General features: G+C 36.1%; 7 protein-coding genes and 1 long non-coding RNA gene across 11 annotated transcripts in view; 3 read left to right on the top strand and 5 right to left on the bottom strand.

Moving 5' to 3' along the window:
* Positions 1-23,248: 23,248 nt before the first annotated feature.
* LOC147483958 (uncharacterized) lies at positions 23,249-24,081 on the bottom strand. Its single transcript, XR_015204370.1, has 2 exons — positions 24,031-24,081; positions 23,249-23,930 (listed from the first exon to the last, which is right to left on the bottom strand). It is a non-coding gene; the product is annotated as an uncharacterized LOC147483958 (long non-coding RNA).
* Positions 24,082-66,040: 41,959 nt separating this feature from the next.
* Positions 66,041-72,690, bottom strand: EGY1 (Peptidase M50 family protein). Of its 2 annotated transcripts, none has more exons than XR_015204013.1 (10): positions 72,152-72,690; positions 71,278-71,742; positions 71,027-71,167; positions 70,130-70,231; positions 69,077-69,288; positions 68,284-68,334; positions 68,125-68,194; positions 66,524-66,643; positions 66,390-66,440; positions 66,041-66,271 (listed from the first exon to the last, which is right to left on the bottom strand). XR_015204013.1 is itself a non-coding variant. In XM_086576530.1 (10 exons), the coding sequence occupies exons 1-10, from the start codon at positions 72,476-72,478 to the stop codon at positions 66,113-66,115; spliced, it is 1,647 nt and encodes a 548-aa protein (XP_086432656.1). In that variant the 5' UTR covers positions 72,479-72,690; the 3' UTR covers positions 66,041-66,112. The 2 variants fall into 2 exon arrangements, 1 of the variants encoding a protein (XP_086432656.1); XM_086576530.1 differs by having other exon boundaries at positions 66,575-66,643.
* Positions 72,691-78,665: 5,975 nt separating this feature from the next.
* Positions 78,666-85,531, top strand: LOC147483956 (cationic amino acid transporter 2, vacuolar-like). 2 transcript variants are annotated; one of them, XM_086575351.1, is made up of 14 exons: positions 78,666-79,285; positions 79,703-79,904; positions 80,225-80,309; positions 80,900-81,040; positions 81,170-81,288; positions 81,386-81,482; positions 81,790-81,962; positions 82,053-82,119; positions 82,938-83,096; positions 83,536-83,797; positions 84,162-84,270; positions 84,473-84,585; positions 84,697-84,772; positions 85,100-85,531. In XM_086575351.1, the coding sequence occupies exons 1-14, from the start codon at positions 79,132-79,134 to the stop codon at positions 85,254-85,256; spliced, it is 1,914 nt and encodes a 637-aa protein (XP_086431477.1). In that variant the 5' UTR covers positions 78,666-79,131; the 3' UTR covers positions 85,257-85,531. The 2 variants fall into 2 exon arrangements, with proteins under 2 accessions (XP_086431477.1, XP_086431478.1); XM_086575352.1 differs by having other exon boundaries at positions 78,818-79,285; positions 84,165-84,270.
* A 720-nt stretch (positions 85,532-86,251) lies between these two features.
* LOC147483955 (replication factor C subunit 3-like) lies at positions 86,252-91,183 on the bottom strand. The gene is given in 12 exon segments (XM_086580024.1): positions 86,252-86,604; positions 87,945-87,990; positions 88,597-88,671; positions 88,795-88,864; positions 89,351-89,449; positions 89,563-89,699; positions 89,910-90,008; positions 90,010-90,092; positions 90,273-90,441; positions 90,542-90,574; positions 90,654-90,764; positions 90,900-91,183. Coding segments are annotated over 12 exon segments (1,065 nt in total). The 5' UTR covers positions 90,984-91,183; the 3' UTR covers positions 86,252-86,545.
* Positions 91,184-93,132: 1,949 nt separating this feature from the next.
* On the top strand, positions 93,133-99,664 carry LOC147483954 (TCP-1/cpn60 chaperonin family protein). The gene is made up of 13 exons (XM_086576400.1): positions 93,133-93,411; positions 93,489-93,751; positions 93,834-93,980; positions 94,276-94,437; positions 95,454-95,531; positions 96,393-96,526; positions 96,794-96,866; positions 96,942-97,019; positions 97,131-97,253; positions 97,410-97,504; positions 98,178-98,387; positions 99,068-99,125; positions 99,259-99,664. The coding sequence occupies exons 1-13, from the start codon at positions 93,267-93,269 to the stop codon at positions 99,325-99,327; spliced, it is 1,635 nt and encodes a 544-aa protein (XP_086432526.1). The 5' UTR covers positions 93,133-93,266; the 3' UTR covers positions 99,328-99,664.
* A 9,675-nt stretch (positions 99,665-109,339) lies between these two features.
* LOC147483953 (PRA1 family protein A1-like) lies at positions 109,340-113,460 on the top strand. Of its 2 annotated transcripts, XM_086580750.1 has the most exons (6): positions 109,340-109,865; positions 110,351-110,375; positions 110,461-110,537; positions 110,659-110,730; positions 110,821-110,946; positions 113,131-113,460. In XM_086580750.1, the coding sequence occupies exons 2-6, from the start codon at positions 110,368-110,370 to the stop codon at positions 113,148-113,150; spliced, it is 303 nt and encodes a 100-aa protein (XP_086436876.1). In that variant the 5' UTR covers positions 109,340-109,865; positions 110,351-110,367; the 3' UTR covers positions 113,151-113,460. The 2 variants fall into 2 exon arrangements, with proteins under 2 accessions (XP_086436876.1, XP_086436875.1); XM_086580749.1 differs by lacking the exon at positions 109,340-109,865 and having other exon boundaries at positions 110,058-110,375.
* A 3,734-nt stretch (positions 113,461-117,194) lies between these two features.
* LOC147483952 (exocyst complex component EXO70C1-like) lies at positions 117,195-119,802 on the bottom strand. The gene is given in 2 exon segments (XM_086580450.1): positions 117,195-118,185; positions 118,188-119,802. Coding segments are annotated over 2 exon segments (2,109 nt in total). The 5' UTR covers positions 119,539-119,802; the 3' UTR covers positions 117,195-117,427.
* Positions 119,803-132,499: 12,697 nt separating this feature from the next.
* Positions 132,500-144,179, bottom strand: part of LOC147483951 (delta-1-pyrroline-5-carboxylate synthase-like) — a 16,363-nt gene continuing 4,683 nt past the window's right edge. The window contains 16 exon segments of the mRNA XM_086579682.1: positions 132,500-132,784; positions 133,433-133,503; positions 133,593-133,659; positions 133,900-133,968; positions 134,049-134,199; positions 137,247-137,322; positions 137,493-137,523; positions 137,525-137,591; positions 137,725-137,821; positions 137,909-137,995; positions 138,163-138,249; positions 138,721-138,810; positions 140,800-140,877; positions 141,484-141,648; positions 141,822-141,972; positions 142,804-142,874. Of these exon segments, the coding sequence (XP_086435808.1) occupies positions 132,691-132,784; positions 133,433-133,503; positions 133,593-133,659; positions 133,900-133,968; positions 134,049-134,199; positions 137,247-137,322; positions 137,493-137,523; positions 137,525-137,591; positions 137,725-137,821; positions 137,909-137,995; positions 138,163-138,249; positions 138,721-138,810; positions 140,800-140,877; positions 141,484-141,648; positions 141,822-141,972; positions 142,804-142,874 (1,452 nt within the window). The 3' untranslated portion in view covers positions 132,500-132,690.

Raw genomic sequence — 144,179 nt, 5'->3', positions numbered from 1 at the left:
CCATCCGTCGACTCAAATTCTTTGGGCACAATAGTTGGTTGTTTATAACGTGGCAGACCCAAAAGATTGTGGGGTGTGTGCAATTTGTTATTTGGGCACAATAGTACTGGATCCTTAATGATTGGTCAACAAAAGATGTTGGGCTGGCCATTTATTGTCTGATGGGCTGGGTTTTGTCACATCGAGTGGCCTTTAAAGCCTAGTGGGTTGGGGTTCTTTTGGGCCTACTTTAAACAATATTGTACAGCACAGCACAGGCAAATACTAGTAGGTAAATAAAACAAATACTTACAATAAACTATCAATCTTATCTAATTAATTATATTATTTAGGCCAAAATATGATATAATTAACCCAGGTACCCAACTAGTAGTTGTGATCCTACACGGTCAAAATTGGACATCTCCATTATTATGTAAATTAACGTAAATTGATGATTGAATAAATTAACATCACTTAAAAAATAATTATTTAATGTTCAATAAAAAGAAAACATTTGTCATAGGAAAAAGTCTAAAAAAATTAAGCAAATAATTGGTGTGTGAAAAAATTATTTAAATTGCGTCATAAACTTGCAGTGCTCACATTGGCTCGCCCTGGAACAAATTCCTGGCTTCGCCACTGCTGATCGCACGGTCTTGGTTCATCTACCAAGCTTTGGTTACCGTCTCTTGATTACTCAAGAAAACATAGGTACTTCCCTATAGAACCAGTGTCCATGGATGATCTTCTATGCGTGTGTATGGCATGCTTAATGATATAAGTCATATAACTTATCCAGCTACAGTGGGTTGCCTTTCGGCGCAATTTAGATTGATACGTGATAGCAGCCGCTTGTGTGCAGTGTCATGCATTCCCTAACCCGCTTGGAGCTTTCCAGGGTGGTTGGGCTTGTGTGTCGTCCAGTTGCATTTCAGTTGTTGGTTTACTGCGCATTTACGACACTTCACAAGATTCGAATGTTTTCCCTCAAATACAACTACTGCATTTCTAGTCTTGTTTCTAGATTACAACCATATACCTCCTTTTTATGGGGTACTTAGGTTTTTGTCCTAAAATTATCGATTATTAGGTTAATTTATATCCTACTTCCATCTGTTGACCATTAGTCATCTCAGTTGACCATGATCAAACTGTTTAATCCTCTTCGATTTTCTCAAATCGCCAGAATACCCTTAGAGTGTGCTTGTCACTACACGACTTGAAATTGGGTAAAAGTAGGACCAAACCCTAATTTACCAAATTATAGTAGGGGTAAATCCTAAAAATGAAATTCTAACATGCACTAAATTATAACATTTTCTTAATTTGATATGCACTAAATTTCAAGTCATGGAGTTAAAATTGATATATTTGTGGCTAACCCCAAATTTAAAATTGATACTAAAATTTTATTATCATGGCTAAACCCAGTGAGCTAATTAACTTTCAACTAATTATATTTTAGGGATAAGGATTTCGAATTATCCTTGCACATCAGAAATTCGAATGACATATCATGAAGAATTGGGGATTCAATTCGGTAATAAAAAAAAATACAATAACACAAAAGAGCATGTCCAACTTCCCTGCCTGCTATGTTGATATGATACAAGTATACAAATTCAATAAGACCAAAAAAGATACCTTGGGCAATCTCGTAAGGTGATTAGAACGATAAGAAGAAGAAGAAGCAAGCCAAGAAAGAGAAGATTAACCAATGGAAACAACCATTTACCAGTGGTAAACAAACTACAATTTTAACAACATACCGGCTATTTTTTGTCTTAAAACAAGATTACACACTGGCTAATTGATAATGTTGATGGAGTGTTGGACAAAAGCTGAATGGTCACACTTTAAACCATATATAGTAGTCTTCGTTCACGCGGCGTTGTGCGATTTTTTCGGTTTGTGTATTATTTCCCCCTACTATAATGTAATTCTATTTAGATTCTGATGATTTTGTAATTATATTTAGCCATTTATAGAAATTTCGGATATGATTAAAACAACTGATTGTTATTTATTTTATTTTATTTTTATGTTATGCTCAAAATTCAATAGATTTTATTTAGCCTAAATTTTGGATTAAAAAACGTAAAATGGAGATGTTTATTTAATTATTTATATTTTATGCTCAAAATTCAATAGATTTTATTTTGCATAAATTTCGGATTAAAAAGTAAAATGAAGATGGGATTGTCATACACCTATTTTTTATTTTTTAATCCTACTTCCAAATTAAGAAATGATAGGATTTAGTGCATGTTAGAATTTCATTTTTAGGATTTACCACTATTGTAATTGGGTAAATTAGGGTTTGGTCCTACTTTTATCCAATTTCAAGTCGAATGACAAGTACGCTCTAAGGGTATTATGACTATTTGAGAAAATCAAAGAGGATTAAACAGTTTGACCATGGTCAACTGAGACGACTAATTTAACGATCAACAGATGGAAGTAGGATATAAACCTAATAATCGATAATTTTAGGATAAAAGCCTAAATGCCCCATAAAAAAATATGACTAAAACCTAAATAACCCTTTATTTAATTTCTTTCTTACAAAAGACAAGGTAGAATGAGCTCCGAGGATTTTATGTTTTAAGCATTATGACTTTCAAAAATAATAAAATGTGCTTTTAAACTTTTTATTGGTAAAGAATGGACTAGCTTTTAAAGGGTGATCTTGGACACACCCATAAAAACACTCATATATTCCAACTTTAAAATAAATAAATAAAATTATTTTAGACATATTTATGTTTCTAATTTTTTTTTATTAGGCGTACCCAAGACAAAACAATTTATTTATTAGAATATATTAAGGACTCAATACTTACTCGTAGATATTCTAATTTTTTAACTTGTAACTGAAAAAGAACAATAACATGTTATTATTTTTCTATTAAAAAAAGTGATATTGATTTCTTCTCCAATAACCTCTTTTTTATCAACATTTTTCTTACTAATAAACATGCAAGTACTCATTTTTAATTTGAATAAATCATACCAAAGTAATAAAGATGAATACCAACATAATGAGAATGAAGGAAAAAAAAATTGAAATCAAATTTTGTCGAATGGGGAAAGAAGTGTTGGGGTTTATACCAATACCAATCAATTCCCCACTACACAGATAACTTGTATTTGAATAATAACAACTCCAATCAACAATCTAAATATTCCCTACAACCAAACTAACATGCCCAACTCGTTAAATAACTATTAACAACAGATAATAATGTAAAGCAGTAAAAGCATACCACAACACAAAGATATACCGTGGTTCCGCCAATGGTGTCCACTTCCACAATAACTAATCATTTTATAAAGTGGGAAGGAAGATTACAATCACTCTTTTCAGTCTCTCACCTTACTAGATCATTCTTCTCTCTTTACAGGGTTGTTTCTCTGTAAAGGTTATCTCTCAATCTTGATTGCTTTCAAGATTGGGTTTCCTCTCTGTGTGCTGTGTATTTTCATGTCTCAGCATGTGTTAGGTTTTGCCAAAAACCCAAACCTTATATTGCAAACTCGCGGTTTCGCAAAAATAGAAATCCTGACCAAAATAGGCATTGGCGCGGGCGCACCTTGGGCAAGGCCAAAGTCGAGTGCGCGCGCCCTAAAAACACTAGAAGTCGTCCAAGGCATGAGCGCATGCGCGCCTTGAGCAAGACTATCCTAAGCGCGTGCGCGCTCAGGCTTCTCCATGCACACTGAACTGATTTCTCTCCTCATGTGAGAGATAACTCCAACAAGAAGAAGATTGTCGAAAAAAATGCGTGTTTTTGTTTTTTTTGTTTTTGTTTATCTCTACTGGAAATACTCCAAATTAATTTGGGAGATATTATTGGATTGAGGTGGTTGTTCGGGTACGACAAAAACTTTAGTTAGTTATGGAGTACGTGAGTGTTTTTATGGATGTCCAAGATCACTCATTTTAAACTCGATTGGCAAGGATGGGAATTCAAGAAATATTCTATAAGATGGACTTCCACTATAATCTGTAGCACCTAATTTCAAATTGTCAACTTAATAATAATTGAATTGGGGTACGAGCACACAATCAATTACTAAATTAATTGAAATAGGGAAATATACATATTTGAACGCAAAATTTCACGATAGCACAAGGCATGAAAAAAAATCACAAAATGCTCCACACACAGACTTGTTCACCATAACTTTCACCAAATTAAATGACACTAGTAGAAGGCATGGGCTACGCACGTGATTGACCAATCTAGTATCATGTAATTATAATCCGATAATGACGGCAATAAGAACTTTTTCTAAAGATGTATTTTAGGATTTTATCCCGGGGATGGTTATATGAACTCCACTTCAAATAATTCTAAAAAAACTCCACCACTAAATACAATGAATTAGAAGTTGATTTTTAGTGAAAATGTTCTCCACCCAATATAGATCATACTCACAAAAAATCAGTTCATTTGAAGATGTACAACCTCGTCAAAATCATTTATAATGTTATGAGATTATCCAAGGGCCCATATTTTTTTAATTTCGGTACAACTTTTGACAAGATTAAATATATTCAATTGAGTTCATTTTTTGTGAGGATGTTCTTCATCATGTGATGTGTATCTCCACAAAAAATTAGTCCTCAATTCATCTTGTAAGTCCACTTTTAGGAGTGGGCCGGAATAACTTTGGAGTCACTATAAAGTGGAGTTCATATAACTATCCCCTTTTACCGATCTTCTACTTGCCATATAGTACACCTGTCTTCTATGTAAACCTGTTATTATGTACACTCTTGAAAATAAATCTATTCCACCAACAGTACATATATAACTTAGGAATAATGGAACTCAAAGTGAAAAATATGTATATTATCCAAAGAAGTAACTTCTAATTAAAATGGCGCATATATTGTGCACGTGCATTGTACACTTCGATGTTTGGTGACATGTTTAGTGAATTTAGTCTTATGAGCCAGCACCGTGCATCAGGAAATTGGAAACCATCATCGCTGGACATTCGACCAAATTTGGAGGTAGAAAAGTGGTCTGGGGCATAAAAGCATTGTCTTCGTGCATGCTCAGATTACTCCTTCCTTGTGCATTCTTTGGCCTGGTGGTCACGTGTAGAAGTAATTCTTGTCCAATCTTAAACATTGCTGCCCTTTTGTTCGATCAGTTTTACAGATAGAAAAATGGAACATGGTGTAGAATCTTTCTTGATCCACACTCACAATGTTAGATGCGCCGAAGACCACCTCTATCATCATGATTTGTTTGTCAAAGAACCTGTAAGAGTTGTCACCTTTAGAGTACATACATTACATAAAAGTTGCACCAAACTATTTTGGAACAGAACCAAAGCATGTTCTTTGCTAACTCAGTCTGCAATTTACATGGTGAAACAGAGTTCTTAATGAGTATGTCAGAACGGAGGACAACAAACGAATACAAATAAATGTATAAAGGAGAAAACTAAAAGATTCAAAAATTAGAAAAGTAAAATGATGTATAACACTATAACCAAACCCGAGTCCAGATCGAATAACACCAAATAGAGCAAGGAAAAAGACCAAGAACACATAATGGATGTTGAATAAAATTTAATATCAGAAATCAAAATAGTCAGACGTGCATGAAATTTTAACAAAAATAAACTCAAGTAAAAATAAATTGTCAGTAGTGATCCCAATCTTCCACTAAGTTTACCATACATGTTATTAATGTTTATGGTCCAACATTAATTAGGTAGGCTTAAAGTGGTCATTTCATAATACATAAAAGCACGGTAGGGAATGGCTAGAATGTAGTACAAAAAAATTGCAATGCCATAAAACATTTCTCGACCATCTCCTCAAACAACACCCTAAAAGACAAACAAAATCATACATAAGCATGACTTGTTATCCATGTCATACCCAAATTCGTCTATGGGAAACTTTGTAAATAATGCATTGAGAAGAAGAATAATAATAGAGTGCTAACATCCCAGGGGTATGTACCGAACTTTTAGTAATTAAAGCCTCACGGCCATAGCAAACTAATTAAATTAGTTTCACCTCTTATAAGGACAAAAGTAACATATCAGTAGTTGTTTTGGAAAAGAAATGGAATCAGTGAATCTGTAAATGAAAGTACTACTTGATTGCTTGATTCATAAACACTAAATTGCAAGAAATGAAAAGCTTGTTAGAAAGGCTATTCAAAAAAGGGGAAAGAAAATACAGACATAGGCTCTACTCTATTTGGAATTCTAATTGTTGTCAAAAGTATAAAGAAGACATTATACTTCAATTTAGGTATCCTTCTAGCGTTAGTAATCATCTCTAGAGCATTCTCGTGTTAGTCAAAACAACGCATTCCAAGGACCTCTATCGATCTCAACAGGTTAAGTTTATGAACTGTTTGGTGGTAAGTCAAAGGATATTTGTGTATATGGATTAGGTTCTCTCTATAGATTAGGATGGTGAAGTTTTAGTCAATATAGGAGCATGTGGGTACTGGTGAAGTATAGCATTTATTATCTATTTGAGGGTCGGCCAATAAGCATTCTAATCAGTTGTGCCCCTGCAAGCTGGGTTGGATGCTACCACTGCTCAACTAAGTGAGTCAGAAACAACAAATAAAAGAATTGATGTGTTTCACTTGATCAACAAATTTCAACGATGATATATATAGTGCATGTACAATCCTGAACGAATCCTCTCTCACTCATCTATAAAACCCTTTGCTATCCTAGAAGTTTATGCTGACGCTATGTGCGTTGACAATGCATTTGAATTGTAAAAAAAAAAAAAATAAAAATAAAAAAAATAGGATATTTTGTTAGCAAAATATAAGAAAACAATGTGCATTAAAATAGAATATAGAGAAAACAAAAGAGAAAATTTAGACGATAAGTTTGTACCTCTAGTTGTAACATTGTGTACTATGTCTGTATCTAGAAAACTCCTATTTCAAGGATGCCAGAGTATATGTGAAATGCACAATCTAATAGGATTTGTAAAATCGGTACTCAAAACCTGCATGAGAGAAATATTTTTGAAATGTACATATATTAAAATGACAGCACTGACATAAATCCAAATTAAACCTGCGTTTGAGGGTAAGCAAGGGTGGGATACATTAGTACATTACTTTATTTATTTGAGCACTGATTATATTTATTATGGACTTTTTAGGTTACAATTGAGACTTCCTATTAGTCTCTATAATCTACACCAAGTCACTTCGAAACCAAAAAAAATAAAAATTGTTACAATCACATGAAATCAGATGACATAAGAAGAAACAATACTAAATTTTTATAGCAGAAGAAGTATTGAAGCCCATTGATAAAAATGAATGTTACATTTTACTATCAATTTAATCTATCTAATTAAATACACATCTAAAATAACAATTTAATGTGAAAAGTATTTTGTAGTAGAGTTATACCTTCAGTTTAGTCTAAATGGCTATGATAGCGATTTCTATCTCTAATCCAATGGGAATCCATTGGTGATTTCTTGTACGAAGTCTTTCAGCACATGGCATCCTCTGTTGTCTAAATTACACACAAACTCAAAGTGTCATTAAACTGAATAAAATGATAAAGTGTCATATATGTTAACGCATGCATTGATGACCCTAAAAATTGAAAGACGAGCAGAAGACATAAACACCAAATAAGCATTTAATCAAACAACATGGTGCACTTTATTGTAACACATCCCCTCAGGCTTGGTTTTAATGATGTAGACTCAGCATTTTCTGCCTACCATACATAAAGTGGAAATGGAGAGTAGTCGCTCCCCTTATCCAAGGTATATACAGCTTCATATTTTGCAACCCGAGTGCAGTTATTCCAACACAGATAATTATCTCTGTACGTCCTATATATGTCAAAGGTTCCATTGATTTTGACTTTGTTCCTGTTATCAAACCAATCCATCGAGCACCAAAACACCGTCTCTGTAAATATGTTTAAATGAAAGCCAATAGTATATGTTTGATTATACCAAATTGTGTTTACACCAAGATCGTCGTCCTTGGATTGGCAATGGAAGTTTAACGGTACGTCCCTACCAATCTCGTTCCTCAAATACACATATGTTTTATCCCAGAAAAAACCACTAACAGTTGAACACATCAAAAGTGCAAGCAACACTAAAAGAAAATTGAAGCAGCCTGCCATTGGTGTGGAGACTTGAGATTGAAGAGCTTATTGTCTATATACTTGATACTGATACGTTATATATATACATCTAGAGTTGTGTACAATAAGAAATTATTCATATTTAATTCAATTTAATTCGCCAGTCTATAACATTGTCTACATTCTAAATCTATTCAGACCTCCCATAATAGCTTCCTTGGGACTCTATGTCTTGGCATCTAAACTCTATTTTATATTTCAAAAAAAATGAGAAAATCATTTGTTTGATTTATTTTTCACCATCAATAAATATATATTTTTTAGAAAAAAAAATGAAAAAAATAAATAAGAAATAACTTTCCCAAATTAAAAATAGCAATATAGGAACATAAATATGTCTAAAACAATTTTAATTATTTATTTATTTTAAAGTTGGGATATGAGAGTGTTTTTATGGGTGTATCCAAGATCTTTCTTATTGAGTCCTTAAACATTCACAAATTATATAGTTAAAATTGTTTTAATTCCTAACTTTTGACTCTATACATATATCATTTCCTTTTTGCTAAGTGAGCTGAGAAAATATATTGAAGAATAAGAAAAGGGGATACAAAAGATAGGAAAACAAGGAAAAGAAAGGAGATGTACTCCAAGTGATACCGCATTTTAGCATCATTATGGAAACGTAGGATCCATACTGTATAGGCATTCTACATCCCAACAATGATATGCACATCCCCAGACGTAACGGGGGCGCGCGGGGGATATAGTTGTTGGTATGGAGGTGTTTAGTGATAAAACAAGAGCTTCTTATGAGAGTGTGCCAAGACTTGCAAACCCTTATGCATCACGTGAAAGAAAAAGGCATGTAAAACCTATAAAATTTTATTATATTCCAAGAAATACCAGTAATTAGTTCACCATAACATTAACCAAATTACACATATTTTTTCTACCATCATGGTGCACTCATCAGCACTTTTGTATCCATTCATGCTTTATTTTGTTCTCTCATATCATTTTCTACCGAGGCCATCTATACAATATGTAAATGTTGTGTTTACTAGACAACGACCTGATGATTCATGTGGTAGGGAATGGTTGCACTTTTCTTAGGATAAGAGTTGCCTACGTATCAAGTTTCTTGGGGTGAACTTGAATAAAGCCTTACATAGTTCATCTCTCTCTACTTATAGATATTTGAACTAATTTTCCTTATTTGCTTCAGGCCGTTATGAAGTGTAGATCCACCTTGTGTGCTATCTTGATGATTCTCCATTACTCTGCTGTTACAAAGTTAATGTCTCCATGATTGTGGCGTTGATTGAGCTCTAAGATTGTGCTAGTTGGTTTACTTCCCTAAATGGTTGTAACTGATGTTGTTGGACGACCTGGGTGTTGGGTCGTGGAGTACGGTTTGATGGTGTGGGACGAGTTGAAGGTGGACAACTTAGTATATGGACACGTGCACTGTAGTGTGGAATAGAGGGTACTTACACAGCCCCCTTTATTTTTTATTCGTTCTTTGGACAGCTGTCGCATGGAAAAAGAACGGTTAAAAAGTGAAGTTTGAAAGCACGTGTCTGACAACTGTTTGTTTTGAATTTATGTTTTGGGAGATGTGCGGGAATTGTTGGGCTGGATTCGTGGGCTCGAAATTATGGCAATTTGTTGGCGAGTAATGATTTAGGTGTTTGGGAACACGAAACGTTTTTGTAGTCTCGAGGTTTTGGCAGCTGAAGGGTTTTGACTTGTAAAGCATTTTCATTTGTTCACTTTTCAAGCAAAGGAAAAAAAAAAAAAAAAAAAACAGAGCGAACGATAGAAAGAAAGAAAGTTCCTCTTCCTTTGCTATCAGGTTCGTGTTTGTCAACTTAAAAACTTGACCTTTTAATCTTTCTTTGATTTCGCAATGTCTATGACTAGTGATAGTTTGAGTGGTGAGGTTGAGGTTGATGAATGGAGAGAGAGAACAGTAAGTGATGAAGAGGAAGATGTTGAAGCTAGGTCTCACAGTGGTGATGAGGCTTCGTCGTCTCCACTGATGGAGATGAGGGCTGAGGATGTGAGGAGACCTAGGTCGGAAGATTGTTATGCTTCTCTGAGGGAGGAGTTTGGCTGGGTAAAGGCCAACCTGACCATGTACGACCTGCGTGAGGAGAGGAATTTGTATGGTACTGACTACGTCCCTTGGAGTGGAGGAGTAGTTGTTTGTTATGGACAGTTGAAGGCTAGGATGAGGTTGCCTTTTCCCATCTTACTGTGGAGGTGTTGAATTTTTTGGGAAAAACCCCTTGTCAGTTCGTTGGGAATAGTTGGAGGATTTTCCATGTGTTAGATTTGTTGAATGACATGGACTATAACATTTGTTTATCAGATGTGTTGGAGCATTTTGTTGTGAGGAGATCGGGTGCTCTGAATTTCAGTTTTCAGGTCGGTAAAGGGAAATCTCCTGTTATCGTGGGGGTGAGTAAGGAGGATTGGGGGTGTAGGCCGTTGTTGGTTGTGGGTAGATATTATCCTCCTTATTTGGAGATTGAAAATCGTGGTGTAAAGTTGGCTGGTAGGTCGTTGGTTTTAGGTCGTATTGTGTGTATGGTATATTATAATTTGGACATTCTGATTTATTTGTTTTGTTTTTGCAGAGATTTCTATTCGTTTTCGTACTAAGGCCGGTGTTATTGAAAGGTTTGCTTGTTTGAGTTTGGAAGAGAAACGAGCTTTGTTGGGGGAGGTAGCTCATTATTTTAAGAGGCGTGGAGGAGAGAAGATCAATCGTAAGAAGGCGGAGCAAAAGGCGAGGGCTCGCAAGGCTGTGGTTGCTCTTTCTGATTCTAGCTCGGATTCTGTCATGGAGAGGGAGAGCCAAAAGAAAACACCTGTCTCTAGAGTGAAAAGGGTTGGAGGGGCTGGTGATAGCCGCTCTGGGGCAGTTAGGACGGCTGGAGGAACTGCTGAAAGCCGTTCTGCATCCCGACGCTCTGAGGTGGATGATGTGAATCATTTGGCATCTCAACATTCTGAGTTGGGGGATGGAGGATGCTCTACATCCAACCGCTTCTCCTCTGGTGATGCAGATCGTTCTGCTTCCCCTCTGGAGATGCGGGTGCTAGAAGTGTTGGTGGTGTTGCTGCTGGTGGAAGCGCTGGTGGAGAGGGTGATGCTCCCACTTCGTTCCGGAAGCCTATTTTGAAGAGGCGCTCCGAAGTGGTTGAGACGGAGGGGACTCAGAGGTCCCGAACTGAGTCGGAGGAACGACTTAGTACTGTTGGAAGGTCGTACTTCTTCAGGTTGGGTACCTTTGAAGGGGATGAATCTGATTAATTTGGCTGTTGACACTGGGGTAGCTGAGGCCCGTGGTAAGAAGAAGGTTGGTGATGGTGAGCCTGCTGCTCAACCGTGCAAGGGATCAGGGAGTGCGGCCCCAAGCGACAAGAGTGAAGATGACGTTCTGGACAGGTTCGTCATGTATAAGGACCCTGTTACCTGTCTGAGGAAGTTTGTGAAGAATGGGGACTGCAGTTTCAAGTCCACGTTGGTTGCTGGAGGGTTGATGGAGAGCATTGTTCTTGATGGGGATAAAGCGTAAGTCGGATGGTAAAGAGTCTTGAGGTGAACCCGGGCGAGATGGATCGGCCGGCCGTTATGTGAGTATATCCATTATGAGCTTGTTTTCTTTGGGTTTTGTCAATATAGATCTGGTCTAATCTTAATTTGTTATTTGTCAGGTTCTGGCCATGTACAGGAAATTGAGGGAGCTGGCATCTATCTCCAATCTGTACAAGAAGGAGTTGGATGCCAGCAAAAAAGGCTTACGACAAGCTGGTGACCGAGCAACAGGTGGAGAGGGCTGAGGTCGCAGGGCTAAGGACTCAGGTGAAAGAGCTGGGTGGGAAAGTGGCTATGTTGCAACCATCTTATGACTCTACAAAGCTGGAGGTTCAGCAGTGGGTTGCCAAGTGCAAGAAGGCGCGGGCCGTTGCTAAACGAGCTGAGACTGAGTATAACAACCTGGTTGATTTGGTGGAGGGTGGTGATACTTACATTCTAGTAGATGATTATCTGGAGCTAGATCGTAAGTATGAGCTCCTGAAGATGGAAGTTGAACGTGGGGCTGCAACAGTGTCTATTAAAGATACTGGTGTAGATGCTAATAGACGATTTGACCTGCCAACCGACCTAGGTGCTGCTCCAGCCGTTCCTCCAGTTGTTCCTCCTGTTGTTTTTCTCTTGGATATGCCTGAAGTGGTTGTTGATCCTGCTAGCGGTTCTATTTCTTCAGAGGACTGTGTGCTGGATCCTTTGAACGTAGAGCAAGTTTCTCATGTTTTGTGATCTTGAACGTCTTGTGTTTGATCTTGGGTTGAGGGCTCTTTGAACAATATTTAAACACTTCTTTGTTTTTTATACTGATACTCTATATCTTTGAACAATATATATGGGGATATTGAGGTCGTTTTCTTGGGATAACCTAGGGGCCTCAAAATCTAACCGAACTTGTACTTAAGTAGAAATATTTAAATTACTTACTTGTTGGAATTGACCTGAAGTATGCACGTGATTGCTATTGTTGTTTTTGATTTGCTGTTTGACGACCTGTGTTGTATAGTAGTAGTACTGATGTGTTGTTTGACTTTGCTAGGTCGTCTGATTGTAAAAGGTCGTAGGCCGTTTGTACACGACCTGATATATTTGCGTAGTTGGCACGTAGGCTTTGTCACGTCCTTAGGTACGGTATATGCGCTGAGTCATTCCTTTTGGGGGAACCTCTTATTGATATAATAAGCCTTTGAATGGCTATTATAGTTGAGTCTAACTTAAACCCTTTTTGAGGTCGTAAGTTGACTTGTGGTCCTTTTGGGGGTCCCCTAGATTGTATTTGTATGATAATTGGCCTTTGAGTGGCAATCACAGTTGAATCATACTTAACCCTGGCGTTGGTGTTAAGTTTATTTAGGGTCCTTTTGGGGGACCTTGTTTGAATTGATTGATAAGTAACCACTGCGTGGTTGTAGTTTAGTCATTGTAGACTCCGTCTTTGTTGTACGACCTGACATTGTAATGTCCTAGGTCGGGTTGCGCAGTGTAAGAAGCATTGTATTTATGTAATGCAAAAAATGACATAAGTACTCGAAATGTTGATGAAATTTTATTCGAATCGACTTACGTATCAGGAGAAAAACTTATTGATAAAATCGCTTTAGTAGAGCTGTATTCTAAGGTCGGGGAAGCATATCACCGAGCTGAGTTTTGAGCCAGTATGCGCCATTTTCAACAACTTTGTCAACAATGTAGGGGTCTTCCCATGTTGGGTCGAGTTTGGCTGGAGCTAGTGTCTTTTTGAGGACTAGGTCTCCAGCTTGAAAAGATTTTGGGATGACCTTCTTGTTGTAAGATCGTTGGATTGTTTGGTGGTACCGAGCTAGGGATATTGCAGCTGTTTCTCTTCGTTCTTCTAGGAGATCAACTTCTTTTGCCAAAATGTTGTCATTGTCTCCTGACTCGACAATGTCAGAACGTGTGGTTGTGAGTGTGAATTCTGATGGTATTACTGCTTCTATTCCGAAGCAAAGTGTGAAAGGAGACTCATTTGTACTGGCTCTGGCTATTGTTCTGTATGCCCATAGAATGTTCTCGAGCTACTCTGGCCATTGGCTTTTCTTGTTCTCCAACTTCTTTTGGAGGTTTTCTTTGATGGCCTTGTTTGTGGCCTCTACTTAGCCATTGCTTTGTGCATATCTAGGTGTAGAAAATGCTTGAGTGATGCACCATTAATTTTTGTAGAAAGACCTTGACTTGTGCCAGCAAATTGGGTTCCGTTGTCCATGACGAGGGTGTGGGGTAGACCAAATCTTGTGATGATATTGATCCATATGAAGTTGATGACGTTGACCTCCTTGACTTGGACTAGTAGGATTGCTTCGACCCACTTGGTGAAGTAATCTGTGGCTGCCAGGACATATTTGAGCCCTGTTTTCTTTTGTGGGATGAATGGTCCCATGATCTCTAACCCCCACATGTGGAAAGGCCATGGGCTTACAATATTGATCAACTCCCTTGCTGGACTTAGGTGGTTGTGGCCAAATGTTTGACATTGGAGACATTTAAGAACGTACTTTTTTGCCTCGATATGCATGCCTGGCCAATAATACCCTTGGGCTATTGCTTTATGTGCTTTGCTTTATGTGCCAGGGATCTTGCTCCTGCATGGTTGCCGCATTCACCTTTGTGAATTTCATCGAAAATGAGTTGGCCTTCGCGTGAAGTTATGCACCTTAGGTGGGGTCCTCCTGCTGATTTACGGAATAATCATCCGTTGATTACTGTGTATCTTAGAGCTCAAAATTGTATTGCATGAGCATTCTTTGCCTCAGCCGGTAGCTCACCCTGTAAAATATATTTCAGGAATGGGTCTATCCAAGATTGAGTGACTTCTTCTTCGGATGAGGGCTGAAAGTCGGTGAGGCTGTTGACACTTTCTTTCTGGTATGCGGGCATTTCCAGGATGTCAATGTAGACTGTGCTGGGGCAAACCTCTTGTGTCTTTGAGGCTAAGAAAGCTAGATTGTCTGCATGTCTGTTATCTTCCATGGGAATGTGCTCCAACGAGAACGTTTTGAACGATCTAATGAGGTCATTGACGGCCTGAGCGTATTTTGCCAAGTTTGCTCCATTCGTGACATATTCTTTGGTGATTTGTTTGACGATTAGCTGGGAGTCGTGCTGTAAGCTTTAAGCTTTGGGACTTGTAGTTGTTGTGCCATGCGGAGGCCTATGATCAATGCTTCGTATTCCGTTTTGTTGTTGGACGTTGCGAAATCGATTTTAATTGATTTTTATAGCTGGGTGCCTTCTGGTGATGTTAACATAGCCCCTAGTCCACTGTCGCTATTGTTGCACGCTCCATCTTTGTAGAGGTGTCATGTGTCTGGGGTGGCTGGCTGATGGAGTGAAGTGATGGGCTCGGGTTCCCAATTGTTGTCCTTGACGGGGAAGTCTGCAAGGAAATCAACAACGACCTGTCCTTTACGAGACGTTCTGGGAACGAACTCTATGTGGTGCTCTCTGAGCTCTTCAGCCCACTTGGCCATTCGAGTTGTTTTGTTGCTGGAACTCAGTACTTGCTTTAGGGGTACATCGGTGATTACCTTAATGTTGTGCTATTGGAAGTAAGGTCGGAACTTCCGAGATGAGTAGAGTAAAGAGAGCATTTGTCACACCCCGAATTTCGACAGAATTCGGAAAAAACATTATTTGTCCCCGACTCTTCGATCTCCGAGGTGTGACGCACTCTCCACTTCCAAAAACCCATAAACAGTTTAAATATGCGGATAATTAAAAACCAATAAAATTTTAACTTAAACAAAAGTCCTTCTTCCTTACAAAAATTTACAAAATAAGATTATGTTACAAATCTCTTTTCAATAACTCTTTAATTAAATATACAAATGAGAATACAAAAACATTGTCTAGACTGAAAATCTATATCACCTTAAGGGAAAACAAAACATATCCTGAAAAGCAATGCTAACGCCAACCACAAGCAGCAGCCAACCTTCTTCAACACTAAACCTGTCAAGACTTATCAACTATGTTCATTTAATGAACACACCCGATAAGCAAACATGCAAATCGGGTCAGCATTATAAACAATGCTGGTGTGAGTAGCCCTAAAAACAACATATAATAATACGTATATATACACAACAAATAAGGCAGTTAGTTCCTCCACCGAGGCGCCTTAACTTCCAACAACTAATACAGCATCCTTAAGTATAATAATTAAGGCAGGTAGTTCCTCCACTGAGGCTCCTTAACTTCCCACTAACCACACAACAAACTATACACATAATAAATAAGGCAGGTAGTTCCTCCATCGAGGCGCCTTAGGTTTAACTAAACAAATAACCAACCAAGCATGTTACCATAATTAGATTATTTCAGACTTTCTTTACGTGTCCCTAAAATCACGTCGTATCTATGTCTTACCTAGTTTCCCTGGCTACCACAATCGCTACCCAACGCCGAACATGTACATCCACATGCCTCCCTTACATAATGAGCCACTCCGTGCGTAACTACCCTGAGCGGGATGCCGCACACCAGGTAAATCCTCACACGGAAGCCAAATCTATGTAAGCACCGCCACTATTCGCATAAAATATTATGCATCATCGTTCTATTTTGCGAACGGAATAATCAAGCCACTATTCGACTACGCCAGAGGCCATTCAAATTTTATCAAACGCCGTAAGGGCCAATCACATCTTACCGGCGGCCATTCAAATTTTAACCGAAACGCCCGGAAGGGCCAATCACATGAGTTGTGGTAGTCAGGTTCTAGGATTTTCGTTACGTAATTTATTCAGGTGTCATACATTAATGACTCATAATAAATTCCACTATATCACGTGCAGGTCAATTACCTTATTGCACTAAAGCACAATATTTAGAAACATCTCAATTATATCTCATAACCAAATTTCATTCTTTCACGTGCCAATATATTATTGCACTACACCACACTCCCGTGGGCAAATATTCACCAATACTATGCTACCTCATAATAGCATCTCACATATATAATAATGGAGCGTTTATATAAATTCCTCCAAAAATATTACATTAATATATATATCCCAACATATGATATCATGTCATAATGCTTCAACGTATCGCATACATTTTTATAGCGTATTAGGAATATAATGTCTCCTAACATCTCAATATCGTCACGTGTCAAAAATACACAACATCACTGTCAAATCTTTCTTAGATAATGACAACCAAATATATACAAGCTTCCACAGCATTTTATTACTACATATGTTCATATAATATACAACATAAAACGTAGCACAATTAAACAGTCCACAGTCCACAATCAAAGCCCAATATGTATATGTTTTACACACTACTCACGTCAAATCTAAATTAGATAATGACCAACCAAGTTATACAATCTCCGACAATATTTTATTACTATGTGTGTCCATATAATCAAATATGTGAAAAACTAGAAAAGTCAATGTTTCATAGTCAACGGTCAAAGTCAAAGGTCAAAGTCAACCGTTACTGGTCAAAGGTCAACAGGTCCTGGTCAAAGGTCAAAGGTCAAAGGTCAAAGGTCCATAGTCAAAGTCAAACTGTCGTTTCCGTGTTCGACAGGTCCAGGGTCATAGCCATGGTTCATGGCTAAGGGCAAAGTGCATGGCTCATGGGCTCATGACCAAGGTAATGGTTCGGACCCAACTGGCCAAGCCCAAACCTTAGACCCGAAAAGTCTAAAACTAACTTATTAATTCTACCCGACCCAAATGGGATCTATATTAAATTATATGGACTGGCCCAAGCAATATTAGAAACGGGCCCAAAAACAGTTAAGTGGTTCGGTCCAAAAATTGAACTGAAGCCGGTCCAAAAACTTTACTTAAACCGGTCCACAAAACTTAATGAAAATCGGGCCAAACAAAACAATCTAATTGGAAAAGGCCCAACCAAAACCAAAATAGAATCGGGCCCAACAACAAATGAAATTAGACCGGCCCAAAAACTGAAACCGACCCAGGCCCAAGCCCAAGCCGTCAACAGTGCTTCTTCTCCAACAGTTTCTCTCCTCCACCACCAAATCCGGCCACCACAAAACCTTCACACACCACCCCAAACAAACACATCGAAAATGGTGTGGGTGAAAACCCCACAACTTTAATTCACCAAGCAACCCCCGATTTCCAGTAAAAAAAACACTTCCAAATCTAGATCTAAAATCGCACCGCCATTAATGGCTTCTCTCCGAGCTCCAATCGACAGCCCCCAACCATCCCCACTACCACCCAACATCATCAAACCACCCACAACAATACCAAATAATACCAACCCCGAAAATCACAAATAAAAACAAAACCCTCAGTATCACAGTAATGGCGTTTGGCGCCATACAAGCTTCCCTCAAAGCTTTGGCAGCTCGTCCATTCACCAACAACCAACCTCCAACACTCACTCAAACCCCCACTCATCCATTCTCACCCAACCAAGACAACTACCAATCCAAAAACAGCCCAACCGCCGTACAGTATCGCAGGGTCGTCCCTGGATCCGACCGCCATTCGCGCGTCCTTGAAGTTTCAATCAAAACAAAACAACAATAACCCATTCAAGCCGACAAATTTAAAAACAAACAAAACGACCGTCGACGCCATTAGCGTCTGTCGGAGTTTCAAGCTTCCGAAGCTTTAACAGTTCCAAAAACCAATTTTACCAAAGTTTCGACAGTTCTATAACAAATCCGAAATTTAACAAGGTTTAATAATACAAATGGCACGAAGGTCCTTCTTAAAATGGCGAGAGAAGGTCCTTCTTAAAATGTCCTAGGAAGACGCGGATTGTTTCGTCATGAGCTTGCTTGAGCTGAAACAAAAAGTCTAGGTCGGCGGACGAACTCTGCTATGAACGTCTCAGCTAACTTGTCGAAGTTGTTGATCGAATCAAGAGGGAGTGTGTAAAACCAATCTATTGCTTCGTCCTTCAGGCTGGCTGGAAAAAGTTTGCACTTCAGATAGTCGTAGTCTGGAGCGCTATAGAGTGCAAAGATCTGACTGAAGCGAGCTACATGCTTGCCTAGGCAGTAGCTACTGTCATACAACGGGAACTTTGGTTGGATAAACTCTGAAGGAGGCTGCTTGTCTCTGATTTCAGTGGTGAATGGTGATGCCTTGTACGTTTGTAGCATCTTCTGAGCAATCTGTATTGCGCTGGCTTTGTCGTTTGACTTCTCTAATCTTTGGACGAAGTCTTCTAAGCGTTGATTGGTGGTGTTGGTGATGGCTACAAAAGCGTTGTTCTCTACTGCTTCTGTGGTGCCATTGTTGGCGTTTGAGGTGGTCTGGTCGCGCATCGTCTGATTCTCTTGTTGTAAGGTAAGGAAAGCGTCTTGTAATGTCTTCATCTGTTCTGCCAACATTTGAAGAGAGGTATCCATGGTGGTTTTTACCAGTTTCGTGGGCTTGAGAAAAGAGTAAGTGTGCTTTTCTTAAGAAAATGAACCGGCAGACGGCACCAATGTACAACGACCTGATGATTCATATGGTAGGGAATGGCTGCACTATTCTTAGGATAAGAGTTGCCTACGTATCAAGTTTCTTAGGGTGAACTTGAATCAAGCCTTACGTAGTTCATCTCTCTCTACTTATAGATGTTTGAGCTGACTTTCCTTATTTGCTTCAGGTCGTTATGAAGTGTAGATCCACCTTATGTGCTATCTTGATGATTCGCTATTACTCTGTTGTTACAAAATTAATATCTCCATGATTGTGGCGTTGATTGAGCTCCAAGATTGCACTAGTTGGTTTGATTCCCTAAATGGCTGTAACTAATGTTGTTGGACGACCTGGGTGTTAGGTCGTGGAGTACGGTTTGATGGTGTGGGACGAGTTGAAAGTGGACGACCTGGTATGTGGGCACATGCACTGTAGTGTGGAACAGAGGGTACTTACACAATATATATAGAAAAAGGGGTTGTCCTTCTCATTGGCATATACAGCATCATGTTTTGCAATCCGAGTGCAGTTGTTCCCACACATTGAGTCATCTCTTTTTCCCCTGTATATATCAAAGTTTCCCTCAATTTGGACTTTGTTTTTGTTATCCCACCACTTCATCGAGCACCAAAAGAGTGTTCTACCAAAATAGTTTGCCGTGAACCCCCAACTCCACGTTTTGTTGAAAGCGAGTGTGCGTGTACCAAGATCGTCGTCTTTGGATTGGCAACGGTAGTTCAAAGTTACATCCTTTCCAATCTCGTTTCTCAAATACACATATGTTTTATCCCAAGGATAGGTGTCTGCACTAACAGTTGAACACCCCCAAAGTGCAACAAACACTATAAGAAATGTGAGATTGTTGAAACAGAGCTCCATGGGACGTTTTGAGACTTGAGAGAAGACCTTACTGCACCTAATTCATATATCCTACACTATTATATACATGTATAGTTGCGTACAATTGGTAATTTATATTCAAATTAATTTCATTTTAATATGCCAGACTAATGATATGATATATTAACATTGTCTATATTTAGGCGACTCAATTGGTTGTTCATAGCACATACCCACTCATTTATGCCACTATCCATGTATGTAAAGATTGGATACATATGTAAAACTTGAATCAAAATTTCTTTTGTGGAGAACGCAATTGATTGGATTCTTTAATAGCATTCTCTGCCATAATAAGGTCGGACAGGTTTTAATGCGGTATATATAGTGCTAATAAAGTGGCAGAAAATCAGAAATGATATGCAATATTTCCCAGGTCTTGGTGCCTGCAATTAATAAAATACATCTAACTAAAAAAAAAAATAGTTCTACTCAGACTCCCTGGATAACTCCATTCTGACTCCATTTTTTACACGGCATCAAAATTCTATTCTCTTTCCAAAATTTAAAAAGCAAATATAGAAATAAATTAATATATACCAAATAACATACCTAATTAAATGACTAAAACCAAAATAACAAATAAATCAAAGAGTAAATAAAAAACTTGTCGATATTTCCATAAACAAATCAACCAAAGAAAGAAAGAAAATAAAGAAAAATAAACCTTAACTTCCAAAAAAAAGATGAATTGGGTGCACTTGTGAAACAAATCATCATATTTTTTGACATAATAATCTAAACATTTGTTTTAAGTCAATAGATAGATAATCATATGAATTTTTTTTCTCCATTCAAAATTAATATAACTAAAGTGATAAAAAAAATATAGAATTTTGTGACATGAAAGAGAGTGAGGGGATTGAGAATGACGACAGTGAATTTTTTGGGCACCCATCTTTTTTTAGGGCATTTGCTTCTATTTTTGTTTTTTTATTATTGGAAAGAGAAATATAATTTGGATGTCATATAAGATATGGAGTCCCTATGGAGTTATAAAGAGAGTCTTAAAAAAAATAAAAAAAATAAATAAATAAATAAATATATATATATATATATATATATATATATATATATATATATATATATATACAACCCCGCTCTTAGACGTACGTCCGTTTACGGACTTAACAAAAAAAAAAAAATGAAATTTCACGAAACATACTCACGGAACAGACTCACGAAGGGTTTTAACATATTTCTCTTTTTATATCAATTAATGGAAAAAAAATAAAAATAAAAATCTTTATATCATATCTTCAAACATAACGCTCTCTCCTTGTCTTCTCTTTTTCTCTCATGCGAGATAAAATTTCAGTTTGACTGTTTGAGTAGCAGAGAGAGATAAAAGTGATTGTTTAGTGACAGAAATTGTTCGTTTCCGCAACGAGGGTTTGAAGGTTTTTCTTTTTCCTTTCCAGCAACAATTTTGATATGTGGAGGTTCGATTGAGTGATCTACTGTTGGGTGGTTGGAATTGGGCATCAAAGGTGTTGATTTATTGTAGTTTGGGTACTTGAAGTTCACCATTTGAAATGCAATTTGATGGGTGCAGTGGCAGTTAGTTCATGGGGTTCAAAATATGCATAAGGTGAGTGCTGGTATACTTTGGGTAGTTGTTCACCTTATTTGTTTGACGAAATGCTCCATAGATGGAAACGGCAAATGATGGTAAAGACATTTAATGATCTGTTTTTGACTTCCACTGGAATTTCTACTAGGTAGTAGTATTGGTAATGGAAATTGTACTTTAGTAGCAATTTTTAAATTGATGGTGAATTGGTGCCTTTGAATGGAATTGGTTATGGTGCAACATTTTATTTCAGGAATTATATAATAATCAATAACATAAGAAATATCATTATGTGCATTCCTTGCTTCATTAGATCATCTTAAATTATTGTTTAATGTCTACAACAAGCTTATTGGGGCTCGATTTTACGATTCAAAAGGTTTGAACTCGGGCGTTTCGGCGAGGGATACACAGGGACATGGTAATGATATTGCGTCGACAACAAAAAACAAGTTACTAATGTGAGCTTCTTCGATTGGCTCAAGGCAATGCGAGAGGGGCGCCTCCCTCGGCAAGGATTGCAGTTTACAAAGTCTGTTGGGAAGAAGGATGTGATGCACAAGATATTTTGTCTGCTTTTGATGATGCTATTAGTGATGGTGTGGACATACTTTCAGTCTCATTAGGCAGAGAGAAGTCAGATGACTATTCGATCGATCCAATCGCCATCTTTGCATTCCATGCCATGCAGAATGGGATCCTCACCTCACAGTCTGCTGGAAATAATGGTCCCGAACCAGATCGGTTTGAAAGCATTGCTCCTTGATCCTAAGTGTTGCAGCGAGCAACACTGATCGGAAAATCATAGACAAAGTTATCCTCGGTGACAACACCACTTTAGTGGTGAGAATGACTCGTTGCATTTAAGTACACGTAGTTATGGTTTTTTCAATTGTTACTATACTGTTTGGTTGTTTGTTTTTTTGTTTGGTTAGGGCGAGAATGGAAAACCGGTTGGCGATGGCGGCAGGGTGGCGTGACAATGGCATGGTAGTGGCAACGGTAATGACATGGTAGTAGCAAGTTGAGTATTCTGGATGCTCAACTTGAGTGGGGGAAGTGTTAAGTTAGTATCGTTGGTAGTATTTGGAAGTTGGCAGTATTGGTAACATTTGGATTTCCATTGGTCCGTCCATAGAGAATAAGGCATTGTAAATTTCTTCAGTAGACATGTCTTCAGTAATATATTTTCAGTTTTAGTAATGATTGGATGAATATGATGTTGGTACGTTCTCATCTAACTAAGGATTTGAAGTAGTAAAAAGTTTTTTTTAAAAAGTCAATAATATGATTTCCTATATCTTCTCAAGAGTGAAACCAGTTATCACTTTCACCTATTAAAAAGTTGTTTTTGTATAATAATCAAGTTGTCAGAAAATTTATGACTTGTTATTATTTTTAGCTAATAATCAAGTGTGTAACAAAAATCGCACCAGCAACACAAAGACTACTGGCAAAGACAATTTGAAGCCCAGCTTGTACTAACTGCTAGAATAATGTTGAAGTATATGTATCAAATTCAGAATGGATATGATACATTTGCAGCACTTGATTCCTATTCAGTACTTAACTAAATGTGGATTAAAGAGAATAGTCAAAAGAAAGGCTTGGTAAATTCCGAAACAAGAAAGAGTACTTAACCAAATGTGGATTCCTTGCGAGAGCTAACTCTCACATTGAAAGCAGCCACTTTCAACAATATATAGTACACCTTTCCACTACAAAACTTTAACATTCCCCATAAACTATATATACACAAAACTATCTTCACTTTTGGCTGCCCAAACAACACTCCTACAAGAATCTAATTTACAATTGCACACATATTAATCGAACCTCCCTTGAGAACTACTATTTTGTATTCAAAATTTTCTAAATAAACCGTCAGCAACCCAATTCAGATGATAGTGTATAGATATTGATTGCTACGTTTCCTGTTATACTCCAAAAGGTTTCCATAGGTACGATCAGCCACTGCCACAAAGAGATCCTCGGTATCTGGGCTGAAGGATATTCTTGCAATCTCACCGAAAAGATCAATCTCTTGCTCTCTGCTGTACTCAGATTGTGTATCATAGATGTGAACAAAATCTGCTGGCTCAGACATTGCCATGAATCGGCCATCTGAGCTGAACTTGATTGCTCTTATAGCTCCCATCCTACCCTTGAGCACAGCCAAGGTGATCGAGAAGGATTCCTCGCGTCCCCGAGTCTGCATGATGTTGTCCCGGTTACCAAGTAGCTAGGATCCCGCCATCTGGGTGCCAAGCCGAGGTGAAGGAATAGTCCAAATGTCCTCTAAGACTCCCAACCACCTGCAACGAAATCAATATCAGCCTTCTCGGATATAACCAAGTTACCACCATAAATACTAATTTAGATTATACTAGCTGATTATGCAAGTATTGCACTTACTTTTCCCGACTGAGCATCAACAATAAGGCAATTCACATTGTCACCGAGAACGATAGCGCCTTTCCGTCGGCTAATGAAGTGTTCTACGCCAGACATCAAAGAGTTAGCGTAATATTCCAAATATGACAAACAAGTTGCCCGCCACAAATTGTGTTAAAGTGATTGATGCTGCAGTGTACTCACATTCACGGACCGGGGAAGGTGAACCGACCAAGGCAAGCAAAATTTTCGTCAAAAACCCTCATCTGCGGATCATTGTTTCCCGTCATCAGGTCTTGTAGTGCCGCTGCGGAAAACAAGTTAGATAATGGCGGGGGGGTTTGTAAGTTCAATTTTGCATTTCTTGCATGCAAGAGGAACTTAAAGAGAAAGGATAGAGGAGAGGTGGTGAACATGTTCTTACTTAGCAGCTTTGGTACAGTCCACATCATTGGTGATAGCATTCTCACCATCGTAATTTTTGTACAAAAAGCCAACCCTGTGGCAATTCGATAATTGGCAAAGATAATAAATCACCAAAGAGAAAAATGTAAGCTTGATTTAAATGCTTAAGTTATAATTCTCAAAATTAATGCCCACGTCATCTGGGTCCTTGAATTCTGAAAATTCTACTACCTTACAAATAAGTTCCCCGTGGAAACCACCAGCCACCATTAGATTATCCTTAACAGCCATGGTGTTAATTTGTACTCTTGAAAGTGATTGTGTAAAGGATCTAGCACGTTTCTGTTGAAGTAACATTAACCAAATCACTTTATGGATCTGTCTCAATAGAAATGAAGATTCCAGTGTAAAATGATCCTACACACCATGGCGGGCACAATCTGTCCGGCTGCATTGAGTACTTCTTGACCACTTCGGAGCAGAGATGACCAATGCATGACAGAGTAGTTCTCTATCAGGTATGCATCATGCTTTGATGTTGCCCACAATAGATTCCTCATCTACACAAGAACAAGGATCATTGACAGACATATCGTGTACATTTCATTACATAATTAAATTAACTGGTAGGAAAAACCCATATACAACATAGTAGACCAGTACTCTAATTGTTCCCTGCTTTCGTAAGTATTATGATCCAACCAGATATTAAAAGTTCTAGAGACAGCAATATACAGTTAGGTAAATGCAACTAATGCGGTTATATGAGAAATTTAAATCAATTATGTGCAGTTTTCATAGTGGTCTACAACTGCAGCCAATTTTTTATGACTGTTTAAACTTTAAAATACTAAACGTTAAAGACATTATATACACACAAAAATCTAAATAAGTTATGCGCTTGTGCGCCAACTGCTCAATATGTAATCACCATCCAAACCATACACTATTAGAGTACCAGTAAGTTCTATCTTTTTCGTCTGTCCACTATCACTAAGTTCTAACAATAAGAGCTCCTGTAGCAGTCAAAGGAATATTCGAGGTTCACAATGAAATTTAGAAGAAGAAAAAAGGTACCAAAGAACTCATATCATCAGATCTAATGTTTTATGCAAGACAAATGAACAAATTATTGAATATCGAAATATTGAGTCGGTAGGGAGAGGGCAACAAAAACACTTAGTCATAGCGGTCATAACACTACATCCCGAAAATGAACATTCTTCAAAATGTACTCCATAATAGATCATATTTCATTTACTAGAGAAGGGGACTCCTATTTTCTCTATGAACTGATAATCGAGACAATGGCTCATCACATAACCGGTGATGAACAACATTGTCGACCTCTTCATGACCCGAAAATACCAACAAAACTTGGGGACATGAACTTCTACAGAGGCCACTAAATTCTAAATATTTTCCTATCATACCATATGGATAGGTCAGCTTTTCCTCCAAACTATGAGGAAGAACTTCCATCCCCGCTTTTAATGCTGAAAGAAAGATAAATATTGTTCCTCCTAATCGATACACAGGAGGGGTTAAAGACACATAACGAGATATATTTATACAAGTCATGCAAATCTACAAATAACGAGTAGCTATTCGAAGTCTCTAACAAGAATGTACCACACTCCTTAGCTGTGACCACAGAAAGATTACGACAAGTAATATTATTGAATAACACCAAAACTGCAGCTTGATAACCGCAATATTCGTTCTTCACAACATGAACTGGTCCTAAATCCTAAAGACAAAATGGTTGTAAGAAACAATTTTTGAGGTTACTTCATTTGCAGAAGGAGCATTCTTTGGGGATAAATTATATGAATCTACAGTAATCGTCGACAGCAACCAAAAACCATTTGATAAATTCTAAAACAATCTTCTGTTCTTCTCCTTCTCCACATGACTTTCTTTTTGTTTCTCTTCAATCTCTCCACCATTCTTCACACGCGAATTTGCAACCTCGTTTTTAATAGAAATTTTAAGATGAGAAATAGAGAAAAGAGAAACCCCATGAGAGGAAGAGAGTACAGAAGAGGAGACAGGTCACTCTATGTTTGGAGAGAGAATAGGAGAGGTAGCGAGTGAGAGAGTTTTGAGGATCCGGCTTTAAAACCCGCGAGATTATATTTCGACATTTCGGTTTTTAAGTAAAGTCCGTAAACGGACGTCCGTCTAAGAGCGGGGCTGTATATATATATATATATATTTTCGGTTTGTCTAGGGTGCCACTCTTATCTCACTCTTCTCTTGAGCCGTCGGATCCGCCCTCAAGATCTGAAGATCTCAATGAGGGTAAAAACGTATTTTCCTCATCATCTTCTCAAAAAAAGAAAAAAAAACCGATCTAACAAAAAAAATAACCGATCTAACAAAAAAAATAATTGGAAATTGGGTTCTCCTCTCTCTACGGCTCTCTCGGCTTCTTCTTCTCATCATTTGGCAATTCGGTTTCTTCATTTGGTTTCTTCTTCTCTGACAAGTATCATTTGGCAATTCAACTATAGTGCACTTTTGGTTATGGTGCTTGCCTATTGTAACGTTTTAATTGACACTTGGATTGTCATTATACCATAAAAACTTGAATTTTGATTTAATTTAGGTTGCTATGATTATAGTTATGATTAATACCCTCGTTTAAAGACGGCGACAATTTCGGTGAACTCTGTCGTATTCTTCATGCCGTATTCTGTCAGAGTTCGGTGAACTAGCATATTCGGTGAACTCTGTCGTATTCTTCATGTCGTATTCTGTCAGAGTTCGGTGAACTCTGTCGTATTCTTCATGCCGTATTCTGTCAGAGTTTTGAACTCTTTCAGAGTTCGGTGAACTCTGTCGTATTCTTCATGCCGTGATACGCCGAGTTTTTGAACTCATCAAAGTTCGTGAACTCGTCGTATTCTTCATGCCGTAGTGATTTTAAACTCGTCAGAGTTTTGAACTCTGTCAGAGTTCGTTGAAGTAGCATATTCGGTGAACTCGCCGAGTTTTGAACTCGTCAGATTCTCGTTCGAGTTTTGAACTCTTTTCGAGTTTCGAACTCGTCGTATTCTTCATGCCGTTACGTCAGAGTTTTGAACTCGGCCGAGTTTTGAACTTTATCGAGTTTTGAACTCAGAGTTGTTGAAGTAGCATATTCGGTGAACTCGCAGCCGAGTTTTGAACTCGTCATTATTCTTCATGCCGTGATTCTCGCCGAGTTTTGAACTCACGAAGTTCGATGAAATAGCATATTCGGTGAACTCTGTCAGAGTTTTGAACTCTTTCAGAGTTCGGTGAACTCTGTCGTATTCTTCATGTAAGTCGTCGAGTTTTGAACTTCGAGTTTGGTGAACTCGTCGAGTTTTTGAACTCTTTTTAGAGTTCGGTGAACTCTGTCATTATTCTTCATGCCGTGATACAGTCGAGTTTTTGAACTCTGTCGAGTTCGTTGAAGTAGCATATTCGGTGAACTCTGTCAGAGTTTTGAACTCTGTCGTATTACGCCGAGTTTTGAACTCTTTTCGAGTTCGGTGAACTCGTCATATTTTTCATGCCGTGATTCTCGTCGAGTTTTGAACTCGGCGAAGTTCGCGAAAGTAGCATATTCGTGAACTCGTCGTATTCTTCATGCCGTGATTCTACGTCAGAGTTTTGAACTCGTCGAGTTCGGTGAACTCTATCAGAGTTTTGAACTCTTTCAGAGTTTTGAACTCTGTTAGAGTTCTGTGAACTCTATCAGAGGGTTGAACTCTGTCAGAGTTCGGTTAACTAACATATTCGGTGAACAACTAACATATTCGGTGAACTTTGTCAGAGTTTTGAACTCTGTCAGAGTTCGGTGAACTGACAGAGTTCGGTGAACTAGCATATTCGGTGAACTCGTCAGAGTTTTGAACTCTTTTCGAGTTCGGTGAACTCGTCATATTCTTCATGCCGTGATTCGCCGGAGTTTTGAACTCGTCGAGTTCTCGCGGAACTCTATCAGAGTTTTGAACTCTGTCAAAGTTCGGTGAAGTAGCATATTCGGTGAACTCTGTCGTATTCTGTCAGAGTTTTGAACTCTTTCAGAGTTCGGTGAACTCTGTCGTATTCTTCATGCCGTGATTCGTCGAGTTTTGAACTCACGCCGAGTTTTGAAGTCCGTCGTTATTCTTCATGCCGTGATTCGTCGAGTTTTGAACTCTGTCGAGTTCGATGAACTCTATCGAGTTTTGAACTCTTGAACTTGAACTCGTCGAGTTCGGTGAACTATCATATTTTGAACTTTGTCGAGTTTTGAACTAACATATTCGTGAACTTTGTCGAGTTTTGAACTCGTCGAGTTCGAGTTCGGTGAACTAGCATATTCGGTGAACTCTATCAGAGTTTTGAACTCTGACAGAGTTCGGTGAAGTAGCATATTTGGTTAACTCTGTCAGAGTTCGGTGAACTCTGTCAGAGTTTTGATATTTAAGTTTTGATATTTAAGTTATTTACACTGTTTATGTACATTGGGATTTTTGACTGTTTAAGTTATTTATATTTTTAATTTTTTCGATTTATAGAAATGGAGACAGAGACATCAATCAATATCGAAGAAGACGTAGTTGGGTCTTCGTCTACTAAAGCCCCTGTTCAAGGCACGCAAACATTAGCTGCTCTTTATATAGGAATGACTTTTACAAGTGTTGACGAGGCAAAGACTTATTACAAAGAGTATGGTCAACAAGAGGGATTTGAGACTCGTGTTCGGACGACTTCCAAGCAACAAAATCAGGTGGATTTGGTTAGTGGTTGTTTACTGGTTTGCTCACGTGAAGGGGTTAACAAGAGAGATGAAGTCCGATCAAGAAATACATCAACTATCCGTGTGGTTGCCAAGCTAGAATTATTATTAAGAAAAGAATGCATGAAGAGATATATGAGGTCAGCGTTGCTCATAATGACCATAGTCACGGTCTGGTGACCCCATCAAAGAGAATTTGCATGAAAACTAACAAACATATGCCTGAAGCAGCGAAGTGCTTGACCGAGATATTTAGTGATAACAGTTTATCTGTTGGGAAAGTGGCATCTGTTTTCCATGGAGATGAAGTTGGGTTTACCGCGAAAAGATTGTTGGAACCATTATTATGGTTTGACCCGAGAAAAGATGCCTAAAGAAGGTGATGCAACCGCCGTCTTTGCAATATTTTATCTTGAAGAGTCTTTGAGGATCCCCGTTCTATTACGCTATTGATTTAGATGAAAATGGGACTGCGGTGAACTTTTTCTGGGTTCATGGGAGGTCTCGATGCCAGTATGAATATTTCGGGGATGTTGTGTCTTTTGATACCACATATCGTACCAATGCATATTCCATGCCTTTTGCCCCTTTTACTGGAGTCAACCATCATTATCGGTCGATTCAGTTTGGTTTAGCATTGTTGCTTGATGAGACGAAAGATACATTCATATGGCTATTTAAGGCCTGGCTTGCAGCCATGGGTGGTCGTCATGCCAACCGCAATCATCAATCGACCGGGATAGAGCGATGACAACAGCCATTGCCAAAGTGTTTCCTAATACTTCGTCATCGTTCTCGTCTTTGGCATATTATGCAGAAATTCAAGAGAAGATGTCATTTACCAAATTTGAGACATTGGTAACCGAGTTGAAGAACACTATTTCTTTTCCGTATAGGATTGTTGATTTTGAGAGAAGATGGTGTACAATCATTGAGAAGTATGAGTTGTCCGAAAATCCTTGGTTGACAGAGATATATTCAATGGGAGAAATGGGTTCCTTGTTATCTCGGTGGCACCTTTTTGTCTTGGTATGCACACGACTGGTCGAAGTGAATCGATGAATGCTCATTATGACCAGTTTGTCAATTCGACGACTACGCTTATGCAGTTTGTACATGGTAATGAGAAGTCTTTGGCTTTGCTTGCTAGGAAAGAAAGAGATTCCGACACCGCGACCGAAAGCATAGTTCACGGATTGTGCCTAACGATGCTTTCATCCTTATGCATGTCGCGAAGGTCTATACGATCTCAATATTCAATAAATTTAAAGAGCAACTAGAAAAGGCAAAGATGGAGTACAAAATTGATGGGGAACAAATTGACAGGTATGGAACTGGAAGCTACATGGTGAAATGGAGAGACCCACTGAAGAATTCAGTTTGGAGAGTGAGTTTCGATAGAGGAACCTTAGAGGGAGACTGCGAATGCAAGTACTTTCAGTTTATGGGTTTGCTTTGTGGTCATATCTTAAAGGTTTTTATGCGCTACGAGATTGAAGAGATTCCAAACCATTTTAGATTGACGCGGTGGATGCAAAAGTCTAACACTTATAGAGCGGAGTTTGATCTTGGGATTTGTGGTCGGAAATGTCTCAAATGAACCTTTGAGAGTGGCTCATTCTATCAAGGTTGCTTCTCAAGTGGCTTACGATGCGTCGCATACTTTTGAGGGTTATTCATATTTTATTGAAAAGATTGGTGAAATGGCTATTGAAATTTCAAAGTTTAATGAGACTTCCTACAAAGGAGACGCAGAAGTTGCAAAGCCTCCAGTTGCAGAGCCTTCGATACCTTCGGTTAATACATCACAGGTTTTTTTTATTTGAATGTTTAATTTTATATAAATTTAGTGTTTAATTTGATATAAATATTTATTTTAATTCGGTCTTTATTTCAGCTATTGATTTTGAATCCCAACATTTCTCAAACAAAAGGGAGGGGGAAGAAGAAAGCGGATAGATGGAAATCCCCCAAAGAGATAGCCCTAAACAATTCAGGAAGAAAGTGTCACAGATGTGGACAGATTGCTAACCATGACTCGAGAAATTGTCCGGAGAAAAATAATACGTAATCTGTCGATTGTAAGTATAGCTTTATTCAAAACTCTTTGATTCTAAATGTTCACTAGTTCTAATGATATTTTATCTGCGCGTCATGGACTTCATTGATGTCTGGACTTGTTAAGAGTGGTTTAGATATGGCAGCCTTGTTAGAGTTTTATCAAGTGTTGTTAAGTTGAACTGTGTCGAGGGTTGTGTTCCATTGCATCATTATGTCCATTGGATAGTATCTAATGTTGTCTGCTAGCTAGGCTCTAGATAGGAAACATCATAATGATAGACCGGTGCTTTTTTTGATAACTTCTTTCTCCCTTTTTATTTTCAAAGTTCAATATTGCTGGTTTTAGGTTACATTTGGGGAGTTTAATTAGACTGAGTTCTAATCTCATTGATGTTGTAGAAAAGAAGTATGGCTCAAGGAGAAATGGAGAATCACGGAGGCAAAGCTTTGCTTTAGGTAAAAATACTGCCTACTCATCCGTTCGTTTCCAGCCCCTCGACTTTGCATCGGTCGATCTTCATCTTTTCATCATTCTATCTGCGGTTATGTTTCCGACCGCTTCTGAGTTCCACAAGATGCCACAAGTATCACTGCCACCTTGACTATGCACCATTCAAGAAAGTGCGTCAAAATTGAGTTATTAGCTACAACGGAAGAAATTGTCGTGAAAAAGAAGCGAGAAGAAGCGAAGTGTTGAAAGAAGGTGGAGAAGTTGAAGAGAGCTGAAACTTGGAGTGAAAGGCTTGAACAAGCCAAAGCTAGGTCTTGGCGGCTATACTTGTTGTTAATTCATTACGATGTGCTTAAATGTTGTAATACGAGAACAATAATATTTTGGGATTGCATAAAGCATTTTGATGTGCTTATTATAAATGTTATCTTGTTGTTACACTGGCGTGCCCACTTGCAATTTTGTTCCGTAAGTTGATATGATGTATTGATGCGCATACTATACCACCAATTATAATGCCAACGTTTGTCAACAACAAATTTACCTCAACTCATATGATCATCAATCAACATCAACACAAACAAACCAAACCGATAAATTACCAAAACATCAACATCAACGATATGGACTTAGTACAGACCATATCGTTTGGATTTGATTTGGATAAAAAAAAATGGCGCGTTCTGTTTGGACTTTGTCCCAAACGGCATAGCCACAACGTTTGGACTTAGTCCCAACGGCATGGCCACACCGTTTGGTACTAAGGCCAAACGGTGTGGCCATGCCGTTTGGGACTAAGTCCAAATGGTGTGGCCATGCCGTTTGGGACAAAGTCCAAACAGACAAGCCATTTTTTTTTGCAAGTTCAAAGTCCAAACGGCATGGCCACACCGTTTGGCCTTAGTCTCAAACGGTGTGGCCATGCCGTTGGAACTAAGGCCAAACGATGCGGCCATGCGTTTGGACTTTGAACTTGCAAAAAAATGGCCATTGTTTGGACTTTGTCCCAACGGCATGGCCACACCGTTTGGTACTAAGGCCAAACGGTGTGGCCATGCCGTTTGGGACTAAGTCCAAACGGTGTGGCCATGCCGTTTGGGCAAACGGTGTGGCCATGCCGTTTGGGCAAACGGTGTGGCCATGCCGTTTGGGACTAAGTCCAAACGGTGTGGCCATGCCGTTTGGGACAAAGTCCAAACAGACACGCCATTTTTTTTGCAAGTTCAAAGTCCAAACAGAAACGCCATGCATGCCGTTTGGGACAAAGTCTGAACAGACACGCCATTTTTTTTGCAAGTTCAAATCCAAACGATATGGCCACACCGTTTGGTGTGACCACACCGTTCAAGAGGCAAAAAAACAGATCTTTTGTGTTTTGGCAAAAACATTGCGTACTGCATTAGATTTTTGTGTTTTGGTAAATAACATTGGGATTTTTGTTGATAACATTGGGATTTTTGTGTTCTGCATTAGAGATACTAATAGAGATAACATTGGGACATTAGAGATAACATTGGGACAATGTTCTGCATTAGATTATTAATAGAGATACTTGATGTGACAAATTAAAATCGCATAAATTGTGGGAGAGCACAAGAAGAGCCATTGAATGGATATAAACCGAGATCTAAGCAAAGCACATACGCAGCGAGCCCACTGGTAAGTAGTATAACTGTTTACTCCACGGCAATGAGGCGTCCTATTAAAATCAATGCCTAATAGCGAAAACATAACCAAAGGCAATGTGACATGAAATACATGAAACCCTAGGATCTTAGGTGAACATGAAAATAATGACAAGTCCAAAGCAAGATCACTATCATTTCATATTTCAACAATGTGACACCATGTGAAATACATTGTCTGAATTACTGAACATAAAGCTAAGTTGCTACATATCAACAACTTGCACTTACAAAAGAGTCCTAACATAACATTTTTTGACTACAAAGAGATTTCCAATCTAACTTTTTGACTTTATCTCCTTCCTGCAAAACAAAAAAAATTGAATAAACAGATCAGTCAAGCAAAGTTAAATCAAACTGCTTTATTAAGGTATGACAGAAAAACTAACCTCTCCACTTGCTTCCTCATGTTCACCATCTTCCGCCACCACCATTTGCCTAATTACCCCCCAATAAAAACACATGAATCAGTATAAATAGTACCACATATGTCAAATCCAACACCAAATCTAGAAACCTCATTGACTGGAAAACTCTTGAACTTAAGTCATGATCAACTCTCAAAAGAACAAAGAAAGACAAATGCCAATAAACACTCCCCGCATCATCTCAACTAACACAAACTGAAAAGTAAAGCAAAACCCGCATCATCTCAAATGCCAATAAACACTCCCCGCATCATCTCAACTAACACAAACTGAAAAGTAAAGCAAAACCAGCATCATCTCAAATGCCAATAAACACTCCCCGCATCATCTCAACTAACACAAACAAACCATTTCCATTTCCAACACTTTCGTCCCCAAACACAAGATAAAAGGAGGTAAACTAACCAAACTAACCACTAAACCCCTAAACTAACCAAACTCAACATACCTAAATCCTATGCTCCTTCACGATATCGTCCGCCAATGAACTTGCACGGGTCAAATTGTATGCCTCCATGAACTCGTTCGCGTGCATCCTCACTGGAATCGCAGATCCACCCAATTGCGGGCCTTGATTGAGCAAGCGAGAAATTTCATCGGCGACGGGGTCTTTGTCAAAATTAAAACACAAAACTACATTAGCATATACATTTACATTTATAAAATACCAAAACAAAACAAAACAAAATTAACGTTGTAAGATATTAACTCACCGTGATTATGATATGGAAGACTCGTAGGGAGTAGTGACTAAGATGATCGGGGTTTATCATTCAAATATGACTATTGTTTTCGTACCAACTCATGTATCTACTAACACACTCCCATGGATAAGGCGGAATGGGTCCTCGTTGTTCAAGTTGAATCAAGTGATTACGCCAATTACTCCAATAGGAAAGACTTGATATTAAATTTCACATCATACCCGCGTCCGGAGTAGTTCGCGTCGAGGTCTTTGGTTTTGGGGGATCCGAGGGTACAAACTGCATATGACCCAATCGACGCTTGTGACCCTCATGACATTGTAATGCTTTCGACATTATCAAGAAAGCATATAAATCCCTCGAAAAATGCTATTTCATCCACCGGCCGTGTAACTCGGACTTCAACATAGGGATACCATTCAACTTTGTCAAATAGCATATGATCGAGGAAATTAATCATTAATCATATACTAATAATATTAATTAATAAATAAAACTATTTACATACAAAAATGCTTACATCGGTATAAGTCATATTATCAATGGTGGCTCGGGTATACTTCAATCACATTTGTTGTTGCTAGCATAAAAAAGCCGAAAACTCCGAGTACCTATTAGCACGGGACATGCTTTCAAATGATAGTCCTCATTTGGGTATGGCCCGAACACTAAAGAAGTACTCATAAATCCATGCCTACATTAATATAGACACCGAAGTTAATATTGTAATAGATAGATAAAATTGACATTGAAAAGAAAAACAAAAAAAACTAATACACTAGGAGAGTGAAATAGCACGAAACACCCTTCACCTTGGCACTTGTGGCGTCCCAAGACCCCCTACAAAGTAAGCCCGGTAAAGGTTGCACCCCACGCCAGTAGTCTCCGATCTCGGCAAATTTCAAAAGCGGTCTCGGATAACAAACGGAACTGCAGTTCGGGGCGATGTCGGTGAAGGCGGTACATCCAAAGAAAAATAACAGATAAGCTCTCACAGCAAATTGCACCTCTTTTTGGGTTGGCGCCTTCTTCACAACAACCCCATTTTCATCATGTAAATCTTCATCTCTCTTACCTTCCCAAAGAAATCTGCTTCATCAAGAAATCCATCCTAACTTTGGAAGTGAACTTATTGGATTTCATCTCCTCCGTGATCTATCTTATCCATGGGTATGCCAAGATTTTTGTGGAGGAGTCTTTTTGTTCTGTTCCAAGGTCAAATCGGTGTCCCCGATCCGCTTTGCCTCTCCGATCTAACTCCTAAGAGTTGGGAAACATCGTCCAACGTGATTGTCATCTCACCCCCCGGCATATGAAACGTGTTGGTCTCTGGATGCCACCTCTCCACAAAAGCGAGACCAACCACGGGATCCCGATGCTGTATACACCTAAGACCGAGCACATAAGCCGGTCCTTTGAAGCTCCACGTGAAAAGTAGAAACGGTCACGAACACTCTCCTCTCGATATCCCATTGTACCAACTTGTTTAGGTGCCCATGGCACTTCAACACCCTCGCTCCGCCTAAAACAACAAAACTTAGTATTAATGTATGCACAAGTTTAAGTAATACAAAATTTAAATACTAATAGACACTATATGATAATATTACCTGCCCCTCCCAAACATCGCGAGCCACCACGTGCACTTTGCATAGTCATACAACGGATGTGACACACAAAAGGCCACCTCCATAAACACCTCTCTTGAACTCCAAGTCATTGTTAGACTTTCTCCACAATATTCACCGGAGGTATGCAGTACATGGACTTCCTCATCCTCGTCATCCTCCTCTCCTCCTCCGTCCTCTTCCTCCTCGTCGGTCTCCTCTTCGCATCATCAACACCCTCTTCTTCACTATCAGCATGACTTAGAACTACACTCTTCCCACGATCCATATTTACGTCATCGTCATCTACATCTACATCTAAATCTACATCTACATCTACATCATCTACATCTACATCTACATCTACATCTACATCACTCAAAACTATCCCCTTTCTTCTCTTTTGATTTCCTAACTCTACACCACTTACAACATTACTGGGATCATCCACTTTCCGATCCCTCTACTTAACCGATGCCGAAGTGGTTGTTCTCCTTCCTCTCTTTTTCTCGGGCTCCTCATCGCGACCGAACTACTACTCCCCCACCTAACAACTTCTTAGCACCCGTGAAAACACTTTTTTTGCATTATTCACATTCAAATTCTTTGTTCGAGGCATTGCTACAAAATAAATAGGAGTTAAAAAAAGACATTCAACTAATTCAAATTGTTGCAATACCAACGAAAAAACAAAGAACGAAATAAGGCGATTGTGCATGCCAATCTATATCTAAGGTGTGCATGCTATCTAGGCAAACTATACTCTATTAAATCCCCCACCACACACTAACAAAAAAAATCCAATCTAATTCAAGCATGCGAACCCAATCTCATTATTCAATTTCTCTTTGGATTATTCTACTATGAAGATTTTTATTTCATGGAACCCCTGCTAGCTTTTTGTTGTGGGGGCCTGCATCATCTTTATGAGCTTATCAAAGGCATCTGAAGTGGGCATTTCTAATTTCATTCTTCTTTTATTTCATGATAAGTATTTTCATAGCAATCATGTCCGCACCTAGCGACAAAAACTATCAGTATTGGGAATCCGAGCGGAATACTTGTTTTCGTTTTATTCATTTATGGCTTTTTTTGGCTTGTACTTTTCAAAAGATAGCCTACCCGAGGAAAGCAACCCTTAGTACCGCTATTTTTTCAGTGGTCTTTTTTCTTACTTCTAGGCCATTTACCCGAGCTTGCTTGGCTTTCAAAGTGGATTGAAGGGATAGACCTTCTTACATTAATCTTAGGTGTTTTTGTTTAGTTGAGGAGGACTATAATGCAAAAATGATCGAGAAAGGATTTGGGCTGGAAAGGGAGGAAAAAACAATTCAAATGGATAGCATGCGAAAATGATCTACTATTATTATAAGAGGGGCTGCCCTCTTTCTTAAGTTATAGCATCGTTTGAATGGACAACGCGACAAGAGCTTGATTCCGACTCACTTACGTTTAGGATATGATATGTCGGCAAGTCCAATACAAACAAAAAAAAAGAAGTTGGACCCCAAAGACACCACGCGTTTGCATTTCATCTCGGTAAAGATGAAATAAGCATTTACCTTTTTTGCTTTGGCAAAGACTACTCGCCATGGTAGACTTTTCTAGCTTTATTGCGGCTCTAAGCCTACCACTTTGAAAACCTAACCTTCGCTTCGATAGAGCTAACCCCTTTGATATGAAAGTTTTCCAACCCACCCCCGAGAGGAGAGAGCTAGGAACCTAAGGAAATAAATTCAAATTGGCTCTACATCATCCGGAACTAAATAAGCTTCGGTCTTAATTTCAATTCTAATCCGCGATATAGAATTAGAACCGGGCTATCCCATTATCGTGATTTGATCATCATTATAGGGCGTGAGAAACCACGCCTTATGACGAAAGGGGGAGCATTATGTCCGATCAATACACCCGATCTGGCTCTCTAATTCTAATAAAGGGTGCTATGGAAGAAATTAGGCACTAAACCGAGATTTAGCGGTGCTTATCACTCGGGGGCGGCGGACTCGGTCGTCGGTTTCTTGGAAGATTTTCTGAAAAGCTTAGTGCAAGTGTCGACTACACGAGCATTCCCTTACTCGGCAGAGCTTTCTCAAGAAAAAGGAAATAACTATGACGGATAATCTTCGTTCGGACTACACCCGATCTTTTTCACCAAGAGCTTGTTCGAAATGGGGCATGGGGAAGTACTTTGGAATGATTTGATTGGGATGCTAGTGAGTTAATGAGCACTTGTTTTGCATGGTTCCATCAACGCTTTTCTTGCGTGTTACGAATCGAATTCATAATCTATAAAGCTATAAAGAAGAGATGCCCCCGTAGAAGACTCCAGTGCCACCGGCTAACAAAAGGCTAAGGATACCCATTTAGTTGTTTGTTCTTATGCCGACTAAAGCTAGCTGCGCTACGCCTTGAATCTCCCTAGAAATCCCCACTCGTATCCCTTGACTTGGGTGTGTTAAGCATATTACCGGTTTCTTATCAAAGCCTTGGTTGGCTCAACTTTTCTCTATCTCTAATGGCTAGACCAAAATCCCCACTTAAGCTTGCCTAGAATCTTGCTTCGGGCTGCCCTCTAGAGAAGTCGCTTTAAACCCCATCCCCTATAAGAGGTCGAATTGCTTGTACAAATTAACCCGCTACCTCTCTAAGAAATCTGAGTACTTAACATTTTCGATCCCATATCGAGGAAGTGAGCCAAAATGAGCCATCAATACAGTATAGAATATATAGGACTCCCTTCTTTTTTCAGCTTAGCCACGTCGACCGGATCAATCCACTTTAGCTCAAAACTCGATAGAGTTCACGAACTCGACAGAGTTCAAAACTCGACGAGTTCACCGAATATGCTAATTCACGAACTCGGCACAGAGTTCATCAATATGCTACTTCACCGAACTTCGGCCAGAGTTCAAAACTCCTCACGAATTCACGAACTCGGACGAATTTAAAACTCGACAGAGTTCAAAACTCGACAGAGTTCAAAACTCGGCGAATTCACCAACTCGACAGAATTTAGAACTCGGCCGAGTTCAAAACTCGACAAAATCGAGAATTCAAAACTCGACGAAATTCACGAACTCGGCGAATTTAGAACTCGACGAAATTTAAAACTCGGCAGAGTTCAAAACTCTCGACAGAGTTCAACTCCGACAATTTAGAACTCGACAGAGTTCAAAACTCGACAGAATTCAAAACTCGGCAATTCACCGAACTCGGCGAATTTAAAACTCTGACGTAATTTAAAACTCTTCTGAATTCACCGAACTCGGCGAAAACTAAAAACTCACCGAATATGCTAGTTCACCGAACTCTGACAGAATTTAAAACTCTGACAGAGTTCAAAACTCTGACAGAATTTAAAACTCTGACAGAGTTCACCGAACTCTAACAAAGTTCAAAACTCTGCCAGAATACGGCATGAAGAATACGACAGAGTTCAAGCTAATTAAATAACATTCAAACTTCAACGAAAATACCATTAAAGCATGAAGAATACGGCAACGAAAATACCATTAAAGCTAATTAAATTAAATACCATTCAAAGCTAATTAAATTTGCAAAATTATTACATGTACCCAATTTTAATAAAGGTTATCCAATTCGAATAAATTCACTACACAGAAGGTTACCCAATTTGAATAAAGTTCATACACGTGGTTGTCTAATGTTTTCTTCAAATACAGAAACTTGTTTACTTCCAAGTTTCTTGTTCCAAACAACAATATAAACAATTTCATACCCAATAAACGGTTGAACCAAAGCGTTTTAAAGCTTGTTTACTTGTTACATATTCACCCAATTTTGCGTTTTAAACAATTGCCAAGAATAAAGTTTACTAGGTTCAACCGTTTAAACAACATCCAACAATATACCCAATTTGTTGTTTACTAATTAAACAACAAATCAAACGAATTAAATGTTCGAAAATACCTTAATCCAGAAGCTTGGTTCAAATTGGAGAAGAAGAAGCCGAGAGAGAGAGAGAACCCAACCCAATTTCGTGTTTTTGGTATTTTCGTTTTTTTTATTTTGAAATAAACCAAAATTTTGAAATATCGGTAAATATCGGTAAATTGGGTGAATTAGATCTTCAGATCTAGAGGGCGAGATCGGACGGCTCAAATGAAGAGTGAGATAAGAGTGGCACCCTAGACAAACCGTATATATATATATATATATATATATTGATCAAGAGCTTAGGAGGAAATAATGAATAAAAATTTATCATTCGTGTAAAAAAAATATTGATGACTGAAGTGAACACATTCTACAGGCGACTATGGTTTAAAATGTTGTTACAAGGCGACAAGGCCAATGTCAAGCTCCTCCGCTAGCCGCTAGCTCGTCCATGTCGTCTCGATTTTATGTCTTTCTCAAAGTGAATTTCTTTTACATTCGTTTTTCGCATTGTCCAATGCTAAAAATTGAAGTGCATTTCCTCGCTTACAATCTCAAATGTGCACAAATTTTGCTAAATAAGTTGAATTGCATTAAAAAAAAACCAAGTGCATCTGTTTAGGGTAGGCCAACAGGTTGCACCTCCCTAATTCAAAGCAAAATCTCACTTATCTTGTACTAACAAAATCTATAAAACACTTCAAAAGGAGCTTCCCAGTTGTACGTGTTGCGACTGGGGCTTCCCTTCAATTATGCCAGCCTCCTTAAGAGGTAGAGCTGCACCTTTTCTTTTGACAATAATGCATCAGCTATAGTGTTAGCTTTTCTCCACACCGTAGAAATCTTGAATGTTTGCAACTCTTTCGCAGTTTATTTGAATTTATTTTCTTTTTGTTCTCTTATATTGTTTCCTTTTTCGTGGGATGTGTCAATTGGATAATCGGTATGCAGAATTGAACATAGAAATGGAAACACAATCTTATATGTTCTCTACATTATGATTTTAGGAAGTAATGAAATGTGCTTTGAAATCCGAATGTACCAACGGAGTTGTGGAATTTCATGAAATATTTTGTAACAATTTCACAGGTTTGTATGTCCAATTAAGGTTATAGGCTGTGTTTTGATCCTGGAATATTCAGGACAAGGCTAGTTGTTCTAAGGAAACCAGGGAGAGAGGAATGCTAATTGCTGATCGAGTTACTGTACAAAACTAAACTTTCCAGCCGAAATTCACATTAGGAAAAAAAACATATAATAGTTCATATTTAAATCATATGGAATCGAAAAGACGTACTGATAGCTCGGCCATTTGAAATCCAGGAGTAGGAGGAGCAGGAGTGATCTTCAGGGACTACAAAGCTGAGCTTTTGGGAGTACTTGTGCAGGGAGTAGTTACTAACTTCGAGGCAGAATGTACAGCCGTAGTACTTGCATTAGAAATGGCAGTTGATAAGAGATGGAGAAAATTGTGGATTGAGAGTGACTCAATGGCAGTGATTCTGGCAGTTAAAGGACAAACTCTCCCTGGCACCTAAAAGCAAGCTGGAAGAAAGCAGCGGCCAGTACATGTTTGTCCCAGCTATAGAAACTCCATTCTGGACGACTAATGTACTATAGATTTGATTAGACATTAGCTATAGTACTTTTTGTTTTGAAGAATCATGTAACACCAAGTCTCTCTATGTAACATTCTTACTAATATATCAATAATATATCTTTATCTGCCTGCAAAAAAAAAAAAGGAATCGAAAACACAAAATGTTCAACCGTATGATTACAATTAATTTGCTAAGGATAACTTCAACTGAACGAGTTTTATTTATAGCTACCATCATGGTGCATTATTTTTAGTATAACACATCTACCATGCACTATAGTATAACACATAGTGGGTGCCAACTAGAAAAGTTGGTAAAACCTCTAGGTGATGATACCAGAGGTCTAGGAACCCCCGCCGCACCAATAAGTTACTGATCTCCTTTAAAAATAGGCTTACCAATAAAAATAATAATAATTAAAAAAAAAAAAAAAAAAAAAAAAAAAAAAAAACATTTAATTTCTTGATCACTTCAGGCTTGAGTTTCATTTTGTTCTCTCAAGATTTTATGCCTAGGCCATTCATATATTATAAATTTTAACTTGCTGTGGTCGTCATTGCCATATACAGCATCAGGTCTTGCAATCCGAGTACAGTTTGCCTTACACGTCTTTATATCTCTAGGTGCGTCATAGATATCAAAGCTTCCTTGGATTTGGACTTTGTTGTTGTTATCCCACCATTCTGCAGAGCACCAAAAGAGTGTCGTATCAATAAGGTTATCATGGAAGCGCCAACTAAACGATTGACCGTAAGCCAGTGTGTGTGAACCAAGATCGTCGTTCCCGGATTGGCAATGGAAGTTCAACAATACATCCCTTCCTATATCGTTTCTGAAATGCACATGAATCTTGGCAAAAAAAAAGCCACTAACACTTGAATACCCCCAAAGTGCAATCAGCACTAGAAGAAATCCGAAGCCACGAGCAACCTTGTTGAAACGGATCCCCATTAGTGTTGTTGAGAACAAAATTGTAATTGTGGTTGCTTGGTATAGACTATAATGATATTGTTTGTTATATAAGTCTACAGTTGTGGACAATCAGGAAATGAGCTCTTCAAATTAAAATCAAATCAAGGCACCAGGCTGTGATAATCTCTTAATTAGGTCCGGTGATGGACAGATATAGAGTATAGACAATGCCATTAATCTGATACCTTATTTGAATCTTTCTGGGGATTCATCCACCGGATATGATGGGATTTTTAAAAATAAAAAAATGGAAGCTTAGGGGCGAAACTTAAATTTTGGTGCGACAAAAATAAAATTGCATTTATCCCAGCTAAAGAAGACAAAATGTTTTGTGAATTGCTTAAAAACCAAAATGAAGGGTGAGTATACCAATCAATGCTTTGCATGTTTAAGATGGCCATTGCTGTATTTTCCATATCTGAAGTGTGAATATACCATTCAATATTAAAAGTTGTATTTTCTATAGATGACACATTGCAAAACAAGAGCTTAAGAGGAAGTCCGAATTTGTTCAGCAGTAATTATGCTGGTAGAGCACCGTAATGGGTCCATGAGTTTACGCCTACCGCTGGTTTTTGAAGCAATTTAGGTATTTTTTATTAAAAGTATTTTATAATTAAATTTTACCAAAAATGAAATACCAATAGGCTTTGGTCTTCTTCTCCACCAAACACTTCGAATATCACAAACAACTCAATAGAACTATAAGGCACGCATGTCGTCATGTCGTGCCCATAGTTAGTGATCCTACATCTTGGTTCTTGCATCCATATATAGCCATGACGCCCTATGAAGAGTAGCTTTTGTTACAGTCTCCCTATGAGTCACGCCACCAGCCTCCATAGTAGAAACAGTAAAAAACACTAAGGGTGTGTTTGTTAACTTGTAAACTTATAGTGGAAAAATATAAGATTTGCCAATGTTTTCCCACTATAGATTTGCCAGAAAAAAATTCAGTTTGCCAATGTTTGTTTGCAAAAATTTATAGTGGGAAAATATAAGATTTGTCAGTTTTGCCATTATTTGTTTACATGGTTTTTCTCCAGTGGCAAATAATATTTCAATTTTTTGGAGATATTTTTTTTTTTGTTTTCAAACTCAATAAAGTATAACAAAAAATTAAATAAAATTAAATACAATACAACTCAACTTTAATAGTATCCATAGGATGTCTTCTCAAACAACCATAAAATAAAGTGAAAGTGCAATGAACCATAACAACTATTGTTATCCAAACATATATAAAATGACATTGTGCCTTGGAAAAATTCTATTTTTGTACTTTCCCATACTCGGATTCCGTGATATTGTTTGACCCCAAATATCACTGTTAGCTATGACCTTTTGTTCTTCAGAACTCCATTTAAACCCCTCTTGCATAGTTACATTAGGAATATCGCGTGATATCCATCGTAAGGTCTTCATTCGTTGAGTTACATGACTAATAGTTAAGTCGATACCAAATGTAAATATGTTTTGGAGTGTTTCCCTTGCGCGCTCTTTTGATATTATAAGAAATCCATTCTCATTCTTATGACCTAGAAGTAGTTCACTATGAAATGTATCGATAATAACACTGCCCATCGCATTTGTCCATTTGCATGCCATATCTAATTAATAAGCATACAAGTCAGGTTAATATACATAAAATAATTCCTAATTAAGAAAGTGCATCAAGATAATTGATACTCGATACACCATAAGATTCTCTGTATAAATCATGATCGTCTATTTAATTACATTTGAAGACAACATACACACACTAAATCAGCACACACACTACTCACGCATCACACACACTCACACCACTCACACAGCACACAAACACAATAAAATGCAGCACATCAGCAGCAGCGCCAATGACAAATAATTGCAATCCACACTATAAATTTACTAAAGAGGGACTGCAACACACACACTAAATTACCTTAACACCAGTGCACCACATCAAATTGAGGCACCAGTGCAATCCACATCAAATTTACTATAAATATTTTTTTGGTGAAGACGAAGTTACCTTTATTCAATAATGAACAAAAGATGACGAGATCCTTTTCCAAAGAAGTATGTTTTTGTTTTAATGAACCAACAAAGAACATTCATTTCGTGGTAATAGAGACATGTTGGTGACTCATTTCATGTGGTCTGAATCCACTGGAGATGGCCTTAAATGGTTTTCAAGAGCAAGAGAAGGAAGACTCGAATAACGAAATCAGACTTTTCCAAAAGGAAGGGTGTATAGATCAAATGACAAATGGTCCAGTGCGTCTATTTAGTGCGGGTGGTAGTGGAATATTTCATTTATTTTCCTCCTTTTCTTTTCTAAACGATAATTTCCAACTTGACACTAGATCATGCTAATCTCATTTCTTGCACTTTGCGCTGGGTTTATGCATTACTTAATTTTTCTTAGTGGGAACTGAGAAATGAAGGAACCCCTACAAATGAACACAGGAAAAAAGTGATTGCTATATATACTGTAACTCAGGTACACACACACTAAATCAAACACCAAAGACACCACCAACACCAAAGACAAAGAAATTTCAACACCATCGCGAATAAGATAGCAAGAAGAAAGCAGACAGACACTACCACCACTCCACCACAACTCCACCACACCCACCGCGCCACCTGATTGCACACACTACCACACACCCCAGCCCACTGCACACACACAAAGACTCAACAAGCACAGACAATAAAATATCCAAAAGTAACATCAATGTCACTTAATAATAATATATCGGTCCACCACTTAACAACAATCCCACAAAACCATATAGTTCAAACAAAGAAATAAACCGAAAAACAAGGTCAAATCAACGTCCAGCTTGTTCAAGCCTCCTAAACAACCATGAAGCCTTGATATCCTCTTTAAGGCCCAAGAAGACCTTAATAAGCCTATCATTCTCGACCAGCAAGTCAAGCGACCTTAAGAAAAGCTCAGTATTCATATCAGGAAGAGATTGCAAAGCATCCTTCAACAAATCTATTTGGTATAATGCTTCTTCTCGTGGTTCTGGTTTGAGGGCCTTGGCAATTTCCGCCACCGCTTTAGTTAACACCTTAAACGAAGGAGGTTCGAGTATATCCTCAAAGAATCGAAACTTCCTAGTCTTTTTAGAAAGAAGTCTAGTGCTTCTAGGAGCACCCTCGGTTTGAGATGCATCCCCAGTAGCATTTGAGGCAGCAGTAGCAGCTGAGGACTCCCCAGCATTAGAATCATCATATCACCCCTATCTCCTTGGGTTTGCTTGGAATTATCTAAACAAGTAGTTGAAACAAAAAGTAAATTTCAAAACTAGTTAGACGCACAAAATTCAACTCTATTTACATCTATTTAACTAACCTCCATCTACCATGTCATCATCGAACCCACTATTACCCCCTTCTCCAGTTGCATAGTCATTCCCAAAAATGAGACAACATTCATCATAGTAAGGAAACAATTTCTGCCTGAGAGTTTTTGCCTCTGGATGAGCCTACTGTAGGAACCGTTATTTCAGAATGAATATTTCTACAAACCGCGAGAACCCACATGCAGCGGAATCAATGGGGTTCTCACGATCTTGAATAGAAACATATCTTTGAATCCGATTTAGATAACTCTGAGAATCCAAACTTTATCAAATCCGAAATCAACCCCTTGATCTTCTGTTGTATTCCTTTAGAACAGATTGGACGTTGTGTGGACAACGATCTACCAATCCCCTTCTTTCTCACAAAGCTAGATCCAATTTTGGATCTATCTTTCCTTGCCTCTTTTTCTAAACCAGATGAATAGTGAATTTCAGCTAGAGAGAGATTATTCTATTTTTATAGGCTACAACAGGGACCATGAGTAGAAATTAGGGTTGGGCCTCCTGACGGGCTTGGGCTTCCCATGTTCGCCCAGAACACATGGCCCAAGTCCGTCAACAAATGGCTTATTCCACTAAAGGTCATTGTTGCACTACCGCCCTAATTCCAAATTACGTGTCAGCGTTTATGGGCTCCATATTATATGCTCGTTGATCTCCCCGTGTTTAAGATATCGAATGTCTGTTGATTAAGTCAAGTTACTGACTACTACATTAATCAACTTCTTATGTCCTTGAGTAGTACCACTCAACCTCATTGTCATGTCGGAATAAATCCACCTACAGGCCGGGTTTACATGACAATCTTTTTAAGCTCCTCAAGGGGACATCATCAACCCGACTTCTTGCGGGACACTGATTCCTTCTATAATCAACAGCACACCTTACATACAATGTCATTACCTAATCCATCGAGTTTGTTGATTCACCTCATTGATGATTTAAAGCAATGTACAATACATGTAAGTGCCCGTTATTATATCCGGATTAGGAGGACAAGCATCCATAATAACAGAGGTGTTTGTTCTCTTTTATAGTCAGTATAAGGAGAAACAACCTCACTTAGTCCTGTTCAATACACACAAAGTGTACTAGTGTAATCCTATAGTCAAGATAGACTAATACCAGATTATACTACAACCGTACTAATGGTTTGTCCAAATCCATCTAGGTTGTGAACGATTACTTATACTTTATAAAGTACTGATGATATGATCTTTCACACCATATCATCTACAACATAAAGTATTAGACACATGCATATAACTAATAACATATATAATATGCATAACATTTGCCCATATGATTCTCATTCAAAATATAAAGAATTAGAGTTAATACAAAAGTAATGCTTTTAGTATATAACCCTATCACCTACATCCCACAATATACCAATTAATATGACATCCAAAACAAATCCTAATAAAAAAAATGAGAGTATTTGGGTCACGACACCTTTCCTGTTACGATACTTAGCTTGTTGCGCTAGTCGTGGTAAATTTATTGAAAAGTGTGTACCATCAACCGCACCCACATCATCCTAACATAAAAAAACTTCATAAATATTTATTGAACAATTAAACCTTGAAATCAGAATGATCATATCCATTTTCTAAAAAGTTGTATGACCTTGAAATAACAATGCCAATTATGTGTGTGGTACACTCGCGAGGAGAGTTATCAGCGGTAGCATTTGTTACTAACTCTCTGAATAAACAAAGGATTGCATCCAACACAAGATGGAAATAACGGTGAACTGTTTCTCCTGAATGGAAGAATTGAAATGTTTCATTCCGATTACGCATGTCATGCCCAATAGTGTTGAGAAATAAGGCAACTTGCTCTTCCAATGTAACATGTCTGCTTTCGCGTAGACCATGACCATGCAAACGAGTGCACAAGTGACGAAACATTGATCGTCTCATCCTTAATTGCTCGTGGTAGAATCTGTCAGTGCTTGTATATATGCATCCTACCCAATACAGTTCTCCGCACTTGATCCCAATTCCTACGAGGACCTCTAATAAGAGTGGGGGGAGCCCTACGCCTAGGCCTATATCTCCCCATATACATTCTCCTATACCACCATGTCATCATCATATATGCACTTATAACTATAAGTAGAAATGCCACTAACCTACGCTGACGTTCGGTAATCATTCTACAATATCTCAAAAAATAATAATAATAATAATGAAGTATACAAATTCATATACTCAATTAACAAAACAAACAAATTGGTACAAACATACATGCATAAACAACAATCCATACATCTAATGTATTCAACCAACAAAGCAATAACAATGAACCATTCTAAAAATAATTACCCATATATGAAGTACTATGCTGAGGAAGAGGGTTCATTGTTACAACCCATATTTCTAGTAAAAGATATTTGAATGCTACTACCTTACAACTAATAGAGCCATATCAGAATACACAATCGAGGTTTATGCAACCAACTTAGTCCTTTTGGTGGTACTAAATAGAATAACATCTTCCCACATATTGAAATTAGTCGGATTTACTTATTGTCAAAAATAAGTATTTAATTCCAAATTAAGCAAAATTGTAAGGAGAGTTCGCAACTGCTACCAAAATTTAGTTTCAAACCAAAACAACAAAGACTCAACCATGTCAACAAGTCCCATTATATTCCTTTCAATAAACACGGTTTTGTTGCGAAGGGTGGGGACTTGCTTGGTGAATAATATCAAGTACTTCCTAAAAGTTAAGAGAAAGACGCACCTTGGTCTGATCTAGTCTTCTTGACTTTGAAACTAAATTTTTTTCGAACCTCCCTTTTATCAGAGATTAAAATACGTGCTCCAACTTCAATACTCAATAAATAACACAAGAATTAAGAAGTACTATTAATGGTATCATTGTATCAAGTACTTTCCCCCTACTTAGTTAATTAGTTTAGGAATACTTGTAATTGAAAGAGGAAAGCAAGTAACTCCTTAAAACCAAAATGAAAGCAAACTAAATTAAAACCCAAAAAACAAAATTAAAACCAAAACTTACTTGACGGTGCGCGGCGAGAGTTGGAGCTGGAGCTGGAGAACGAATATTAAATCTGAGAAAGATAGAAAAAAAATGTGAAAAAATGTGAGACAGAGAGATTGAGAGAAAGAGAGACCTAGAGTTTGAGAGAGAAAGAGAGATTGAGAGAAAGAGAGAAGAGAGATAAGAGATAAGAGATAAGAGATGAGAGATGAGGGCGAAAGAGAATACCTAAGAAGAGAGCGAGTTGATGAGAGGTGGCAGTGAGAAAGAGAGAAGAGAGATCGAGAGGGAGAGTTGTTTCTATTTTCCCTACCATAGTGGGAAAATACCGGGTGACTAATTCAACTTTGGGGAGAGGTGTTTTCTATTTTTCCACTTTTAGTAGGAAAATTTGATTTGCCGGCTAATTCTAAATAGTATTTGCCAGTGTCCTTAAATACATCCAAACACTGGCAAATGGTACTTCTAGTGGGAAAATACAAAGGTATTTAGGGCTTGGTCCTACTTATTTAGGGGTATTTAGGGATAGGTCCTAAAATTATCGATTATTAGGCTTTAGTCCTATTTCTATCGATTGACCTTGAGTCATCTCAGTTGACCGTGCTCAACCCATTTTATAATAATATAATTTTCTTTTTTTATAAAAATGGCCAAACCACCCTTGAGCGAGCTTGACCAAACTATCTCTAAAATGGAAAGCCCATGAGTTTTTGTCCAAAAACTACTTCTTTGTTCTTCTCAGCCGGCCTAACTTGGTGAAGAGTTATGTAAGCGTCTCCATTTGATCGAATCTTGGCATCATTGATTTCCAAAGGATTTTCACTAATGCGAGGGAGATAACGAAGAGTGATTGTTTCAGGGAGAGGTTTTCGAAAAGCATCTTTGTGAGATTGACAAAGGCATTGGAATTAGGAACTAAAGATGGATCTAGCAGTTCGCCTACAGCCATACCCCATACAGCTCAGAGCTAAGAAAGATTTAAATAGATTATCTCGATCAGTTCTTCTTGTTTTCTTGTTGCTAGGTGCGCTTGATGTTGAAATCCCAGACAATTGCAACCACCAAACAAGCAAGGGATTCATTGGCCATAAACAAGACTGCCTACACGGAATGAAACCCGCCTGGCCTGGTCCTTCTTAGGAAATAGTCACCGGATATGCCTCTCATCGTTTGAGATCAATAAGCAGAGATAAAACACTTTGATCTTTAAATGATCTCGTTTGATCTTTAACACTTTGATCAATCGATCTACACATCTTTATTTTCTTCTTCTTTGAGTTCTTCTATATGTTGCTCTTGTTTGGTTTATGAGAAAATTGTTAAAAGGGGGTTTGATTTGGAGTTGGAAGTGGAGAGAAAAACTAGTGGCGGCTTAGGAGAAACAGATCGAGACATGTTGGTTTAGGGCATGTTTGTTCTAGAGGAAATGCTAAGGAAAGGAAAGAAAAAGAGGTGTGGTCCACCTTTTCCATAGTTTTTTTGTTGTTTGTTTGTCCATGGAAAGGAAAGGTTGTTTTCCGTGCGGAAACAAAACTAGGGAAATGGAAATGGTTTTGTGTCCATGGTCCAGACCTAAAATTTTAGGGAAAGGAAAGGAAAAAAAAACAAACACAATTTACTTTCCTTTCCACAGTTTACCAAACAAACACAATTTTAAAATTGTTTCCATTCCATTCCATTAGTTAAAATTTAACAAACATGCCCTTAAAGTAGGTGTTTGATGAATTGTCTGAGAGAAAGGTTTGTGGAAAGTGAGAAATTTGGACAAGTTTCTTCAATTTCGGAAATCTGAAAAACAAATTAAATTGACCGATATATATCGAAACAATCTCAAAATTTGGAATAAAACTCATGGGCTTTCTATTTTAGAGATAGTCTGGTCAAACCCGCTCAAGGGTAGTTTGGCTATTTTCATAAAAAAAATGAAAAATATAATATTATAAAATGGGTTGACCACGGTCAACTGAGACGACTCAAGGTCAATCGATAGAAGTAGGACTAAGCCTAATAATCGATAATTTTAGGACCTATCCCTAAATACCCCTAAATAAGTAGGACCAATCCCTAAATAACCCAAAATAATACAATTAGCCACCCCCATTTTCCAGTTAACAAACACACCCTAAGGTTTGGCATGATTTGCCAAGTACAAAAAATGGATTCACTAAAGGAACAAGTAAAATTCAACTAATTCGCTTTAAAATTTTTAGTTTTCACTTCTATATTGACAGTCATGTTCATGACTTTCTAGTCACCAGTGAATTCCATTATAACAATGAACGTGTGAAATCTATTGAAGTCTGATAAACATAACCCAAAAAGAAAAAAGTTGCAATATTTGCCAAAAAAAAAATTGTCTTCATTGTAGTAAACTAATTTTTTCTGTTCTTGATTTAGATGTGTGTTGGTGGAGAAGATGACAAGGAGGGAGGCAAGGCCCTCAAAGGTTTGGAAGATATTTGCAACTAAAACCAAAGTCGATTGATATTTCCTTTTTAGTAAAATTTAATTATAAAATAATTTTAATAAATAATAGCTAAATTGCTTCAAAAACCAGTTGTAGGCATTAACATGTGAACCAATTACAGTGCTAGTAGAATCTACGAGCATAACCACTGGTGAACAAATTCGAGGTAAGTACTTTAAAAAATAACTAAAAAAATAGTCATGTTGATAACGGAACTTGTCTTCCACGTGTCACCTCATGATTGGTTGATGAGTGTTGGATGAATATATGTACTTGCAACCCCCTAAATGCAACCACCACTAAGGCTGAGTCCAATGGTTATCTACTTTGAATCTGCATTCCTCAAAAACACAGTGTTTTAACTTTTAAGGATACAGAGGAGATTAAAGTGTCCAATAATGGTTGCACACATGCTACTATACGCCAGTTCGTTTGGCGCACTATGAAATCTATAAACATCCCACGCCAGTTTGTTTCGCGTATAACAAAAAAGAACAAACAAAACATATTATGCTACTTAGTCTTCCATACAATGAAAAAGTAAAATTCAAAAAGGCAAAACTGGCCCACCATAATCTCTTATCCTCCAAATCAAGTGGCCTATAATGAACCCTCTATTCCCCAATAATACTTTGTATATATACAGAGTGAAATAAGGATAGAGAGTGAATTCCGCCGCATTTGTCTCCACTTTTTCAAGGAAAGGGAGCCATTGGACTCGGCCTAAAAGAAACATAAAATTGCTGAGAAGCAACGCTCCATTGGTATTAATGAGACTTTGAAAGTTAAGAACTTATGGTGTCTATATTTCAAATGAAAAACTATGATACACTATTATATACATCTAGAGTTGTCTACAATAGGAAATGGACTAATCAAATTAATTTCATTTCAATGCACCAGACTAATGACATATAGTAACATTGTTCATATTTGGTCATTGTGTTCTTAGCACACGTGCGCTCACTCAATTTCATCATGCCTGCTTATCCTTGTATGTAAAGATCGTGTATATATGTGAACACAATTGATCTGACTCATAAAGATTGCAATACAAAGTAACGTGGGCAAGATTTAATTTATGTGCCGATAAACCTTCGAAATGCATATATTTCAGTATTTTCTTTTTTGGTGCCACAATAATAATTAAAGGGTACCCTAATTAAATTATTGCATTTATAAACAAATAATTAAGTAAATAATATGGTTCAAGAACTTTTGAGGAAGTATAAGTATATAAATCTACATTTGGTACAACCAGAAAATGTTTTAATAAAATTAAATTCGGGTTACCAGTTTAAGACATGGCTATATTTAGTGGCACGCAATGGGAAAAATAAACAATATGTGTCATTAATCTGGTGCCTTAATTTTTTTTTTTCATTTAAAGGATCAGATGATATTGTCTAGGGAGCCAACCTTTCTTTCTTTAATATAGAGTAATATACTTCTTCTATGTACATAACTAGAAATTGATGCCTTTGAGATGTCTAATTTCATTTACTTCACATTATGATTTAGGATATTTGCTACTACACCATCAAAACCAACTGTTTTCATGTGGATAGATATACGATCACACACAGTACTTAAAATCAAATATTTTCACTTGTTGAAAACTTGGTGTAAAACACATAAACACATTGATTCGTGCAAAACTTTGTGTCGTGATCTTATAATAGACTAAGATAATGGAATGAGTGCTCCTACTGGAAATATAATTAATTAAAAATATGTCTATCTCATATATGTTGTCAAATTTTTAAGCTTAATTTTCTAAATACTTTAGTATCATATTGCTACCTAATTAATTTAGATAAAATGAAGTCTCCTTCATAGATTAGGAATCTAAGTTTCCTAATTAATAAACTAATTCTTTGGTGCAAATTTGTTTCCTACTTAAACTATTAAGACTTTGTTATAACACATATCTCGAGGCAATACATTTAATCTCAATCGCAAATTTACTTCCATCATATTAAATATGGACCACCAATTAGTATTAGAATTCTTTGAGATCAATCTCTTCTATTATGCACGCAATGAAGTCTCCCTCATATATTAGGAATCTAAGTTTCTTAATAATATGGTTCTTTGTTTCAAGAGCATGCTTACGTGGGTGTAAAGGAGCAAGGTTGACACCTGGTCGGATGGAGGCAATTTGTTCTATGTATAAAATAAAATATATTTGGGAATGAAACGTCAATAAATTCCTTCAAATTTGTGAAGAAAGATGAAACTATATATTTCACATAAACCCCGAGAATTGAGTACAAAAACATTCTCACATTATGAAGTTGAAATTGTTTTTGTCGTTAATTTTGAAAATTTTGAACCGTAAATTAACCACTATACATCAAGGAAATAAAAAGCAACAAAATGCTCTGCATAGCACTTTTATTAGATTTTAAGGAATAATAGTAATATGTTCACTATAAGTTGAACCAAAATACATGCAATACATATGTTTATTCTACCATCATGATGCACTTTAGTATCCCTTCAGTGGGCTTGATCTTTAGTTTGTTGATTGTCTAAGCCTTTTCGGCTGACGCCATACTAGATAGGGTTCTCTAGAGTAGGAGTCATATACACCATCATAGGTTGCAGTTCGATAGCAGTGTCTATGGCACACCTCTATATCTCTTAGGCCATAGTATATATCAAAGGCTCCTCTTATTTGAACTTTGTTTATGTCATCCCACCAATCCATCCTGCACCAAAAGAGTGTGTTAAACCAAATGCTTGTTTTAAACTCCCACTCCCACTCTTCATCGTAAGCAAGTGTGCGATTACCAAGATCGTCGTCCTTGGATTGGCAATGGTAGTTCAACACTACACCACTTCCTATCTCGTTTCTCAAAAACACATGTGTTGCTTTCCGGAAGTTTATGTATTTAGCAGTTGAACACCCGCAAAATGCAACCAACACAATAAGAAACATTAGATAGCTGAAGCGGGCTGCCATTGGTGATTTAAAATTTTTTGAGACAATTTAAAATGCAAGGTGACCATATCATGTTATATATATACATAGGAAACATGTACTTTAGGAAACAGCATATTCAAATCAAAATCAATTTAGAATACCAAACTAATGACATATGGACATTGTCCATATTTGGTCGATGGTAGCAATCATTTCATTCTCATTGAATGCAGGGAATGTAAAGATCGCGCATATATGGATATTTTCTTTTGTGGAAAACACAATTGATAGAATCACTGTTAGGCAAGACATCATTTGGATTCTTTAATAGCATTCCCTGCCATAAGAAGGTCAACCAGATTTTGATGCTAAACTTTTTTAGGTCAACTAATAAACTCACGGTTATCATTTAGCAATATTTCCACTTGTTTTGAAGTTTTGGTGCCAAAATAATAACAAAAATGCATTTATTCTAAAAAATGATTGTATAAAATTGTTCGAGAGCTTTGTAGGAAATATTATTTAAGTTTGTACAATTAGGAAATGAGATATTCAAATTATATTCAATGTAATGCCCAGATCGATCATGAGTCATGGCATAAGCTATATATTTGGTCATGGGCAAAAATATACATGTCAGTAATTTGGTGCCTTAGTTTTTCCCTTTAATGAAAGATGATACCCTATAATATACATCTAGCATTTTTTTTTTTTTGGTGATCTATACATCTAGCGTTGTCTACAATAGGAAATGGACTAATCAAATTAATTTCATTTCAATGTACCAGACTAATGACAAATTTAGTGACATTGTCAATATAGTACGTATTTGGTTATTGCGAAGGGCTTGTTCCGAACACACGTACACGTACTCCCTCAATTTCAACATGTCATATCTTATATCCTTGTATGTAAAGATTGTGAATAGTGAAATCATTTTATTTTCTTTTTGGTGGAGAGCACAATTGATCTAACTCATAAAGTGTTTGATACATAGTATGGGGCCGTTTGGCAACCATTATGACAATCCATTTTGTGACAAATAATCCACTAAAACATTATAGAGCTTTTTTGGTAAATTTTTTTAAAATCCATTATCTCATTCTCAAAATGAGATAATAATCCACTAAAACATAAACAAAAAAAAGTAGCTTAAAGAATGAGAAACAAAAATTATAGAAATTTCCTCTTGAAATGACTTAGTGATGACTTACCATGTTTTAATCCTTTTTTGGTTTTTGGTAATTTTTCTTTCCATTTTTGGTTTGTTCAATAAATTAAAAGTTGATTTGTATTTGGTTGTTTGGTATAATTTCTACCATAAGGGTTTATCTCAAAACTATTTAAGTTAGAATTATTATTGATTTTAAAAACATAAATATTTCTACAAATAATGGTTCCCAAACGACCCTGTAACGTCGACAAGATTTTTGTGCTGGTAAAACTTTGAAATGCATGTATATCAGTATTTTCTTAAGTTTTGGTGCCACAATAATAAATAAGTTATTGCATTTATTAAAGAAAAAAGATAATATCATTCAATAACTTTTGAGGAATATAATTATATGATTCATTCTAGCGTAACACATTGTATTACAAGCTATTGTAACACAAACCAGTATATTCATGCCACATGGATTGGGAGACTTGATACAAGCATGACCGGTTATTGAAAAGAAAGAATGATAAAAAAAAAAAAAAACTCAAAACTCAAGTGTGATGAACTGCTGATCGAGAAGAGGGAGACAAAAATTCATAGACAAGGGACAACGATCGTCAAGACGTCAACTCCAATTGTATTCCTCTCTAATCTCTCTCCTATTCTTCAAATATATTCTTTTCTCTCTATCCAAATTGAAATCAAATAAAAACAAAATGACAAACCCCAATAATCATTGTGCCTGTGGATTTGTCCTAAGTTACAAATAACCAATTCTAACTATAGAATTTAACTCAATGAATCGCAAGCCCAACAAAGAATGTATTGGGCAGCCTTTCAAATTTCTCAAAAATCTCAATGAACCTGCAACTCTAATTAAAAATTGTTAAACTTCAATTCAATTCATTATTAAGTTTTGAATTTTGATTAAAGAAACAATTTGTATCTATTACGATTAATTCTTAAACGTTAAAAATGGAGTAGGGGGGATTTGGCCGGTTTCGAAAGTTAGTGGGAGAGGGGAGAAATGGTTCTTTTTAGTAACTTACCACTCTTGCCGGTTGCACAGGTCAAGTTCTAGGTGGCGACTATTTATTGGGTCGTGTTACATTGCAAGTATGACAAAATGTGTTGCACTATAATTTCCCTAATTATATAAATCTACATTTTGAACAATCAAGCTAGAAAATATCAAATTAAATTAAATTTGGGTTACCCATTTTAGACACGGCTGTATTTGGTGGCGTGCAATGGGAACAATAGATTGTTTCATTAATCAGGTGCCTTAATTATTGTTTTTTTAATTTAAAGGATCATATATTATACATTTAGGGAGCCAACATTTCTTTATGAATAGTGATAAGCACCCAAAATTGTAGTTTAAATACTTTAATATTATTCTACTTATGTCAATTATGTTATTATTAATAATATGAGTTTATCACTATTTACTTGTTTTTGTGCATTTTAGGCTTTAGAGTTGAATAAGTGTTGAAATGAGGTCATTTATATATGGAAAATGAGCTAAATTGATTGCTAAGTGAAAATCATGGATAAAGGTCAAGATTCATGAAAAAAAATCCTAAAAAAACCCAAGTCAAAGGAGTCAAGCGAAAGTCAATCCGGATGGAAAACTGTTGAAAAGTTAACAGAACTTCAAACGGGTATATCTTTGGACTCATAGCTCTGATTAAAGCCCATTTTATATCAAAACGACCAGCTTAGAAATAGATTTCTAATGGTCTAGACCTCGACCCATTTGGAGTATTAAAAGTAGATGAAAATGGTACAATAGTAAAACATTACAAATTTGGACCTTGATTATTGGGCCTTAGTGAAATATTTTATCCCATGAACTCAAGCTATAATGGAATTTCAACCAAGTCATATAAAACCCTACTTGTTCACTATAAAAGTAGATGTTAACTTCATTCCTAAGTATCAATTGTATTATCTAACTTTAGTTTAGTTTTTAGGGTTAGAAAATTAGGGTTTTATAGCTACCATTATTCCACCATTAATAAATCTTTCTACTTTTCTTCTTCCATATATAACATAATATCTTATTTTAATCATGTTTTTGTACTTATTCCAATGACATTAGGATAATCCTCCCATTAGAGGAGTGATTATGAAGCTTAATGAGAAATAAATTGTTAAAGTATAATTATTCATTGTGTATGTTTTAATAGGTTTGGTTTCTTATGTATGTTTAGAGATAAAGTGTATATTTAATTAAACCAAAGATTATTATGATTAGAACAGAGATGTTTAGTTGTAATTATCCTACGAGCTAGTAATAATGACTATAGATATGTAGGTTGTTGCTATGAATGATAAAGTTTGGGGCTTTAGATTAGAACATTGCGGGAAAACCTAAAGAAGATTGGGATTACTTTTCAATGAGTAATTTGAATTTGGCATGAAATAAATTATTATGTAAATTATCATTCTCTCTAGTTTGTTTTCATTCATTCTCATATAATATTTTACTGTCTTAGTTAAATTTTAAACTTGAATCCATAGTATAATTATATAGTAAAAATTCTTCAAATAAATAATACTCTCACCATTGTTTCTCTTAATTTAATTAGTTCATTCATTTTTTTTGGTTGTTTAAGAGTGGATTAGAACTTTTACTATATATATATTACTTGATATGAGAGAGAGAGAGAGAGAGAGAGAGAGAGAGAGAGAGAGTTTTGATTTAAATATGTGTTTATTTGAGTGATTGTTTGTGTTTTTACATTAATTGGTATTCTTATAAATATGTGTTTATCAAGTAGAGTAATATACTTCTTCCACGTACATAACCTCGAGACGCGTCGTCATGGGGCCTTTAATTTGAGAGGTCTAATTTCATTTATTTTACATTATGATTTAGGATATTTACTACTACCATACATCATCAACACCAACTGTTTTTACAACTTGGATAGATACACGATCACATGCACATAGTACTTAATTAAAATGAAATATTTTCACTTGTTGAAAAATTTGTGTAAAGCAAAACTAACTAAAAACCCACTGATAAACACATTGATTTGTGCAAAACTTTGCGTCGGGATCCTATAATAAGCTAAGATAATTGAATAAGTGTGCTACTACTTGAAATTGAAAATATGTTTATCCTATATTGTCAGATTTTTAAGGTTCTAAATACTTCAATGTCATATTGCTACATAATTATGAGAAAATGAATGGCCACATATGTTATAAAAACACTTAAACAAACTCAAAATCGTTAGGGCATTTATAAGTTTTAGATTATGCTAATTTTTTGTAAATATAATCTCCTAACTATTCTAAACATTTTCACACCAAAAAAAAAAAACAACAAAAACAACAACAACAACAACAACAACAACAACAACTTTCCAAATATAGTATAAAAAACGTCCACAATTCTTTATTTATTGACTACATTCGATGGGGTTACAAGTTTAGGATTTGAATAATTTTTTTTGTGACAATGTTTAAAGTAGTTGGAAGATCTTAATTATGTACAAAAAATTAGCCAAATCTAAAATTTAGAAATGCCCTAACAATCATGAGTTTGTTTACGTGTTTCTAAAATATATGTCCCTAAAATCCCTCCCTAATTGAAGTCTCTTTCATAGATTATTTGGAATCTAAGTTTCCTAATAATCTAAATCATTGATATGAATTTGTTTCCTACCTAAACTCTTAAGACTTTGTTAAAAGACGAGATATCTAAAGGAAATACATTTAATCTCAGTCACAAATTAACTTCTCCCACATTAAATCTAGACCACCATTTGATATTAGAATTCCAAGAGATCAATCTCTTCTATTATGTAATGAAGTCTTTGTCACAGCCCAATTTTAAACAATTACACAGTGAATATTTGAAATATAAATATCTCAAACATCGCTATGTTATTGTCTAAAAACCTAGGCTATGACGGGGTATATACAACACATGCCAAAAACCTAAAACCCACATCATAAAATGATCAACTTAAATTAAAATAATCCCAAAAATTTTCCACCATCACTTTATTAAGCTATCTTCCGTCCAAACAGAATATCAAACAAACTCTAAGAATAAAAGTTTTCAATATCTTATTCTCATGTCATATGAAAATGTAAAATACATTATTACATCCTTCCAATAAGAATTGGACCTAATAAAAGAACTAACTGACTGCTCCAATGCAAGAATCCAAATCACACGCCGCGGTTCCACTGCCTTCCACCTATATTCCCAAGAACACACTCACGTTGCCAAAACAAAGCAAACATGGGTCAGCAAAATGGAATTTGATGGTATGAGTAGACTAACCACATATAAACATTTCTAGTCTTTACTTATCAAACTAACACTTTAAATATCTCATAACTTAATCATTCTCAGCTTGGATCGGAAGACATATAGTTCCGTCATTTCAACCGGCATAGTTTCTTTCCAAGCAAGACTTTCATTTTATTAACTCATTATAATAACTCGTTTTAATAACTAATTAATTGAATTAAAACTTACCGATATCCATCATTGATAAGAGTAGGATCAAGGCCCCTCAGACAAAATATTATTAAGTCATACCCTCCTGCAAAAGAAAGTTAGAAATTTTATATAACATATGTAGATATCCTATAGGTATTCAAATGTAAGCCCAAACACACTCGCATAATCAAATCAATTTTTCTTATAAATTAATCAATTACTTTTCTTATACACTCACCCTTTAGTACCTACTCCATAATTTGCACTCCACACATTTGCCAAATCACACATTTCTGTGTGCCTCTCTCCCACCGAATACCACAATATCATAGCCATCTATAGGCTTTCATACACATATTTCACAGCCTCTTTAGGCATAAAACTCAGGTCATTCATGGCACATTCAATGAATACCTTAGGTCATTCCCGCCACATTCAAGGAATATCTATCATATCACTAACGGCCATTCATGGCACATTCAATGAATGCCCCGGTCATTCCCCACCACATTCAAGGAATACCCAACCCTACATTCCCGTACACTCAAGGAATACAACTAACCCAGAGGTGAATACCTTAGTTCCTCTCTGGGGCGATCCAAACAATCTGGGCATTCATGGCACATTCAATGAATACCAATGAATTCATGGCCCATTTATAACATTTATAACGCTTAACGGGCGGGCATTTATGGCATTCAATAAATGCCCACCTAGCATATGACATCATCAGTCATAAAAACTCATTTCCCAAAACTTGAGGCGTGGAGAGTTCTAAAAGGGTGCAGTGAATTTGTTTACACATTATTTAACTTTATTACATATATTATTTTAGAGAACGAAGAAGTATATTGTTTCATGTATTTTTGGTTTACGCGTTATTAATTAGATTGATGTTTAAGTGTCGTAACATCGTATATCATAAGAGATTGAAATATCACATAGTAGTTAATACACGTACACACGTATATATATATAGAAAGGTCTTAGCCTAAAGTCAAGCACGCTAATAACCCTAAACCGATCATAATAGACCAATTCATTATCTGAGTTAAAAATCAAACTTGGTCAACTGGTCAAAGTCAACCCTAGTCAACAGTCAAAGTCAACCTGTCAATGGTCAACACCGGTCAACCAGACCTAAACTCTTCTAACCCAAAAGCCCAAAGACTAAGGCCCAAAGTCTAAAACTTAAGTCCAAAATAAAATTCCAAAATTTAAAACACTCAAGTCCACCCACGAAGTTCGGCCCGAGCCCAACAACAAAAAAACCCTCACTGTTCATCTTCCTCTCTCCCACTCTCCAGCGCCTCCACCACCAGCCTCCACTAGTCCGCCATCCTCACTCCAGCGGTTTGGTTCCTTGCAAAACCCCTATACAACTATACCAACAAATTGTGATTCCCAATCCTATGCTAGGTCACCTCTTCCACACTTCCTCCACCACTGCAGAGCTCGCCGGACTACCACTCACCTCCCAACCTAACCGAAATTGACCTAAACTAAAACCCCTACTACTTTAGTTAATACAAAAACCCAATTCATTGTTTCACCAATTTCTCCCCCAAAACTGGATCAATATTGACCTCCATTAACACCTGTTCCAAAGCTTCCCCTCACACTCTCCAGCACCCAATCAAACCAAACACCAATTCAATACCCAACACTTCACCACAACAACCAAACATCATCAATCATAACCACAACAGTTTAACATCACCACAAAATCAAACAAAACAATTCATTCAAACACAACAAAAAAATCGGGACAATTTGGTTCTTGTGGCGACGCCATTAACAACCTGTGTCAAGGCTTCAACAGTTCAATTCTCAAATTTGTCAGAATTTTATATACTGTAGTACTTCAAAAAAAATCTAACAACCGGCACCATTAACAGAGTTTACAAGATATCAAATAAGGAAATCACTATTACGGATATGATTAGCAAAAACAAAAATTTTAAAAGAACATCTTCAGACTACTCACTGTTTATAAACCGAACAGCTAGATTTCCGAAAGCGGAAAAACCCTGAAAGACCGAAGTCGACTGTCACGCGAAAGAGACGATCTTCCTCATTCAAAACCTTTTCTTTTTACTCTCCAACAGCAACCACTAACTGGTGTTACTCTCCCTTCCGTCTCTTATTTTTTTCTGTGTATAACTCTCTGTGTTTTTCCCAAAAACTCTATGTGAGAAAACTCCTTTTTATTTTTTATTTTAAAACCCCCACCGAAAAAACAAAGATAATAGTTATATATTTTGTTTTACTTAATATATTATTATTATTATTATTATAGGAAAAATAAAAGAAAAAGACGGGATGTTATAGTCTCTTTCATAGATTAGGAATCTAAGTTTTTTTAATAATCTAGTCCTTCGTTTCATGGGCATGATTACGTGGGTGTAAATGAGCAAGTGTTCACACCCGAGCAGAGACAATTTGTATAAAATTTGTTTGGGATTGAAATCTCAATAAATTTCTTCAAATTTGTGAGAAAGATTTAACTATTTGACATAAACCCCAAGAAATGAGTCCAAAAACATTCTCACATTATGAAGTTGAATTGTTTTTATCGTAACTTTTGAACCGTAAATTGATCACTTGATAGCAAAAGGCATCAAAAAGCATAAAATGCTCCAAATAACACTTTTATTAGATTATAAGGAAAAATCGTAATTTGTTCACTATAAGTTGAATCGAAATACAATACATACGTTTATTCTACCATCATGATGCAATTTAGTATCCTTTCAGCAGGCTTGATCTTTAGTTTGTTGATTGCCTCAGCCTTTACGGCTTAATTACGCCATATTAGATAGGTAGCTCTAGTGTTGAGGACATATACACCATCATATGTTGTCATTGGATTCGCAATGGTAGTTCAACACTGCACCACTTCCTATCTCGTTTCTCAAATACACGTGTTTTTTTTAAAAAGTTAAACCTAGAGCGGTTGAACACCCCCGAAGTGCAACCAACACTAAAAAACATTAGATTGCTGAAGCAGGCCGCATTGGTGATGTTAAAACTTCTGTGACAATTTAAAATGCGAGGTGACCATATCTCTCCACTATATGATAGCCGGTTTTTAGGAACCCTCCAGCTCCCCTAACTCTCGAGTAGGACAAATCAAAGTCTTTCTCCTTTTTCATTATTTAGCCATTCCTCTTTTATGAGTTTAAAATTATCAAACAACTTAAAAAATATTTACAAAATTGCCCCTTCCCTCTTGACCTATGTTTCTTCCAATTCTACAATCAAAATTATAATTATAATGACCTAAGTTTCTTCCAACCGGTATGTAGCACGGTCCGCATACGTGTCCTATTATATACATAGAAAACGTCGTATTCAAATTAAAATCATTTTAGAGCACCAGACTAAATGACTAATGAAGTAACATGAGTAATGACATATCGACATTGTCTATATTTGGTCGTCGCAATGGGATCAACACACTCAATCGTTTCATTATCATTGTATGTAAAGATCGCGCATATATGGATATGCTCGGAACCCTCATCCCTATGAGGATATTCTCGTGGTAGCCCAGGCCTATGGATATTTTCTTTTTTGGAAAACACAATTGATAGAAGGGCGATAGAATCACTGGGAGGCAAGACATGATTTGATTCTTTAATAGCATTCCCTGCCATAAGTAGGTTAGCCGGATTTTAATGCTAAACTTCTTTAGGTAAACTAATAAACTCTCAGTTATCATTTAGTAATATTTCCATTAGTTTTGGAGTTTTGGTGCCAGAAATCCCAGAATAATAACAAAAATGGATTTATCCTAAAAACAATTGGATAATATAGTTCAAGATCGAGCTTTGTAGGAAATAGTTATTTAAGTTTGTACATTTAGGAAATGAGCTATTGAAATTATATGATGCCCAGATCATAACTCATGGCATAGGGTGTCATGGGCAAAAACATACATGTCAGTATTCTGGTGCCTTAATTTTTCCGTTTAATGAACCAGCTGACATTGTCTAGACTCTGGACTCTGGGAAGCCAACGAACTTTCCTTCTATGTGATTTTCCTAGCTAGGGTAAGGAATGTGATATGTACGTAATAATCACTGCTACTGCAGTGTCTAACATGGCTGTAACCTCATGTCGATATTCGATTGGGCAATTATTATATGACAATAGTGTTTCAATCTTTGAGTTGGCACAATTCTATGGCATATTTGGTTGGCAGGAAATCATGCTAAGACCGTCTCTATTCAGCTGCTTATGTGGGACGAGAGACTCTTGATAAAAAAAAAAACATACCCAGCATCTACCTTTGGAAACAGAAGAGCATAAATGGCGATAAATTGAGTTTTGTGGTTCACACTTTCATCCACCTGATTGTACATGTGTTGTTTACTAATCTAGATACGATTGGGTTCAAAAGTTATAGAATAAAAGCTTAGTTTGGGGCCATAATAATGAAAATGAATTTATCTCGTGGAAAAAATAAGAAAGCTTTTGGGAACAAAAACAAAGTGAAGGATGAATGTAAAAATCAACAATATCATGTGGAGTTAGGTGCTATATGGAGCATTGGAGATGGAAGTTCTGTTAAATTTTGGACTGATCAGTGGGTAAAAGTCATGAACAAACCATGGACTCTTTTGGACCTGGTTACACCACTTCCTTCAGTGGTGGACACTGATCTCACTGTTGATGAGTTTATCAATCCCAATGGCTCTTGGGATTGTGGGAAACTCTCTTGTCTGGTTCCTAGCCTAGTTCTTGACACTATCGAGAGTGTGAGATCTCGACTGTCTGCTTCTGATAAGTTGATGTGGAATCTAGCCTCAAATGGCGTGTTCTCGGTGAAGTCGACTTATAATTTTATCTGTTCTTTGGATATTTCATAGGGCCAAAGTTCTAACCAACACCAGAACAAAAACTTGCTAGAGGGTGAAACTTTTCTTATGGAAATTTGCTAACAATCGTCTACCCATTGGAGATGTTTTAGTGGGACATCAAAACAATGTGGAGAACTTCTGTATTTTTGGCAATGCTCGTCAGGACAGGAGGATCTATTTCACCTTTTCTTCGATTGTTCTTGGAGTAAAGGTTTATGGTTCTCTTCTAGGCTTGGGCTTAGAGTAGAGGATGGAGAGTTTATGTCACATAGTTGGTATAAGTTTTTTAGAGATAAGGATACTACTGATGAATATGTATCTTTATATACTTTTGCTTTGATGTACCACCTTTGGTGGCACAGAAATAATTGCACGTTCAGGTTTGCTAAACCAAACCATGTGGAAGTTCTTGATAAAGCTTTGGCTGAATGGCAAGAATGGATTGTTGTGGATAGCACCTTGGCTATCTTATCACAGGAGAATGAACCATCTGAGAGTAAGGGGGGGGAATGGTTTGCCCCTCCTTTTGGTAGGTTTAAAGTGAACTTTTGTGGAGTGTTTATGAAGACTAAAAGTGCAAGTGTCTGCAATGATCATTAGGGATTGGAATGGCGAAGTTATTGCTGCTGCCACTGAACATAATCGTGCCCCATCTAAGATTGAAGCTAGCCTTCTTGCGGCAGAATTTGCAGTTAACTTGGCAAGACAGAAGCAACTCGATAAGGTCATCTTTCTTTGAAGGGACTGATAAGCTGGCTACTAAAATCATTCCGCAAACATCAAGAGCTCCAGCTGGGATTACAGAGCAACCTTAGAAGGAATGCAGCAGAGTTTGAATGCTATCTAGGGATTTTCTTTTCGTAACGCTTCTGTAACAGGGAATGCTTGGACCATGAAGCTAGCAATTAGGGATAGATCTTATGGTCCTAAACAATTCTATTTGTACTGCCCCGAGTCCCTGAGGCTATTTACATGCTTTAATATAACGTTTGAAGGTTTTATCAAAAAAGAAATCTTCATGTTCACAAGCTGATCATAATATGGCGGCTATTGTTGTATTTTTCAAAAAATGAATGGTGAATATACCAGTTAATACTTAAAAGTTGTATTTTCTATGCATTACACTCTACGTAACATTATTTGGTCGGAAGCCACAAACAAGGATAATATTGCTCAAGATCTTAAGAGGTAAAAGAGATAACAAAACTCATCATTGATTACAAAAATGGACTATTCATTGGAATACACATTACGGCACTATTTTTACATTAAAATGTTGTTACAAGACCAATACCAAGCTCCTCAGCGAGCTCGTCCCACAAAGGCAGTAGTGTCAGCACAACAAGCATTACAGCAACGATTACAGCTGTAATCCTCCATGTTCCGACCTCAGAGACATCGTTTAAGCACGGCTTCTCAGGTGTCCTCTGAGTGTGGAATCAACATGAAAGAGACAATAAGTTACAGTGAAATGGGAAAAAATAACAAGAATAGTAAGTATTTCATTTGTTTGTCATTAAATACCAAATCAGTAGTTTTGCTTACCTGACATATTAGCACATACAGTCCCCAAGGAAGTGCCAATGGTCCACCAAGCTAAAAGAATGAACAATATGTTAATTTCCATGCCAAAAGAACAAATCAAGTAAAAGAAATTCATGCAGTTCAAAAATCTCAACTGTCTGAAGAAGAAGAAGATTGTAATCAACTGATAAAAATTGTTGTCATACCACTCCAAGACCAAGTAATGTGTAGGTTGTCAAACCAAAAGCCACCAAAGCACCTTTCCCCAATGCACCCTGTCACATAACAGATGGATCATTATACAGGTTGTGTAACATTACACACAGCATTACACACTAAACTGTGAAAATTATTATTAGGACTAGGGTAAGATATACATTTACATAACACCCATTTATGTAACATATACAGTGCAGAACTGGAGCAAGGGTGAAATGAGAATTTCATCAAAATATCAGCACACGTTACAAGTAAATAACCATTAGATACTACTTAAACGAGGAACCCAAAACAAGGTCATTCAATAACGATACTTGAAATAACCTACCTATTGTGAATTAAACACAGATTTGTTATATGACTTAAATCGGAAAAAACAACCCCATTTGGTGGACTGTCTTAGCAATGACTCAATACACATTTTGCTAAATGTCAAAGACAAAGATCACTTATCCCCAAGTCCATAACTAGGTAACAGGAGCATTAACCTTGGTGACTGTCACAGAAACAGAAAATTTACCATGGATAACAAGATTTCAACACATCAACCTAAAGTGAGTACAATCATAACCATCTGGTGCGTAGGGTGAGATCTCCCACAGTGTGGGTCTGAAACTTGCTAACTCAGCCACAGAGGATTGATTCAGCTTAAGCACCAAGGATTGATTGTTTGGTAGATCCTGCACCAAGGATTGATTGTTTGGCAGATCCTACAAACTGTTTGTAGCAATAAACATGACTGATTTATGTGGGAATCCAAGGTGTAGCAGATTCTATGCATGTCACTATGTCAGAAACTCAGAACTGATTCATGCAAAAGATCCCGGTTGTTAGTTGATCCAGAAGAAATCAGACGCGTTAAAGGATTGCCTGGCCTAAGTATTGCTATATTCTCCATGAATACCATCTCAAACCTTGGTTTTAACATGTTCCTTTAAAACACTGAGGCATAATAATACGAGTTCCGCCTGAGTGATTACAAAGAGTATTGCCTACTTAAACTTAAAGAACTTTGATGGAGAAAATATTTTGGCAAGTACTTTTGTAATCGTCACAAAGACCCTCTGGAACATTCTCCGTGTGATCCCAAAGCCACATTTTGCATCAATTGGAGAAAGAAGATATACCAACTTTAAAAACCTCTGGCATTGATGACAGATCACAAGTTCACAGCAACCACAATAATCCTTAAAAGAATGAAACACGAATTTAATATATTTATGCGAGTTAGGTATTCCTCTTTAACTTGGTAATTGAACACATATCCATGTTTATCCAATGAGACAGGGGATCATATAGGTTGGTCAAAATTACTCATCTATTAAATTCAACAGAAACTCAAAACACAAAAAACAAAAACATACAGATAGAGACAGAGAGTCATAATTTATCATGTTATAATGTTCATGTCTTCGTATCAGTATTAAACAAGGTTACAACCAATATCAGAAGGACACATGCATTATGCTTTAGTTCAACCTTGACAATCATTGGGATACTTAAAGCTCAAACACCAGAAGTTAAAAGTGAGGAATACCTGCACAGCTCTTCCACCATCAAGGCAACCAACGGGAAGCATATTAAACGCTGATGTGGTTAAGCCACACCTACCAATAAATGCAATTGTAATAAGCATCTTAAGCACAAAAATTTAAAGAATATATGTTCATCAGAACAAAAACAGGAAATACTTCACCAGCCTGCAATCACAAGAGGGTGAATTGCAACAGTAGCAGCATGCATGGAACTGCAAAATGATATGACAAAATATTACTGTTAATCTTCTTTCTTTTACCTGAGACTGAAACGAAATAGTAAATAGCATGGAAGGATATCTTATCCAACAGACAGAACAAATAAACACATAACCAAAAATTCTTGAGAGTACTTTTGGTAAAAGATGGAGACTCGTGGTGGAAAAAAGCTGAAATGCTTAAATGTGGTTAGGATCGCTTCTCACTGACTAGATATCAGCAATTAAAACAAGGTACAGAACAAGATCTTACATTCCTTTATTAAGGACTCGGTGCAGAGTATTTTTAAAGCTATATTCATGAAATTCAAGAAACACCATGTTATGCCACTATGAAATCTGTTGCCATTTTATTTTTATTTTTTTATTTTGTGAATATAAGTCTACTGGGTAATGGGGTTTAACTAGTGCAGCTGGTAGTGGGTATAAGCGTATACAAATAAGAGTGCAACCTAGGGCAATTAACACTTGCACTTCTTTCTCATTTTCTCATCTTTTTCTTCCTCTTCGTCTCTCCCATCTATTTCGTATTTCTCTGTTTTTGTTTCACTTAACAAAATGAGAGTATCCCATTACCATGGGTGTTTAGTCCGACATCCAATAGGAAAAAGATCTTCTTTCTTCTCCCATCTGTTTCACTTTATTATTATTATTATTTTTATTTTTTAGGGTGTTCAATTAGAAGAAAATAATTGTAATACTGAAAGGAAGAATGAAATAGATAAAAGAGACATACGCATAACCAAGGGTGCCTCTGCTTATAAGTCCAAGAAGTAAAGAACCTTGGAACAGCATGCTAGGAACCTGCACTAAATCTCCTGCCACGTCTGGCTTCGACGACAACAGCAAGCCAACACAGAACATTGAAAACGAAAGTGCGGCACCGGCAAAAGGTCCCGCAAGAGAGATGTCGACCATCGTACGCCGATCAGGTAGAATAGATTTGAACTACATAAATTGTACAAAAACAAAGTGAAAAACACAAAATGAACTGTGAAGGGACAACATATAGATACATGTTATTACTATGCAGACGTTAGTCTCAATTTCTCCAGATGCATAGAGAATTTTAGAAAGGAAAGCATATGTCCCAAAGCTTCATAAGATGACTAAGAAAAACTGCACATATTGGCTAAAACATGCAGTTAGAAGTCAGTCAGTGGTTAGAGTATATACATCAGGTCTCACTAAGTGAGTGGTTCATGTTATCCAAGAAATCTGTTCTTTGGGCGGTATGATTTTTTTTTGGATTTTCTGTTGTTTCTTGTCTCTAGTCATCTTTTTTCCTAAATGTTGTAATTGAATATCTCATCCTATATTGTACTCACCCTTTTTTTTTACAATTATATCATGAACCCTTAACCTCTTCAGACACAAATACAAAGTTCGTCAGAGCCTAAAACATATACTGGACATTCTAGAGCTCAGACAGTTTTCAGATAGACAAAATATGATGATGTGCTCATGTCAATCTCAGTCTCGAAGACCTCCATGGTTGGACTCACTAAAAACTGGCTCCCAAAATTTCAGCAAGCCAACCATGTTTATAAAATAACTATGTGCTGAGCCTTTATTTTTTAATTTTATTTTTTGATTTGGTAATAGTTATGTGATGAGCCTTTCACAACTTTCCATTTTCAGTAAAGCCACACCTTTCCACCAAAAAGAAGCAAGGACATCAAGGAATGAATACAATATCAGTACTCCTCTGCACTAGTACACTACCAAAGGAATCCATTCAGAAAGGAAGTGCTTGATTTTCATATGCAAGGCTACTAAAATATCTAACCTGAGTGATTGCACCAAAGCTGCCTAGCGTAATATTAGGAATGAAGAAAGGTATGCCCAGCTTTACTTTCTTTAGAAGAGCAGTCAGGAAATGTCCAACCTCCTGTACATAGAAATTAAGGGGAATAAACAGTACAACTTGACAAAAACCTAAATTTGCATTAAAAACCACATCATATTAAGTATGAACAAAGTATTAAAACCACATCATCAATCTTTCTTTTCTTTCTTTTTTTGGATAAATATAGCTGCCAGAACTTGTTTATGTATAAGTAATATAAGTAACATGTAATATTACATATTAAAATATGTATATGTTATATGTAAGAATACTGATAGCCAAACTTGTTCTAATTACTTTAAGACTTGGGAGAACATTTGAACTTGGAAGCGATGTCCTAAAAATGGGCTTCGTATTACAATAGGAGAGTCCCTTTATTTTCATATGGAGTTATCAAGTATGACAATGAGGCATTTCATAAACTGAATTTCGTAGTGCAGTAGAAGGATAAGATGGTCTATATGATGAAGCCGATTCACAATAACTAATGAATGGTTCGCGATACAAAATGGTGAAGTTCTTCCACTGGCTGCCTACTTGACATTAAATGTCTCAGTCAATTAAAAGTAAGACTCTCGCCTGATGGATACATGAAGTAGAAATATCTTATACTGTATAACAATTCTATGAAGGCAATACAAGTCATATACAGGGTGACAATCAAAATGGTGTGCATGCACAAACATGAAATAGACTGAACTAACTACCCTCTTGCATTTTATCAATATTCTCTTTTGGAATCTATGATTCTCTTACATGAAAGAATCTTCTGCTTAGCCCGGGGAAAAAATATTGCTTATTGTATTAACTATTAAAATCATCAGAAATGGGCATTACATGAAACAGCTGAACCCCTAAAACACCATATGCCAGCGGTACAGCAGAGTCGACAAATGGGAACAGAAGCTGCATATCTGGTGGTTCAATAGCATTAGGATCTGTAAAATACTTCACTACCTCCGGTGGAAGTCTATTTATCTGTTTGAGAAAATGATCAACAAAACAAAACAAAACAAAAATATGAATGAGATAAACCATAAGAAGCAAAAACAACAAGTGGGTAGGTACTAGGTAACCAATACACACACCTGAGATGCTATGCCCAACTCTACACTAGAACCAATGGTAAGTAAGAATAAAATGAGTGCAATCACATATTGCCAAAGTGTTGTGGGTCCTGGTTCTGAAACTTCTTTCCTCAGCAAACCAAAGCTCACTCGGGGTCCACCACGTGGATCTAAATCTTCTGAATTTGGTTCTTCAACCATAAACAGGTTGTACTTATCACCAGTGAGTTCAGTGAGTTGATGCTGGAGTTTGGAAAATACATCTTCTCTATTACCCCTTAGATTGCCAAGGAAAAGTATACCCTCACCCAGGTCCCCAAATGGCTCTTCATTAGTCACCCAGAAAGTTGAGTAACCAAAAAGTTTGTCCTTAATCAGCTTCACATCAGTTGGATCAACCTTCTCTGGTCCAAGGAGTTCCATCAACTTAAAAGAATCAACTTGTAAGTTATTGTATGCTGCTCCTACAGATGATATCGTTGGCGTCTGAAGAAAAAAGTCCAGAATTCAACAAAATTCCACCAATTCATATAAAAGACTAAGTGTTCTAATACCGAGTAGAAAATGTAGATAACTAAGGAAAGGCTGAAAATGTAGGAAACATCTTAAGAAGGGGAAAACAATATTTCATTGATAAAGCAAACGAGTATGCTCATTCCAAGTGTAAGTGCGACAAATCAGTCCAAGTGCAAAGCAATGTATACACCGTGAGTAGTATCAATCAATTGTGCATAGTCATGCCTTCATATTATCTAAACTTGGCTACTAATTCAATTCAATATTCAATAAGTTTCACATTAAATCATATCTTATAAAAATCATTTAAAATTCTCATCAATTTTGTATCAGTGTCAATTGCCTAAAAACAAACAAGAATTGAATTAAGAGAGATTACCCTAGAAGAAACAGAAGCAGGAGTTTGTTGTTGTTCATGCTTAAACTCATCACTATCTCCCCCATCCAACTCCTCATTATTCGAACCGCCTTTCGATACATTATCATCATCACCATCACCATCACTTCCTTTACTACTAAAACAACTAAACTTATCAAACCCCTTCCATGAAACTTCCCTTTTACTTCTTCTATTACATAAAAAACACTGGTTTTTCGACTTGTTTCGATCAAGTAATCTTATTTTATCAGTACAAGTATCTTTAATTGGATAAAAATGAAATCTTGTGTTTAATGAAGTGAATGAATAGCTTGTTAGTGTTCCCATGAGTAGAAATTCAACTCAAAATGGATAAATGGGGGTGTTTTTTTTTTAAGTGGAGAAGTTGTTTTGGTGCATTTGGAGATTTGGGATTTGAGTTTTGAGATGTGTAATGGAATTTGAGGAAGTGTTTGAAGAAAATGACTGAGAGACTAAATTTTCTTGGTCATATCTTCTTGGTTTTAAATTTTTTGCATATCTTCTTGGTTTTAAATTTTTTGCTTTTCCATTTTTCTTGGTTTGATCAGACCCGGCCCTTTAAAGTAGTCCAGGCCCTTATTCTATTTGGGCTTGGGCCTCCACATAAGAGGCTTAGAATCAGGCCGGGCCATTTGAGGTTTTTTGTACATATTAGAAACCATCTAAGTGATCTAACTAAGCACCGAAACCAGAAACCAAAATTTTACACTAGTATTGTTTTCGTTATGGGTTGTAAGTAAAATATGATGCTTCGAATTAGAGGACTATACGATATACTGAAGTTCACAGCAAGCAAGCACTTTGGTCTAATTGGTAATAGGTCTTTGAATTCAGGAGCGGTGAAACTAGCAGTTTGAATAAAAAATAATAGCAAAGACCAAAATGAATAGCTCCAAAAAGAAGATGATCAGAAATTAAGATCCTTCTTTCATGTGAAATAATTTTTATCAAATGTTTGGGATTGAGAAATAAAAATACAGAGCTGTTATTTGCTCTAGGCGAGTTTGTGGCCCATGCCAAGTCATGGCTTAAAAACCTTTCTTGCCGATAACACAACAAAATACTCCTCATACCGACTAGCAATCACAGTTCACTTCTTCCCCTGTTGATTGATTACATTGTTACATGGATGTACAACTGTCAGGGAAGTCCAAGTGTCCATCTATGCCAAGCCTCTAATCGTAGAAATTGACCCCTCCTCATCGAATGCGCTGATTGGCGCACAATTTATTAGTCGCAAAGAACTAGTGTGATGAACTTGCGTCCCCATCAGTCGTAATCAGCAAGCATTAGAGTGATTTCAATAAGAGCATGCTGGTTCATTGAGTATTTCCATTAAGTAATTAGCTTCATGATCACTCCATAAGTCCATAGTCCATACAGAAGTAATTACGTTTACCTTCATTATTGAGAAGAACCGGATCACATCAAATACCCATAATGATAAGCATGGTACAACATTTCCTAGCAATTATGCAAGTGTCTCATTCATTGGCTTTGAATTGAATACCAAGATTCCTCAATCCGTCTTCAGTGGTTAAGAATATTCTAAACTGTAAAGTGTCCAGACACAAATAAAAGTTTTAAATGAGAAATCTAACCAAATTGGTGTTGCAGGGTTGCTTTTCTATCATCTCTACTACCTATAAGTGTAGCGGCTGAGCTAGCCAAATGTGTCCTCTGTCGGTTCTAACAATCCATTAATATTCGAACACTTGTTATGCTGGCCAATAGCATATTTATACATAACTATTTCATACAACTCTCTCACCATTTGCTCACAATTCTCACAAAAAATCTATCTACTCCAAAACTACAGCAATAGATCCAAATGAACAAGCAATCACATCAAAAGGAAAAGGAAATAAAACCACTATAACAAGGTTTACAAATTTCTCAATTCAATAAGACGGGACTTTGTACAATTAGTTGATGTAGCGGAAGCGATATTAAAAGTTCATTAAAACATAAAAGAGATCAATTAAAACATAAGTTTATTTATAATATTGAAGAATTGATTACAATTTTTATCCATAAAATTATTTATATAGAGAACTCCATCAAATCATCTTAAAAACCTATTAAAACACTAAGAACCACTTTCCTAATCTATTTATCATAATAGTAAATTTCTAAAACTACTAACACAAATTAGACTTCTATACACTTCTAAATTAGGCTTAAAGAATAAAAACGAAAATAATTTGTTTTTAGTATATTTGGATTTACTAAAAACAATTAGACAATAAACATTGGCTTTATGTTCTACATCAGTAGTGGATACACGTTAATAAAGATCCAATTGTTGGTGTTAGGTAACGGTTCACACACTATTGGGAGAGAATATATGAGAATTATTGAGAGAGAATTGGCAAAAACAACAAGAGAATTAAGGATTCGGTGTCCACTCAATTTGAACACATCCAACAATGTGCTTTTGCATCTTAGTAAAAAATTCTTCCATTTGAGTTGTTGGGTGAGGGATTGTTAATTTGCATAAGTGTAACCCATTTAGAATAAATCTCATCGATTTAGTAACTCATTTTGTATTGGTAATCATTCAAGGTGTAATTGCGACGAAAAGCATCACCACACATAAAATTGTCGAAGAGATGAGAACGTTGAAACACGTTGACGTCTAATGTTAGCACTTTGCAGTGTCAAGAATTGTGGTTTCTTTATCCATTTTCGTACTGATTCAATTTTCTTACTCACAGTTCGTCATTTTTCTAGTTAGAGTAAGGATTCGTTCTAACCTAAAGTCTAGATACATTATCAAGCTTTAGTTTGCTCTTTTAGAAAACTAATGAGTAAGGCTTTTATGATAAATATTGATTTGTTTTACTTCCTACGGAACACTTATCATGCAAGACACGAAAATCATTTTAACTTTGATATTTAACGAGGTACTTAGAAAGAGAGAAATGGTAAAGGATTATGCTACTCATGCAAGGTCTCACTATATTCTCTTAGAATCAGATTACTACCATCTCAAATCCGTTTTGGGTTTATTATCAAACCCCAAACGGATTGAGAATCGATCCCTAGCGAGATTAACTCAAATTTAAGTCCATCTTACTAGTATGAGGAGTTGAACTGATATTTCATCTCTGAAATATTATCTCAACTCCTTGACTCATGAAATAGACTCCTGTCAATTAGAGGAATATGAGGTTAAATGTAAGTCTCGAGCGCGACTATCCCAGGTGTGAATTGAGTCTCGCAAGCGAGTCATTCTCAATTTCCAGGCCTCGAGTTTGGTCGAACACTACCATTTTGGGGGTAGGGTGCTACATGGGTCCTAAGTTCTAAACAGTTAATCTTACTTCTTAAAAACATATAAGAATCCTCACATGAACTTCATTAACCCAGCTCATGATCCTTGGATTAATGAAAGATTACAGGTTATATATGCTAATGGGAGAGGGGGAAAAGAGAAGAAGAAAAGTAACAAAATATTTTCCTAAAGGAATGTAAATGTTTATTCAAGAACTAGTGTGATGTTCCACCATTAAAATGTTACAAAATTAAGTTTAAGCACTTCGAAAGAAAAAACATGAAAAAAAAACAAGAGAATGAAAAGTGAATTGTGTATCTACAATCTTAACCCCCAAATCAGCCCACATTTTTAGCTTTTTTCCTTCCTCCCACGTGAATCACCTCCTACATTTATTACATTAATTACAATCCTATCTTCTTTGCAAACCAAAACATGCCAAATTAAACACTATTTTGGATAACAATGCATTTAACCATATGTAAGGTGTCAATTTGTGCCAATAATTTGGCACTTTTGTCTTGACTTGCTCTATGATTGATGACTCATCTTTTCTCGTGGGCCCAAAGGTGGGTCCATGTGCTATGTCCATTGGTGGACCCAGACGTCGATTTCTGCAAATTATGGCCTGATGTAGAACTAGTCGGACTGATCGTCTTGACAACTTACTTGCCGAAATTGGAGTCCAGGTTCAAAAGATATGAGCTCCGAAAGTTGAAACTTTCTTTCACGTAGTCCCTTTCTGACTCGATTATGTCATGTTTGAGTCTCCGACTTTAATCCGTGTTTGTTTAATTTCACATGGATGATTTGGAAGACTTCATATATATACATTGTTCTCGTGCTTTAACACAAGTTTAACCAATATTTTCACGTTAACTGCGAAAACCTGCAAAAGTACGAAAATATAATTATTTCATGATTATTCAACACAAAATAAACCAAATTGATATGTTTCTCTGGGGTTTAATATTACAGTTTTTGGTGCTTATCAACATCGTGGTTTGAACCCATCATACCAAAAAATATGTGCCAAATCCACAAGTCTCTATCGGTGATGACTTCCAAAATTATTGTATGTTTCTTCTTATATGTCCAACATGTATACCTTGTCTCATTGTCAATACATAAAATCCAAGCTTCCAAACATATCCGGGAAGCCACAACTTTTCACCTTGTTGAAGTACACGTTGAATGTCTTGTTCGTTTGGAGCTCTATAATATTATTCTTTGAATATCGTCATCACAACATCACAAAAATGTCTCAGGCTTTTGAAAATAGTGCTACTTACTATTTGAATGTTTTCATCCCACGCATATGCACCACAACCATGTGCAAACAAACGAATGCAAACAGCACCTTTTATATATCCGTCAAACATGACTTTCCAATGTCATCAACCTAGTATGTGAAGTACTTGTTATGGCCGAAGACGACTTTTAAGATTTGGAGGAAGAAATGGCGTTGCATCCTAAACCTCCTACGGAAGACATTATAGGGATACTTCGGATTTTGTACAAAGTAATCCCTCATAATTCTATTGTGAGTCTCAATTCAATCACGATAAATATACTTCCTACCAATGACCAAACCTCGATGATCACGACTAGCTTCACGCATGTCTTGCAACAAGGGGGAGATATGTAAGAATATGTTTTCATCGTCATTGACCATGTTCTCTTCTTCGGATGAAGAGTTTGATTCAATATAAAGATAATAATAAACCATTTTGAGTGTGAGAAGAAATGTTGTAAAGTTAAAAATAGTGAGGTTAGGTTTTAATGGTACAATGAAAAATAAAGAGTTCGTGAAGAAGAAAATTATAAATTTGTGGTCTATAAAGTTGATACAATAAATGAAAGTTAGTAAAATTGATGGATGTGATCAAAATGGTATAAAATGAGGTTGGTTGACGCTGTGAGGGTTGAAGATTTAAGAATTGAAACTTTGATGACAAGTAAATGGATGTGAGTGAAAAATTGGTTAAATTTGGCTAAATAAAAAGATCGTGTCAAGCTGCCAACATATGGAGTACTAGGAGATCAGAAAGGTAGTCCACAATTAGAAGAGAAATCTGAAGAAATGACATTTTGGTGTTTGGGTCCTTTAAGAATCTTGAAGAATTTTTTTTTTTTCTCATGTTAAAAAATTTAATAATTGCATGTGAATGCATAAATAAAAACTACTTTTGTGTAAAGAAAGAAATTGAGCGTGTATGTATATACTATTGTATATAGATTCTAGAAGATCAAACCTATAGACGATGTAGATATTTGGCATGATGCTTGATACTGGATTACTTCACCACCAACAATAATTTCATTCTCATTCATATATTTAATTAAACCATCTCTTTGATCATAATACCAAAGATTGTTGTCCCCAATTGATCTCCTTACAAAGAGAGGTATACACTCACAACTTATTTTGACAACTACTATATAAACCCACAAATTTGGCGATACCAACCAAATTTAAGAGCCTTATAGTAATCCAATTTAAATGACATTTTGGTGTTTGGGTATTTTAAGAGCCCCATGTAACACCCCATTCGACTTGCTCTCAAATTTTTTCTTTTTCTTCTCTCATGCGGTCGGCTCAGCCGATTAAAATTATATATTGATAATTGCATGTGAATGCATAATATTGCATATCGTGAGTTCAACACTTGAACGTCTTAACTACTTTTTGGTGTAAAGAAAGAAATAAAAATACGAGAACGTGTATGTATATACTACTGTATATAGATTCTAGCCATAAGATCAAACCTAAGGCCTGATTAGTCTTGTGGGTATTTTTCCGGAATTTGAAGTATGACTTTCGTTTACATTATTATCTTATTGGCTCATTTATAATGCTTCAAGCCACCTTTATATTAACATAACATTAACATATTTGAAGCCAACTTGACCAAGCCCTCCAGAAGCATTTGATTTTGTTAGAATAATATGGGGTAGATGAATTGAGCAGCTGGAAATGTATGGATCCATTGACCAAGGCAATAAACACCATCCCTCCCTTCACATGGGTATAGTAGCATACACTAGCAGACTTTTTGAAATGAAAAAAACAATTATAAAATGGTTATAGAGCAAATAATTGTGAAACTCGTGACTTCATCTACATTCATAGATATTTTTGATTATTTTCCAAAGGATATGATTGAAAACAACAACAGTTGATATTTCATTTATATCAAGCTTAAATAGAAAGAGACGACTTTTAATACTATGTTTCAAAATGAATGAAAAAAAGTTATATACCAAAATACATGTGCAAAAGGTTGACAAAAAAAAAAAAAACTCTTTATTATCAGCAACATTATTGAACAGTGTGAATAAATTCGGGGCCGCTGGTTTTTGCTTTTGGTATAAAATCGACCAGACGGGGCAAACGGTCAGACCGTTATTAGTTTGCTTACACGGAAGTTCCGTGACGGAACTAATAGACAAACAAACAATAATATATATAAAAGGAAAACAGCAACGCCAACGCATTCTTCTGTCTATATTTTCTTCTTCTTTGATTAGGTGGGTGCAATTATAATCTGCCCGCTCTCCATGCATATAAAGATAGAATCTTTCAAGGTTTGGAGATAAGCGGGCAGGTGGGCAGCAGTTTTTTCATTTGGTTTTCAAAAAAGAAGAAGAATAGTATTGTTATCATTACAGGTGTGTAAGGATGGTGGTTGAGAAAGGTGGCGGTGGTGGTGGGAATAATAATGTTGGGTTTAGAAGTTTGATAAGGAGGAAACAAGTGGATTCTGTACATGTGAAATCAGAGGGTCATCAACAATTGGCTAGAGAATTATCTGTTCTTCAGCTCCTTGCCATTGGTACATTTTTTTTTTTTTGTTGGATGATTTATTGGGGTTTGTTGTTTTGTTTTTCTTGTTATTTTGATGTCCCTTGATATCCATGAGTTGTGTATGTGGTAATATGTTGATGGTATATGCATAAATGGATAAACAGTAATGGGTTTGTAGGTTAAAACCGTTGGTGTAATTATTATGGTAAAACATATTAATAATCCGCAATATGAAACATGATGATGGGACTAATCCGCAATTTGAAGAATGATGATGGGACTAAATACATCCTGGCTTTGAAAGGTGCAATTGCATACAATTATTGTTATTATTGTCTTAACTCGTGTTCTTTTCTTAGTCAATTTATGCAGTACCGGCTCTATAACCACCAGAGTAACGTGTTTTGTGAACTGAAATGTTGTGTTTTGGGGTTTGTTTGATTAGGTGTTGGATCAACCATTGGAGCTGGAGTTTATGTTCTTGTTGGAACGGTTGCTAGAGAACATTCTGGACCCGCACTTACCTTATCCTTTCTCATAGCCGGTATTGCAGCTGCTCTTTCAGCATTTTGCTATGCGGAACTTGCTAGCCGTTGTCCATCTGCGGGGAGTGCTTATCATTACTCGTACATTTGTGTTGGAGAAGGGTAATGTTCAACTGTCAAGATATCTCAGCTTGTCTTGTTACTTGAATGTTATTTTATTATTGAATAAATGCATAATAGTAAATCTGCCACTCGACTTGTAACCTGTGTTATCCAGGAATTGTGATAAGATGTTTAGAATTCTTAACTAAGGTTTAGTGCTTTGGTCTTGTTGGATTTCCCCTTCTTCCCCTATATTTTGACACTGCACTTTTATAGCAAATACTAAAAACAATGTAGATGAAAGAGAGTTAATAGCTGGTGTAACGGGGTCTTATTAAAATTTCCAACATTGGATAAGTGTGTACTTTCATTGATGGCAGTGTTGCTTGGCTGATTGGTTGGTCTCTTATATTGGAATACACAATTGGTGGCTCGGCTGTTGCTCGTGGAATATCTCCAAATCTGGTAAAGTAGAAATTCACTTTCATAAACTTCAATTAGTATACATGATAGATGGGTTGACAACGTTCTTGGAGGAAGTCCATCCTATTGGAGAATGAAACTCTATAATTGTTAATGTGAAAGCCTCAACTTGTTGAACTACAAAATCATGTGAATGCATCTCAATGTGGTGTGAGAAGCTCACTTGAGTTACTCATCAAATTGGTTGCAGCTTTGATATTTGAATTGCTAAGTGTAAGAGACATAAATTCAAGTCACTAATATCAACCAAGATTAAATGTGAGGTTCATCATGATCATCATGTTTGATGGAACATTCACTAATTACTACTTTAGGCTTTCAACACAACTTCCTTGTCTAATACAGTATATCAGTAACAGTGGTCATTTGTGAAATATCCACACCTCACTTGCTTGCATGAATGTATGTGCTACATATTATAAGTAGAATTTTATTACACAGGTATGCAGTAGATCCTCAAGAATAGTTTCCTTTGATGCCTTTTAGCTTTGATTTACATGTTTCGACATTGAATACTTAACAGGTTTCAAGAGTCACTACCTCTAATGTTTATTGCGATTTCCTTTTTTTAGGCCTTGTTTTTTGGCGGGCAAGATAGTCTGCCTATATTCTTAGCTCGTGTGTACATTCCTGGGCTAAATGTTGTGGTTGACCCATGTGCCGCAATTTTAGTGCTTGTTGTCACTGGGCTTCTATGTGTGGGAATCAAAGAGGTGCCTCTCTATAAAAGAACTACCTGCTTCATGTATTTCAATCTACTTTTTTTTCAGCTACCTTCTCTCAGCCACTTGTCACTTTCAAGAAGCTCGTGCTTATATTCTTACAAATCTCTTTTCTTGCAGAGTTCATTTGTACAAGGTGTTGTCACCTTTGCAAATGTCTGTGTCATGCTTTTTGTCATAGTAGTTGGTGGGTACTTGGGCTATAAGACTGGATGGGCTGGATATGAACTCCCCAGCGGGTATGTTTAGTATGGTCATTTTCCTTGTTCCATACAATCATTTGTTGATCTTTGACTGATAGAAATTTGTTTCACTTCTCTCCCTGTGATTCCATAGGTACGCCCCCTTCGGAGTGAATGGGGTGCTTGCTGGGTCAGCTACAGTCTTCTTTGCATACATAGGCTTTGATTCAGTTGCCAGTACTGCTGAGGAGGTATATATATCACTTACGTGGTTTTGTAAAGACAAAGATTCCCTTCACTTAAATCTGTCTTGCAAACCAATAGCTTAATTGGTAGCACTGCTGCTTACGTTTGTCAAAAATCTCATAGTAATGAAATGCAATGCATGCTTACTTTATTCATGTTCTGAAGAGGCCTTTCTGTTTTATTTTGTTTCATTTTATTATTTAAACACACTGATAATTCTAAAATTTGTCTTCTGTAACTTATAAGATACAGTTATCCCTTGAACCTTCTCTAGCATTTCTTCTTCTGAGATTAAATTTTTTCTGATCACAGGTGAAAAATCCTCAGCGCGACTTGCCACTGGGAATAGGGTTGGCATTGTCTATATGTTGTGGCTTGTACATGCTAGTCTCTATTGTTATAGTTGGCCTGGTACCATACTTTGCAATGGATCCTGATACCCCTATCTCCTCTGCCTTTGCCAGTCATGGGATGCAGTGGGCAGTGTAAGAGTATTTGTGATTTTTTGTGTAACTTTGAACATTTTTGGTAAACTTATTTGGTTTTAATGTCCTATTCTTTGTTAAACATTTTAGGTACATTATTACTGCCGGAGCGGTTACTGCTCTTTGCTCGACTTTGATGGGTTCCATTCTTCCTCAGGTAAATAAATGCTGGGGCTGAGCTGATGAATGACTAGGAAATGCTTTGCGGTTTTCTTGTGGTATATGATATGCATTTCAGAGAGCTTATTATGTGATTGGTGAGGCGGGGATGTGCTTGGATTTACTAATAGTAAATTTTTGCTTGTGTTGACCACTTCTCATTTAAAAAACTTAAGTCAGTTCTCATCGAATATTGTCTCATGAATCAATTCTACAATTAGTGTGAAATACAGAGAAACAGTACTGGTAGTTGACTACTTGACTACCTGGTGGTTGGTACAGCTTTTGGTTGTATACCTGCCACATATTACCAGAATGCAGTGGTTGGGTGAAATTCTTTATGGTTCATCCACTTGTCAAAAAAACTATTATATTAGTGATTATATAAGCTCGATGAATATGCATTTGCAAGCTGCAATTAGTTGTGAAAACAAAATATTATCTGAGCTATGTACATGTAACACACTAAACGAATTCTCGACCTCTTTTTTCCATTAGTCATAGCATGATCTTCTTCTGGGAAACGCACATCTAGGTGAACAGTGTTTCTTTCTCAGAAACTTAACAATGATAAGCAATCATCCCTGTTTCTCGCTCCAGAAAATGAATAAATGATCCTGAGTTTTGTTTTCCACATATCCTCCTTTTAAGTTTCTCCCACCCCAGATCTTACCAAACTGTGCCTTTTGTTGGGCCTTCTTTTTTAGCCACTTTGTTGGTCTTTAATCAAATTGCTTTGGGGTGTCATTTCCTTTGTGTGTTTTGCACACACTTCTGTTGCTGTTGTATTCTGTAATTCTTATCTTTACTTTTCAGCCTCGAATTCTGATGGCAATGGCTAGAGATGGATTGCTTCCACAGTTCTTCTCAGATGTTAATAAGCGCACTCAAGTTCCTGTCAACAGTACAATATTGACTGGAATAGGTTCTGCACTCTTGGCCTTCTTTATGGATGTTTCACAGTTAGCAGGGATGGTAAGGAACTTAATCATTTTGAATCTTTTGTGTGTGTGTCTTACTGTATGATTCTTAAAGGTATGATTCTTTTGGTTGCTCTTACACAAGGGTAAAATTATACTATAGTGCCATAGATGCACCACCAATCATATCTAAGATGGTTCCTATATTTCTCCAGTAAAGTCCTTTTTTTTTTTGCTACAGTGGTGATCTAGATGGGTATCTTTCTTTTCTAATCCCACTCTTTAGCACTCTACTATGAACTTTTTATGATAAAAACGCTCTGTACAGATTTGGTGAAGGACATGAATACAAGATAATAATTGTTTTTTCATCTCCGAGTAATTGTACTTGTATGTCAATTGTAGTTTTTGTGATTTTTCTTGGAATGTTGAGTAAGGAGATTGTTTAAAACATACTTTTCTGAATGCTGAGACTGAAATGCCATTTTATGCAGGTCAGTGTGGGCACACTTCTCGCCTTTACTGTTGTTGCAATTTCAATTTTGATACTTCGATATGTTCCTCCAGATGAGATGCCACTGCCATCATCTCTTCAAGAATCAATAGATTCAGTGTCATCACGACGCAATAATATTCAGGAGATTAATGGGGAAAACATAAAAGATCTGGTTGGTGCATCTAAGGAGTCTAATCAACTGTCACAAGGCAAAGGAGACACACCATTTGTTCCTCTTCTTGTGAAGGAAGTTGATCAAGGTAATGATATCTTAATCTATTTGTTTTATGATAATCAATTTGTTTTTGACATTAGAGACGTCTGAAAACAGATAGTGGCCTCTAGAAGTAGGAAATTGTTAGTTGCATTGGGACTTGGGACTTCCATATTCATAAACTCCCATAAAATTCACCTACATCCAGATAATTCTATCTTGATGATTAGAAGAAAGAGCCGTAGATTAAAGATTGTTGTAAGGTATGTCTTTCCCAACCTGCCAGACAACATACTGCTATGCTGTTTATAGACCAGATTCAGAGTCTAAAAGATGGATATCATTGGTGTCGTGGTTTATCTTTGGTTTCTTTTTAAGTTATTCTTTTTTCTGCTCTTTATCTATTTTAGCAGAAAAGTTGAATGAAGAAAGGCGTAGAATCGCAGCTTGGAATATAACATCTGTCTGTATTGGAATACTTCTCCTGACATCTTCAGCTTCAGCTGAAAACTTGCCCAGGTGAGTTGTGCTCAAAATGCTTCTTGTATAACTCCTAATGGTTTTCACTTTCAAAATTCTAGGAAGTGAAGAAATATGTAGTGTACTTTCTTGGATATCATGGGAGGAGTTGAAATCTTTTCCTCTCTGGCTCATTGTACAAAATATGAGCTTATGAGCTGATTTTGACGAGTGAATCCTTCTCGTGTGTTGTTTTTATCAGTGTTCTTCGTTTCTCGGTATGTGGACTTGGGGGTGTGCTTCTTTTGTGTGGTCTGATTGCACTCTCCTGGATTGACCAAGACGACGCAAGGCACAGTTTTGGACACACTGGGGGTACACTCTCTCTTTAGTCTTTATGTAATTTTGAGGGTTTTTTTCCCCCTAAGTATTGACCCTTAGGCGACTTGTGACTTTTGAGGTTATTAAAGTCAGTTTTTATTGCAGGCTTCACTTGCCCCTTTGTTCCGCTCCTACCAGTTGCCTGCATCCTCATTAACGTCTACTTGATGATAAACCTCGGGTAAGCACTTCATCATTATTATCTTTTCTTATTATTATTTTTCAATTTTTAATCATTAAAACAAGAATTCTGAACGGATTACTAGATAATATAAAAGTGGTAGCGCTGGTCCCTTGCAGTCCTCATTGCTTGTAGGCCTAGCCACTGTTTCTCCCAGTAACTGACCTGGAGAGAATTGTGTACTAGGCACGTGGACTAAAAATATACACGCAAGGGCCCAAAGTGCATGAGCATTATGTGTTTTGTATCACCATGTTGCTCCCACTGCCTAGCCATGATGGCGTGGAGCTCCCTTTTGCTTATAACTTCATTTTTTTTAAAATCCAGGGCTGGAACATGGATCCGTGTTTCCGTGTGGATGGTGGTTGGAGTTTTGGTTTATTTATTTTACGGACGGAGACACAGCTTGTTGTTAGATGCGGTTTACGTGCCCACTGCACATGCTGATGAGATCTACCGCAACTCTGCAGAGCATCTTGCATAAATCAAAGCTTGGTCGTAATGAGTTGCAACAATCTTAGTTGTTGTATCCTTCACACCCATTTTCTTGTTTCTAAACGTCATTTAGGGGACTGAACTGAAATCAGTCTCGTGTTGTTGTATAGTTATATGTGGCTGTCATGGAATGGGGATTGTAAGGTGGGAATGATGTAAATACCTTTCAAATTAAGGACTGTATTCTTCTTGAAAGAAGTTTCTTTCCTGTTGCTTGTAAAAATAGAAAATTACCAGTTAGTAAATCCCAATTGTATTACTTTCCGTTCAAATGTTGAGTAATGCTTCCCTTGAACGCCAGCTTTGCAAGGAAGTTACCAGTTAGATTAAATCCCAATTGCTGCCTCACTCAGTTAGCATATATCTGCGATGACATCTCGATCTCTTGCTGGGAATAAAAATATTCGCAACATATTGGTCTATTTACGCCATGTAAAAATAAATTTTCTTCAGCTGCCATTTGGGCAGGACTGGTACACCAGAAAACATATTTCACTTCATTTTTGCGGGTGAGGTAATTAACATATTTTGCATCTCCATCCAATCTCTCGCCCTCTTGGATGCATTAGTTCTCATTCACAAACCATTAGATCAATTCTTGCTACTGCAGTGGTTATATTTTACCAAATGGGTCAATAAGAATTTTTTGCACGACTGGATCTCAGTGATTCATAAAGAACCATTCACCATGTGTTAAGCAATTCCAAAAAGTTTTAACCTTTCACATGTGAACCAAAAATCTGAAGAAAAATAAATTATTTGTTAGGCAGAATAACCAAAATATCCGCAGTACCATGGAGCTGAATTTCTGCATTGGTTAGCTAAGCATTCTGTTTGGACTAGGTGGGCACAGAAACAACACATTTAGAGACTTAATTATTTTGTGGACTGTATCACTGGGATTGATCCTGTATTGTTACAAGTTCTGCTTGTTTTTGCCATATGTTTCTATTGTTATAGCATGATATGATTACAAACAAGAAAAAAACAAAGCATGATATATATTTTTTTCGAAGGGTACTGCATAATGCAAATTGTCAGTTCACAGCAGAAGTTCATACACTTCAGTTTTATCACGAGACATATCTTCTGACATAAATACTCGTGATAACTTGCAAAGCAAATCAAAACCTAGAGAAAGAGGGATGATCCCTTGGATAGATATGCTGACATCATCACACAGCAACCAAAAAAGGCATGTCAGAGAAAATATATCTGGACTCCACTTTGAGTAACCTGAGCTTTGCAAGTTGAAGTAAGCTGCTCAGTGCATCAAGATCATCCAAATGTTGCAATGAGAAATGCCTTGTATATACTCATGAACTTTGCCACAAATGCTGCAATTAAATAAAGGCAGTGTTGGTTGCAAAGCAAAATGAACTTTTGGTAGTTCTTGATATTCAAAACGTAGTTGACACATTGTCAGATGACCAAGTCCTCCGTAAAACATCAGGTCAGCTTAAGGGATACATGTATATATATAACATGAAAGTTCAACAATCACACATTAATCTAAATGAATGCTCAACCAATCCCAAGCATTGATTCTCTACATAGTAATAGGTATGTCGAGCTAAGTGCAAAATATAAATACTGCCACAGACAAACATTTGTGTAATAACTATAACAAATAATCTCATCCATCCAGGAAAAAAAAATAAAAAAAAAAAAATTGTCAATTAGAAGCAAAATCCCTGTAATTATCTTCTGAAATCCTTCTATAGGACTTGAAAAAGGGTGTAAACTAATACTAATCAAATTTCTAACATAGTAATACCCGATCTGAACACTAATATATTCGATATCCAGATTGAAATGGAGACCTTTTGAATGTACTAGAGAACTCAACAAAAACCTTCCTGTTTCTGCACTAATCCCAATTGAATGTAGTGTTGAACTAAACTGTAAACATCGCCACTACCAAACTCCATACCTACATTGATAGCAGTTACTCCACCACATTGAAAATGGGTTCCACCTGTATGGAGAATGCATAGGCCATAGGCTCTGAGGCGACATAAACACTTTTAGCTGTCTCCTTAATACTTTTCATTTGCTAGCTCTTACCCACTTTTTCACTTAGAAATTAGAATACACTCTTCTACATCCATTTATGTATATTTTTCAGTAAGATACATAAATATCCCAGTAAAAATGATTCCACTAATCGATATAAAAAATATAAATAAAATAAATAAGATAAATAAAATAAAACAAATAACGAGTAATGAATCCTACATGAGCGTGGGAATCACAACCTTTCAGTAAGGCACTAAAAGGCAAGTCTCTATACTGCACATAAGCATAATTGGTCACTTTGCATACAGACGTATTTAACCACCAAATTCTTTGCTAATGACCAGTTTTAACACCTCACGATCAACCTCAGTTTTGAGGCCCTTATGAATGAAGTATCAGTTGACCGGGAGCATTTTGGTATGCCTTTCAAAGTAATGCGTAAAGTGATAAAGCCTTGTTGTTTGAAGAAAAACATATTAGTGGAATAAGTAAAATATGAAGGAAGAATCATGAATCTTTAGATGACAGAAGTTGCAGTCATGCAATTTCACATATGTTTAAGCACAGTGACAAAGACATTGGTATAGCAACCAAATATGTAAGACTGCAAAACCTTTACCATTGCCCTAAACCAAAAAAAAAAAAAAAAATTGTGTACCTTCTATGTGAAATATTGCTTTTTGCCCAAGACGCATCCTATGCTCCTGTAAGAAAAATAACAAGAATATAACTAATATTCTATAATCAAGATCAGATAATAGACTAGCATCTATCAAAATATCGGGAAGTCCAGCATCTGCCATTAGCAACCAATCTTACACGTCTTACACAAGCCATGATCATGACCCACAAATCCCACATGTGAGATATAAAGCAGCCAAAAGCCATTGTACTGTTGCTATCTTAATCTATTATCAATTTTATTGCCACATTGCCCGGTAATCATGTACATGCTACATAAAGCAATCGGATTTTACCCAAAATTTCAAAACACGAAAACTCGGAAAAGCCATTGTACCATAAGTCCATACAATAGTGACATATCATATTGTAGGGATCATGTGATTATCTCTAAAATACAACAAAATCAAGCTTAAATTTGACTGCCTGTGCACCACATGTATAGATCCAAATAGGTTGACACAGATACAATATCTAATACTGTAACTACACAAGGACAAAAAATTGATGCTAAGTTTTGTTTCCACAGATACTCAATACTGTTAACAAGGACAGAAAATTGATGCTAAGTTTTGTTTCCACTCTCAGTTAACACGGTTACCGAAGAAAAGGAGAAGGTAGGATCTTACATAGTAAGCAGCCCAATGGCAGATCTCATGCTTTAGTTCAGCATCCAACTTTTTTATTAATTCTGCAAGCAGTTTCTGCAACACCAGAAAGATTGAGATACCAATTGTAAGAAATTGAGTTTATTTTGGGTGTAAATGGGTGTGGAATCCCTATGAAAAGTGAAACAATCCAATTAACGTGTTCAATATATGCTTTACCTTCAAAATAATTTCAGGAGGTATACAATTAATTAGCAGCTCATATAACTTCCCTCGAACCATAAACAGCCTGGAAGCACCATTACTATAAAATCAGAGAACCAGGGGAAAGAACAATGCAACAAAATTATCCAGATTCCAGAGATCCGAAGTATATATAGCTACACAGATTTAAACAGGAGAGGGAAGTTTGGTTATTGCTTAGAGTTGTAGAAATAATAAAGGGACCAATTACTGAAATCATCAATACCGTTATTGCTTGTCTTCGGACCATCCACCATTTTCTACCATAAATCAGTGCTTCATATACAAGTTCCATACTCTAAGCCCTACAAGTTTTAGCACATAGAAAACAGCCCAAAGTCCCAGATGATGGCCATAGCCTGTAAGCATTTTTTTTTTCTTGGCATTCTTAGAAGATGTAGATATCGTGCAGTTTTTTTTTTTTTTATTTTTTTTTTTTAAATAGTAAATCATGAATTTTATACATTTGAATTGAGTAAAGTATGTTAAAATTTAAAAGGATTAGAGTTAACTATGATGCAGAATGTCAAACCTTTTAGGGCTCTGCTCCTGCATTATGTCAGTTGCAATTTCAGAAACATATTGCTCCCAATCCATAGGTGGTATTGCCTGATTATTTGTGAAAGGATACCTGTTTCCAAGTAAAGATGACCAAAGAATGAGTGAGTCTAAAAGGAAAAGTGGTGAAAAACAAGACTAAAGTCTCTGCAAAACTGAGAAATAAAGTGTTGCACAAAACTTAACTGTTGAACCCGACATGTCTCAAATAAAAGTACTGCCCTTCTCAAGCTCCTGTTTGATTGAGCGGCAATACGAGAAGCGAATCCAGGGGGTAATTGCAAACTTTCCTTCTTGCCAATGAACTCCAATACTGTCACAATCTGGTCAAAAGCACAAAATTAGGATACCCATAGCAAATATATCAAATCACTCATACTACTGTGAATACATCTAATTGCAGATAATAACAGCTCAAATGAAGCATTCTATTCCAGATACATATTTCATTCTTTTTCATTGCTTATATACTGATTTATCTGTAGATGGAAATAATAGGAAGTGACTAGAATGCACAAATGAGTTTTAGGAACCTGTTCTTCTGTTGGTGCATTTATCCGGATGTTCATACATCGAGATCGAACTGCTTCCATAACTTTAGATGAACTGTTGCAGCACAAAATCAATCGACAAGGAAGCACTGTACTTCTCCATTGTTCTTCGTAGTGAATTTTGGGCTTCTCTTGAGAGCTTGTCAACCTCATTAAGCACTAGCACTGGCATAAAAAAAAAACACACAATGAATCCTTCCTTTTTCAAAATGATAAACTCATTCATGTAGTGTATTTTCACGTCCAGTGCTGAAAAATACTTTTCTATCATTTGTAACTCGTATAACTTAAGCCCTAGTACCCCACATTATAACAGTAGCATAAAAATAGTAAGTAAATTATTACCTTTGTAACCCTTCTTCCCTTTTGCATCAATGGGTCTATTTCTCGCCATTTCTTTGATGATCTCCTGAACAACATACCTATCCTGAAAACCTGCATCACTAGGATTCATTTCCACATGGTGGGTGCTCGACAATGTGGTCAGTTCTAAATCAAGCGTCCTACTCCCAGCCTGGTGCAGAAACAAAACAAGCAAAGCCCATCTATTCCAATTAAAGATCGACAATAGTATAATAAGGACATCAAACGCAGTCCGAGTGAAAATAACTTACATCGACTTTCCACGTTTTATTCTCAATCTTCACCTACAAAAAAACCAACCAACCCCAAAAAATCAATAAAATTTCAAAAACCCTGAAATTTAAGACTAAAACGAGATGTTACCTTTTCGGCACTAGCACCGAACATCTGACGAAGCACAGCCACAATTAGGGTTTTCTTACCAGAACCAGATGGTCCATAAAACAGAAGATGTGGACAATCTTGTTCTGTAACCTGTTTCAATCATCATAAATAAACAAATAATTACAATCTAAACCCTAGATTGAAAATAAAATTATAAAAAGAAACGAACTTTAATATAAATAATGAAAGGGGGGTAAATTAGGGTTTTTATATAAAAAAAGTTACCAGTTTTTTGAGGTTTTGAGCTACGTCTTCGTGGACAATCATTTTGTCTAGGGATTTTGGTCTGTATTTATCCACCCACAACATTTTCGAGAAACGATTGAATGGCCAGCGAAAGCAAAGAGAGTGTTTTTTTGGTTGGGAAAAAAAAAAGGAGCGAAGTGAAAGTGGCAAAAGGGCGGGAAGAGTAGAAAAAAATAGAGGCAGATGGGCCCAAATCCTTCTTAAGCACAACTCGATGGAATAGAAGAAGTCCAGCTGCAACAAATCAGTGTCATGAGTTTTCATTTGTGTCATTGTGTGGAGTAGTTAAATGCAAGGCCCAAAATATCGCATGAGATTTCCAAAATATTGTCGATATATTTCTTTTTTTTTTTGTACATGAAAAATATTCAATATATATCTCGATGGAATAGAATAAGTCCAATATATACAAAAAATTTTGACCAGTTTTGAGTTTTCATTTTTGATATAATCGTCACTCAATATGCAAAATAAAATTTTGTGTGGACTGATGGTCCTTGGTTAAATGAAACAAAACTTCACATTTGAAACCCAAAAACATAGTTTTACAATTGAGAACAAAAGCCTAGGATCATTTTCAACTATTAATAAGACATAAAGATAAACGGAGTTATATTTTATGATTTCTCCATTCTTCAGTTTGTATTCTACCAATAGAGAACCTTTTTCTTTTGTTGATATGTTCTACACATCTCATGCTATTGAAAGCAAGACTTAATTTGAAGTATGAAAATACTAATCAGAGGATTTGAGAGTATGAATGAAAAAGGCACACAACGCCCTCAAACGTGTATACTTTTCCAAATAGATCAAGCATCTTTAGAAGAGATACTTTTCTAGCATCAAACACTAAATTTTCTAACAATTTAGTATTTTTTCATCTTCAGGAGAGTCATATGTTGATGAAAATACAAAAAAAAACATCAAACCAAATGCCAAATTGCCCAAAATTTGGTTATAAATTTGGTTGTATCTCCAAATCTCTTTATAACACCACGGATTGGAAACTCTCACACGGTTTTATAACACCGCATGGACTTGGACTTCTATGGCGCGGTTTTGCCAAAACCGCGTGAGAGATTTCGAAAGAAAATAAATAAGGAAACGGTTTTTCCAAAACCGCATGGACTTGGGCTTCTAAGTGGGCTTCTATGGCGCGGTTTTTCCAAAACCGCATGGACTTTTGTTTTGCGAAACCAAAATCACGTGAGATATTTGGAAAGAAAATAAATAAGAAAGTTAATGTGTGACACATTGAGCGGTTTTCCTAAATCCGCGTTATGTTTGGATTTTAAGATGGGCTTCAGTGCACGGTGTTGAGAAAACCGTGTGGGCTATATGACACGGTTTATCTAAAAATCGCGTCATTTGATGTGGAAAATTTGATGTTTCTCCTAAAGATGGTTGGTATTTTTTTGGTTGGTGTTTGGTTTGGTTAAAAAATTTGGTGTTTTTTTGGTTTATCTCATAAAGATGCTCTAAGCATATGCAATTTAAGCACTAATCGGGAGCAAGTCGCCTCCAAGAGCTTATAACGATTAATCGGAATTAATCGCCTTAGTTAACCTATAATACATATGTGACATATAAGTGATATAACAACCTAAAACAAAATAAATTCAAAAAACTACAAGTTTGAGTGGTGGAGTGTTAGCTGGACCTAAGAGTTTTATTTGGTGATTTTTTTCTTTTTATGGTTTTGATTATTTTTTCTGGTGAAGTGAAATATTTTCAATATATAGATTCGTGGGTTTTATTTTGTGTGCTTAAATAATAATAAAAAAACCTATAAACCTATTAATTGGCGCTTTTTTTATACCGATTTTTTGATTAATCGCCAATTAAACGAAAGAAATCACCCGTTTTATGGCATTCGCTCAGACCTCTAAATTTTTTTTGATCGCATCGGTCGAGAGGCGCATAACTCCGATTAAGCAACGATTAATAGGGGCTTAAACTGCGCAACTATAATCACACACCTACACCCACTACTAATGCATACCGAACATAAAATATCCAAAAAAGAGAACAAGCAAATATAAGGGAGCCCTTCCCCTAATAAGTATCCACTATCCCATTTCATTTTTTAAAGTTCAAGGAGGTGGAAGTCTGATTTACTTTGGCTGGACCTTGCTAATAACAGGCTTCCATATAAAAGCCCAAGTTTCATTAACTACGCACCATTTGAGCGGTTTCTGGAATTTCGTATATCGGTCTAGTTATTATTATTAGGGTTTATATAAATCTGAACTCACACTCACTCTTTCTCTCTCTCTCTTTTTCTCCAAACCAAATCTCATTTATAGATCGCTACTAGTTCAAAACCACAGTAAGAAAGAAAAGAGGATGGCTTTATTACCACCACATGGAATACAATCGATGCTTAAAGAAGGACATAAACATTTATCCGGTCTAGAAGAAGCCGTTCTTAAAAACATTGATGCTTGTAAACAGCTTTCCGTCATCACTCGTACTTCTCTTGGTCCTAATGGTAATTCCCTCCCTCTCCTCTCCCCATTATTGTTATTTTTAATAATAAGTCGAGTAATGTGTAATGTCATTTTTCAGGCATGAACAAGATGGTAATTAATCATTTGGACAAGTTATTCATTACAAATGACGCTGGTACAATAGTGAATGAACTCGAGGTCCAGCATCCTGCAGCAAAGATATTGGTGTTGGCTGGAAAGGCACAGCAGGAGGAAATTGGTGATGGAGCTAATCTAACTATATCATTTTCTGGGGAACTTTTACAAAATGCCGAGGAGCTTATCAGGTCGGGATTGCACCCGAGTGAAATTATTAGTGGATACACTAAAGCTATTGCTAAGGTTTGTATTTATACACTTGGAAAGAACTCATCTTGATAAAGTGTATGAATTGAGACTTTTTTTTATATATTTATTTTTTCAGGCAATTGAACTTTTAGATGAGTTGGTAGAGGAAGGTTCAGAGATTATGGATGTAAGGAACAAGGATGAAGTTGTTCTCCGCATGAAAGCTGCTGTTGCTAGTAAACAATATGGCCAAGAAGATATTTTGTGCCCTCTAATTGCCGATGTAAGTATGGTCATTATTTGTTGACCATCAGTACTGGTATCATAATTATTATTATTATAACTAATTACTGTTTTTAAGGTTTTGTTCCAATTCGGAATTTTACTTTTCAGACTTGTAAAGTTGTAATTTTGGCGTTGATTAAGCTTGCACATATAGGATAAAACAGTTTTGGTGCTGGATGTTGAACCTATAATTGGTTCATCTGAAATGTTTAAGTCGTGACATTAATTAAGCCATGATATGCTTATTGAGGTACAATGGTGATAATGATTTTGCTTCTATTTTTTTAATCTAGGCATGCATCCAAGTATGCCCTAAGAACCCAGCAAGCTTCAACGTGGATAATGTCCGTGTCGTAAAGCTTGTTGGAGGTGGTCTGCAAAATTCTGCAATTGTACGTGGTATGGTCTTAAAACATGATGCTGTTGGGAGCATAAAGAAAATGGCAAAGGCTAAGGTTTGTGCTCATCAATGTTAATAGTGATTTAGTTGTTATACAGATGCGTATATTTCATAGCAGTGCTGTTAGGTTTGCTTTAATGCCCTACTTCCATAGCTAGCTGTTCTCTATGTTACATGGACATTCCTTATTTTGAAAATAATCAGTGTCGTATCCAAATGTCCGACACACACGGTCACGTATTGTATGTGATATATACCCCAGTTTTTGATATTTCGCTGTGTCAGACAATACAGATACATATCCGTGTCAATGTAACTCAGGTGATTCTCCCTCTGGTTGCGTCTTTTAGATATTTGTGTATGCTACTGAATTTCCTGTTGCCGGAGAATCTGAACACAATAGCGGAGAGATAAGGAGATTGTTGTACTATATGAAAGTTATTAGACCTGTTATGACTCTTTTTAAAATCACTTATCACATGCATCTGTCGTTATCAGTCAATTTTATGTAGTTGTTTAGTCGAGAAAACTTATTTGTTGTTTATGGTGTACTTCTTTTTGAGGGTTTGCATTACTTGCAATTTCACAATATGTAGAAGTAATTGCTTATCACCTGACTGCTAAAGGTGCTGTGACCATGATTTTTCATGGTTCACGAGAAATTCCATTTTTCTTTTTGCTTTAACACCTAAAGTGAAAATTGCCTTATTACTTACATCCCTCCTGGTGTCACACATTCCATTTTTGCGAAGATCACTTTACGCCCGCTTTAATAAGTCATATGCTCATATTATAAATGTATGAAATCGAGGTAACATTTGAGCCTCAAAATTGTTTCTGTTCAAGATTAATGATTTCAAGAATGTATGACACTTTTCTCCTGACTGGTTTATCTCAGTAATTATCTCTAAACAGTCAGGTTAATAATTCTGTCTCTAGAAGTTGGCATAGGAGTTTAGTTATAATTTTCATTTTCATTTTGTTAAATAGATGTCCTCCTGTATATGGTTTAGTAAAGTGCTTAATGGACACATGATAAAATTATGTATTTGCTGATTTTTTATTTTGTAGATTGCTGTGTTTGTTGGAGGTGTTGATACTTCTGCAACTGAAACAAAGGGAACCGTACTAATTCAAAGTGCTGAGCAGGTTGTATGAAGGATGATACTTTGTTCTTACGTTGTTATAATACTACTTATCCGATCTTGATATGTGTGCAATCTATTTACTGCGTGTTTGTGATCATTTATGCATTTCTGATTTATGTGCCATTTTAAGTTTATTTGCACCTGTGAAAATGGTTATCAAAGTTCGTGGTGCTTTAACTCCATCTATTCCCTTATGTGCATTCATATCGAGTCTTGGATGTTACAGAATCAAGTCAAGCAACGATATTAAATTACAACTTCAACTCATTTTATACTTTTACTGTTGTTACTGTTTTGGTTCCTGTTATTAGTAACGGCTGTCTCTGTCAAATGTTGTGGCTACTTCTGTATTATTTTTTAAATTGGTTAGATATATATCTGAGCTCAAAAGTAAATCTTGGGGATTTACACATCAAAAAATGCATGTTAGGCAGGTTTGACAAAAATCTTTAGCCCGTGTCTTCCGCTTTCCTACTCATTGTACCAAGAAGCTGAAACAAGCTACAAACATTTGTTGAACACATGAACTTGAAGTGCTTGTGGTGTGTATAAATTTTAGGAAACTAATACTCCTTTGACTATTAATAATAGGCCTTATGATTTCCCGACTTGTATTTTCCCTTACAAATGCACCATTAGATGGTTCACCGAGGTTGAAGAGTGTCTGTATTATGTTCTCCGGTGACAAGCCTGGTTCTGGTGGTGTGCTACTGCGCTCTACTTCCTAAACGTGATATTTTGTATTTCCTTTAAATTTGTTCCCGTTATTTCTCATCAAGGTGTATTGCTATTCAAAATTGCATGGGATGGGATGTTTTTTCTACACTTTGATTACAAGCTAGTCTCATACGGTCTCTTGCAGCTTGAAAACTATGCAAAGACAGAGGAAGCTAAAGTTGAGGAGCTTATAAAAGCAGTTGCGGACTCAGGTGCCAAGGTCGTTGTCAGTGGAGCAGCAGTTGGCGAGATGGCATTACATTTCTGCGAGCGTTACAAGTAAATTTATTTGTTTTGTCACATGACCAAAGTCATTAAGTTTCAACTGTGCTTTACTATCAGTTGGTAAGAATTCGAGTGATGAGCACTGAATGGGTTCCCTGAAATGTAACTGTAGAAAGACATGAAATACATGATTGTCATCCATTTCTTGGTTTCTACCATTTATGGTCAAGAGGGTAAATGCATATACTTCCGTAATCAATAGGAGAATATTAATAAAATTATTTAGTGATCATTCATCACAATCATAATTTTCATTTCCAGGCTTATGGTTCTAAAAATCAGTTCAAAGTTTGAATTGAGGCGGTTCTGTCGTACAACTGGTGCTGTTGCTCTTGTAAGCTATCTTTACTAGATCTCGAGTAAAATCACTTTGACTTTTCTTTAACGTATTTCTTAACCTTGGTGACAGTTGAAGCTTAGCCAGCCAAACCCTGATGACTTGGGATATGCAGATTCTATTTCAGTAGAGGAAGTTGGTGGTTCTCGGGTATGTATCTTGATCCTCAGAATGATACTTTTATGTTTTTGTTTGACTTGCTTTGTGCATCGACATTGGGATTGATGTTTACAGTTTACCTATTACTCTTTTACTTGACAGGTCACTATTGTAAAAAACGAAGAAAATGGGAACTCTATTTCAACTTTGGTTCTACGTGGAAGCACTGACAGTATATTAGACGACCTTGAAAGAGCAGTTGATGATGGTGTTAATACCTACAAGGTATGGATACATTTATTTCTTTCAGTGATATTTGAAATTCTAACTGTCCCGATGTCTAGTCCTAGTGGACATTGAAAACATTTTTCAAGGGTTCTGTTGTTGTCAGATGTGGGGGTGTTCGCCAATCAACAATTTATTAATAAGTACCTGTCTCAGGCAATGTGCAGGAACAGCCGAATAGTTCCTGGAGCTGCGGCAACAGAAATTGAATTAGCAAGAAAATTGAAGGAATTTTCTTTCAGAGAAACAGGGTAATACATTTTCCGTCTCACTCTTCTATTTTAAAATTGGTGGTATAGATCTAGCATTCTTGATTTTTGTTTGCTACATTTATCGTTAATATCATTGTTTCATTGTTTGCTTTGTCTGTGCTACACCTTTTGTCCTTCACTATTATTAACCTTAGTACTAAACTTTGTTATTAACCACGTCTCATTGTTACCACGCGTAATTCCACATTTTTTGTCCTCTGTACTGGCTCTTGAAGAGTGAGTGGGATTTGTATGGGAACCTAGAAAAGGATGGAATTCGTCCACATTTTTAAAATCATATCTTGCATAGTTGTAGGGAATTAGTATCAATCCTTACACATGATCCTAGTTCGTATGTTACCCCCAAAGGAGTTGAAGCAGTTGCTAGTGACCAGCAGTTCTGCCAGGCATACCTTGTATTGAAGTGCTAAGTTTAAGAGCATTATCATAAGTGCTCCATCTAACTTTTAAACACTTGGGTCCTGACCTGGATGTTGTGCTACTAGCCTACTCCTTTGGTACTGATCTGGATGTTTGAGCAACTACCTAACATCTCTACAATTTCATCAAGTGTTTGGTTTCTAATTGCTGGCCCCATACTATGGTTTTCGGCTTTTGGTATGTTTTTATATTTAAGAACCTCTTTGGGTTAATCCAACTCTTGTTGTTGCAGATTGGACCAGTATGCTATTGCAAAGTTTGCTGAAAGCTTTGAGATGGTGCCTAAGACCTTGGCTGAGAATGCAGGGCTCAACTCAATGGAGATCATAGCTTCTTTATATGCTGAACATGCGGATGGAAACACCAAAGTGGGCATTGACTTGGAGGAAGGTGTTTGCAAAGATGTGTCATCCCTCAATATTTGGGACCTCTATGTTACTAAGTGAGTTAGTTTTCATTTAATAATTAATCACTTTTCTTTTCAACTATCTGATGTTATCCCTATATTAAATTACTATCCAACAAATATATATTAACCGTGATGTTGTCGCTATAAAGATTGTCATCTCTCTGTTATTGTATTATTGGTTTGTGGGTATTTAATTTGCTATGGTCTTTGTCGGATCTTTTGCGTCAGGCAGCAGGCAACTCTGATTTAATAACTTTAAGCAAACTTGATGATAAAAAAGTATTTTATGGCAACACTAGTGATTATTATTCTCTTAACAGTTCTTTAAGGCCAATAAGTGCGAAGCAGATTTTCATTGTTGATGACTTCTGTTCGATGAGTTGATAACTTTTAAATGGTTTCTCATGATAATCATTCAGAAAGTTAGAATCCAGTTGAAAGAATTGATAGTTGATTGTATGCAGATGGCAATTAATTGAGCCAATAGCTAATAGTTGTAACCGTCTAAGAGTTTCAAACTGGCCTAGTTTAGTGAAGAGATATTGAGCAGGTGCAGACATCTTCTGTTAAAGTTTTTAGCTTTATCTGAATGTGGACCTATTATTTTTTAGAGATGAGTATGTATTAACATCAACAGTGGTCTCTTCTGCAATGATTTTTGAATTCACAACTGTTGTAGCCTTGGCATGAATAATTTTTTTTTTCTTTGTCAGATTCTTTGCTCTCAAGTATGCTGCAGATGCTGCATGCACTGTTCTTCGAGTAGACCAGGTATCATGCTCTGGCCCTTAAAGCTTGTATTTAAGTTTTTATTGTGTTTTGGCCTTTGGGTAATTCATGGCGTCATTGTATCTCGTCAAAGAGAATCTTGGTAATTCTGCTGATACCCATTGTCATGCTGCAGATCATAATGGCGAAACAAGCAGGAGGTCCAAGAAGAGATCAACAACCTGGAGGGATGGACGAAGACTAATATCTTGTGTGTTACATACATGTTCACAAGAGTAAATCTGCAGTTGGTTTCTCAGCTTGACTAGTTGTCTTTTCGAAGACTTCAGCAAAAGAAAATTTTGGTTTATATTTGAAGAAACAAGCATGTATCTCTGCGCACTCATACTCTACGTGAAAGATTGGTAATTGAGGCTTGTAGCAGTAGTGCACTTTGATTATGACTCATTTTCAAGTGAAAAACTAAGAGCCGTTGTGGGATTTGAACGTGTAGGTTTGGTTGACCTTTTGTAACACTTATTATTATTTTCTCTGTTCTCTTATCCATCTTAGGGGGCGAAAGTTTTATTTGGCCAACCAAAGTACTGCTTCATTTTGTAACACTAATCATCCCAAGAGCTGCTCCTTATTTTTACTAGCATGATACAAAGGGCAAAACTGTCACAAAAGATGGACCAAGAGTCGCACATCAAAAAATATTTAAATATTATTATAGGTGGGAGCCGGATTTTTTTAAGTAATTAAGATTTTTTAATATATGCAATGTTATTTTTATCAGGTTAAAACGAAAATAAGAATAACATTAGTTAAAGTTTAGGAGCAACAAACTCATTACAAATTTTGAGCTAATGGCTAAATCACGAAAGTATGAATGGTTATGTACCAAAGCAATAGATGTACCAAAGCAATAGATTAACCTGAATACTGTGCCGTTTTTTTTTTATTAAAAAGTAAAATATAGAAGAAGAAAAAAAAAGTATTGAGCGGTAAAGTTTGATCGAAATTTCTGAGTGGTTTACAAGTTAACTTTAGAGGAAAAAAGTGTAGTTAGTTCTATGTGCCTATGGGGGCAGTTGGTCCCAAATTAGTTAAAAATGACCAAACCCAATGCAAAACCATCAACACCGCAATGAATAGAAGAATGGTACCCATAGCACCTCATTGGATCACTAATTCACCACTCATCTAGAGTTTCATGTAGGACTCCTTAAATTTCAAACTCTTGTCTTTCAAATTGTGCCTGTGTTGTAACCATAGTAGAAAGTTTCGTTTGAGAGCGAAATTTCAACTCATAAGAAAACTGAAATCTTATTTGAAATTTTGACAATTGTGTTGAGGCGAATAACAATTTTGTGGTAACGAAACATCTGGACAATCGTTCTGGTTGAGGTCTAGCCAACTTCCCAGCCACATATGTGGCGCAAAAATTTTCTATGTAAATAAGGTAAGCATTCTGCATATTCCAACATACGTCAAATTAATGTTTAACTAGTATACTGCTAAGCAGTGGGGGTGAGCGGAGTGGGAGAGGAAGATGGAGGAGTGGAGATGGAGAAGGAGAGGGAGAGGAAAAGGGAGAGTGAGAGAGACAAAAGAGAAAAAACAGAAGGAAGAAATGAGACAGATGACGTAAACCAACCAAGTTAGTTTTTGTCCATAACCCCCTTCTTCCCAAAATGTTAAAACCCCATTTCACGGATAATTTTCTCAACTTACGTACCAAAAAAGAGAGTTTGGTGTGGTGGGATTGTGGGAAGTCCATGGGCATATCCAATTCCAGCCACTGATCCACCAGCTTAAAGTTTTTTTTTTTTTTTTTTTAAAAATTCTATTAAAAATGTACGTAAAAGTAAGATTACGGTGTGAGTGGCAATGCCGTTGTGCATTCCAATATCAAGATAGCCTGTGATATACATGGTATGGTACCTCCCAGGCTCCCATTTGTGATCTTTTTATGGTACCTCCCAGCTTAATGATGATATTCCAATATTCCACTATCGCAAGGCTTTCAGATTCTACACTATTAATGAGTCCAACTTCCATGAGCCTGTCTGAGTTTTTGAACTTGATAACTTAATCAATGAACTCCTTTTTTTTTTTTTTTTTTTTTTCCCTTGTATAAGTTTCCAATATACAGATGTATCAAAGAAAGTAACTAAATGAAGTATCAAAGAATGAGGCCATACATACAACAAGGGGGAGGGGCAAAAGAGAAAAAATAAGAAGGCCAGGGTGATGAGACAAGCACCATTACCGGCTTTGGGTGGTGCATAAGACTAATTAGACTATGCACCTCTAAATCTAAAGTAGAGTCGATCTTCCTCCACAATGGACGGAGCCAGGGTGTTTTTGAGGGGCAATAGTACATAGCCCGATTAATTTTGGAGGGGTGAAACCTTATTGTTTTAGTAACGTTTCTACTGATTATAATATATATTAGAATTTTTCTTTTCAAAAATTTGGGGGAGGGGGTGTCGGAATCTCCCGTGTATTTCTAAATATTAGTGTGCGTGTGCAAAGTGGAGGAGATGAACAAATGGTGTTCTCTCTATTTTAGTGCATAGTAGATAGTCCCACATTGGTTATCCACCACATCGGGTAGGGTTCGGATTTGGGCATGGGCTTACTGTTGTGGGTAGTGGTTTGACCAATTGCCTAAACTTGTTTTGCTTTTTTCTTGAGCAGCAAGTTTCGGTGTTCTATTAGGAGTTGGTCTCTCTTCCTTATCTGTTTAGGAGACCGACCTAACCTCTATAAATAGGACTGTGAGTCCATAAAGGGTTTCACTTCAATAGAAACCCATCTCAGAGAAATAGAAACTCACACCTGCCCTATTCTTCTTCTCTTCTTTCTATAGTCGTCAGAGAGAGTTATATTGCTGTTCTAGAGAGTAGTTTGTTCTAGTGCAAAGTCAAACTGTTGTACACCATTGAATCCTGTGAGGAAAACACCACTATTGCCTTTTTGCATCACTGGAAGAGGCGAAATCTTTCCTTAAGGACAGTCTAATACGCGCCTTGGTGGTTCCCTGTTACTGCTGTCCTTGTCTATTGTTCCTTCTGTTCTACTCTAGTTGCTGTTTACATACAACTATTCTAACAATCTTAAGAAAAGATTTTCGTAGTAGAACAAAGGAGATTGTTTTAATACGGCAATCAAAAGATAAGTCTTTTACTTTGAGTTATTGTTTGTGTTATTAGGTTACGACTTTAGAAATTTTCTAATAATTTCGTTTTTGCTAGGGAAACCAATTAAAGATTGAATCTCTATTGATCTTTTGTGGTTTATCAAACCCTATATGGTTGTAGACCTTTCTCCTACGTCTGTGGGACTTAAATCTGATATTTCTATCAAGAAAAACGTCAAAATTCGTCTTTTTGATAGCTGTGTCACTCGTTACGGAAACTGCTATAACTTTCAGCTCAAAGCTCGGTTTTACAATCCGCTTCTTGTGTTGGATAGCTAATTCAAAGAGATTTTCAGTGGTCTTGATACCCAATTCGTCCTGAGCTGGTTCAGAGTTACATTTCTTTTAAACTATTTTTCTGGAAGGAGGAAAACATGGTAATCCGATTTTTCAATTGGTTAGGTATCGTATTCTTTCACTTTTTGCAATTCTTTTGGTTTGATTATATGATGATATTCTTGCCTTGAGTTGCATGCTAGTTTTCTCTTAGGAGGGAAATCCCTAAACTTAAACTTCTTTAATAACCTAGTCAACAAGTTATACGTGTTTATCACTGAGGAATTAATTGGTTTGACTAGAAATAGTTTGATATTAATTTTCTTTGTACATATGTAGATGTATGTAGATGGTCTAAGAGAGACCTTAAGCTAGTTAATATCAACCACACTCAAATCTTGGATAGTAATTATAATGTATTCAATGCATAATTGCTTACCTCTATTGAGTGTACATCTTGTTAGACGATGGTTATAATTGTAATGTTGTGAAAATACATGTTAGATAAAGTAACTTGTAGCTTATATCCAATATAGCATATGTTAAAGTTGTGTAGCATGCTAGTTTTGAATATTAATCATCATAGATTTACTTTGAACTTGATGATAGTTTATTGGTAAATTTTTCTAGTTGAAGACATTAATGGGTTGAGCCATTAGATGTTATGGTAGTACTTGAGGTCTTGTTGATAGGGTATTCTATCTTACTTGAGCTCATGTAAAAAGAGGAGGTGGAGTCCTCAGTTGTTTTGCATATTCAGTGGCTAGATTTGCTTAAATATCGTATACTTTTTGTTGTGAAGGGTACAGTTAAAATTTACTTTTCCTGAACCTATGATATGATATTTACCATGTTTGGCATGAATGCATTATTTAACATTGACATGAAGTTTAACCATGTCATATATTATTAAGTAATGAACATCGTTGTCTACGAGAGGAAACAATATGGGAAACAATCAATATCCTCTTAAACCTAATTTAGTCAAGGAGATGTAAGGTAATGGTTTGTCTTCTTAGACAATATCCTCCAGTGACTATTTTAGACAAGGAGATGTAACGCTTGTAGATTGTCTTATTAGGCATTATCCTCCTATGACTATGGATAAATAGCCAAAGTGATGTACAAGTCCGTGGATTGTCTCCCTATGACAGTTGGAATGTTGAATGATGAAAAGAAGGATGATAATGATATTATCTCGGGTAAAACCTTTTTCATCTAATTCTTCTATTCTTTAAGATTCATGAGAATCTTTTGTGGATTTCCTTTCATATAGATAACATGAACATAATATGACTATGTTTAATATGATCCAGAATCATAGACTTGAGTAAAGTATATTCTTATCATAAGAGTGCATTTTATTGTTGTTGTTTCTTTTAGTGTTTGTAGCGGTATAATGTGTTTTGCATGTAAGTTTGATTAAATTGAGTAACTATTGAACTATGGGGGGTGGTGACCCATATGCATAACACTGTTTTACCATAGTTCATCTCACAAGATAATTGGAAAGACACTGAACTACAAAGTATAGAAAGGTCTTGGGCCTATCCAAAAATGCTTCAAAATGTGGGGGGTGTCTTGCTAAGGCTATTGTGAATGAATCTAAAAGAAGTCTTTTTGAGACCTAGAATTATCTAGTAGATGTTCATTGGTGAAACTCATAATAGTGATGTTTGTTTTCAGTTGTCATGAGTGATAACAATTTTGTAGATACCACAATATTATTGAATGTCTTATATGCTAATTTTATTTTGAGGATGTGCTTTCTGTAAAATTGGCATAGAGTGGTTGGATGTTCATAATGAACTACGTAAGAGGATCCCATAATTTGGAAGACTATCAGTGAGTATATCCACCATTCACGGTGATGATGTTTATATGTTTCTTGAGGAAGATTCATTAACCTATAAGGAAGTTGTCTGTCTATGAGAAGTGTCCTTTTTTGAATGATACAACTCCTCTAAACTGGACTCTTGTTTTATTGGAGAATCTATAGGTTGAATTGGATCTTCAAGAGAAAACTAAAACGTGATAGTAGTATTGCAAAATACAAGGCTAATAATAATAGCCAAGGGGTTTCAATCAGAGACAAGATTTATACTACTTTGAAACCTTGCTCATGTAACTAGAATTTCTTCTACAGAATTCTAAAGACTTTAGTTGAGTAGTTGTGCGGAACTACAATACCAAGTAGTACCAGGTGATGAGCTGAAGGTATACAATTTAGTTAAATCTTTGTATGAATTGATTCAAGCACCTATAAATGGCATGAGTAATTCAACAACATATTAGTGTCATATGGATGTCAAAGTATCGTTGTTGATAAAGAGGTGTACTTTCTTTAGAGTAAAGCAAGACATATGTGTTAATCTCTCTTTGTTTAGATGATTTAATATCATGAGTGCTAACATTGAGAATGTGTATGAGACAGAGAAATTCCTATTTGAAACACATAATAGATCGTCATTGGAAAAGATAGTTCATTATGTTGTTAAACTCATTTCTATAACTGCTATATTCAGTTGTCAAGATGTTGACGTTTGAATATGGTTGAAGGCCACATCGTACCTTAAACCAGACCGGCCGGATGGTATAGGGGAATTTCGGGCACTACAAAATTGAATGATTGGTGAATATAGGAATTATAACTCATGTTGGTCTCATTATGTTGTTTTCGCACTTAGTAGAAATATTTTCATTGAAAAGTATGGGTATTACGTTAGTAAGACTGTGTCAACACTTCTTGTGGTAGATATCCATCTTATGAAAAATAATCTACTTGTGTTTTCTCATACTAAATATGTCAATATAATTGGTAGCCTATTGTACTTGATGGATTATATTTGTGAGACATATCATTGCCTACATTAATGGCATACTGAGTTGATAACCCATTGTTCTTAAAAAGGAACATTGGATGTATATTGTCAAATTATCCAAGTACTATAGCGGAGCCATTGATTATGAACTTATATTTAGTAGTTTTCCATCATTGTTGAAAGGGTAATATGTTATAAGCTGGATCCAATAATGTTTATGTGTTTACCCTTGGTGGAAATTGAGTGTCTTGGATATCATCCAAGCTAATCGCCTTAGAAAAGGCATGTGATGATGTTGAGTGGATTAGCAACCTCTTGACAAATCTTCCTATTAGCTCTAAATAGTCTCCTGATGTGTATATGTTTTGCAACTGTCTCATTGCAATAGCTAAGACATAAAAAAATATGTTCAATGGGAAAAGAATATATGTAAGTTTGAGATATAACTTAATCAAGCAGCTGTTAGAGATTATGTTAGGTTGGACTTCGTTTGGCCATATGTCTGACCACACCACTTTTTGGAGGCAAGTGGTTACGTCGAGGGGGATGAGACTTATGCCCATATAGAGGGCGACACTGACGGCAACCCTACCTATGTAATTGGAGATCCCATGAAGTAGGTTCAAAGGAAAAACAAGTCACTTCGTCGTCCTGCTGTACTATCGTCTTATTTATTTATGAGACGTCCCACTTTATGGCGAGATGGTACTATAATATACTTTGTATAACTAGAATTGCAATGAGTAAGGATGAGTTATTTTACTCTTATTGGAATCCATAGTCCATTTTATAATGAGATAGTGTATTTTAACTGTAATGTACACTTGATGGATATCCACCTACGTGAATGTAGAACTGAGTCGGTTCTTATGAGTATACAGGCAAGTACTCTAGAGCATTTATGGAACACAGGCAGCGCAAGGGCCGAAAAGCGCAACACCGCAGAACATGCATATAATGAAAAAGCACTGTGGGTGCATATGATCTATTTTACTACAAGGGAATGTTGGTTTAAAGATTTTTTAATCCACCACTTTCACATATTATAAGACATGTTACCCTATGACTGGTTCAAGCCCGTAAAGCACCAGTATCTTATGTATTGTTTTTTCGATTCTCTCTGGCATTTAGTTAACCCATTTCTTTTGTAATATCCTATTCCAAAATAGTGGGAGACTATTAGTATTTTGAAATAGTGGGGCATTGTTGGAATCTCTTGTGTATTTCTAAATACTAGTATGTGTGTGCAAAGTGGAGGAGATGAACAAATGATGTTCTCTCTACTTTAGTACATAGTAGATAGTCCCACATTGGTTATCCACCACATCGGGTAGGGTTCGGATTTGGGCTTGGGCTTACTGTTGTGGGTAGTGGTTTGACCAATTGCTTAAACTTGTTTTGCTTTTTTCTTGAGCAGCAAGTTTTGGTGTTCTATTAGGAGTTGGTCTCTCTTCCTTATCTGTTTAGGAGACCGACCTAACCTCTATAAATAGGACTATGAGTCCATAGAGGGTTTCACTTCAATAGAAACCCATCTCAGAGAAATAGAAACTCGCACCTACCCTATTCTTCTTCTCTTCTTCCTGTAGCCGCCAGAGAGAGTTATATTGATGTTCTAGAGAGTAGTTTGTTTTAGTGCAAAGTCAAACTGCTGTACACCATTGAATCTTGTGAGGAAGACGCCACTGCTGCCTTTCTGCACCACTGGAAAGGGCGAAATCTTTCCTTAAGGACAGTCTAATACACGCCTTGGTGGTTCCCTATTACTGCTGTCCTTGTCTGCTGTTCCTTCTGTTCTACTCTAGTTGCTGTTTACATACAACTATTCTAACAGGGGGCAGTACTGAAGTACCAACAAAAGTAATCGGCGTTTCTACTGCCAAGAGTTCGTGACTTAAAATTAAAATCCAGAGACTTTAGAAATGAGTGGATCAATGACCATTTTTTTGCTGGGTAAATTGTTCAATGACCTCATTCCGTGTAAACTCGTGAATCATTTCAATTGAAAGAGACTGACAGACCTTAAGAATTCCTTGAAATTAAAGCACTAGACGTGTAGATAGGATATAGACTCCATAATATATATTTGTTAGACTCCACAGTATATACTGTTACTGAAAAATTCAGCCAATTAACTAAGGGTATGAGGCCATATAGCTTGCCATGTGAAAATGTCGGTGTTGTATACCATTTTTACTAGAGTGTGTGTTACTACTAATAAAAACTTATTGAAAAAGTTTTACTATAGTAGGGAGTGGTTTTGGGTTTCAATCAGAGTATCATATATATCTTTTTTCAGTTAATTTGATTGAGAACGAATTGAAAGTGCATGATGTGAACATGATGTTAATACCCATATGAAAATGTGGGTGTCACCATCTTACTAGAGTCTGTTTGTTTGTTATTGAGTGCAAGGGTTTGTGTATGACCTTATATAAAGAGGAGAAGGAATTGGTGAATTGCTTATAAGAAATTCAGAACATCATAATATATCTCTTCTTTAATTAATACTAGATAAAATAGTGTCTCATTTCTACCTGCTTTCAGTGATATTGCTATTTGTGTTATTCTTAATCCCTATTGTTGGTGGTGTTGATTCATATGTGTTAGCGGTTCAATACCCACCAACCATGACTGGTGTCCTGGAGTAGGCCAGGCTAAATTCACAATCCATGGCCTATGGCCATCAAATGGTGGAAGAAGTGTGATAAACTGTGATCCACTTAACAGTGACCCTTTCCACCTTTCCAATGTAAGTAGGTACACGTATTCTTCATCTACATTCTTCAATTTAAGATTTAACTAACATGCAATTTTTTTACAGGTCCAACTTTTACGGCCTCATTTGGACTATATGCATGGCCAAACTTGAGGAATGCCTGGGATAATGAGGGGTTTTGGAAGTATCAGTGGCGAAAACACGGTACATGCTCTGGAAAGAACCAATATCAGTACTTTGAAGATGCTTTGGTTTTGTGGGGAAGTTTTGATTTTACGAAACGTTTGGAGAGTATCAACTACTTCCCAGGATATCATTACGATGTCAACAATTTATACAATGACTATGTCAATTAGTATGGTCTAAGCCTGAGTGTTACCCATAGCTAGTAATTCACCGAATTATTCACGAATTATTCGCGAATTATAAGGTTTGGCAAATAAAACGAATAATTCGGCGAATTTTTGAATGATACGGTTTAATTCGCGGATTGGTTGGGTTGGGCTTATAATTGCCGAATTATTCGCGAATTATTCACGAATTATAAGGTTTGGCGAATAAAATGATATTTGTATTATTTTTTCATGAATAAAATTGTAAAAATAAAAATAAAAACGTTATATACTTATATATCAAAATTTTAAATGTAAAATATATAGCCGAATTTTAAAGAAATATATTCGTATTATACCCATATAAAACACGTATATCGTATTTTTACCGTTAGCGTTTTATTGGACCGAATATTTAAAAGTAGGGTTTATTCGTAAAAACCCCCCATTTTATGGCATGTTTTTGTGTTTACCCCCTAAATTTTGAATCATCACAAAAGTCCCCCCATTCCATTCAGAAATCATCCATATTTGTTCTATTGCCTAAAATACCCTTGGGGGTAAACACAAACTAAAAGAAATCTGCCCAAGCCCAACTAACTAAACTAAACAACGACCAGGTGTATAGGATCACCCTCGCCCTCATCTTCTTCCTCAACCCCCGAACCAGCATCCTCGAGGAAATCACTGCTGAAGGTGGGATTGGGTACCAACAAAGTGCTTAGGGTTTGCTGGTTCCAATTTTATGGCCTCAAGTGTCATTATATTTTTCAACGGAAAGCTTTTGATTGAGAATGTCATGTAGCAAAGAGGAGCTATCTTTCTTTTCCAATTTTATGTACTAGAGTTCTATCAAGTCGCTTGGTGTACTTTAAACAGATGTCCAAGCGTCAACGCACAGGGACAACATCATTTGGTGACGTATACAAATATAGAAGTTAACATTTCGTCCACAGCAGGGGTATCTAATGATCAGGTTGGATCTCACTGGCAGTCACACGAGTCTCTTAGTAAACAACAAGAGCTTACAAAGGATACTTGGTCAGTTGGTCATCAGGTCCAGGGCGATATTCTTCTGCTATGTCAGAAGGTGAGTTCAACACTTTGTCAAAAGCTGAAGCTATGACGACATTTACTCCAGAGTAGACAGCGGTGCCGAAATTTAGGCATCGCAATTTTGATTACTAGGTGGAGCTGATTGCTGTTTGGGTGAAATGAATGGGGATTAAGGGAATTTTTTAGCATCAGATATTCAATTTAATTTCAAGCCAATGGGCTCTCTCTGAGTCTTCATATATTTTTCAAGTGATTTCCTCGCCCTTTGTTGGTACCCAACCCCACCTTCAACAGTGATTTCCTCACCCTCATCATTTTCTCACTGCTGAAATTTGGTTCCTTCTTCAAGTATTCACTCACTCGGGGTATTTCCTCCATGTCCTCCAGCTGGTAAGAAAATGATGCCTTCTATTAGCTCATCGATGTCTCTTAGTCTTTCCAGTCCGTGCTCTTTCAATTCCTTCTTGGGCTCCACTTCAGTAAGAGACAAATCCAACTTCTCCATAATGGACTGGTTGATAGGAATCAAGCCCACTGGCATAACCCCATCATTAGATCCAATTGATCCAACAGAATTCATTCTTGTTTTTTTTTTTTTTTTTTATGGTTCAAGTTATTAGATCTGAGAGGCCTGGCCTGTATAGAAATATATTATAGAAATCCATGTGAACGTATTTCAAAACCTACACTTGTATCGGACATGTTAACACAATTTAAGATATTGCTGAGGTTTGAGGATCCTAAGTTAGGGGTTTTTAACCGGAATGAGCAGTCGAGTAACCAGTTTAGAAGGATGAGAATAACTGAAATATCTCTCTCACATGATTCAATTACTTTCTTATCATATATAAAGTTTCTGAGAATCGTAATTACAGTTTTGCAGTTTCTTTTAATGAGAAGGTAACGAGAACAGTGAGACAGTTTTCTCCACATTTAGCTGCAAAAACAAATTGCATTGCTGCTTAAATGATTATTTTCTTCGCAGCCCTGTTATTTGTGGACGCCCATCAGCTAAAAGAGCTATTCATATATGTGGAAGGCCGCGTTGGATGTTTGCAGCAGGTATATGCAGACTCTAAAGCGAGTGCTCATTCTTTATATTGTAGAGTTTGACTCAAGTGTTACTTTTTAAGTAGAATACTCGTATTGCTTTCTGATTGGGACTTTTTTCCTTGACTTGCAGCCAGTTGCATCATCTGCTTCACTTCGTGTCGTCTCCTTACTGTACTGTGGGCATTTATTATTGGTCTTCTAGGTAAATTCGATCATGCTTCTTCAGTTTTTTTGACACCTTTATTTCAAATTTGTTCTTTATGGTTAGCTGATTGCTTCATTTATTTCCCAGCCACTATTCTTCATGCAAGCTTTAGAACACCTAACCTAAAGGCACGCCTGAACACCTTCCGCGAAGAATTTCGTGCAATTATAGTGACCTTTGAGCGGGTGATGCTTATCATGCGGCTTGTAAGATGTGAGTATATCTGTTATCTGCCTGTTTCACTTGGAAAACTGTTTTGTTATGATGTATAATGATTTGTGTAGTTTCATCAACTGTTTTTTTACTTATAGATTTAAAGATATTTGTTTCTAATCTTCTTTAGGGGTTATTTTGTGTAATTATTTGTTCCAGTTTCTTGTTTTGGCTGTAGCTGCATCATATATTTAAATGTTATTTTTATAATTGTAGTCTGAATAGTGGTGTACTGTGTCCTATTACTCAAGCCTTGGGAAGTTGGGCCCAAGGCCTTGGGTTTGATTGCCACCAACAAGGGTAGTCGAAGAATGGCTTGACGAGATTGATAAATGAATAAATGTTATACTAGGCCCAGCATTAAACTCATCACATTCTTTATGCATGTAGTAACAAGAGTTCCTGGGGTTTATATCTGAAGGAAGCTCCAACCACAATTTTTAGGCTCACGTTGTTTAAACACATCGTATGTAGGAGGATGGCCGCATCTGACAGCAGACGACAAACAATATAAGTCCACCTAGCAAATTAGGGCACCCTAATTTTGGTTATCATCTTCAGAACCAATCCGTGCTGACCATGCTGCCATTGTCTTTTTTGAAATGGGGATGCTACTCATCTTCTGAAAAGGAGGTACTGTTGATAAAGGAGTAAATTAGAAAAAGAAGAAGTGAGGTGAAGAGGAAACGTAGAAATAAAGCAAAGAGGTGAAAAATGGTGTTGTTGTGGTGGTGTTGAACGCTTTATGGGTAGGCTACTAGTTGAATACATTAAACATTTATCTTACTGACTTTAGAGTAGGATGTGTACTCACACGGTATATCATCCGATTGGTTAACAGCCCTTTTCGGCATCATGGGGGTGACAGTGGTTGCTCTCTCATACAGAATCCCTTTCACTCCTATTCTTTGGAAAATTCTATATCTGGACTGGGGATACCAATATGTACAACATAGAATGAGGTGGTTGGGGTGGCAATATGCAATATTGTTAAAGAGAATATTAATAGTTTTTTTAGGGATGTCAATATGTTTTCAGGACATTTTTTTTATCGGTAAAGTACAGTTTTTCAAGACATGATGGATAGATCTTTTTCTTAAGAAGAAAAACCAATACCGGCATTCACTAAATACCTTGTTTAAGATATGATGGAGAAGATCTTTGCAATCTATCTTGGCATCTTTGTGGTAAATATTATGTTAGGGCTCCAAAGAACCCTTGAACTGAAGAATGAGATGGGGTTTCAACTTTTAAAGTGACAGAAAGAGGTGGGAGGGGATCATTTTGTCATTTAGAGGTGATGGTATCTATCTTTTCATAGAGTTGTACGGGTGCGAACTGACCCAGTTTTAGCTAACTATGTTGTATTTCATTGAACGCTATTGGTCAAGTTTCTAAATGTCAAATTTTATTGAAGCGATAAGAAATTAGGTTTAAGTTGATGAAACTTTATATGACATGATTTCCAAGCTTCCTTTTTCGGTCCATGTTCTCACTACAATAGTATCATTTCTGTTTGTATGTAATTTCCTTTTCTTTTTCTATGTAAAAGTTTACTTCCATACACGAATTTATTATTTTTCTATTTTTTTTTTCCAAAAAAGAAAACAAAAATGTGAAATGAAAATTATTAAAAGGGATGAGAATATGAGATTTTGATGTTAGATGGTAATACTGGCATGTGGCATTAAAGACAAGACAAGCCAAGAAGACAAACTGAAAAATAATGGTCTTAGACCATTCAAATAGATATTTGGCATTGTTATTGCCATTTCTGCATTTATGTGGTTTTTCATTTTCAAAGAATAGATTGTCAATATTCATTAGCAATGGAAAACCTGATATATTTGAGAGTAGAAATTTGCAGAATCCAATATGGTCTGTTTACATGGGCAGGCATATAAGTTGGGTTTTGGAAGTCTCCCAAATCCCACCACCACCATGCGCCGGCATTCACACATACAGAGACCTTTCAAATTTGTCTGTCTCTTGTGACCGGCAATTAGAGCAAGTACATTAGTTACTCTCCGTATGGACCAAATGTGTTGAGACCATTTTCTTGTGGAAGATAAAAGCCTGGCATTAATGATTTGAGTAATTTACAAGATATTATGTTTCTCTTGTATTAAGCAACCTATTTTCATTAAATAGTCTATTACTGATTGATGTTTTTCCTTTGTGTAGGGATTCTTGTGCTGTTCTGATGTCAACTTAATGTTGTACGGTTGTACCTTCTGATGCTATTCACTCAAACAGTCATGCTCCCAAGCAGTTCATCTTCATGTCAAAGCTTTTTATTGAATATCTGGAAATGGATAATTCTGTACAGACTAAGACCTTATTGTAAATCATTTGTGATCTCGACTCTAATACAAGTGTCTAATGATACCAAATTGTAAACGTTGTAAGCAAAAATACTGTTGGGTGGGTGTCTGCAGTAAGCTGCAATGCTTTATACACCTGAAATTTTTTCTGTGTTTTTATCAATTAAAGTAGAATCCTGTTTCGTCCACAGTTCACGTTATCAAGTCATGTTGAAGGTGATTGCAGTAATTGCTATACTGCCCTTTTTGTAAGGGCGTGTCTTGATGTTAGCAGTATTGAACTTGTGTGTGAATCGTTCTGTGGCGGCAACTTTGATATCAGGAAATGGTTACTTAGGGATTGGGGCTGGGCTTACTTGGAGGGCATTCTGCATTTTTTCCCTTCTGTCTGTATCTGCTGAGTTTCTGAGAGGGAAAAAAACCAAAAAATTTCCACAATGGAAGTGTCACTGGTGAATGATCTGGTGTGTTGTCGCCATTTGGCAGTGTGTATCCCTACCCGCACGACTTTGCTGCATGAATAACTCAAGCAGTGTGTATGCCTGGAGTTGTTGGGGATGCTTGGTCCGACTGTATGAGCGCCATCCTAAAATTTAATAGTCCTTTTCCATCTTGTTTCAAGTCCCGTTGGGGTAATTTATGGGTCTCCACAGTACTATATCTTGGAGGCAACAAACAGTTGACATTATCCAGAAACCATATCACTCTGCCCTCGACATGATATGAGCCAACGACATCACTATTTCAGCTCCCAGCTCTTCTGTAAGTAGCACGCAGAATTTCTTCCCTAATATCTGTTGCAGCTGCTCCTTTTCTTGTGACCCTGTTAAAACTTACAAGCACCATGAAAGGATCCACTATTAGTATTATCTGTATAATGGAGCAAGCAGCTTTCTTTTATAATTTAATCAGAGCATGGCTAGCTCTTGAGCACTTAGACTAGGATCAAATTCTTCCAAGGTTTGATTGTGCATTCTACCTTGCGGTGAAAGTTGGTTGCACAATCTTCTTTGCGGTGACAATTCATGCACGTTTATCACATGAGAGCACCCGAGTTGAAGGTACGTAATTTGATCTAAATGACTAAAAAAAAAGAAACAACAGAAAAATGAAATTAATAATTTGGAGTGGTTTACTTTTACAACTGACATATGCGCCCGTAATTATTTTCAGCGCAATACAACAAAAGTTTATGCGATCTTAATCATTCGTAGAGTAGTAATGCAAGAGTTTATGCAATCTTGAAAGTGTAAGAAAGTTATTTTTGTCCCAAGGCCCATCGCAATGGTACTGGACATCCTGAATAGTTACTTTCTAAATGACCATTCATTCATTCTTGGCAGTAACATGGAACTTTTTCTTCTTTATTCTCCCTTTCTATTTCACGAATATATAATATGCATTGGCCTAGTATAGTAGTATTAAAAAATCATGATATCGGCCGGGTGGAACACTCGGTAAATCCTGCAAACACTTTATTGTTGTTATGATGTTATCACACTCTGTTGAGCATCTACAGCCTTAAAAGTGTTAATTATCCAACATTCCTTCAGAATCAAATCACGTGACAGAGGTCAGAGTGTGTAGAGAATTAATTGCATGCTGACAGCTGATAAATTCATGAACTGCGTACCCATACATTCTGCGCACTGAAGACATGCTCTAGTAATATAAACTATGTCAATTAGCATTTAGCACCGAAAGAATACAAATGCAATTGCTCCCAATTCCAATGTAGTCAAATCATCTCCAAATGATTTCTATATCATGCGTATTGTAAAATGCCAATTCCAGCAAAACTCGGTACCCTTATAATTAAAATTCTGGAAGATTGCAACACACGTAGGGGTGAATGCCGTTATCTTACAAGTTTAATGAAAATTATGGACATCTGATTTAACAATTTTTGTTCTATGGTTCAATTCATGATTTCATGTATAGTGACATTTTCGTTTCTTTTATTCGGATATATACATAAGATTTACTCTTATAGTCTTATACTCTTGCAACTGCATCATGAAAATACAGTCTTATACTTGTCTTTGTAATCAGGAAAATACACCATCTGACCATCATATGTTGTAATCATGAATATACACTAATACAAGTATGGGAGCATAGCCCACCTTTTTCATATAAACTAATAAACTTGTCTTGTGATATTCTTATTTCATTTGCTAATCTCATTCTCTTAAGCTAATACAAATCCAATTGCTTATGGTACTTATTATTTTATTAATTAGTTCTAAATTGCCTAACTGGTTTCATTTTTATGTGCATGCATTGCTATATGTACATACACCTCTCTCTTTCTCTCTCTCTCTTGTGGGGAACTTTGACAGTTAGTTTCTGACATAATGAAAAGCTTGCAAGGAAGAGAAGAAACACATAGAAGAAGAAGAGATGTTGGGTACAAGGTTTGGCATCTGCTTGGGCCTTAATTATATTGGTTGGACTTGCTTGCTGCTGTCTCAGTACTGCTGGACCTACCCAAGGGGGAGTTGATGGCTGCGCTTGTGATGGTGGTGCCTTTGTTTAATAAATTTTGTAATGTGTTCCCTATTCCCATGTCATACTGTGTTTTTTCCCTGTTAGTTACAGTCTCCACACTTGTATAGTCTTGTAAAATCATGCTTTCATTAATTGATTAATTGATTGTTTTTTTTTTGTTTTGCTGCGTTGTTCTTTCCTTTATTTTTCCATCTTCAAAATTTCCTCAATGTGGAGCAGTGGATGTACAATTCGTATGAAAAATGTAAAATAAGAAACAGCACTAGCAATGAGTCCTTCGGAGTTTGGACACAGGAAACTAGTGAATTTCTCATCATATCAATGGAGCTTCACTTTTAGAATCAGTGCTAGCTAGTTATGTAACATAGGTAAAAAGTATGTGTCTTTACTAATGGAGTGTTTAATTAAGCTAATCAAACTTGTTAGTCGTCCTGAAGTGTGGTTTAATTTTATGTTCATCAATATCATATCAAGTCAGTTTATATCATTTTTCTGTTTGTTTATTTTGAGGAATTTATGGAGGAGGCAATGACCCTGACAGTTCTTTCACTTCCTTGGTATGTGCTTGGTATCTTAAAAGTTTCTTGTAAGATAGTGATATTAAAAATCTCGGTGGTCACCCTGGACACGCCAACCACACTATTGCTCTATTGACGTGCTCCGATGGATATATTTATATTTTAACAAAACATTTCGACAACTACCTTTACAATGCGAATAAGCAGCAGTCCAAACCTTCTTTTCGATATAATGGTCTAGTTTCTTCCTTAATAAAGGGGTAAACAAGTTTGCTGAGTGTTGTGTTCCTACGGTAGAAGCCATTGCTTGCTGTCGCATAGGCTTTAGGGTGTATGCCATATATGTCCATCAGTCCGGAGTCTATCCCACAGTTGATGTGTTTGCTATACGTGCTTGTCAATACTTTTACGTTCTCCATTGTAGTAGTGACATTCTCAATCAGTTATTGGCTCTTTCGTTTTGAGTATTTGTTAAGTTTGTTAATGCAAACTACGCAAGTAATAGTTTATGTGTCTAGCGCATGCAACTCTATAGATGTCCCTGGCCTGCGTGACCAGATTCAAGGGTAGTCTCGAGTTCCGGTTGCTCATTTGCTTGTACGTGAATTCTCACTTCTCAAATATGTACGTATTTGTGGAACTTACATACAATCTAGACTGTAAATGATCAAGTAGGCAAAGATCACTTGATTAAAGCTTGGATCAATTATCATTCACCAATGAGGCTGACTTGAATTAGATTGATCATAATCAGATCTTTGTAACTATTGCAACAGTTAAAATATAAAAGTATCAAACATAACACCTTTTCATGACAAATACTGGTAGAAATGTAGAATCCTCTGTTACAGCAGTAGAATAGTAAAACCATTCATTTAAATTATCACACATCAGGAGCTCAAATGCAAAATCAATTAATTTTGAATCATGAATAAGAATCAAGTCTATATTACATTACAACATGTTCATAAAGTCGGGAATACAAGCAGTACATATCACCAAAAACATGAGGCAAAGTACCATATAGAAAATGTAAACCAAGTAACATAACACCTAATAAATCACCTCCCTCTGTTTCTCTCCCTCTTTTAACATCAAAACTTACCTCTGTTCTTCTTCTTGCCTTGATCATGTTCTCCTTCTCATCAGGGATGACGGGTTCCCATCGAACAATTCATCGATATAAGTCTCAATATCCTCTGGTCCAAACTTTATATATTTCTCTGTCTGCCTTCCAGCATCCAAATGTTGCCGAAACCTACCTAAAAAAGATCGATATGCAGGAATAATCACTGCAGATATAGAGACTCGAAGCTCTGACTGGAGTTGTTCATCACTCACTATCCATGTGCTTTGAGCCTTATGTATCTCTTCAAACATAGCATTGAAGCTCTTAAACCTTTCTTTAAGTATTGGCTTAGCTACCTTTCCATTCACATGCAACCCTTCATCTTTTAAACATCCCAACACCTTACTCCAAGTCTCTCGTTGATAGTTCTTGTGGTATTGTCGCAGATCGGATGATCTTTTTCTTGTCCACGTGTTGCCAAGCAACTCGAAAATCTCAGCTGATCCTTTGATCTTCTGCATAATATACCTTCCATTGTTCATCAAGAAAATGTAGCTTAAAGAAAGGTCTTTGTACAGCTTCGATTTGGATTCAAGATTGGAGTCGAGTAGATCCATAACTGTCATCAATTGTTCCGAAAATGGAGATGGCTTTACCGTCGGGGATGGAAGATTATGGACGGGTAGCACGGTGTTGTCCCCATCAGGTGGTGCTTCATTTTCATCTGATACCATCTTTTGGTGTTCTTGAAAGACTTGTTCCAAGGTGTCTTTGTACTCACAGGCATATTTTATGTAGTTCACCGTGTAACGGGTTAGGGGTGAACCGCACCGCCTGGGACTGGAGTTTTAGCAACATCACTCTTGATTGAGTTCTCCAAATCGCAGAATATCCCCACTGCGGCCTCACCAAGACGTCTGCGAGCTGATTGAGTCTCCCCTTTTGTGTCATGAGTTGAATCTTCGGCTAAAAACTCGTCCGTGGTGGGAATGAGATCTCTCAGTGTCTCATACATGTCAAGAAATTTGAACAACTTCTCCGCAGATCTTTTCGTCATGGCTACAGCTTCAGCAAAGTTTAGAAGCTGAAGAATAATATTCCTCGTGAGATTGTTGAACATGTTTCCTGAAACTAACAGTTTCTCTGAAAATACTTGTTCACAAAGCTTCCTTTCACCGGGCAAGTAAGTGTTGACGCCTTGCTTAATTACCTTAATCCAAGTCACAATTTCACCTTCCAGAGATTCCCAATTCATCTTCTGTACATCTTCAATGCTAAACTTCTCGAATCCTAGCTTCTTCAACCTTTCTTCAATAGCAGTTCGCCTCGTCACGCCGTACACTTGACAGCATTCTGCCTCGTAACCAGATGAAATCATTGCTGTTGCAATCTTCTTCAAAATTGTGACAGTTTCCATTGAGTACCCTGGAAAATTGTCCTCTTCAGATGGGGATTCAGGTAGGACACAACGATCAGGATCAGTGAATGAAGAAGAGGATGATGTAGACCGCTTGGATGACGAGGTTGACTTGCCATCGCCGTATTCTGAATCAGTCTTTTTAGAGACACCAAGAATAGTGCGAAACTCTTCCTCCAAGAAGGACATTGCGCCTTGTAAGACAGTACTTGTAAGATTCAGTAAAGAAGAAACACATTCTATTTCTTTTTTCTCCTCAAACCGAAACTCACCAAACGCGTTTGTTAGTTTATAGATCCTTTCTACTGAATCAAAAATAGAGGTTTCAACCTCATCGGACGAATCATTAATCAACTTGGATTGAGTTTCCCCTGAAACACATTTCACAATCTCCACTTGCACAAGTTTTGCAAATTTTTCAAGACAACTGGGGACCTCACTAGGCAGATTTTTCGCGGCAACGTCTTCAAGGAATTGATCCACCTCTTCGGAGAGTTTAACAAGACTGGTATCGACATCCTCCGCAGAAGAATCATTTTGGATCATGTCATTTTCCAACAGCTCATTATCTTCTCTGATTGTTTCCTGGTGAGTGTCTGTTGATTTTCGATCAATGTCTGTGGATGAAGGATGATCTGGGGACTCCTGTTTTGGGTCTTCACGAGACGAAAAACTACTAGATTTTTCGGAGAGGTTGTGGTTGTTAGTATTATGGTTTTTGTCCATAGAAGCAGAATGTCTTGATCTGAACATCTTGTGTTCTTGGTGTGTTTTTTTTCTCTGAGTTTGGTTATTGTTGTTGGAAATGGAGAAAGGAGGAAGAGGAACAAGAGAGAATGAAAGATGAGAATGCGGTGAGCGAGAATGAAGGACAATTGTTGGTTCATTTCGGAGGGACTGAAACGGGTCAGAATTAGAGGTGTACAGATTAGGATAATGAAAGGAAACAGTTGACTCCGCTTACTTTGGGTCTTATCAGGCCGGCTCAACCTTATAGAGCCCATTTTTGCGGCAATTTACTGTATGGCTAGTTTGCTTCTGGCCAAATAAAACACTGCCATCTGGATGAGAAAACAGACCAAGAGTTTTACTCCGTTTTTCATCACAGTGACTATGCAATTTAATGTCAGTCTTTTGCCCCTAGGCCCACCATAAATCAATTGTTTTGACTTTTGGTAATTCTCATAGAAGAAAACAAAATGTGCTCCCGTGCAACTCTCACGCCCCAAATTTGACCCAAACTGTTAGACTAAACATTTGCCAATTGCTCCACATTAGGACTAAACATTTTTTCAATCATTTTTTTTAATAAAACCACAAATTCACTAATGAAGAGGAATGGGGAATAGAAATTTCCAAAACCAAAACTTAAAAATTTTAGTAATATATTTTTTTTTAAGACCATCCAATTTTGATTTGTATTCTCGACATAAATTCACTAATTAAAATTTAAACATACGGTTTAGATGTGTGTGATGGATAGCAATATTTCGCCACAAAGAGTTGTCTTTTTATAAATAAAATAAAATAAAAATCCACGCACTAATGACAATATACTCAATTTTCACCGTTTTGTTTCATTTTATCTCTCGCAATAGTATTACCAAAATCCATCAATTATAAATGGTATTGTAGAAGGTAAAAAAAACAGAAAGCATACGTGTGGGTACGGGATCATTTTTGCTGCAATTTTTTGTATGCTGAGTTTGCTTCCGGTCCAGTAGAAAAATTCCACGTATCAATAAATAACAGATCCAAAATTAATCCCGTTTCTCAACCGAAAAGTCAATATTTTTCTATTCTTAGTAGTGCACAAAAACACAAAGCTAGCAAAAGACAAAACAAAAATTGAAGCTGGATAGATAAAGACTTCGTTCTCTTTTCTTTTTTCTTTTTTTTAAAGTGATTAAACTGTTTAGTGCGCGACTTATTGAAACTAGCTACTGTGCACGTGGGATTTACAGATTTTTTTTTAAGCTTATAAATGTTAAATTATTATTTTATCTCTCAAAAGTTTAAAAAATAATTTAAAAAATGTGAAATGACTAAAATACCCCTACATCCACACACATTTACTATTCACTCTACCCCTCGTTTTTCTATATATTAAAGATGAGGTGTGTAGTAATTAAAAAAAATGAAATTAAAATTTTATATAACATAATTTATCATGATTTGCATAACCAAATAATATAATCAATTTTATAAAATTGTAAACATGTCAATTTTATGAACAATTTTATAAAATTGTAAATTGTATAATCAATTTTACCATCTTTTTTCATTTGAGTTTGATATGAACAATTGCATATCAAATTTGATAACTTTTTTTAAAACTACAACACCTAACTCTCATTGGTCACCATATTTGTGTCGGACACGGTATAATATTGATACTTGTTGGATATTACTTTTATTTATTTAAAAAAAAAACTAAAATAAAGGGGCACTTTCATAAATGAGTTTGTTTTTCGTGAGTAGGATTTGCAATTGCAAATAAAGGAACTCATAATGCACTTTGTAGTGCGCTTGTCGATTTTCTCGTTGTAATTTGATTATATATCAATATAATATTAATTAAAGCAAAAAAATATGCAACAAAAAAAAATGTTAAATTAGTCAAACCAAGCCCAAAAATTCTAATCCAAGTGACCAACCCTAGTTGAGAGTCAAAGTTTGAGACTAGTTCCATGCCTCCATTTTCAATTTCCGATACTTAATTTATTATTAATTTTTTGTAGTATCACTTAGGGCTGTCAAATGGGTTTCGATAACCCGATAACCGACCCGAACCAAATCGATAAAAAACAGTTTGGATTTTGGTAATTTGGTTTTCCCTCTACTGAACCGACCCGATAAGATATTGGTTTGGTTTCGGGGTTGCCATCCATCGGACCGATAAGATGACGTTTTAGTAATATTTATGATTAATTTTGTATAAGTTTATCAATTGTGTGGCTAAAATTAATCGATTTAATTTTAGATTTAATTGATTTTATAGTTTTCGATTCGGGTCGGTTCGGTTTCGATTTGTAATATATTTTATTAGTTCGGTTCGGTTTTGGGTTTCCAATTTTCTTATTGGTTCGGGTTCGGATTTTTCAAAATCCGACCCAAACCGATCCATTGACACCCCCAATACCATTTATAATTGATGGATTTTGGTAATACTATTGCGAGAGATAAAATGAAACAAAACGGTGAAAATTGAGTATATTGTCATTAGTGCGTGGATTTTTATTTTATTTTATTTATAAAAAGACAACTCTTTGTGGCGAAACATTGCTATCCATCACGCACATCTAAACCGTATGTTTAAATTTTAATTAGTGAATTTATGTCGAGAATACAAATCAAAATTGAATGGTCTTAAAAAAAAATATATTACTAAAATTTTTAAGTTTTGGTTTTGGAAATTTCTATTCCCCATTCCTCTTCATTAGTGAACTTGTGGTTTTATTAAAAAAAATGATTGAAAAAATGTTTAGTCCTAATGTGGAGCAATTGGCAAATGTTTAGTCTAACAGTTTGGGTCAAATTTGGGGCGTGAGAGTTGCACAGGAGCACATTTTGTTTTCTTCCATGAGAATTACCAAAAGTCAAAACAATTGATTTATGGTGGGCCTAGGGACAAAAGACTGACATTAAATTGCATAGTCACTGTGATGAAAAACGGAGTAAAACTCTTGGTCTGTTTTCTCATCCAGATGGCAGTGTTTTATTTGGCCAGAAGCAAACTAGCCATACAGTAAATTGCAGCAAAAATGGACTCCAACCTTATAGCAAAGTAGGCCTCCGCTTAGGGCCCCGTAGCCCAAGGGCCCCCCACAATATAATCCAGTCATTGTCCACTACTTCACTATTGATTTATTAGTGGGGAAATAAAGAAAAAAAATTAAAACCAAAACCCACTATTGTTTTTCATTTATTTTTCACTGTTGGATAAACGTTTTTATATTGGCAAATTGGAAACCATAAAATCACGTTAAAGTAGTGTTAAACACTTAAACTCCTTCAGCCTTCTCCTTCTCTAACAAAAAAAAAAACACACTTCAATACTAATTAAAGTTCTTCATCAACCCACGACAAATAATCAAGATATATATATCAACAATTCAATCTTACATATATCATTTTTTTTGCCTTTATATATTTTTTCTCTATAATCTCGCTCTCTCTCTCTCAATATTTGTTTTATTTGGTGTATAATTATTCTCAAGATTCTCTATATATTCGCAATTAACGTTAAATAAATCTATTGAAGTTTCAAATTTGTGCAAGACTATTCAAAAAAAAAAAAGAAAAGTTTGGATCATATGAAATAACGTGAAAAATCAAATCAATAACATGTGTGAAAAAAAAAAAAAAGATATAACAATTTTTATTTGTTAAAGTAGTGTTAAACACTTAAACTCCTTCGGTTCCCTCGCCTTCTCCAACAGAAAATAGCACACCTCCATAACTAATTAAAGTTCTTCATCACCCCATAATAAATAATTAAGTATAACATCAACAATTCAATCTTACCTATATCATTTTTTTAACAAATAATCATATTTTTATTTCATATTATTTGGTGTAAAATTTAATATTTTATTTCATACTTAATACCAACTAACAAAAAGTAGCACGCCCATAACTTATTAAAGTTCTTCATCACCCTATAACAAATAATCAAGATATATAACGCCAAAGAATTCAATCTTACATATATCATATTTTTTGCCTTTTTATGGTTTTTCCCTATAATCTCTATTTCTTTCTCAGATTTGTTTTATTTGGTGTATAATTATTCTACATTCTCTCTTTTGCAATTTTTAGTTAAATAAATCAATTGAAGTTCAAGTTTGTGTGAAGACTATTCAAGAAAGACAAAAAGAGAAAGTTGGGATCATATGAAATAACGTAAAACAAATCAATAAGATGTTGTGAGAAAAAAAATAATAAAAAAAAAATATATATTATATATATATATTTGTTATTTTATTTGTTATTTTGTTATATATATAATATATGTTGTTATTTTATTTGTTATTTTGTTATATATATAATATATTTTGTTATTTTGTTATATATATTTTGTTATATTTGTTATTTGTTATTTTGTTATTTGTTATATTTTGTTATATATAAAAATATAAAAATATATTTTGTTATTTTATTTGTTATTTTGTTATATATATATATAACAAAATAACAAATTTTATTGGTATATATTAATCATAGAAGATTCCCGAACTTTGCTTAGGGCCCCCGATTATCTTGAGCCGCCCCTGGGTCTTATGTTTCTTCCCGCCATCACTTGCACGTTTGTTTATTGTATATTTTTAGTATCTAGACTCTCAGATTAATGCGCACCACCATTGATGCTTACCACCTTCTCTCACGTTTTCCACCTAGAATCTCGTTCTCTCACATTTGTTTTGTTACTCTATTTTGTATTATGCCCGATGATGGTGGATGGAATTGATGAGAAGTAATTGTTGGATGGCGTGAGTGCTTTGGTATAATGCTAGGAAAAGAAAAACCGGAAGAATAAGAATAGAAAAGAGTAGACGCTAGAATAATAGGATTAGAGAGAATTAACTCATACTCTACCTAGAGTTTTATATATATACTTAACTTACCTTGATGTTAAGGTATTCCAGTACATGAGAATAGAAAAGACTAGATACGGTTCAGTTTGGTATACCAAAATATTTATAGAAACGTGGGACTTTACATACATCAACAATATATAGGGGTGCACATCGTCATACTTCAACAGATTGTGATCACGCCTGTTGAGCGGAAGCTAAAGCCAAACAAATTTACCGTGGACATGTCTCAATTTTCTCAGTTTGTAGGATGCACATTAATTATCGAATTGTGTCCTTTGGGTTTGCCAAATTTGAAGAACACTTTTTTCTTAAGACACAATAAGGGAAGATTGCCAGTTCAAAATGAAGCATATCTACCGTCAGCGTACTTCTATTTTCGTTTAATTGAGTTATCATTCTAAACGCATACCATTATACCAACAAATCTTTCAAAGTAGTCACCAATCAATCTACAGGGCTCCAACTTGTAAAAAGAGCAGATTTTTGTGTATATCAAAAGGAGGTCAAGCACACTTGATCAAATTTCAACGTTCCAAATCCTCGACTATATCTAAAGTAATCTATCTAACCAACCTATCACATAACCAGCAGTGGATACCCTTTGTAAAGTAGAATTCCAACTAGAACTGCTGCATAAAACCAAATAGGATTATCACAATAGGCTAATGTTCTCGCCTCTTGTTCCACACACGAAGTGTGCTCTTCCATTTCCGTACTACCACTAACTCTAAACTTAGTAGAAAACAAGTATGTTAAGCTTACATAAACTTGTCTCCTACAGGTCTATTGCACAAAAAAGCATTCTTGTTCTCAAAAGATTAACTACTTCAGCATTTCCTTCCAAGGAAATGATGCATTGTTATACATTTGTAACTGTAAGAGCTTTTGGTAATGGAAGATGATGTGGTGTCTTCTTCTTTAAACATAACTGGTTTATGAATTTCATTTTTTCCAGCAAATATGAGACATACAAGAGATAGTAACTAATCCAAGGGGTGTGGGAAGATATGGTCCACGAAAGTAATTCAGTCCACGGAAGAAGGGGTGGTTTAAGCAAAGAGATATCGCCAAATATGTAGAGAGTAAGAATACATCCAGGATAGCTAGCGCTATCCTGTTTTTTGATAAGTGCAAATAGTGGGCGAGCAAAATCATAAAAACAGCAGAACATTCTAAATGTCATGAAATTGCACGGTTGTCAATATCCTAAATGTGTTGACAATGCAATGTCTATTGCCCACAAATTTGAAATTCCAGGGATCACTTGGCTAATTACCCGAATGGGGACTCTTAGGTTGCATAGACACAGGCTCACTTGAAAAATAGAGGTTTCAACCTCATCGGACGAATCATTAATCAACTTGGATTGAGTTTCCCCTGAAACACATTTCACAATCTCCACTTGCACAAGTTTTGCAAATTTTTCAAGACAACTGGGGACCTCACTAGGCAGATTTTTCGCGGCAACGTCTTCAAGGAATTGATCCACCTCTTCGGAGAGTTTAACAAGACTGGTATCGACATCCTCCGCAGAAGAATCATTTTGGATCATGTCATTTTCCAACAGCTCATTCTCTTCTCTGATTGTTTCCTGGTGAGTGTCTGTTGATTTTCGATCAATGTCTGTGGATGAAGGATGATCTGGGGACTCCTGTTTTGGGTCTTCACGAGACGAAAAACTACTAGATTTTTTGGAGAGGTTGTGGTTGTTAGTATTATGGTTTTTGTCCATAGAAGCAGAATGTCTTGATCTGAACATCTTGTGTTCTTGGTGTGTTTTTTTTCTCTGAGTTTGGTTATTGTTGTTGGAAATGGAGAAAGGAGGAAGAGGAACAAGAGAGAATGAAAGATGAGAAGGCGGTGAGCGAGAATGAAGGACAATTGTTGGTTCATTTCGGAGGGACTGAAACGGGTAAGAATTAGAGGTGTACAGATTAGGATAATGAAAGGAAACAGTTGACTCCGCTTACTTTGGGTCTTATCAGGCCGGCTCAACCTTATAGAGCCCATTTTTGCGGCAATTTACTGTATGGCTAGTTTGCTTCTGGCCAAATAAAACACTGCCATCTGGATGAGAAAACAGACCAAGAGTTTTACTCCGTTTTTCATCACAGTGACTATACAATTTAATGTCAGTCTTTTGTCCCTAGGCCCACCATAAATCAATTGTTTTGACTTTTGGTAATTCTCATGGAAGAAAACAAAATGTGCTCCCGTGCAACTCTCACGCCCCAAATTTGACCCAAACTGTTAGACTAAACATTTGCCAATTGCTCCACATTAGGACTAAACATTTTTTCAATCATTTTTTTTAATAAAACCACAAATTCACTAATGAAGAGGAATGGGGAATTTTCCAAAACCAAAACTTAAAAAATTTTAGTAATATTTTTTTTAAGACCATCCAATTTTGATTTGTATTCTCGACATAAATTCACTAATTAAAATTTAAACATACGGTTTAGATGTGTGTGATGGATAGCAATATTTCGCCACAAAGAGTTGTCTTTTTATAAATAAAATAAAATAAAAATCCACGCACTAATGACAATATACTCAATTTTCACCGTTTTGTTTCATTTTATCTCTCGCAATAGTATTACCAAAATCCATCAATTATAAATGGTATTGTAGAAGGTAAAAAAAACAGAAAGCATACGTGTGGGTACGGGATCATTTTTGCTACAATTTTTTGTATGCTGAGTTTGCTTCCGGTCCAGTAGAAAAATTCCACGTATCAATAAATAACAGATCCAAAATTAATCCCGTTTCTCAACCGAAAAGTCAATATTTTTCTATTCTTAGTAGTGCACAAAAACACAAAACTAGCAAAAGACAAAACAAAAATTGAAGCTGGATAGATAAAGACTTCGTTCTCTTTTCTTTTTTCTTTTTTTTAAAGTGATTAAACTGTTTAGTGCGCGACTTATTGAAACTAGACTGTGCACGTGGGATTTACAGATTTTTTTTTTTACTTATAAATGTTAAATTATTATTTTATCTCTCAAAAGTTTAAAAAATAATTTAAAAAATGTGAAATGACTAAAATACCCCTACATCCACACACATTTACTATTCACTCGACCCCTCGTTTTTCTATATATTAAAGATGAGGTGTGTAGTAATTAAAAAAAATGAAATTAAAATTTTATATAACATAATTTATCATGATTTGCATAACCAAATAATATAATCAATTTTATAAAATTGTAAACATGTCAATTTTATGAACAATTTTATAAAATTGTAAATTGTATAATCAATTTTACCATCTTTTTTCATTTGAGTTTGATATGAACAATTGCATATCAAATTTGATATTGGTCACCATATTTGTGTCTTACACGGTATAATATTGATACTTGTTGGATATTACTTTTTATTTATTTAAAAAAAAAAACTAAAATAAAGGGGCACTTTCATAAATGAGTTTGTTTTTCAGAGTAGGATTTGCAATTGCAAATAAAGGAACTCATAAATGCACTTTGTAGTTCTTGTCGATTTTACTGTAATTTGATTATATATCAATATAATATTAATTAAAGCAAAAAAATATGCAACAAAAAAAAAAAATGTTAAATTAGTCAAACCAAGCCCAAAAATTCTAATCCAAGTGACCAACCCTAGTTGAGAGTCAAAGTTTGAGACTAGTTCCATGCCTCCATTTTCAATTTCCGATACTTAATTATTATTAATGTTTTTTTTGTAGTATCATTAGGGCTGAAATGGGTTTTAGATAACCCGATAACCGAATCGATAAAAACAGTTTGGATTTTGGTAATTTGGTTTTCCCTCTCTTGAACCGACCGATAAGATATTGGTTTGGTTTTGGGTTGCATCCATTAAGATGACGTTTAGTAATATTTATGATTAATTTTGTATAAGTTTATCAATTGTGTGGCTAAAATTAATCGATTTAATTTTAGATTTAATTGATTTTATAGTTTTCGATTGGTTGGTTCGGTTTCGATTTGTAATATATTTTATTAGTTCGGTTCGGTTTGGGTTTCCAATTTTCTTATTGGTTCGGTTCGGATTTTTCAAAATCCACCCAAAACCGATCCATTGACACCCCCAATACCATTTATAATTGATGGATTTTGGTAATTGAAACAAAACGGTGAAAATTGAGTATATTGTCATTAGTGCGTGGATTTTATTTTATTTTATTTATAAAAGACAACTCTTTTGTGGCTTAAAACATTGCTATCCATCACGTATGTTTAAATTTTAATTAGTGAATTTATGTCGAGAATACAAATCAAAATTGAATGGTCTTAAAAAAAATATATTACTAAAATTTTTGTTTTGGTTTTGGAAATTTCTATTCCCCATTCCTCTTCATTAGTGAACTTGTGGTTTTATTAAAAAAAATGATTGAAAAAAAATGTTTAGTCCTAATGTGGAGCAATTGGCAAATGTTTAGTCTAACAGTTTGGGTCAAATTTGGGGCGTGAAACAGGAGCACATTTTGTTTTCTTCCATGAGAATTACCAAAAGTCAAAACAATTGATTTATGGTGGGCCTAGGGACAAAAGACTGACATTAAATTGCATAGTCACTGTGATGAAAAACGGAGTAAAACTCTTGGTCTGTTTTCTCATCCAGATGGCAGTGTTTTATTTGGCCAGAAGCAAACTAGCCATACAGTAAATTGCAGCAAAAATGGACTCCAACCTTATAGCAAAGTAGGCCTCCGCTTAGGGCCCCGTAGCCCAAGGGCCCCCCACAATATAATCCAGTCATTGTCCACTACTTCACTATTGATTTATTAGTGGGGAAATAAAGAAAAAAAAAATAAAACCAAAACCCACTATTGTTTTTCATTTATTTTTCAATCATTGGATAAACGCTTTTTATATTGGCAAATTGGAAACCATAAAATCATCGTTAAAGTAGTGTTAAACACTTAAACTCCTTCAGTTCCTCACCTCTCTAACAAAAAAAATAACACACTTCAATACTAATTAAAGTTCTTCATCAACCCATGACAAATAATCAAGATATATACAACAATTCAATCTTACATATATCATTTTTTGCCTTCTATATGATTTTTCTCTATAATCTCTCTCTCTCTCTCTCTCAATATTTGTTTTATTTGGTGTATAATTATTCTGCATTCTCTCTATATTCGCAATTCTTTTGTTAAATAAATCTATTGAAGTTTCAAATTTGTACAAGACTATTCAAGAAAAAAAAAAGATAAAGTTTGGATCATATGAAATAACGTAAACAAATCAATAACATGTGTGAGAAAAAAAATAAAAAAGATATAACAATTTTTATTTGTTAAAGTAGTGTTAAACACTTAAACTCCTTCCCCTCTTCTCCAACGATAAAATAGCACACCTCCATAACTAATTAAAGTTCTTCATCACCCCATAATAAATAATTAAGTATAACATCAACAATTCAATCTTACCTATATCATTTTTTTAACAAATAATCATATTTTTATTTCATATTATTTGGTGTAAAATTTAATATTTTATTTCATACGAATACCAACTAACAAAAAGTAGCACGCTTCCATAACTTATTAAAGTTCTTCATCACCCTATAACAAATAATCAAGTATATATAACGCCAACAATTCAATCTTACATATATCATATTTTTGCCTTTTATGGTTTTTCCCTATAATCTCTATTTCTTTCTGTATTTGTTTTATTTGGTGTATAATTATTCTACATTCTCTCTCTATTTGCAATTTTTAGTTAAATAAATCAATTGAAGTTCAAGTTTGTGTGAAGACTATTCAAGAAAGACAAAAAGAGAAAGTTGGGATCATATGAAATAACGTAAACAAATCAATAAGATGTTGTGAGAAAAAAAAAATAATAAAAAAATAAAAATAAAAATATATATATATATATATTTGTTATTTTATTTGTTATTTTGTTATATATATAATATATTTTGTTATTTTATTTGTTATTTTGTTATATATATAATATATTTTGTTATTTTATTTGTTATTTTGTTATATATATAATATATATTTTTGTTATTTTTTTGTTATATATATTTTGTTATATTTTTGTTATTTGTTATTTTGTTATTTTGTTATATATTTATATTATATATAAAAATATAATAATATATTATTATTATATATTATTATTTTATTATATATATATATATATATATATATATATAAAATAACAAATTTTATTAGTATATATTAATCATAGAAGATTCCCGAACTTTGCTTAGGGCCCCCGATTATCTTGAGCCGCCCCTGGGTCTTATGTTTCTTCCCGCCATCACTTGCACGTTTGTTTATTGTATATTTTTAGTATCTAGACTCTCAGATTAATGCGCACCACCATTGATGCTTACCACCTTCTCTCACGTTTTCCACCTAGAATCTCGTTCTCTCACATTTGTTTTGTTACTCTATTTTGTATTCTGCCCGATGATGGTGGATGGAATTGATGAGAAGTAATTGTTGGATGGCAGGAGTGCGCTTGGTATAATGCTAGGAGAGAAAAACCAGTAAGAATAAGAATAGAAAAGAGTAGACGCTAGAATAATAGGATTAGAGAGAATTAACTCATACTCTACCTAGAGTTTTATATATATACTTAACTTACCTTGATGTTAAGGTATTCCAGTACATGAGAATAGAAAAGACTAGATACGGTTCAGTTTGGTATACCAAAATATTTATAGAAACGTGGGACTTTACATACATCAACAATATATAGGGGTGCACATCGTCATACTTCAACAGGATTGTGATCACGCTGTTGAGCCGGAAGCTAAAGCCAAGCAAATTTACCGTGGGCATGTCTCAATTTTCTCAGTTTGTAGGATGCACATTAATTATCGAATTGTGTCCTTTGGGTTTGCCAAATTTGAAGAACACTGTTTTCTTAAGACACAATAAGGGAAGATTGCCAGTTCAAAATGAAGCATATCTACCGTCGCGTACTTCTATTTTCGTTTAATTGAGTTATCATTCTAAACGCATACCATTATACCAACAAATCTTTCAAAGTAGTCACCAATCAATCTACAGGCTCCAACTTGTAGAAAGAGCAGATTTTTGTGTATATCAAAAGGAGGCTGAAGCACACTTGATCAAATTTCAACGTTCCAAATCCTCGACTATATCTAAAGTAATCTATCTAACCAACCTATCACATAACCAGCAGTGGATACCCTTGTAAAGTAGAATTCCAACTAGAACTGCTGCATAAAACCAGCAGGATTATCACAATAGGCTAACGTTCTCGCCTCTTGTTCCACACGAAGTGTGCTCTTCCATTTCCCGTACTACCACTAACTCTAAACTTAGTAGAAAACAAGTATGTTAAGCTTACATAAACTTGTCTCCTACAGGTCTATTGCACAAAAGCATTCTTGTTCTCAAAAGATTAACTACTTCAGCATTTCCTTCCAAGGAAATGATGCGCTGTTTATACATTTGTAACTGTAAGAGCTTTTGGTAATGGAAGATGATGTGGTGTCTTCTTCTTTAAACATAACTGGTTGCGGAATTTCATTTTTTCCAGCAAATATGAGACATACAAGAGATAGTAACTAATCCAAGGGGTGTGGGAAGATATGGTCCACGAAGTAATTCAGTCACGGAAGAAGGGGTGGTTTAAGCAGCAGTATACTGCCAAATATGTAGAGAGTAAGAATACATCCAGGATAGCTAGCGCTATCCTGTTTTTTGATAAGTGCAAATAGTGGGCGAGCAAAATCATAAAAACAGCAGAACATTCTAAATGTCATGAAATTGCACGGTTGTCAATATCCTAAATGTGTTGACAATGCAATGTCTATTGCCCACAAATTTGAAATTCCAGGGATCACTTGGCTAATTACCCGAATGGGGACTCTTAGGTTGCATAGACACAGACTCACTTGAAAACTAGTTAATTCGTAGGGCCGTTTGATTTTTGTTTGGAAGAACTTGGCCACGAAATGTGCTTGTTCGTTGCCCATGAAATCAGAGATAGATGCGCATTCTGTGGTAAGTGAAAACGTATCCATGCGTACATACTGGAAAACACAAAGCTTAACAGAACTCGGGAATATCCCAGCTTTACAGCCACTAAAAACTAGCAGATTGCTTACGAATCAGCAAAGAAACTTCATGCAGTGAAACAGGATATAGACATTAGTTAAGGATGATGGGGACCCTTATTGTTTGAAGACCCCCTGTTACAAACAGGCACTCAGGTCTATAAATAGAACTACATGAACAATAATAATTGAAATACAAGGATTGGAACAGACCAGTAACAATAAATTAACAGGAAGGGCACCAGTTTTGACGACCCTTGCTTCATATAACCACTTGAGACTGCAATTCAATGTTCTTATGCGTGTAGATGACCCCTTTATCACTATCCACCACTTGTCCACTTCCTCTCAAAATCCTACAAATGAGGAGCACGTTAGAATTTCAAGGGTAAAAGGAATCCAACAGAGATCACATAAGAACTGTTTTCCTTTTGTGTTGTTGAATCAGTGGTATTTTTCCGAATATTTCATTCTCTGCTGATTGGAATACTGGGACACACTCACTCTCAACATATTTGCATACCATTACAAATAATTCATGAAAGTTCTAACCTTAAAACACGGTTACCATTCTAACTTAAGCTAGCCCAGGTGATTTTAAGAACCAACAAGCAGTAAGCATTGGAAGGTGACACCTACGGCTGGGATTTGAGCCTAACGAGCTTCAGGATTCTCAGGCTCAACTTCTTAATTAAACGAGCTTCGAGATCTGTTGAGGCTTGGCCATATACTTATGTGAACGAGCTTGAGCAGAGCCCGAGTAGCATGCTTAACTTACCTTGTAGGAAAACCGAGCCAGTCAAGCTTCACTATGTTCAGGCTCCATTTTTTTTTTTATTTAAAAAAGAGATCTAAAATGCTAAAAGCTAGCTCATATAGCCACATGAGAGAGTTGTAAGCAAGCCGAGCCCAAGGATCTCAACTCATTTACGAGCCCTAGAGAAACCCCAAGTGATATCAGAGCTGCCATTTTTTTTTGAAGAGACAATAATGCATGTACATACCATCTAGTTGTTAAAAGCCCTTCAACTCCAACAGGCCCTCGTGCATGAATTCTACTCGTACTTATGCCAACCTGTTCATCAATTAAATTGCACAAGCAATTACAAATGGAGAACATGAAAACGAAACAACAGATAAAGCAAGTACTACGACAAACACTACCTCGGCGCCAAGCCCAAAACGAGCTCCATCACAGAATCGTGTACTTGCATTATGAAAGACTGCAGCACTGGCATTATAGATGCATCAAAAATTCAAAACTTCAGTACTTATATCTAGATATAGCTTTTATTTGAAACAAGAGGATGTAAATATGTGCAAAAAGTTTCAAAAGTCAAAAGAAAAGTGCATCAAGTCCGAAAGAGAACAGATAAATGAAACAACGGCATCCAAACATTGCCTCTACAGTGCATTCGTAAATTGTCATATTATTCTTTCACTGCAAACAGATCAGATGTAAGAAGCTTACCTGTCAACCTGATGTAAAAAGGCTTCAGCAGATTCCCGATCTTCTGTAACGATGCAATCCGTATGTGCACTGAAAACAAGTCAAACGATATATCAACTCACTTCTTTCTCTAACAAAGAATAGAAAATAAATTTGGAGGTGTAGCATGCCTTCCATGACGATGTATATGATCAATCGCTGCATTAACATCATCCACAATCTCAATTGTGCAAGCCATGGAATTGTACTCGTGATGAAATGAATGCGCCTCTTTAATATTTAACAAAGTGCTCGCTCTGGGTCCCCCATATAAAGTAACACCTGTGACATGCAAATAATTTAAGAGCACGTTACTTGATCCCTCAATTTCTTTACAGGAAAATCTATATAAATAATAAATCCTCATATTCAAGCAATCATTTGCCATTCGTATATAATATGGTATGTTGTTTACTACCGAAAATTTTATGCAACTCAAAATTTTGAATATCGCATTTCAGAGAACACGGATTAGTACTTCTATTGTAGGCATTATTTATTGATTTTTCCTTTGCTTCTGAAAAAGAATTAAGCAAGACTCATGGTAACTAGTAGAATTTGAAGAGGATACAATAGGCATTGCTCTTAATTTGGAATCAAATAATGAACTATGGGAAAAAACTCAAAAAAGGTAATTCCTACTCTTTACATATAATATGTCATTTTCACATATTATATGTCATTTACAATCATTTTATTAATTTTTTTTTTGAAATGGTTATGGGGTTTAGGCAGATCCTAAACTTCAAAGAGTTACATACCTCCCCAAGACTATGATCATTAGAGGGAGAATCCTGACTACGACTACAATAATAATAGGCTCAAAGCCTTACAATCATGAGAACTCATGAAAGTAACCCACTGAACATACACATGAAAATAAAACATCTAATGTCGGTAAAACAAAAATTTATCCCTTAAGACCGGGTGATCATTCCTTAGGTGTTTTTGTGCTTAAAAAAACAACATTCAAATGTTACAATCATTTTATTAATTAACACTAAAAAAGTCACAACTTACCTTCAAAAATATGAATAGTTCAAAAGCATTGCCAACATAAAAACATTTAATGTCATTTATCCCTTAAGACCGGGTGATCATTCCTTTGTTTTTGTGCGTGCCGGTTATAGAAAAACGCCCCACATTCAATAATAATAGGCATATGTTACAATCATTTTATTAATTAACACTAAAAGAAGTCACAACTTACCTTCAAAAATACTGAATAGTTCAAAAGCATTGCCAACATAAAACATTTAATGTCTGCGCCCAAACAAAAATTTATCCCTTAAGACCGGGTGATCATTCCTTAGGTGTTTTTTGCCGTTATAGAAAAACGCCCCCACATTCACCGCAGGTTATAGAAAAACTTACCTTCAAAAATACATTCAAAAGCATTGCCAACATAAAACATTTAATGTCCGCCAAAAATTTATCCCTTAAGACCGGGTGATCATTCCTTAGGTGTTTTTGTGCGTGCCGTATTCACCGCAAGTTGTTACAATCATTTTATTAATTAACACTAAAAGAAGTCACAACTTACCTTCAAAAATACTGAATAGTTCAAAAGCATTGCCAACATAAAAACATTTAATGTCTGCCGCCAAACAAAAATTTATCCCTTAAGACCGGGTGATCATTCCTTAGGTGTTTTTGTGTGTGCCCGAAGTTATAGAAAAAGGTTCCACATTCACCGCAAGTGTATGTTACAATCATTTTATTAATTAACACTAAAAGAAGTCACAACTTACCTTCAAAAATACTGAATAGTTCAAAAGCATTGCCAATTAAAAAAAAAATGTAAGAACTAAAGGAAATTGGAAACTAATTCACTGGTGCAAACTTTGATGCCCAGATACAACATAGCTAATAATAGGGTTGGTCATCGAGCTACCCGAGTCGAGTTTTGCCATGCTCAAGCTCGGCTTGCACCTATAGAAACTCGACTCGAACTCGACTTCAAGTTTAATATTGGGCTCAAGCTCAACTTGTTTTGCACAACGAGTTTAATATCGGATTCGAGCTCGAGCTCGAGCTCAAGCTCAAACGCAGTTATGTTCATTTGAACTCAAACTAAAAAAAAGTGTATAAAACATTAAAACGGGTATAAATTATAAATTATAGTTGGGTATAAATTATAAATTATGTACTGGGTATGGGCTTATAAAACGAGTAGCTCACGAGCTACTCAAACTCGAGCTCGACTCGAACTAGAACGAGTAGCTCATGAGCTACTCGCGATATAGAACGAGCTTTAAATTAAGCTCAAGCTTGACTCATACTTTTGCGCGGACGAGTTTGAGACGAGCCAAGCTCGAGTTACTCACGAGCAGCTGGGCTCGATGACCAGCCCTAAGCTAAAAGCACCGCAAGACAGATGTGAGAATCAAGTAAGGATTTCAATTTAAAGTATAGGGAACGAATATGGATACACAATCCACATACTACAAACCTATCTATGTACATATTCTACTCTTCACTTACTTTACCCAATTGGGAAAAACAAAAATCCTTCAAAGATGAAAAAAAGACCAAAGAATACAACTTTTCTTTTGGCTTGATTTGAAGAAATGAAGAGGTAAATAGACTCTAGAAAGAAGTTCAGAATGCTACTATTGATATTAGTCTGAGACTTGCTTGCTTAAAAGAAAGAAATTCAGAAAAAAGAGAGATAATAAGTAGTTGGAAATAAGGAATTTTCTTATATTTTCGTACCGCTCCTTTCTCTTATTTTCCCTTCTCTTCTTTGGCTCATGAAGGGGATAGGTGAGAAATACATGGGGAACATCTGAGGTGCATCCTACCATATCTTCCACATATCAATACCAAAGTCAGCATTCTATCCAGGTATCATAAAGTGCATATGGTTGTGCTAATCAAGCAGTAGTTCACACACGAAGCGTACCTTCCTGTGTGACTCAAGGCCCACCTTCCATTTTACGTTAGAGTCTCCTAACATAAGCAATTATAATTCTAAGAGGGTTGGTTGCGCTAGAGTTGAATGCCTTTGGAGGCGCCAACCTAGTTTAAAATGTCAATATTTGAATAATGAAGCAGAATCTTCCCCGTCTCCTTTTGTACATGTACTTTTTACTCTCTTTTTTTTCCTCAAGTCTTGTTTTTCCACAAAACAAGTTCTACGCAAGAAGGAATAATTATTGAATATTCTCCCCCGAAAATGAATAGAATGAAGAATCCTGGCTATAAATCTTGTTCTTAAACAAAGTATAACCAGTCCTGTTTTTCCAACAAATCCAATTTCTATACAAAGTATGGTCAGTTTTATTCCCCCTTTTCCTAATGAATTATGTAAACAAGGAAATCAATACCTTCAGTGTTGAGTCCTACAATGAGCTCATTAAAACCATTAGTTTTCACCAAATCATTGTGCACAAGAAGTGTTTCCTGTAAATAGCAAGGTGAGCCACAATGAGTATATGTAGTATTTCACAAACAGGGAAATAAAGACAATTAATCTCAGGTATAGACAGGAAACTAGATCTGAAAGAACTAAACCCATATAGATACACCCATAAAACATGTTGTCGATCAAAAGGAATGGGTCGAAAAATTACCATTGCATTGCAGGCTGCAGGATAGTCGATCATCCAAAACAACTTGTTTTGCCATATCCATGTTAGCTGACTTATCAACATAGACATGGCAAATTCCATCTGGGCAATCAAGCAACTTAAGTATCATATGGTATATACCTTTACAGACCATCCTTAAGCATTGTGAGCGTATGCATCAAACTAGAGAAAACATGCAGATATTCAAATGAAACCAAACCATTAGTAAGCATACCAGCATGACCAAGAACAGGAATTTTGGTTGATTCTTTGATTTGGGAAACCAGTTTGTTGCTGCCTCTTGGGATCACAAGATCTATCACATCATCATGCTGTACAGAGAGTAGATACTGACTTAAGTTCTATGAGTAATAAAAGGAAATAATCATTTGTCTGGGTTCCCTAATCACACTACCTACCTTAAGTAGATCAGGAATTTCCTCTCTCGAAGTAACCAGTCCAATAAGCTTTTCACCGACATTTTCCGGAATGGCTGCGGTAATAACCTAAAGGAGGGGCAAGAAAACATATATAGCATCATTGCATCAAGTGGAAATAATAATAACAACAACAACAACACAACAACAAAAAAAAAAAAAAAAAAAAAAAAAAAAGGAGAAGAAATAAAACATGAAAATTACAACTAAAAACAACACATCTAAGCAAAATAAACCTTGTGCAAGATTGCATTGGAACGCTTAGCTTCTTTTCCTCCTTTCAAGAGGAGCCCATTCCCGCTCCGAATCGCTAATGATGCTATCTATTAAGTCAGACCAAAATAAGTGAGTATCAGTAAAACAACACCGTCTGACAGGAAACGACTCCATTTCTCAACTAATATGATTCTAATGAGTTCATGATATTGGTATTTGTACCTGTAAGCATCTATTGGAAATTTGGAATGCAAGCAGTATACATAGTTTTCAAAATTACAAAAACGTTTCAAGTTTGGTTCAAATTTGTTGTAACAAAATTTTGATACCTTTTGAAGTGCCTTATAGTTTAGAACGGTAGGGTACATATCATTTTCTAGAAACAAAAACCAACTAAACTGAGTGTAGGAAAGAGGCATAATTAATCTTTCAAAATTAAAGTTTATTTGTTTTCTGCTTTTTAATGCAATAAAACAGAATCTCACAATTTTCAACACAGAAACAATTTTCTTCCAGTTATTATTCCTTATTAATATTTCTCTATAAAAAAACAATGCAACATTAAATTTTCCTTTTACCTGAACAAGTGCATCTGGACGAGATTCAAACACAATCAGTAGAACGCCCAATGGAGATGATGTTTTATCCAAGATAAGCCCATCTGCAAGCTGGATGTAAGAGTAGATATTACAAGAAGTTCTAGAGCAAGTGATAACCAACAGGCATTTTAGCTTTTGGTCCCTGTAATAAATGCCATATTTAGGCTTTGGTACTGATGGTCACGTATGACCAAGATATGAATTTGGAACCTAATTCCAATGCCTATGTCAATTCTAGGGTTCAACAACCTTGTTCCTCGCGAAGAACACGAACTCTCACAAGAATTCAATTGAGAAAACCTTTCTCTAACACTCAAACTTTATTACTCATCAACTCTAACTATGGCCAATGACCTACAACTCAATTTATAGCTAAAGAGACTATGAATTTAGAAGCTAGCCTTCTAATTCAAATTTAGAAACTAATAATCCTAATTTTCGGAATTAAATATAACTCCAAAAATAACATATGCTAAAAACATCAAAACAATATCTAAACATAATTAGAAATAGTCCTAATAATATATGAACCAATATGGAACTAAAACAAGGGTTTGGAACTTAGATGCATCAGGTACACAACTGATAGCAGATTAGCCTTCAATCTTCCTCTTACTTGACCACGTTAACTGTGAGTCAAGTGTTGGTATTTTGTTAAATGCCCATAATACCCTTGTCACACATTTTGATACCAATGACCATGACGCAACAGCTAGTATTAATCAAACTATTGCTTTTACCATTAATCTCCTCATTACCACCACCACCACCCTCCAGCTCATTATAAAAATGTTGTCTATGAGATTTGGAGATTGTTTGAAGAAATGGGTAGTGAAAATCTTCTTCTCGCACCATCTTCTTCCTCTTGTAACAAGCCCATTTTATTTCCTATCGTCAATCTAAACTCTATTTCCGAAGGAAGAAAAAACAAATCTCACGTTGTCTTTTTCCATCTTCTTCTTCTACAGTCACTATTAAATTCCGTGAAGTCCAAATATACCCATTGTTAGACTGGTGAGGCAATTCGGTCCAACAATGAGTGACATTAAGCTAATTTTGAGAACCAAAGAGAGGCTTCTACTTAAATTTGAGATTTGGGAATTGCTTCGGAAAATGGTATTGGGAGTGTTCTTGGTTAAATGTAGATTTGATGATTTACAATTGTGAGGTTACACCATTCTTTTGTTCTTAAGTGCTTCGTTTGATTTCAAGGATAGTGGTGGAGATGGTGATAGAAGTTGGCGGTCGTGGTGGTGAAGGGAATCTTAAGGAGATGGTTTTTTTTCCGATCAGTAAAGTTTACTTTATATAATACTATAATAATGAATAGAAGATTATCCGGTCTAAGCAGCAAGACACCACTTGACTTCACACAAGCACCCTATGTTCCACCAATTACAAAGACCTACCCATCTCACAAACGGATTAGAAAATGATGATGAGACGAAAGATTACAAACAATAAGTACCAGATTAGAGATTGATCCTATTATCAGTCGCTACATTAGGCTTTGGTCCAAGGGCATCCTAGGTATTAGTGAAAATACTCACACATTGACTACAGCCAACTAATAATGGTCAACTGACAGAAAAGGGACAAAGCCAATCAACGACTTATCATGGACCAAAGCCTAAATATGAGAATGGACCAAGACCTAAAACCCCTAACCATCATATTGCAACAGCACCAAAATGTGTGAAACATTATGGAACATGCATATTGCAAGAGCACCAAAGTATCTTGACACAGTTCTTTAAAGTTGATGGTGTGAACGACTTAAACATTTTTTATAATGAGTTTCATGTCAGGATTATACTCTAACAAAGTTTATGTAAAACTCATTATGGATCTGTATCCACAGTCTATACAGGAAACAGACGACGGTGGAAAACTAAATCCTCACATTTCACTTCTGTTACCTCTGTTCTTTTCAAAATTTCATGTCAGGGTGATACTTTAACAAAGTTTATGTAAAACTCATTATGGATCTGTATCCACAGTCTATACAGGAAACAGACGATGGTGGAAAACTAAATCCTCACATTTCACTTCTGTTACCTCTGTTCTTTTCAAAATTTGGCCAATTGGTTCTTCCATGTCTGCGAGTACACGAATTGATTTTGCCAAACCTGAAATCTGCGAAGTAGAATGCACCAAAATCAACAATAGCATCTTAGTTTATTAAAAAAAGGTAAAGCCAAAAACAGAAGGCGTACATAAAGAATAGCAGGAAAACATGTCATATAAGAAGATTAATATGCACAATGAAAATAGTGTGCGAGGCAAAACAACCACAAGAGGCAAACAATGTACATAGTTACAAAAAACAAACTTGTAAAGGATGAAATTTCTCAAACTTTGGAGCATCCAACCCAAAACTAATTGGCAATGATTGGAGTGGTCCGAGGAAATTATGAATTATTTTGCAAGGCTTTAAATATTCCATGTCGGAATATAAATCGCAAAATGCCTTCTCATGTGTGGCATTACTTATGAGCCTCATACATGGAATGACATTATTGTGTGATGTGGAGTAAACGGGCCTTTGGACAAACTGAAATTGGCTGCCCCAATATTAGCTTATGGAGCATCCAGACTCAAAAATAATTGGCAATGAGTAGAGCATCAGCAGGAACTAAAAAACTATTTTACCAAGGTTTAGATATTCCATGTGGCACTATACATCTCAACAAACTCAATTTAGTACTAAGATAGAATTTTAGCAAGTCAGCTATGCCTTGCCTTCCTTGGCTTCAGCTCCAACCGAGATATCAGTGACTTGTCATACCCAGCCAGCTGCGCTGCAGCAACATCAGCTTCATTCTCAGCCCTGATCATGTTTTCATTTGCCTCCAAAGCATCGGCTATGTCCAGCAAAATTTTCTTTCTTTTTTCTGAAGGCAAGCCCTGAAATGCAAATTGTTTAAGTAATTTAGAGTCGAACAGTCATCACAATTGGCTTCAAATGAGCGCACATGAAAAGTTACAAAGAATTCTCAAATTGTAAAACAGGACGTCAATTTTCCAAAGTACGAGAAAGTGCAAGACTTGACGTTGACATTGTAAACAGTAAACTTCACCTGAAGCCGTCTGGAACAGTCCCTTGCTGCAACTGCCATCTCACGTGCCCCAACTTCTTTAAGTGGAGTCCATAAATGTGCATCCTGATGAAAGAGAGTTCCAACCCTCTCTCCTTGAAGCACTTTTATAATGTTGTCAGTTGCAAAGCCACTTCCAAAATAAAAATAAAGAATAAGTTAGTGTTCAGGAGTAAGGCGAACTTATGTATGTAACTGCAACGTAGCTTCCCCACACCTTACACAAAATTAAGTCCTAATTACCTATTCAATCAGGAATAGTTCAAATAAATTCCTATATGCTAACAAGTACTTCCATTTCAATGATGTAAAGGTCCAAGACTCCATCCCCAACAGTAAAAAAGGCTGAGATTCTGTATTTCCAATATATTTACCTAAAGACAAGCGGGGTATACATTTATTGCAGTTCAGACTTCAGAGATTGTCACCATTTATTTCAAATGGCCTTCTCCATGTAAGGAAGAAAAGAGTTAAGAGGTTTGAGGACCAGATTGTTAATTGAATACCTATCTTGGTAGTTGACCTCATTCCTTGCATTTCTTCCAAAAGGGTGATTATAAGTCTTGATTATAAGTGATTGTAAGTCTATTTCTTCCAAAAGGAATTGTAAGTCCATTTCCATAGATCTGAGTGAATTCCATGGCTAGGGCCTAGGGGTAAGGGACATGATGAAAGAGTGAGAGACCTAACGGGTGTCAAACTAATAGGGACGTCTTAGTGTCATGCAGATGTGAATCTCACTTCAATTTTATGTACTTTCATTAAATATCCACATTACCTCTTTCTTCTCCAAAAAAAAAAAAAAAAAAAAAAAACCCTTATTTGGCAGTCTAACAAAGGAATAAATGAAAGTACTTCTGTTTCATTTATTGAATGTGGCCAACTGCAAGAGAAGTATCATTCCCAGCTTTTAAAATCTCATTGCACTTTTTATCGAAAAAAACAGTTCAAGGTAAAAACATACCTAGTAATAATCACAGGAATTCCAGCATGAGCTGCATATATACCCCAAATGTTATCTCTCCAGATGTGTTTCTTTTAAGTTGTATGGATTAACTTTGAATTTGGTTCACTCATAAACCCTCTACATCACTCAGCAGAATTAGAAGGTCTTTCCTCCCCAATAGATTTGTCCCCCAAAATATACCAAATCCTGAAAATGTTATCTCTTAGACAGAAACTTGAATGTGTACAAAACTTGACAACCCCAACCCCAACCCCATTTCCAAAAAAAATTTGACAGAAAAGTATCCCAAGTTATCATTGAAATACATCAATTGAATATACCGATTAAAAAAAAAAACCCTAAACGTGTATGTTGGTTCCATTTAAATAAATAGCAACATTTTATTAGCAGCGATTTTAAACAATGTCATGTTGTATTTTACCAATAATTGAAACACTAGTACCGACCTATTCCTTCTCTAGGTCCTCGATTTCTAAAACGTAAAATAATCTAAAAGTCACCAGTTTTTTGTAATCAAATAAACGTCATTACCCTCTTTGTAATCGATTTTCTTTTGTTCCCTGTTTGTCTAACGTCTGGAGAATCAGTTGATCCTATTCTTTTTCTTGGAAATCTAGATCTTTAAGCTTTCATTATCTTCCTTTTTCTCTTTGGAGTCTAGGTCATGCTAGTTATGGTTAATAATCGCCTACCATCATGTCCAAACTTAAGTTTTTCTCCAATCAGCAAATCCTTTCTCTGTTCTTAAAGGTTATGGATAAGGTTCAAAATGCCGAAGGAGAATGCACACGCTAAGTGCTAGTTGGGAGCCTCACGCTAGGGAACACTTAGGTGTCCTAGGCTCATTTGCGCCTTAGTAATCCGCTAAAGAAGCTTAGGCAATCTTCTTGGGCCATGCTTACCTATGTGCAGTCGAAAGGCCTAATGATAAACCTGATTTCAAATCGCCTAACAATCAATTTTCTGTTCACTTATTTTCATCTAAAACCCTCTCTTACCCATTTCCCTACCCTTTTATGCCCTAGAAACCATATTTGAACAAAATTCAAGAGGTTGAATTTCTTTTGTGACTACGACAAAATTGTCTGTCTCAAATCTAAGGTACTAATAACCGAAATTTCCCCACCGTCCATACTGGCACTCGGCTAAAGTTTGTGCCACCTCCAAGCTCAGCCATCTTGATTGGTGGAAACCCCAGAGGTGTAGTAACCGAAGATGATCAGCCTCCATATTAATCTATCCGCATCCCACTTGGTGCATTCAATCCTCTGGACTTCATGATAGAAGTTATATAGCTCCAGTTCATAAATGTTGATGTTATAATGTCTCAGTTTTCATAAGCAATATATAGTTGTACGACAAGTTTTGACACA

The sequence above is a fragment of the Coptis chinensis genome, chromosome 8 (assembly GCF_015680905.1).
Source record: "Coptis chinensis isolate HL-2020 chromosome 8, ASM1568090v1, whole genome shotgun sequence".
NCBI lineage: Eukaryota > Viridiplantae > Streptophyta > Magnoliopsida > Ranunculales > Ranunculaceae > Coptis > Coptis chinensis.
The sequence above is the reverse complement of the archived record's forward strand: the minus strand, read 5'-3'. Positions and strand labels throughout refer to the sequence as shown.

Bases quoted from the DNA above. Each gene is read 5' to 3' on its own strand.
- LOC147483953 (XM_086580749.1), top strand. From the start codon at position 110,176: ATGTTAACACAATTTAAGATATTGCTGAGGTTTGAGGATCCTAAGTTA. The intron at 110,538-110,658 runs GTATATGCAGAC...CTTGACTTGCAG, and splicing joins GCGTTGGATGTTTGCAGCAG to CCAGTTGCATCATCTGCTTC. The intron at 110,731-110,820 runs GTAAATTCGATC...TTTATTTCCCAG, and splicing joins ATTTATTATTGGTCTTCTAG to CCACTATTCTTCATGCAAGC.
- LOC147483956 (XM_086575351.1), top strand. From the start codon at position 79,132: ATGGTGGTTGAGAAAGGTGGCGGTGGTGGTGGGAATAATAATGTTGGG. The intron at 81,289-81,385 runs GTATGTTTAGTA...GTGATTCCATAG, and splicing joins GGATATGAACTCCCCAGCGG to GTACGCCCCCTTCGGAGTGA. The intron at 84,271-84,472 runs GTGAGTTGTGCT...TGTTTTTATCAG, and splicing joins TCAGCTGAAAACTTGCCCAG to TGTTCTTCGTTTCTCGGTAT.
- LOC147483954 (XM_086576400.1), top strand. From the start codon at position 93,267: ATGGCTTTATTACCACCACATGGAATACAATCGATGCTTAAAGAAGGA. The intron at 94,438-95,453 runs GTTTGTGCTCAT...TTTATTTTGTAG, and splicing joins AGAAAATGGCAAAGGCTAAG to ATTGCTGTGTTTGTTGGAGG. The intron at 95,532-96,392 runs GTTGTATGAAGG...GGTCTCTTGCAG, and splicing joins TAATTCAAAGTGCTGAGCAG to CTTGAAAACTATGCAAAGAC.
- EGY1 (XM_086576530.1), bottom strand. From the start codon at position 72,478: ATGGGAACACTAACAAGCTATTCATTCACTTCATTAAACACAAGATTT. The intron at 69,289-70,129 runs GTTAGATATTTT...CAATTTATGTAG, and splicing joins GCTTTGGTGCAATCACTCAG to TTCAAATCTATTCTACCTGA. The intron at 66,272-66,389 runs GTAAGCAAAACT...TTCCACACTCAG, and splicing joins TGTATGTGCTAATATGTCAG to AGGACACCTGAGAAGCCGTG.